General features: G+C 42.1%; 1 protein-coding gene across 3 annotated transcripts; it reads left to right on the top strand.

Annotated features, from left to right (window-relative positions):
• Positions 1 to 70,022: 70,022 nt before the first annotated feature.
• On the top strand, positions 70,023 to 109,733 carry BDNF (brain derived neurotrophic factor). Of its 3 annotated transcripts, none has more exons than XM_088843202.1 (2): positions 70,023 to 70,328; positions 106,078 to 109,733. In XM_088843202.1, the coding sequence occupies exon 2, from the start codon at positions 106,099 to 106,101 to the stop codon at positions 106,849 to 106,851; it is 753 nt and encodes a 250-aa protein (XP_088699328.1). In that variant the 5' UTR covers positions 70,023 to 70,328; positions 106,078 to 106,098; the 3' UTR covers positions 106,852 to 109,733. The 3 variants fall into 3 exon arrangements, with proteins under 3 accessions (XP_088699328.1, XP_088699326.1, XP_088699327.1); XM_088843200.1 differs by lacking the exon at positions 70,023 to 70,328 and adding an exon at positions 71,157 to 71,476; XM_088843201.1 differs by lacking the exon at positions 70,023 to 70,328 and adding an exon at positions 100,108 to 100,197.
• Positions 109,734 to 144,179: the final 34,446 nt, after the last annotated feature.

The raw sequence follows: 144,179 nt of genomic DNA, 5'->3' as shown, positions 1-144,179 counted from the left end.
CTGAATCTTCCAGAGTGAATCCAGGAATCTGCAAGGCCTTTTTTGTATTGTTTTCTCTTCCTTCCTTCCTCTTTTTTTTCTTTCCTTCCTTTCCTTCTTTCTTTTGGTTTTGCTTTAAGTGTACCAATTTATCCCAATAATAAGCTGGATTGGGGACCACAGAATGGAAAAATTTCTTATACCCTTTAGCTCTAAGCCATGATGAGGTAGAAACGCAGAAAGCCTCCATCTCTGGGGTCTGACTTTGGCTCTGAAACTTCCCAGCTCCAGAACTTGACCAAGTAACTCAACACCTTCAAGCATCAGTTTCCTCATTTCAGAAATGAGAATGATAAACATACCTACCCTATGAAATTTTTGCAAGGATTCAGTGAGATAAGACTCGCTGCTCTGAGCTGGTGCCTGGCCTGTGAACAGCACTCAGGAATGCTTGCTGGATTATTGTGATGATGAGGGGAGGAGAGCTAAGCCACCCGGCTGTGTTGGGGGAGGCTGGAAGAAAGCTGGTGGAAACATGACTTTCTTTTTTCTGTTTTTGTGCTTGATTTAACTGTGTAAAAATATAACTGATGAACTTAAAATGTTCAGGATGTTGGCGTTTTTCCCCTTTTTTCTGGCTGCAGCTTCTCAGAAGATGCGTTCCCAAAGAGGAACATCTCAGCCCCACCAACCAGTATGTGACTCGCTCCTGCGTCTTGGCTCAGGCCTGAATGTGGTCCATAGTAAGCGGCTTTGCCTTAGTGACTCAGCATAGTAGGCCCTTTTTCATTTCTCTCTCATTCCCCAGCCAAGAAACGCTTCCCACTTCTCTCTGCCGTCTGCTACTGAGATGGCATTCTGTATCATCTACTGGGAGATAACACAGTTAAATCGATGCTGGGAACCTTATAAGGCTATAAACACCGCTTTGCAGGGTGGACGTCATAATAGCAAATTGAGGGCGAGTGCCAATAATAGATTTCTTGGGTTTCTTTTTTGCTTTTGCACATTCTTCAGGGTTCTCCGAGGGGGGACTGAAATGATATGGCAACCCCAAAATAGTTCAGGGAATCAGACTGAAGAAGGAGTCTTGAGCAGGCAGGCAAACCAAATACAGCCCACACCTTCTCAGCCCCAAATCTGCCTCCCCTAAAAAAGTTAAGGGGCCTCTTTGGTGGCCCCGGATTAGAGCAGTGGGAAGATGGCTTTGGTATTGGACAACGTCCTACCAGGTACCTGACCCTGGGTCTACTTCCTAATTATCCTGTTCCTGGTCCTTGTAATGAACAAGTGTCTGCTGATAAAACGAGATGGCAAAGTAAACCTGCTTGCCACACGGTAGGGGTTCAGAATGCCTTTACTCAATTTGCATTCTTTCTTTCCAAAAATAGCCTCACATTGGCAGGATCAGTCCATTTTAAATGTGCAACTTCTACCACAGAGTGATTCTAGATTGTTCTAGCAGGAGAGAATTCACTTCCCCAAGAGATCCTTTGAACCTGCTATATGATGTAGTAAAAAAGACACTCAGTTCAAACACTAGTCCTATTTTTTAAATTTTTTTTTAATATTTATTCATTTGGCTGTGCCAGGTCTTAGTTGCGGCTTGTGGGATCTAACTCCCAGACCAGGGATGGAAACCGATCCCCCAGCATTGGAAGCACAGAGTCTTAGCCACTAGAACACCAGGGAAGTTCCCCACTAGTCCTGTTTTGTGACTTACCATCTTGTGTCCTTGCAAATGTTATTAAGAGTTTCTACATTTGCCAAGGGCTTCCTAGGTGCAAAGCACTATGTGTGCATGCTAAGTCGCTTCAGTCATGTCTGACTCTTTGAAACCCTATGGGCTGTAGCCCACCAGGCTCCTCTGTCCATGGGATTCTTCAGGTCAGAATACTGGAGTGGGTTGCCATTTTCTCCTCCAGGAGATCTTGCCAGGCACTTACTGAATGCTTAATATGCCTTATTTTACATCATCTCATAACAATCCCTACACAGTAGAAATTACTGTCCTCTCATTACAAAGGGCAGAGAAAATAACTTACCCAAGTTCACATCACTATAAAGGGTGAAACTTGAATTTAAACCCAATTTTGTCTGGCTCTAGAGTCCCTGTTTCTCATTACCATATACCTGGCTCCTGCTTTCTGTTCCTGACCTCACTTTCTCTATCTGTGAAAAGGGGGATAATAATCAAAGCCTACCCCCAGGGCTTTCTAGAGATGAACACAGAAAATCATGGACTGAGGGGGCTTTATGTACTGATAAGACAGTTTATTTAAAGAACCACAGTTATTATCACAAAGGGTGTAATCGTCTCTTTGGTCTTTAGAAAACAATCCCTGTCACCAAAGAAAATCAAAACTTTAAGGATAACGGCTCTTGCCCTGAGCTGAGGACAAGGTGGCTGTTGCAGCTACATGATCGTATATTGAGTAGGGTAGAGTACACACTAAATCTGTATTTATACTTGGGAAACCACGCTGTGCTTAAATTAGCACTTGAAGAATAGACACTTCTCTAAAGCTGCCCTTCTTAAGTAAAACAGACTCACATTTCTGTAACTACAGACAACAGTATTTTGAAAGCAATAGCAAGATGCCTTGAGTTCATCCTTAACCCTTACGCACCCGTCTCCAATCACACCTCCCAACTTTACCCGCCCCCTGCCCCCCAGCAACCAGCATCTATCTTAAACCGAAGCTCTTTTCCAACATTTGTGGTTCAAGCAAGGTCTGAATAATAAAGACTGCCATAGATTTCTCCAGGATCCTGGTTTACTCAATGGTATGTTACTCAGAAGTCACAATATCCATAATAAAGGGGCTCAGAAACACTTGATTGATCAGAGATGCCCCAGGCATCATCACAGTAAGAAAGCTATCAATTTTCCAAATTTATGAAAACCATAGAAATGGCATCCAAGCTTTGTCCTGAGATTTGCTCTAATTTACTAGGGTCACTGTACCTATTGCCTGCTGCTAAGTCACTTCAGTCATGTCCGGCTCCGTGTGACCCCATAGACGGAAGCCCACCAGGCTCCCCCGTCCCTGGGATTCTCCAGGCAAGAACACTGGAGTGGGTTGCCATTTCCCTCTCCAATGTGTGAAAGTGAAAAGTGAAAGTGAAGTCGCTCAGTCGTGTCCGACCCTTAGTGACCCCACGGACTGCAGCCTACCAGGCTCCTCCGTCCATGGGATTTTCCAGGCAAGAGTACTGGAGTGGCTTGCCATTGCCTTCTCCGTACCTATCGCCTGGTAACCCCCAAATTCCGCCTGGCTGCCTCCTTGGGTTTTGCTCTCAGGAGTCTATCCTTATTGAGGCCTTTTTGCCCAGACATAAGTTAGTTGCTCAGTCGTGTCCAACTCTCTGTGATCCCATGGACTGTAGCCCTCCAAGCTCCTCCTTCCATGGAATTTTCCAGGCAAGAATACCGGAGTGGGTTGCAATCTCCTTCTCCAGGGGATCTTCCTGACCCAGGGATTGAACCTATGCCTCCAACACTGCAGACAAACTCCATCTGAGCTACCAGGGAAGCCCAATATATACCTAGACTTATATTTGTGTATACCACATATACACAAATTAGGAAATAACCTGGTGGCTCAGACAGAAAAGCATCTGCCTGCAATGAGGGAGACCTGGGTTCAATCCCTAGCTTGGGAAGATCCCCTGGAGAAGGAAATGGCAACCCACTCCAGTACTTTTGCCTGGAAAATTCCATGGACAGAGAAGCCTTGTAGGCTACAGCCCATGGGGTCGCAAAGAGTTGGACACGACTGAGCGGCTTCACTTCATATACATGGTGTGTGCATGCACACACACACACACCGTGCACATCCCCAATTCCCAAGGAAACCAAATGAGGTGGAAAAATCTAAAAACAGAAGAAACTGCAAAAGAGCTCTCTGACCCTGTTGCCAGATTCTCCCTAGACCTATAGCTCTGAGACCCCTCTGAGATTTCTGTAGGGTTGTGAGCATTCCTTATCATTTAATTTAGAAATGAAGAGTGATGTCTTTAAGTTGAGAATAAATAACCACGTAATTGAGCTTCACAATGAATAACCAAGAGAGATGCTAATTTTAAAGCAATCACCCAGCCAGTAGAGCAGACAGAAGCCGACTGTTGATCTGAAAGTCACCTTTGCCCAATAAAATATTATAGGTGTGGGAAGCAAGAAGAGAGAGGAAAAATATGAATATTAAATATTTTCCTCATTCTCTGAATAGCTGTAAATAGGGGAGTGAATAAGTACATTAAAGTATAATACATCTGTACAATGGAAAATTGTACAGCCTATAAAGAATGAGAATTTCAAGTACTAACAGGGAAAGATGTCTAAGTTATATTGTTATGAAAAATAGAATTGCAGTGTTATTGTGTTAATCCATTTAGGCAAAAGCAATCATATAAAAAAAAATGAATGCCTTTACTTATATCTGTGGAGTAAGATTTTGGAGAATTATTATTTTCTAAGCCGTTCATTTCTATAAACTTTGTTTTCAAAGATTAAGAATCCACTATGCTGATAACCAGAAAAGGTGATGAGGCTGAGCTAAATTATCTTCTCTTCTCTATGGAGACCAATGACCTTGAGACCTTGAGATCTAGGGGGCCCTGCAATGATATCTGCAATAGCATGTCCTGGGCCCTTCCTTTCCCTGTATAAACAGATGTATTTGGAAACCCAGACACGCCTCATTCTAGCCAAATCTCTTCTCTTCTATTTTTGAAAAACTAGAAAAACCACAGTGACTTATGTTCATCATTTCTGGTCCAGCGGTGGCCAAGTGGGTGGGTGGCAGAGTTCCAGGTTCTGATGGATGACAAGACTTCAGTGGCCAAAATGTTAAAGACCTTTCCTTCTTCTTCTTCTTTTGTGGGTTGTGTTTTTTTTTTTTTTGTCTTCAGCACTGGCAAAACACATTTACAAAGTTGTTTTAATGACAGGTCATCAGTCATCAGTCTGTAACATTGCCAAGGGCCAGTCCTCCTGCTCAGCGTGAACTCTGATCACTTGTCAAAGGAGACTGGCATCTGGAAACTACGACATCTTTTCTTTCCCACTTTTTTTGGCTGCACAGTGTAGCATGTGGGATCTTAGTTCCCCAACCAGGGATTGAACTTGCGTGCCTTGTAGGGGAAGCATGGATACTTAACCACTAGACTGCCAGGACAGTCCCCATTTGAAATATTTTGACTGAGAAGAATCATGAGAGGGGACACTTGGTCTAAGGTTTCCTTTCATCCAATTTCTTGGCAGAACTTCTGATTAGAGAATTGGAGACCCCACCTTGGATAGCCAAGAAGAAATCATAGATTTAATATGTGACTACACGTCCATTTACGGAGGAATGAATAAAGAGAATGTGGTATATATATGCAATGGATTATTACTCAGCCATAAAAAAGAACAAAATAAAGCCTTTTGCAGCAACATGGATGAACTTAGATTATCATACTGAATGAAATAAATCAGAGAAAAACAAATGTCATATGATATTGTTTATATGTGAAATCTTTAAAAATGATAAAAATGAACTTATTTACAAAACAGAAATAGAGTCACAGAAAACTAACTTCTGGTTAAACTGGAGGAAAAAGTAGGGATGGGGATAAATCGGGAGATTGAGATTGACATGTACACACTACCATAAATTAAATGGATAACTAATGAGGCCCTACTGTATAACACAGGGAACTCTGCTCGGTACTCTGCGCCTTAGTTGCTCAGTCACGTCTGATTCATTATGACTCCACGGATTGTAGCCCACCAGGCTCCTCTTCCATGGACTCCCCACGTAAGCATACTGGAGTGGGTTGCCATTTCCTACTTCAGGGGATCATCCCAACCCAGGGATCGAACCCCTGGTCTCCTGGATTGCAGACAGAGTCTTTACTATTTGTAATGCCCTATATGGGAAAAGCAAAGAAGGCAATGGCAAGCCACTCCAGAGTACTTGCCTGGAAAATCCCATGGATGGGGGAGCCTGCTAGGCTGCAGTCCGTGGGGTCGCTAGGGGTCGGACACGACTGAGCGACTTCACTTTCACTTTTCACTTTCACACATTGGAGAAGGAAATGGCAACCCACTCCAGTGTTCTTGTCTAGAGAATCCCAGGGATGGGGGAGCCTGGTGGGCCTCCGTCTATGGGGTCGCACAGAGTTGGACCCGACTGAAGTGACTTAGCAGCAGCAGCAGCATATGGGAAAAGAATATAAAAAAGAGTGGATATATGTATATGTATAACTGATTCACTTTGCTGTACAGCAGAAACTAACACAACGCTGTAAACCAACTATACTCCAATAATAATTTTAAAAACTAAATAAATAATAAAATAAAATGTGACTACAAGTAGCCAAACTGAGTGTTAAACACTTGTGTTATAAACACTTGTTGGTGATCTTCAGAAACCACACGAACCCATTTTCTCCAAGGACCACAGTTATCTACTCTGGGCAGTCACGCTTTTTTACATAAGTTTCCCAGAGCCTCTCAATCCCAGCTTCATCCAGGATGAGCACCTGACCCACCAGGACCAATCACATTTTCCTGGCAATCTGTGATTACAAATCAGATTCATCCATTTCCTTTTTGAGACTAGAGATGATTATCCCCCCAAACCGGGAGCTGTGGCACCAGTAGAAGTCAAGAGAATGTGCAAGTGGTTTGACCATTGTTTAAAACAGTTTGGTTATTCAAAAAAATAAACATAGAATTATTATATGATCCAGAAATTCTCCTTCTGAGTATATACCCAAAAGAATTCAAAGCAGGGACTTGAGTAGATACTTATATACCAACATTCACAGCAGCATTATTCATAATAACCAAAAGGTGGAAGCAAACCAAATGTCCATCAACAGATGAATGGATAAACAAGATGTGTGTGTGTATACATATATATATTTAATATTAGTCTTAAAAAGGAGAGAAATTCTGACACATGCTACAACATGGGTGAACCTTGAAGCCGTTACTCGAAATAAATCAGACATAAAAAGATAAATATCATATGATTCCACATATATAAGGAATCTAGAATAAATCCATACAGACATGAAATGGAATAGTGACAGAAAATAGAAGGGGGTAGGGTGAAATGGGAAGTTGTGAAATGGGTTTCAGTTTGGGAAGATAAAGCACTTCTGGAAATGAATGTGACTGTATTTAGTACTACTAAATGGTGCACCTAAAACTAGTTGTGATCATTAATTTTATATGATATATGCTAAGCTGCTCCAGTCATGTCCAGCTCTGTGACCCCATGAACTATAGTCCGCCAGGCTCCTCTGTCCATAGGATTCTCTAGGCAAGAGTACTGGAGTGGGTTGCCGTGCCCTCCTCCAGGGGATCTTCGCGATGCAGGGATCAAACCCACATCTCTTTTGTCTCTTATGTTTCCTACATTGACAGGCAGGTCCTTTACCACTAGTGCCACAATTAAAAAAAAAAAAGCGCACCACAAACTCTGGGCAATATTGGAGTTAGAGTTCAAGAAATGTGAAGCCAGCACAGCAGCTTTGAACAAAATGCATTCAATTCAACTGCACAGATATTTCCTGAGTACCTATTATGTGGTGTGCCAACTGAGAGGTTATACAGAGGATTTAGAGATTAATGAGACCTTGTCTAAGCATCAGGGAGCTCACCTTCTAGGGGAGATTTCAGAAAGTACACAAATGCAAAGCAAAGGGTAACAAAACTGCAAAAAAAAAAAAAAAAAACAAATATAACTTGAAGGATTGAGAATTCAAGGACGACTTCACTGTAATCCGACATCTGAGATGTGCCATGATGTATTGGTAGCGCTATAGACTGAATGATTGTGTCACCCTCAAAATTCACATTGAAATCTAATCCAAAAAGTGATAGTACTTCTGGGTGAGGCCTTTGGGAGGTGATGAAGTCTTAAGGGTGGAGCCCTCAAGGATGGGATTAGTGCCTTTATAAAAGAGCCCCAGAGAGATTTCTTCATTATTTTATCAAGCAGAGACACAGCAAGAAGACAGTTGTCTGTGAACCAGGAAGCAGTCCCTCATCGGAAACCATATCTCCCGGCACCTCGATCTGAACTTCCCAGGCTGAAAAACTGAGGAATAAATTTCTTTTGTTATAAACCACCCAGCCTATGGTACTCTATTATAACAGCCAGAACAGAATAAGACAGTAGTTTTGCACCAGGAAGAGGATATTCTAAACACAGAGAATATGTATTAAAGCTGCGAGCCAACTTGGGGAATAGTAAGCAGAGGATGGGATAAAAATAAGAGCAGAGAAAGTAACAGTGAACTTATTCTCTTCCAGAAACCATGCACTGTGTTTTTCACATATCTCATTTAATCTGCACAGCAGTCTTGTACCCAAGTCTTGTAGAAGACCCTCCTGGTCACCTATCCAGCTGCATTTCTCCCTTCCCATTCCTTGTCTCCAAGTCTGATTTATTATCGCTGTTATTCAGTCACTAATTTGTGTCCAACTCTGCAATTTCATAGACTGCTGCATGCCAGACTTCCCTGTCCTTCACTATCTCCCATAGTTTGCTCAAACTTGTGTCCATTGATGATACCATCCAACTATCTCATCCTCTGTCATCCCCTTCTCCTCCTGCCTTCAATTTTTCCCAACATCACGGTCTTTTTCAATGAGTTGACACTTTGCATCAGATGGCCAAAGTATTGGAGCTTCAGCATCAGTCCTTCCAATGAATATTCAGGATTGATTTCCTTTAGGATTGACTGGTTTGATCTCCTTGCACTCCAAGGGACTCTCAAGAGTCTTCATTACCACAGTTCAAAAGCATCAATTCTTTGGTGCTCAGCCTTCTTTATGGTCCAACTCTCACATCTGCGCATGACTACTGGAAAAACCATGCAGGGAAAGAAAGAGTGAAGTCGCTCAGTCGTGTCCGACTCTTTGCGACCCCATGGACTGTAGCCTACCAGGCTCTTCCGTCCATGGGATTTTCCAGGCAAGAGTACTGGAGTGGGTTGCCATTTCCTTCTTCAGAGGATCTTCTCGACCCAGGGATCAAACCTGGGTCTCCCTCATTGTGGGTAGATGCTTTTACTGCCTGAGTCACCAGGGAAGTCGGAAAAACCATAGTCAAAACCAGCTTTGACTATATGGACCTTTGTCGGCCAAGTGATGTGTCTTTTTAATTTGCTATATAGATTTGTCATAATTTTGCTTCCAAGGAGCAAGGGTCTTTTAATTTCATGGCTGCAGTCACCATCTGCAGTGATTTTGGAGCCTAAGAAAATAAACTGCCACTGTTTCCAGTTTTCCCCATCTATATGCCATGATCTTAGTTTTTTTGAATGTTGAGTATCAAGCCGGCTCTCAAGAGACTCCTTAGTTCCTCTTCACTTTCTGCCATCTGCATATCTGGGGTTGTTGATATTTCTCCCAGCAATCTTTATTCCAGCTTGTGCTTCATCCAGTCTGGCATTTCACATGATGTACTCTGCATAGAAGTTAAATAAACAGGGTGACAATATACAACCTTGACGTATTCCTTTCCCAATTTTGAACCAGTCAGTTGTTCCATGTCTGGTTCTGTTGCTTCTTGTCCTGCATACAGCTTTCTCAGGAGACAGGTAAAATCATCTGGTATTCCCATCTCTTTCAGAATTTTCTATGATTTATCGTGATCCACACAGTGGAACGTTTTCATGTTGTCAATGAAGCAGAAGTAGATGTATTTCTGGAATCCCCTTGCTTTCCCTATGATCCAATGGATGTTGGCAATTTGATCTCTGGTTCCTCTGCCTTTTCTAAATCCAGCTTATACATGTGGATATTCTCTGTTCATGTATAGCTGAAGTCTAGATTGAAGGATTTTGAATATTATCTTGCTAGCATGTGAAATGAGTGCAAATGTGCAACAGTTTGAACATTCTTTGGCATTGTCTTTCTTTGGAATTGGAATGAAAACTGACCTTTTCCAATCTTATGGCCACTGCTGAATTTTCCAAATCTGCTACATATTGACGCATCACTTTAGCAGCAGCATCTTTCAGGATCTGAAATAGCTCAGTTGGAATTCCATCATCTCCACTAGCTTTGTTCATAGTAATGCTTTCTAAGGCCCATTTGACTTCACACTGCAGGATGTCTGGGTCTAGGTGAATGACCACACCATCATGGTTATCTGGTCATTAAGACCTTTTTTGTATAGCTCTATGTATTCTTGCCACGTCTTCTTAATCGCTTCTTCTTCTGTTAGGTCCATGCCATTTCTGTCCCTTATTGTGCCCATCCTTGCATGAAATGTTCCCTTGATATCTCCAATTTTCTTGAAGAGATATCTAGTCTTTCTCATTCTATTGTTTTCCTCTACTTCTTTACACTGTCCATTGAAGAAAGCCTTCTTATCTCTCCTTGCTCTTCTCTGGAACTCTGCATTCAGTTGGGTGTATCTTTCTCATTCTCCCTTGCTTTTTACTTCTCTTCTTTCTTCAACTATGTGCAAACCCTCTTCAGACAACCACTTTGCCTTCTTGCATTTCATTTTCTTAGGGATGGTTTTGGTCACCGCTCCTGTACAATATTATGACCCCTCCATCTATAGTTCTTCAGGCACTCTGTCTACCAGATCTAATCCCTTGAATCTATTCATCACTTCCACAGTATAATCATAAGGGGTTTGATTTAGGTCATACCTGAATGGCCTAGCAGTTTTCCCTACTCTCTTCAATTTACATCTGAATTTTGCAATGAGGTCTCATGATCTGAGCCACAGTCAGTTCCAGATCTTGTTTAAGCTAACTGTGTCAGTTCAGTTCAGTCACTCTGTCATGTCTGACTCTGTGACCCCATGGACTGCTGCATGCCTGGCTTCCCAGCCCATCACCAACTCCTGGAGCTTGCTCAAACTCACCATCTCTATCTTCAGCTTCAAAGAACACAATCAATCTGATTTCAGTATTGACCATCTGGAGATGTCCACGTATAGAGTCATCTCTTGTGTTGTTGGAGGAGGGTGTTTGCTATGACCTGTGTGTGTGTTCTCTTGGCAAAACTCTATTAACATTTGCCCTGCTTCATTTTATACTCCAAGGCCAAACTTGCCTGATTTAGTTTGGGGGTATTCCTCCTGGACAGAGTTGTCTTGCTGAGCTTCAGGGAATGAGTCTTTATTATTAACCTAACCTGGTGGTAGTAATCCTGTTACTGTTAGCTCCATTGACCAAAAGGCAAGATGCAATTTGACCAGAAAGAAAGGAGGCAGAAGTGTCTACCAGAGAACTTGTGAAAAGTCTTTTTTCTCTGATTTAAAAAAATGAAAGCAAAACCTTTCTGCTTTTGGGTGCATCTGTTCAAGAATGTACAGCTTGGAATTGGCTATACCCCAATACAAAATGTTTTTTCTGTTAAAAAATAAAAATAAAAATGAAGGTAAAGCCTGGGACTGTGGTACTCCTCTTGTGACCATCATCCTATGACTTTAAAGCTGAAACTAACCCTCTAAAAATGACAGATGAGAAAGACAGAGGGAAGCTACAGACTGTGAGCCCCTGAGTTAACCAACCCTGTGACCACATCCCTCCCTCTCTCTCTTTACTTAACACCTTTTTTTTTTTTTTTACATTTAAGCCACTTTAAGTTGGGTCGTCTATTAATTGCAGATGAAATGTTACGTAAGCCTGCAAAATAAAAATAGTTCCCTGTAAGTTAAAGATCAAGGTGTATGACTCCAGGTGGGATGAAATTAAAACAGTAGTCTGTGACCTCAAACATGTGGGTGGGCAAATCAGAGGGCAGGAGGGTTGACCCTCCTCTGAATGTGTGAGTAGCTCAGGAATGGGAAGCATTATTTTACAGTCCCACCTCCCTGCCTGTGACCTGGAGGAGGGATAAGGGGTGGTGTTTCCGTGGTGACTCAGCCCTTCCCCTTGAAAACTCAAGAGAACGTCAAGCGTGTCCTTGCAGGCAACGTTTCCTCTGTCAGGGCTGTGTTTATACAGGGAAGTGCCTAGAAACTCTCGCTCCTCCTTTACGCTTGACTTGTCCCATGTCTCCCACCTCCTCGACTCTCACAGGGTTGGGGGGCCCAGCAGCACTCCAACCCCCTCTCTCTGCCTCCTACACATTTCCAGACCTTCCTTGGAGGCAACTGCCAAGGGGTGGAATGACCTCCCCCACTAGTATTTTTACTGTTGGGATGGAGAAGATTGTTTTCTTTAGGTTATTATAAGATATTGAATATAATTCCCTGCGCTATATAGTAAATCCTTGTTGCATATCTGTTTTATGTGTTGTAGTTTGGATCTGTTAATCCCATTGTCGTTCGTTGTTCAGCCGCTAAATCATGTCTGACTCTTTGTGACCCCATGGAATGCAGCACACCAGGCTTCCCTGTCCTTCACCATCTTCCAGAGTTTGCTCAAACTCATGTCCATTGAGTAGGTGATGCCATCCAACCATCTCATCCTGTCTCCTAATTTATGCTTCCCCCTCCCCTTTTGATAATCTTAAATTTGTCTTACACTCACAGCCACCGTGCCAACTTCAGGATTGTACCTTGAGGTGCTGGGACTCCCACAGAGATTTACATTTCAGACATAGGAAAAAAGTTCAGAAACAAGAACTTAGTATACCCAAACTGTCTAGGCGAGTCCTTAAAGGAATCTGGGAAAAGAGAAGGGCATATATTCACTATGGCAGGAGAAGGAAGATCCAACTGGCTGAATCTCTTCCGTGAAGCCTGATTGCGGGTCTGGGGCTGTGCATACATTGTCTCGGTTACACTCCTGGCAGCCTCGTGAGATGGGCACCTTAATATTCATTCTATAAATAAGAAAAAGCCACACTAAGAAAGAAATCAAAGGTACCAGCTGAAGGTAGATTCTGGTCTTCTCATAACACAGGTTATGAGGGACTTTTTTATGAAAGGCTTTAAGGCTTTTTAGAGTCCTTTTTGCTCCTAAGGATGGATGAGAGGGAGCAAAACCATGGAAATGAATCCTGCAGCATTATGAGAATTCTCATGCCCATGGTTACAGTCCTCTCCTGGGCTGAGGGTCCTAGGGGGTCCAATAGAAATAGGTCTGAAAGTGACTGAAAGGTAGCAGTTGTTCCACAAATTGTGCTGAACAATGAATTAAAAGCCCCACATTTTAGTATAAACAACTTTCTAACTATATAGCCTTGAACAACCTATTGGATCAGGCTTCAGATTTTTTTTTAAAGATTTTCTTTGATGTGACCTGTTTTCCAAGTCTTTATTGAATTTCTTACAGTGTTATTTTTGTTTTATGTTTTGGTTTGTTGACCCCAAGGAATGTGGGATCTTAACTCCCTTATCAGGGATCAAACCCGTACCCCCTGCATTGGAAAGTGAAGTCGTAACCACTGGATCACCAGGGAAGTCCCCAATCAGGCTTAACCTATAACAGAAGAATGGGCTCATGCCTCTTTTTCTGTCTGTCCAACCAGGTTTGGGTGGATACCACAGGATAAGGACAGTCAAATTTGACAGGGGAGGGAAGGGGGCTGAGTTGGACAGCAGGGCAAACACTGGTGTCTGAGTTCTCCTTCTCATTTGTAAAATGGAAGATTATGCTAGATCCCTGGTTTTCAAGTTTCCAACCCTTTTTCTTTTTCCTTTTTAAGCAACAACTGAAAGGTTTTACTATCTGAAATCTGACAGGGAGCCCCAACTATTAGGTGAGTAAAAGTCCTGAATAGATGGAAACAGCACAGGAATGCAGAAACCATTCCCCACCCTGTCATCCCCACATTACTTTTTCTACCACCAAGGCCACTTTGCAAGATGGGGGGGCCCCCACAATCCCTGTGGGATTTCCCAAGCTTGACTTCTAATGAACTGTTTCAAATGCTTTCATTATTATGACTTTAGCCTCAAAAATCCTACAGTATAGGTATCAATAGTAACCCCTTTCACAGATGAAAAAATAAGCACAAAAAGCTTAATTAACATGGCCCAGGAATTAAGATTTAAGACACTTAAGAGAGAGTGCCTCCTTCAACAGTGGGAAGGGGTTTCAGATCCCCAGGGACATCTATACTTCTGACTCAAAGGCTATTGAAATCAAACTGAGATTACAATCTTGATGTGGCTGGAAACACCAGATGAAATTTTATTTTCCAGGAGAGTTTTTCCACAGTAGTTCTTTTTGAGAGCCCAGCAGAGTTGGTGACTTGGGCTTGGTATCTGAGCAGTGGAGGAAGATGTCCAGAAAAATTCCTGATGTCACAGGCTCCAAAAGTACCAGATGTGTCAGAACTCTGCCTCGTGAGCCGACCCAGTGGATCTATGTGTGTAAACAAAGCCACTCTTCAGACATCTGGGAGGAAATGACTTTTCTGATGGCTCTAATGAGTGTGGACATGTCAGAAGCCCGGACTGTACCCTCTCCTTAATGTGTGAGCTTGCGCAAATGAGTGTCTGTGTGCCTCCAAGAAGTGGTGAGAAAAGATACAAAACAGTTGTGACTCAAATGAACAGCCCAAGTTTCTGGTAACATGATGGAATACACAGACTTAAAAGAAAAAAGAACCATTCCGAGCATAAGCAGCCTGTTCTCAGGAAGAAGCCTGGTGTCTTTCTATTACACTCTGCAGATCTCATTTGTGTGGTAGGAAAGATGACTGCTTGCCTGATGTCACTCTTTGTCTGCCTACTATGGGCCAAGCATGTATTCAAATCTTCATTTGACATTCACTGAGGCTCTTAGTAATACTTTCCTAATCAGCATGACAGAGGAGAGTCCTTCCATTCTTCCTTGTTTTATCCAGCCAAAGAATCTTTGTTGAGTTCTTCTCGTGGATCCATTATCCAAATTCTCATCCCATACAGATTTATTAGTCATCTGTGCTGTGCTCACTCAGTTGTGTCTGACTTGTTGCGACCCAGTGAACTCTAGACCTCCAGGCACCTGTGTCCATGGGATTCTCCAAGCAAGAATACTGGAGTGGGCTGCCATTTCCTCCTCCAGGAGATCTTCCCAACCCAGAGATCAAACTCATGTTTCTTGCCTGGAGGATTTTCCAAGGATCCAAGACATTGCTATTTGACTTTTGCTTGTAGGCTGTTGCTATTGGCCCAGACTCTAAGGGCAAAATGGCATGTGACAAATGGACTTATAGAAAACAAAGCCACTGTGAAAGAAGATGTCAGAGAAAAGGGACACTGAATCACATGTATCCGTAGTGATTCAACATCTAGCACATAGTAGACAAAGAATCGGGCTTCCCAGGTGGCCCTAGTGGTAAAGAACACTCCTGCCAATGCAAAAGTCAAATAGCAATGTCTTGGATCCTTGGAAAATCCTCCAGGCATATGTAAATGCACATACATAAAGATACCAGCTTTAAATGGAACTTAGTACAGCACTGGTCTTACCTTCATTAGAGATTTAATATCCATCCCATAGACGCTTGCGTCCATATTAGGAAAAAACTGAAAATAAGGGAATGGATTGATGCTGATATTCAAACAGAGAAAAGAATAAGGAGGAAATGGAAAAGCCAGTAATCTCCCCATCGATATTCATGGTTAAATTGACCAGATTGCCATAGCACAATTTTAGGAGTTTGCTGTTTGGTGTTTTGTGTTCAGGGCTTGCAGTTCCAAGAACAGCTGTGGCTCGACTTCAGCAGCATATATATGTATATATTTCCATCTTCATCACCTCTGTCACCATCAAATGTCAGCTCTTTTCCATGAAAAGAGCCCACGTGATTTGCTGAGCCCACAATTATTCATGCTTCCTGGTGCCTAAGCCGGGCTTTTGCCAACCTATATCCAAAGTGCCCCAAGCCCCTGTTTCTGAGGTAGAAGATGGGGATCATTAAGATCAGGTAGGTCAGTATCTCTGAGTTGAAGCCGCCAGACCTGAAAGGACATCTACTTCGCTTTTGGATGGGTCCATGGATGTCAAGACCCACCATTCATCACTGCCAATTTTGGGAAATTGGCATTTATTTTAGAAAATGCCAAATGTGTTTTCCTTGCATATCTGTTATCACATTAGTGATCTGTCCTTAGATCTCTCTGAAAAAAAAAGCAAAAGCAAGCAAGCAGATCTTTCTGCCTCTTTCTTATTGGGTTATCTTTGGTAAATTACTTAACTGTCTGAGCTTTAATAAACTTAACAATGGAAGCATTAATACCCACTGAATAGAATAATTGTGAAGATTAAATATAGCACCTGCTACACAGTAGGTAACAATACTATTGTAAATACTATTATTAATACTATTTACTAAATGCTTACAATGTGACATTTGATAATGTTAATTCTTCCTTAAGTTATCTGAACTATGTTCAGTTCAGTTCAGTCGCTCAGTCGTGTCCAACTCTTTGCGACCCCATGAATCACAGCATGCCAGGCCTCCCTGTCCATCACCAACTCCTGGAGTTCACTCAAACTCATGTCCATCGAGTCGGTGATGCCATCCAGCCATCTCATTCTCTGTTGTCCCCTTCTCCTCCCGCCCCCAATACTTCCCAGCATCAGAGTCTTTTCCAGTGAGTCAACTCGTCGCATGAGGTGCCTCTCTAAAATTTACCTTTGAAAAATCTGTACAGCAGGCTTAATATTATTTTATGCTTTTGTTTAAAGGCAGTGGTTCTCAAACTTGAGTATGCTTAAGAGTTCTTACTGAGCTTCTTAAAACATTGCTAGCTGGGTCCAATGGCCAGTGTTTCTAATTTAGTAGGTCTGGGTTAGAAACTGAGAATTTGCAGTCCTAACAATTTCATAGTAAAGGTTGATGCTAATGGTCTGGGGCCACACTTTGGAAAACTGTGCTCTAAGGATTAAAGTCATTGAACATTTATTTAACATGCATTTATTGAGTTTCTGCTGTGTGCAGAGGGCTGTTTTAGGTGTAGAAGGAGAAGCTGTGAACAAGAAAAAGTCCCTGTCCACATGAAGATTACATTCTGGCAGGGGAGATAAACAATAAGTAGAGCTAAAGGGGAACACCAACATTCAGCCCTTTGAAGTAAAAAACAGAAGGTCAGGAGGGCAGTGAGTGATTGGGTTACACTGGAAAAGATATTTCAGGTACAGCAGTCAGGGAAGGCATCTCTGAAGATCTGGTTTAAAAAAAAAAAAGTGATAGAGAAAGGAAGAAAGCATCTGGGAGAAGAGCACTCCAGAAAAAGAGAACACAGCAAGTGCAAAGATCCCAAGGAGGCAAAAGATTTGAAGCCATCCAGGGACAGAATGGCCAGGGTGGCCCGAGCAGAGTGAGTGAGCTGAGAGAGTGAGGAGAGGCAGTCAGAGGAATAGGCAGGGAGGCCACGTCGTGCAGAACCTCGTAGGTCGTTGCAGGCAGGTTGCATCTTATTTGCAGTGTGATAGTGCGTGACATGAAGGGAAGCCCCTGAGTTCCAGAACAGTTTCAAAGAGCACACTGGCTGCTGGGTAGGATAGGAGAAAAGAGTTAGAGTACAGAGAGTAGAGTAGAGAGAAGAGTACAGAGTTAGAGGCCGTTGAGACCCTCTGGGATGAGGGGACGAGCAGGGTGTAGCCCCAGGCATAGGAATGGCTGAGCAGCGATCTGATGTACATTATACTTTGCATGTCAAGCTGAGGACCTGTTATGGAGGTGGGGGTAAGGAGAGGGAAAGGGCGCACTCGGGAATGACTCCTGAGATTTTTGACTGAATTGAATAAAATAAGATCACCTGTGAGAAAGTATCTGGCACATAAGAAGGGTTCACTACCCTATGTATTTTGGAATCAGGACACTTTCAGTTTGGAAATGCTAATGCTACCCAAACCGCCATGCAGCCCTGTGCACTGCACAACCTCTGTAGACTGGGCTATGAACAGAGCTGTGTAAGGTTGTTGCGCTGGGAAAGCTCTGACTTGCAGGACTCTGACTCTTTATCAATGCTTTTCCTTAGGTTTTTTGACCTTTCTGCAACCATATATAACTCCAGGACATTGAGAAGGGTGTCCAGTGTGAAGGCCACTGCGCCAGGGGCTGAGCCTGTGTCACTCGGGAATATTTTAGAACTCAGGGAGTTACCTCTGGAGTATGAGCTTGTAGCAGGGAAAAAGTTACATGTCATCGGTAATCAATATTGATGGGGAAGCCTTCTTTCTTGGAATTTCCCCCCAGATCTTGCTTAAGGACTATGGGCTCGTTGCCCTTCTTGATTATAAGGGTGGTTTAGAGTGCTTGTACCATGTGACTTACTCAAGGACAGCCACCCTGGAGGCCCACCTCCTCCCTGAGTGGGGCTGGCAAGCTTGCTGCTACACTAGCAGAGATGAAGCACATGCCTTCTGGGGGAGCCATCATGTTCAAACTCTGGATCTTTCCAAATATCTTCAGGAAAGAAATATGACTCATTGGAATTCAGTTGTATTTTTTTAAGACATGTATCCTTGTTGTTTATAACTTAAGAGATTCAGTTTGTGTTCATGCACCAAAACTGTGAAGAAGTCAGTTTGTCTCCTTGAACTTCTGAAGCATACCTTGCTTCCCGTGCCTGCTTTTAGCATCTATTTCCTGGATGCCAAGGTAGCCATGAACACATATGCAGTTCCCCATTCCCGTCCTCCCTGGTCTTACCCAGGTGCCTGTGCGCCATACCTGAATCCACCAATATCCATTAACACATATTCATTTAGAAAGTATTTCATAAATCCCACTACATATGTTTCACAAAGCACCCGTTCTGAGTACTGCTCTTGTTTATCCAGTATTTTTTGAGTGTCTGTCATTTGTCAGGCACTGAGTCAAGTGCTTTTAATAGATTATCACATTTAATCCTCACAGCAATCTTATGATTTTAGTACTACAATTTTATTAGCCCCCATACAAATAAGTATATATATACCTGTGAAAAAGTGAAATGATGCCCGGGATTAGTAAGCAAGCATATAGCAGGGCAAGATGCAAACCCAAATCATTCTGATTCACAGTCCATGCTCTTAACCACCGCCATCTTGCCCTTCAAGGCAGAAGAAAACTAGCATTTATGGAGCACCCATTGTGCAGCATGCCCTTTACAAATGCCATCTCATTTGATCCTCACAGCAACTCTTCAGCATAGATATTATTGTCACCTTAAAGGAAACAAGGGTCTTGGAAAGGTTAACAATCTTAATGCAAGGCCCGTGGTGATTGTAAAAGTGACTGAGCCAGAAAATTGGATTTCCTAATGCCCATGTTCATGCGCTTCCCATAGCACCACACAGCCCAACTTTGTAGCTTCATTGAAGAGCTGTGGTATCTGAGGGGCTCTTTGAAGGTTGCACAAAAGATGGAGGAATAGCCTCTGGATGTAAAGAACAGCTCAGTGTTCTCCAATTTTCCTGGGGTGGAAAGCCACAGAGAAAAACATATCCTCACTTTTTACATTTCTATATATTTTGTCTCCCCTTCTCCTTTGTTTGAAATCCTTCGATGAGGATGTTATGCAATGACTTGCATGATCTGGCCCCTGCCTGCTTCCTTTTCTTGTGGGGTTTACTTGCTCTGCTCCAGCCTCACTGGCCTCTCTTCTCATCATCAGATGTGAGGTGAATGTGATAACCACTGCATGATGTGAAAGCCTACAATCCTCCAATGGAGCCGTCATTGTGCACGTTAGAGATCCCTGTATTTACTCTGTGCCCTGCCAGTAACTTGTTTTTACCTCATCCTCCTACAGCAAAGATCAGTACACACGTCACCTCCTCAAAGGCCTTCCCTGTCCCCATAGTTACTGTCATTACGACATTCTGCTTAAGTGTTTCTGGAATAAATAAAGCTATGCATCCTTGCCATGCATCCTTGAATGTTCGCAATTCAAGAGTAAAAAAAAAACCAGTGTTTGTTATCAACCTTTTCCAAAATTGGTTTGTTTGCAGGTTGATCAGTCCTGCCCCAAATCAGCATTCAGCTGAATTTTCAGATACTTTCAAAGCAGCTTCCTGACATAAGAAGTTTTAAACTGACTGCAATGGTGATGAAAACCAAAAATCAAGTGACAAACCCCATTAGGAGGTGATTGTGAGAGTTCAGGCTTTAAAAACTTGTCTTGATGGATGAGAAAGACAAAAGAACTCTTTGCCCTTTAACCTAAAATTGATTTGTGCTGCTGCCCTGAAATCATAGCTGATAATCCCAATAGTCTGGAACAGCCCCCAGGGCTCCTATAAGAACAAATTTCACACATTTGTGTACTAGGAGACAGAAGGGCTTCTTTCCTGTATGTGGTTTACATTGCAACACAGGCTAACATTCCCTGGCTTCTTTCATTTATTCCAAGTCTTCTCCTCATTTTCGAATTACAATAGGAGAAAAAAGATTTTTTTTTCTGCCCATAAAATATAAATGTTACTATTGGCCAGTAGAGCATCCTCCAACTTCTCAAGGCAATATTATTTTCATATGAAATGAAACACAGTATCAGTCCTTCTAATTAATACTCAGGGTTGATTTCCTTTAGGATTGACTGGTATTATCTCCTTGCAGTCCAAGGGACTCTCAAGAGTCTTCTCCAACACCACAGTTCAAAAGCATCAATTCTTCAGTGTTCAGCCTTCTTTATGGTCCAACTCTCATATCCATACATGACTACTGGAAAAACCATAGCTTTGACTAGACGGACTTTTGTTAGCAAAACTTTTGTTAGCGAAACTTTTGTTAGCAAAGTAATATCTCTGCTTTTTAATACACTGTCTAGGTTGTCATAGCTTTTCTTCCAAGAAGCAACTGTTTTATAATTTCATGGCTGCAGTCACCATCTGCAGTGATTTTGGAGCCCAAGAAAATAAAGTTTGTCACTGTTTCCACTGTTTCCCCATCTACTAGCCTTGAAGTGATGGGACTGGATGCCATGATCTTAGCTTTTAGAAAGTTTGAATTTTAAGCCAACTTGTTCATTCTCCTCTTTCACTTTCATCAAGAGGCTCTTTAGTTCTTCTTTGCTTTCTGCCATAAGGGTGGTGTCATCTGCACATCTGAGGTTATTGATATTTGTCCCGGCAATCTGGATTCCAGCTTGTGAGTCATCCAGCTTGGCATTTCACGTGATGTACTCTGCACAGAAGTTAAATAAGCAGGTGACAATATATAGCCCTGATGTACTCTTTTCCCAATTTTGAACCAGTCCATTGTTCCATGCCTGGTTCTAACTGTTGCTTCTTGACCTGCAAACAGGTTTCTCAGGAGGCAGGTAAAGTGGTCTGGTATTCCCATCTCTTTAAGAATTTTCCACAGTTTGTTATGATCCACACAGTCAAAGGCTTTAGCATAGTCAATGAAGCAGGTGTTTTTCTGGAATTCTCGCTTTTTCTATGATCCGATGGATGTTGGCAATTTGATCTCTGGTTCCTCTGCCTTTTCTAAATCTGACTTTAGCATCTGTAAGTTCTCGGTTCATGTACTGTTGAAGCCTGGCTTGGAGAATTTTGAGCATTACTTTGTTAGCATGTGAAATTAGTGCAATTGTGTGGGAGTCTGAACATTCTTTGCATTGTCCTTCTTTGGGACTGGAATGAAAACTGATCTTTTCCACTCCTGTGGCCACTGCTGAGTTTTCCATATTTGCTGGCATATTGAGTACAGTACTTTAATAGTATCATCTTTTAGGATTTGAAATGGCTCAGTTGAAATTCTATCACCTCCACTAACTTTGTTCGTAGTGGTGCTTCCCAAGGCCCACTTGATTTTGCACTCCAAGGTGTTTGGCTCTAGGTGAGGTGAGTGATCACACCATGATGGTTATCTGGGTCATTAAGATCTTTTTTGTACAGTTCTTCTGTGTATTCTTGCCACCTCTTCCTAATATCTTCTGTTTCTGTTAGGTCCATACCATTTCCGTCCTTTATTGAGCCCATCTTTCCATGAAATGTTCCCTTGGTATCTCTAATTTTCTTGAAGAGATCTCTAGTCTTTCCCATTCTATTGTTTTCTTCTATTTCTTTTCTTTTTTAATTTTTATTTAATAAATGGTACGAAGCACAATGCCATAAACATTAACAGTTAAAATTTCATCAAATGAAAAAAATACTATAGAATACACAGTTGCAAAAAGCTACATTAAGTTATTTTACAACTGCCTCAAGCTGCAACAAGAAAAAAAACCCAATGCCATACCTAAGTTATCCCTCTCTCAAAATAATGCCATTTATATTATAAACCATGAGCTCCCCAATTGTTTTCCTCTATTTCTTTGCATTGTTCACTTAGGAAGGCTTTCTTCTCTCTGCCTGCTATTCTTTGGAATCCTTCATTCAGATGGGTATATCTTTTCTTTTCTTCTTTGCCTTTCACTTCTCTTCTTAGCTGTTTCAGACAGCCCTTTTGCCTTTTTGCATTTCTTGAAGATGGTTTTGATCACCGCCTCCTATACAATGCCATGAACCTCCGTCCACAGTTCTTCAGGCACTCTGTTTATCAGATCTAATCCCTCAAATCTATTTGTCACTTCCACTGTATAATTGTAAGGGATTTGATATAGGTCATACCTTAATGGTCTAGTAGTTTTCCCTACTTTGTTCAGTTTAAGTCTGAGTTGGCAATAAGGAGTTCATGATCTGAGCCACAGTCAGCCCCCAGTCTTGTTTTTGCTGACTGTTTAGAGCTTCTCCATCTTCGACTGCAAACACTATAATCAATCTGATTTCAGTATTCACAATCTGGTGATGTCCGTGTGTAGTCATCTTTATTTAAAATTATATATTAATATATTCATTTTAAGTGATAATTATAAACCCATTAATATTTACAAAATAGCATATTTTTATTGAAAAATATGAATATTGAAAAATAGCTATATTCCCTTCAAATAGATAAGTCATATCATTTCATGTTTTTATAAATCTCTGCAATGCCTCACTTAATGGAAGACAGCTGCATCCTCATATCTCTCTCTACACTCAATCCACTGCACTATCAAATGTAATTTAATCCCACTACACACTCTTAAGGGAATTAGAATGAAAAGGACAGATAGCATCTTATTTTTATGGAAATACTTTAAAATTTGCAGACACCTGACAGAGCCTTAGGGACCCTCAGCCTTGGGGACCCTGCCGCTCTCCCTCTGACCCTTTCACGCAGTGGATTGAGTCGCGGCTGAATTTCACGTGCTCCGGCTGAATTCATGAAAATCTGCCTCTGTGTTTTGGTTTACTTTGCCCTGTGTGGCGTTATTCTCAGGCAGATTTTCTCCCACTAGCAACAAAGATGATCACCAGCAGCTCCAGCCTTATGTCTGAGTAAAAAAATTAGCAACTCCAGGGCAAATTCCACTTCTTCCCCTGTAGAACGAATGAAAGTATTAGTTTTGACTCTCATTGGACCAATGTGGGTCATGTACCAATACACCAAGCACAATGTTTTAAAAATGAATTCCCATTTAAGAAAACATAACACAATGCTAATATTGGAAAATATTAAATAACTTGAAATCCTAACTGTCCTGGAAAATCTGGGCTATGTCTAAAGCATACACACTGGTATGCTAGCTTCCTCCCAATTAAGCCTGGGAAATGTGCTTGGCTGGGACTTCATGCTTACAGAAGAGTTCTCTCCCCCTTCTTTAACTCAGGAATGACACAGTCAGAGGTAGTTGCAATCTTTGATCAACAGGGAGAGAGGCTGTCTCTAGAAATTAAATTCAGAAAGAGTAACGAATGAAATGTCTTAAAATTTTTGAACTAAATCCATCTTGGAACTATCATACCTCTCTATTTTGTCTATGGTGACTTACAAAGAATATATATTTCAATCTCATCATAAAATGAATCCAATATTAAAGGCAAAGACATTTTATGGTAGATGGGCCTGAAGATGGAGGCAGTCATAAAAGGCTAAGAAGTAACTAAGAATGGATAAAATAAAAGATTTTTGAGGAATGGCAGGGCAGAAGATAGAGAAATAAGATCTCAAATGTAGGGCTGCTGCTGCTGCTGCTGCTGCTAAGTCACTTCAGTCGTGTCCGACTCTGTGTGACCCCACAGACGGAAGCCCACCAGGTTCCCCCGTCCCTGGGATTCTCCAGGCAAGAACACTGGAGTGGGTTGCCATTTCCTTCTCCAATGTGTGAAAGTGAAAAGTGAAAGTGAAATCGCTCAGTTGTGTCCGACCCTTAGCGACTCCACGGACTGCAGCCTACCAGGCATTTTCTAGGCAAGAGTACTGGAGTGGCTTGCCACTGCCTTCCCCCAGCAAATGTAGGGCTAGCTAGTTGATTAAGGATTAATCCAAATTTTCTCTTTATCTTAAAAGCAAAGGTGAATCACTGAGCTGTTTTTTAAAACATAATATGAATTACGAGGAGAAGGCAATGGCACCCCACTCCAGTACTCTTGCCTGGAAAATCCCATGGATGGAGGAGCCTGGTGGGCTGCAGTCCATGGGGTCGCTAAGAGTCGGACACAACTTCACTTTCACTTTTCACTTTCATGCGTTGGAGAAGGAAATGGCAACCCACTCCAGTGTTCTTGCCTGAAGAATCCCAGGGATGGGGGAGCCTGGTGGGCTGCTGTCTATGAGGTCACACAGAGTCGGACACGACTGAAGCAACTTAGCAGCAGCAGCAGCAGCATGAATTACGATCATGGAAATCCAGGGCACCCTGAGAGCTTATAGCTAACATGCCTACGCTGGATGGGGAAATAAGGGTAGGTCTTACAGAGGAAGTGACAGTGAAGTTAAGAATCAAAGGGGGAAAGCTAACAGGGAAAAAGAGGATGACGTGTGCTAGGCAGAGAGAATGTAAGAGATCCGCACATTCAAGGAAGCGAACAAAATCCAGAGGTGGCTGAAGCATGATTATGGAGGTGTGAAGAGTGAGGTGGCTAGAAGAACAAGCAGTGTGTAGACCATGGAAGGCTTTGCAAGATTTCAGAGCTTACATTTAAGCACAAGAGCTTTGGGCACTCATTGAAGGGGTTCACCATGATCAAATTCATGGTTAAGAAAGACCATTTCTTAGGTTCCAAAATCACTGCAGATGGTGACTGCAGCCATGAAATTAAAAAAACACTTGCTCCTTGGAAGAAAAGCTATGACAAACCTAGACAGTGTATTAAAAAGCAGAGACATTACTTTGCTAACAAAAGTCCGTCTAGTCAAAGCTATGGTTTTTCCAGTAGTCATGTATGGATGTGAGAGTTGAACGATAAAGAAGGCTGAGTGCCAAAGAATTGATGCTTTTAAACTGTGGTGTTGGAGAAAACTCTTGAGAGTCCCTTGGACTACAAGGCGACCAAGCCAGTCATTCCTAAAGAAAATCAACGCTGAATAGTCATTGGAAGGACTGATGCTGAAGGTGAAGCTCCACTACTTTCGACACCTGATGCAAAGAGCTGACACATTAGGAAAGACCCTGATGCTGGGAAAGATTGAAGCAGGAGGAGAAGGGGCCGTCAAAAGACGAGATGGTTGGATGGTATCACCATCTCAATGGAAATGAATCTGAGCAAGCTCTGGGAGATGCAGGACAGGGAAGCCTGACGTGCATAGTCCAGGGGGTCACAAAGAGTCAGACATGACTGAGTGAACAGCAGCAGCATTTCTGGCTGCAATCTGGGGAAAGAGATGACAGCCTCTGGTTGTGGTCCTTATGGCAGCAAATGCGTTATTTCTATGGGATATCTCATCTCTGCTTAAACTTACCTAACTGGGAAAATATCTTCCTTTCTCTGCTAATTTGTTTTTCTTGGTGGGATTAAAATAAAAGGGGTCCCTCAAAACTTCCAAAGAAGGAAACAGGATTGCGTGTGGACAGAAGATTTAATTGTATGATCAGGGCATGCTGAATCAGAGCAGAGATGGACAAAGCTACCTAAAAATGAAAGAACTCTGGTCAGAGCAAACATTTGACTAAATGCAAAATCGTATCTAAAATAAGAATTGGTCATCCTGGTAACCCCAGGCAAAGGGAAATAACAAGGCAAATCTTGGTGCTATGACTAACCACTAACCAGGAGAGAGTGAGTCTTCCCCCCGGGGACTTTGGATAATATGGCACCATGACCAAACCATGCTCTTGGGGAGACAATTGTGTATCAGACAGATGGTCTCAATCATGATTGACCAAGATAATCATATGCAGAGTTTTTAAGAAAAAATAAATAAAAATGCCTGACCCTCATTTTAGGTCTGAGGCAGACCCCAACCTCCTGCAAATTTTGTAAACTCCACTGGTTTTACAAAACAGACACAGCCAGTGTAACACCATTGTGTCAGGTAATCTTAGTTTGATGCTGGAGTCAATTTAATCTCCTTTATTCTGATTCTGTGTTTATCAAACAACCCTCTCATTATAATTTGGTGTCATAGATGGGTCTTTGTACAGAGAAAGAATATGCTAGTTCTTACCACACATGAATTCCAGTTCAAAGGGTTATTACATTTCTTCTCATGAATCGATTAACAAACAATGGCTATTTATACAGCAATCTTAATATACCTAATTAATATAAAACTGTCTTTGAGAGAATAATACTTCTCTTTGGGTGATAGTCTCAGGGACTGTAAGCCTTGAAGATGGTCTACCTTCACCAACATAATATCATCATTTGAGCCTTTGATCAGCTCAAAGATGCTACTGATTTTTCATTAACCTTAACACAAATGGTTTATCCCTCCACTCACCCTCCAGAAATTGTCAAATAGCAATATTTTAAACTCAAGCATATGTAGTGACAGTTTATAAGCAAAAATCCAGGTACTGGGACATTGAATACATTCCTTAATGAGTCCCCTGATTATACTTAAACTAAAAGCCCCACTTACCTTTAAAAATATTGTTTTCATCATCAAGGGAAAGTGTTCCCTGCAGTGTATTAAGCTGCTCGGGGGAGAGTGGGAAAATATTAAAACTTAAATGTGGAAATGAATATAAAAGACGCATCATAAACTTCACAGACCCAGCAGCAGGTACTAAAGGAAGGTTTTTATTTTATTAAAATATTAAACGACTGTTCAGCTGAGTAAGTGGTACTGAAGCTGAGCTTCAGGAGGTATTGTTCCAGCTTTACAACAGAGTCGCTACCCTTTTTCAAATGTAAATGGAGGGTATCTTTTGTCATCAACAAAAGTTGCAAGGAACAATGGAGAATGGAAGAAATGTCATAAAAGCAAATGTAAGAAAGCACAGAGGTAGATAATTCAGCAGCAACATCCTTGAAAACGTGCCCCAAATCCTTATCTACGGAGGGAGATTTGGTGGGGAATGAGAAATGGCATGGGGCCAAATAGCCATTCAAAGGAAAAAGACAATTGCTCACTGTTTTCTGTGGCCACCTAGGGAAGCACAGGCCTGGATGCAATCTGGGTGTCCCTGGATCCCTGTGGCTTCTGTAGGAGACACTCCTAGAAATAAAAGAAGAGCTAACACTTCTGCCCCGGCTAGATAACAATAGGAAATTGGGCCTCTTAACTACCTGTGCACTCTTAACCACACTGTCCAAGCCCAAGCCAAAAGGAAAATTTACCCAACAGCACCAATGTTCATGAGTGTATATCGAGGATTCCTTGGTGGCTTAGATGGTAAAAGAATAAAGAATCTACCTGCAGGGCAGGAGACTGCGGTTTGATCCTACCTGCTCCAGTATTCTTGCCTGGAGTATTCCACGGACAGAGAAACCTGGCAGGCTGTAGTCCATGAGTTGCAACGAGTCAGACACAATTGAGTGAATAAACACTCATGTTCACGCATCCTCAATTTACCAGGGTATTAGAAATAGAGAAATGAGATAAAAGAGAAAGTAGAGCATTGTATCAATGCAGGGACCAGGGTTCAATCCCTGGTCAGGGAATTAGATCCCATATGCCTCAACTAAGAGTTGGCATGCCATCACTAAAGATTGTACATGCCTCAACAAAGATAGAAGATCCCAAGTGCCACAACCAAGACCCAGCACAGTCAAATAAATAATTTTTTTTTTAAAAAAGAAATAAATTTGGGCCATTCTAGAGAAAATAAGAACACTGATAAGCAATATAGAGCATGTGTCATGAAGGCAGGAACCATATCTGTTTTGTGCACTACTAAACCCATAGTGCTGAGGTCGGTGTCTGGTTCATAGTACATGCCTCTTCATTCATTCCTTCAGTAAGTCAGTCATTCCACAAGTATTTGTTGAGCAACTACATGCAAGATACAGTTTCAAGAGCTTGAAATACAAGAGGGAATAAAATAGGTGAAGTCCCTGCCCTCACTGAGCTTACATTCTGTTGGAGCAATTGAAGCAGTAAATAAATAAAGACATCCTTCCCTGGTGGCTCAGAGGTTAAAGCGTCTGCCTCCAATGCGGGAGACCCGTGTTCGATCCCTGGGTCGGGAAGATCCCCTGGAGAAGGAAATAGTAACCCACTCCAGTATTCTTGCCTGGAGAATCCCATAGACGGAGAAGCCTGGTAGGCTACCATCCACGGGGTCGCAAAGAGTCGGACACGACTGAGCAACTTTACTTACTTAAATAAAGACATGAAGTGTCAATCATTGATAAATGCTTTAAAGGAAAATAAAGTAGAATCATGTCAGGGGAGTATAGGCAGTGGAGAGATGGTACATATTGTTTGAGATGGTTAAACACTTCTCTGACAAATGTTCGTTACTAAAGAACTGAAAGACTCAGGGAGTGAGTCATGTGGTTGTCTAAAACAAGAGCATCTAGGCAGAGGAACAGTAAGTCCAAAGGTATCAAAAAGGGACCATCTTTGCCATGTTTCAAGAACTGTCAGGAAACCAGTGTAGCTGGAACAAAATAAATGATGAGAGTGGACAGAGATACAGTCAGAGAAGCAGCTGGAACCTTCAGAGCCTTGCGGAGGAAGAAGAAAATGTAGAGCTTCAGAAGTCCTTTAAGGACAAAGAATAAGTCTGTAAGAATATCAGCTTTTGTGCCAAATGAGGCTGGAAGCCCTTAGAGAGTTTTGATCAGAGGGGCAACTTGACCTGACTCTGATTCTACCATGATCTCTCTGAGAGTTATGCTGAGAGAGACTAGAGATGCAACACAGAAATGGGCCAGGGTGGGGGTAGGTAGACCAATGAGGAGGTTGATGAAATAACCCAGGGAAGAGGTAATGATGGCATGAATCAAGGGAATATGGAAGAGTGGTAGGAAGTTGTAGGTTCTGGTTGTGTTTCAATGATAAACAGCTGAAAGGATTTGCTGATGGATTGAAAATGGGATGTAAAAGAAAGATAGGTGTTAGGGATTATACCAAGATTCTTACCCTAAGCAACTTGAAAAAGTTAAATTGCCATTGAGATATGGGAAGACCATGGGAGAAGCAGATTCTGGAGGTGGGGCAGGAGTCTGCAGTCCAGGCTGGGACATTTAAATTTGAGGTACTTACTGGATATTGAAGCATCTACCAAGTAGACAATAGGATATTATCAATCTAGCATTAAATGGAGTAGTCTGAGATGGAAGTCTAAATTTCAGAGTTGAGTTATTTAAAAGATATTTAAAGTTATTAGACTTAGTCAACTGAAAACATTATAAATACAGAAAATCACCAAAAGCTAAAACTAGAAACTGAATCCCATAATTTAGAAGTCTAGGTGCGAAGAAAAAAATCAGCAAACTGAGACTAAGGAGTAACCACTGAGAAGAAAACCACACAGGGAACTCCAAAAATTAATTTTTATTGAAAATGAATGAATGAATAGGATCATGGATTTGGAAGAAAATTCCAAGTCATAAGCATCCTTGCATTCCTAATTACATGTAGTTAAAAGCAATAGGCTTCCCTGGTGGCTCAGACAGTAAAGAGTCTGCCTGCAATGCAGGAGACCTGGTTTCGATCCCTGGGTAGGGAAGATCCCCTGGAGAAGGGAATGGCAACCCACTCTAGTATTCTTGCCTGGAGAATTCCCATGGACAGAGGAGCTTGGCAGGCTACAGCCCATGGGGTTACAATCGGACACAACTGAGTGACTCACATGCACACACAAAAGCAATACAATTGTGAAGTCAAATAGCCCTAATAGTAATGTTTCAAAGTAGAATTAGCTCATGAAACCCAGACTACCAGTTTGGGGCCTCACTTTCCCCTCTGAGGCTGTAAAGCATTCCAGTTAAGAATGTGGGCACAGGGACCAGGCTAGGAGGGTTCTCATTCCAGTTCTATTACTCACTAACTGCATGGTTTTGACCAAATTACTTAGCCTTTCTCTGCCTCAGTTTCACCATCTATAAAATGACAATAACAGTACCTATCTCACAGGTTTGTTAAAGATGAATTGTTAAGACATAAACTCTCTGAACCGTCAGGAAGAACTCGAGTAACTACAATCATGTGGCTCATGATAGGTGATCAGTGACTGATCGAATTTGTTTTAAGCCAAGAAATCCCTCAAAAGGAGAAAGAATGGGCTAGAAAATAAAGTTATTGTGGGACATTCTCACGGGGCCCCAGACTTTGTGCTGTACTCTTGCCTAGAAAATCCCATGGATGGAGGAGCCTGGTGGGCTGAAGTCCATGGGGTCGCTAAGGGTCGGATGCGACTGAGCGACTTCACTTTCACTTTTCACTTTCATACATTGGAGAAGGAAATGGCAACCCACTCCAGTGTTCTTGCCTGGAGAATCCCAGGGACGGGGGAGCCTGGTGGGCTTCCGTCTATGGGGTCACACAGAGTCGGACACGACTGAAGTGACGCAGCAGCAGCAGCATATGCACATCTATTTTACTTTTTAACACATTTTAAACATACCGAAAGTTCTTTTGCTAATGTAACATTTCTCTTTGTATTGTGTGCATGTGTGTATGTGCTCAGTCGTGTCTGACTCTTTGCAAGCCCAGGAACTGTAGTCCACCAGGCTCCTCTCTCCATGGGATTCTTAGGCAAGAATACTGGAGCCGGTAGCCATTTCCTTCTCCAGGGGATCTTCCTGACCTAGAGATAGAGCCCACATCTCCCACATCACTTGCATTAGCTGCTGCTGCTGCTAGGTCACGTCAGTCGTGTCCGCCTTTGTGCAGCCCAATAGATGGCAGCCTACCAGTCTCCCCTGTCCCTGGGATTCTCCAGGCGAGAACACTGGAGTGGGTTGCCATTTCCTTCTCCAATGCATGAAAGTGAAAGGTGAAAGCGAAGTCGCTCAGTCGTGTCTGACTCTTCGAGACCCCCTACCATGCTCCTCTGTCCATGGGATTTTCCAGGCAAGAGTACTGGAGTGGGTTGCCATTGCCTTCTCCGCCTGCATTAGCAGGAGCATTCTTTACCACTGTGTCACCGAGAAAGTGTTTATCATTTTTTAATTAATTTACTTTTAATTGAAGAATAATTGCTGTACAGTATTGTGTTGGTTTCTGACAAACATTAGCATGAATCAGCCATGGGTATACATGTGTCCCCTCTGTCTTGAACCTCCCTCCCCATCCCACCCCTCTACATTTCTACAGAGCTCCGTTTGAATTTTGCTGAGTCATACAGCAAATTCCCATTGGCTATCTATTTTACATATGGTAATGTATGCCTTTATCTTTTTAAAATCTCTTATGAGTTCCAAGGAATGTCCCCGTGTCTTAGTTCGTCCCAGCTGCTAGAACAACACAGCATAGATTGGGTGGCTTATAAACACAGAAATCTATTTTTCACAGTTCTGGAGGCTGGGAAGTCCAAAGTCAAGGCCTCAGTGTATTTGGTGGCTGGTGAGAACACACTTTCTAGGTCACAGAGAGCCATCAGTCATCTTCTTCCTGAATCCTCAGATGGAGGAAAGGGTTGAGGGAGCCCTTTGGGGGTCTCTGTTATAAGGGCATTCATCCCGTTCATGAGGACTCCACCTTCACGACTTAATCACCTCCCAAAGGTCTCACCTCCAAATATTATACTGTGAATTAGGTTTCAACATATGAATTTTGAGAAGACACAAGCATTCAGTCTACAGACCTTCCTAAATTGATGTCTTTAAAAAATACTCTGCTTTGTTAACATATTAAGGATTAGACTTTGCTATAAAAGCTAATCTAATAGGAATCAGAGGGTTTTTTTTCAATCAGGAAACAAAATAAAAATGAATATTTTTTTCCTGTGTCAAATGGAGGGTGGAAGAGATTCGTATAGTAATTTTAGGTTCCATATTCTTTCTCTTTACTCTCATTGAATGCTTTAATTTAATTTTCCTACTCTGAATTGTTTTTCCTTGAAAAACCACTCTTCCCTATTTGTTCTGCTTCATCTCATAGTCTGGTGAAGGAGTTTAATTGAACACTTCATACATGTGTGATGCATACACAAAATTCTATACACAGTTGATCTTGTCAAGCAGGTCAATCAGAGGATGATAACCTACTTTTGAAGTATATGTTTTTGTTTTTCAAAAGACAATCCCAATAAGATTTCCTTTAAGTCGTTTTCATCTTTGGGACATAACTACTAAATCTATTGTTGGGAATTTGATCCAGTATGTAGTACATACTTAAAGAATATCTATTTTTGTTAATGATATGTTCTACCTGATAACATAGGCATTTGTGTATATAGCTGTCCCTCCACTAGAGTCAGGATGGCAAATGGATTTTCTTTCTTGTTCCAACTTAGATGGAAAGAGCTGCCTAGAGCATCAGGTTTAAAAAGATTTTGAGACTGAATCCAGATTCAGACAGAAAGAGCACCATCATCGATTAGAAATGTCTGATATGGGAGCAAGAAAGGACAGTGGCTGTCCATGTGCTTCCCATCCTTCACTAGTAGTAAGTATCTTCAGAGAAATTATGCACTTTTTAAATTAATCAGAGACCATAGCACAATTTATGGCATGTGTAGACAGTTTATATTCATTAATTAAATTAAATGGAAGATTAGTGATTTTCAAGACTATTTGCAGTAAAGCAAGTTCCATCTTTATACCTGTCTGGTACTTTTGTTACTCAACCAGCCCATCTATTGAGCATTTACCAGCTGGAAGACGTACCTCTATAAATAGCCAAATTCCCTCTCTCCCTCCTTGAAGAGATCAAAGTATTCACACACAGAGAGAGACACACAGACACGCCTCAATCATAAACCCATGATAAGAGAAATTTTGATTCTGCCTGTAGAACCCAGGTACCCCCAGAATCCTTCTATAGTTACCAACCCTGAGTCCATGATCATCCATGAGCCTTTTTAGTCTGCTGCTTTTTGCTAAAATCATGACAGAAGGCAAGTAAAACATAGATAAATGGGTCTGGCCTACAAGTTGTATAAATATCATGTCATACTTCTGACTTCAGTTTCCTAAATTAAAGGGTAATATTGACACTCCTTTAAACCAGATCATAATCACTAACAAAGTATATAATCCAAAGATTTTCTAACCATCAGAAAAAGGGTCAGAAGATTAAGAGAATGTTAACTGATTGAAAATTAACTGATATAAAAATGATATAATATCATTATTATAACTGAGTATAATAATGATAATAAATTTAAGGTCATAAAGACAATCTGGCCTTTTAGTAGGAAACTTCCTGTCTTGAGTGACATGTTGAGCAATGCAATAAACTCCAAGGGGAGATCAGCAATCATGTGAGAAATCTTACAAGCAGTACATGACATGCTTTGGATAGCAATGTAAATGTTTACTCAATTTCACCCAAATATACTGTTATGGAGCTGGGTCACGTGGAAAAACTTCTGTGAGTCTGTAAATACCCCAAAATTCCAAGCCAAGCTTGGAAATGGGTCCTTTTTCTAAGAGATTCCAGAAAAAGTCCAAACAGAGTTAGAGAACCCCCTACAGAGACTTCATTTCGTAATTCATAATCAGCACCCCTTTCCGCTTCCACGCCTCATCTCATTCATCCTAACTTCAGATACATTTAGTGAAATTGTTAGTTTTTTCCAACATGTATACTATCCGTGTCAAGGAGGAAATGGGTAACAGGGTCATATCGGTACAGCAATCATTTTATCAGTCTCTTCATACTTAGCCAAAGGAAGTGCTCAGTAAACATTTGGTGATGAAAAGGATGAACCATCTATTTATAATAGCAGAGTCATTGAGCTGTTAAGATTATTACAGGCCTCAAGTTAGGGTTTGATTCGGTGTCATTGTGTTCACAACTTGACTCTTTTAAGAGCTACAGATGAAGGAAGAAACTCATTCTAATTCTGAATTTAAATATTACAATAGATAGCAATTAGCACAGACATCAAAGGAGTGGAGAAAATTTCATCATTAACAGGATAAGGATGTTATTATTATAACCAAAGAAAGATGATCAGATGGAACCTATTATAGCAGCTGCTAATAAAATAAAGCTTCACAAAATGGGTTAAATTACCTCCTTAATATTAAACAAATGATTTTACAGAGGTATTTTGCTGGAACTGAATATGAGGGCAAGTTACGGCACATTGCCTCCTCTGTTTCTGCATTCCATGACGAAGACAGAAAATAAACCAATAAATGTAATCATGGTTATAGCAATATTAATGGAGCCACCATAATTTCCGATACCTTTCACATGTTTTCATTCCTTTATTAGATTGGGAGGTATATCAGGTCAGGTTAAGGTTGTTTTAAGACACAACTATATGACACACTGGCATCTACAGTTATTAACGAGGTAACATATGTGGCCCCTGGCAATTTTTAGAGGCAATCCATGCCTCTGTCAGGAGAAAAGTTCGACTTCTCATGGTATTTTATTCTCCTCCCATAAATACATGGATCAATTACTGTGAAAGAATTTTCATATTGCAGGGTCACTCTTTAACACTGAAGAACAACTAATAAGGTTTTAAAATATCCCCAATATAGTATGTAGGCACAGCCTTTCATCCATGGTAATAACCTGAAGTCATACAATATTTTATGTGGTCAAAATTGTTATTAAACCTTAGCAAAAGTACATAGTCCTTCAAAAGAAAGAATAAAATGGCTTACAAATTATATGTTTAACAGCCAAGGACAGCAGTGCAAAATAATTTGAGAAGGGAAGCGAAGTCTACCTTAACCAATTGAAGAGTGCAGGGGAACTTGAAGTTGTCAGAATGCAATTATCCCTGTAGGAATTTGGGCAAGCCAGCATCTGACACTTGCAAGCAATGCCATAGGCCTTTTTAATGAATATGAGCCCTCTAGATTGGATTTCACCTCAATTCAAGGTATAAAGCCTGCACTCTGAGAATAAAGAGTGCAGAGATGTTAATTAGTTCACTGCTGTCAGGTTCAAAATTGCCTTCCTAGCGATCAATAGGTCTAAGTCCATAATTTCACAGAAGGAAACTGAGGCCAGGTGGATATCACACAAAAAAGAAATGTTAGTAACTTTGTGGGTTTTTTAAGCATTAAAAAAATATTATTTATCTGTCTGCACTGGGTCTTAGTTGCAGCACGTGGGATCTTTGATCTTCCTTGCAGCATGCAGGATCTTTAGTTGTGACAGGTGAACTCTTGGTTGTGGCATATGGGATCTAGTTCCCTGACCAGCGATTGAGCCTGGGTTCCCTGCACTGGGATTGCAGAGCCTTAGCCACTGGACCACCAGGAAAGTCCAATAACTACTTTTTTTGTGTTCTTTTTTGTTCTTCTGAGTCCAAAGCTTCCTCAATTCAGTTCAACAACTATTTATTAACTCCTCTTTGCCAGATCTCAGGCTGGGGTCCTAAGAATTTATAACAATAAAGGAAACCTGATTTCTGCTTTCTCAGGGCTGCTACTCTGGATGGAGGGACAGACATAGACGCAAGTAGTTCTATCAGAAGGCAGAGTGTGCTATGGACTAAAGGACAAATAAGGCCTTGGGAATACATCAGAGAGAGAGTTCCTTCCCTGGAGGAATCTAGGAAACTGCTGGGAAAAGCCTTCCTTTCTGTGCTTCCAAAACCCCACCTAACTTCCCAGTGGGTTTGCCCTCCTGATTAGTCTCTGCTCTGCCATTTCTCTGACCTGAGCTTTCATTCCAAACTTCTCTGGAGGACTTCCCTGGTGACAGTGGCTAGAAGTCTGCTTGCCAATGCAGGGGACACAGGTTCGATCCCTGGTCTGGGAAGATTCCACATGCCCTGGGGCAACTAAGCCCATGAGCCACAACTACTGAAGCTTGTGAGCCCTAGAGCCATGCTCTGCAATGAGAGAAACCACCGCAATGAGAAGCATGCACACCAAAACTTCAGAGCAACCCCTGCTCACCGCAACTAGAGAAAGCCCACGTGTAGCAACGAAGACCCAGCACAGTCATAAATAAGTGAAGTGTCGATGGTGGGATTTTGACTCTGGCAGACCAATGAACTTCCAATGCTCGTTTGGAAGATGCATTTCATCCAGCTCCACTGGCAGGTAAGTGCACCTGGTTTCATTATCATAACTGGAAGCAGTGGTAGCATTACTATAGAAGGAATAGTGGTTACCATCTACAGGAGGCTCACTATCTACCTAGCAATGTGATGTCTAACATGTTAAATTCTCACGAAGCCCCACACAGCAGGGGTGATTATCCCTATCTAACTGATGAGGAAACTGGGGATCAAAGATACCAAGTGACTTTGAAATAAGAGAATTGTCAAAGGCAGAACTTATCAAAATCCAAATCTTAGCCCCAAACCTTTTCCCTTAATAGTTGCACCTTACTTCTTCCCCCAAAGTGAGACCTTGTAAGAGAGGCTTATATAGAGTTGATAGAGCTGTAACATCCAGTAAATCAGTTCAAGAATGTTCATTATAGCAAACTAATAAGAACCTTAGTGGCTCACTTATATCTGCAACCTTGTTATAACTGATGGTTTTGTGAGATAGTAACTCAGACAGGATTCAGCCAGACAATTCTTCCGCTCTACCCGGCATCAACCAGGGTCACTTGAAAGGGTCACTTGAAAGCCTTCAGGGGTAGCTGATGTGGTCTGGAGGTTGCAGGACAGTTTCACTCATGTGTCAGCTTCTTGGCAGGACATACTAGAAGGCTAGGCACCACTGGGCCCATTCCTTCTCTATGTAATTTCATGGCTTTGCACATGGTCATTCTGACATGGCAGCCTAAGCCTCCACGAGCAAGCATTCCCAGAGACAGGAAGCTCAGAACAACTTAAGGCCTAGACTCAGAAACTGTCACGGTGTCTCTTTTGCTATATTCTGTTGGTCAGAGCAGTCACAGGGTCCACCCGGATTTGGGAAAGGAGGACATTGATCCCACTGATGGGAGAACTGGCAAAGCATTTGCCGTCCAGCTTCGATGGATCCCAATACTAAGTCTATTGAAGGAAATTTCACAGAAACAGGAAGGCAGAACAATTGGCAGTTTGAAATATGCATTCATTTTCTGGGCTGCCATTACAAAATAGCACAAACTGGGTGGCTTTAACAAGAGAAATTTATTTTTTCACATTTCTGGACACTGCCAAAGACAAGTTACCAATAGGGTTGGTTTACCTCTGAGACCTCTGTCCTTGGAGTGCACATGGCCACTGGCTTGCTGTGTCCTCTTGAGGTCTTTCCTCAGTAAAAACGCATCCCTGGTGTCTTTCTTCTTATAAGAACATCAGTCATATTGGATTAGAGCTCCGCTTCCCTGGTGGCTTAGATGGTAAAGAGTTTGCCCGCAATGTGAGACCCAGATTCCATCTCTGGATTGAGAAGATCCCTGGAGAAGGAAATGGCAACCCACTCCAGGATTTTTGCCTGGAAAATTCCATGGATGGAGGAGCCTGGAGGGTTACAGTCCATGAGGTCCCAAAGAGTCAGACACAACTGAGGAACTAACACGGACACCCTCATTTAATTTAATCACTTCTTTAATGACCCCGTCTCCAAATATGGTTACATCTGAGGTTCTAAGGATCAGGATTTCAAAAAATGAATTTTGGGGGGATGCAATTCAGCTCAAAAAAAACGTCAAATCGAATGCCATTATATGAGTAGAAAAACTGAGGCCCAGAGAGAGAAAATGATTTGCCAAGGTCAGAGAATACAGCTGGTAAGAGAGTCTGAATGAGAGTTCTTTCCAGTGCAGCCCTTTTCTAAGACTTGTGTTCTGCCTTACGGGACGCAGGAGACAGAGGCAGAAGAACCAAGAAAGGCCCAGTGTGGGGGCCAGAGATTGAAATTCCAGGCTTTTCACAATTATTTTATTCAGACCCAGATCTCTGTCCTGCTCATTCCTTTTCCTGTTTCTTGGCTGACATTTCTGGCGTTCAGGTCACTATTTAGATTCTGAATCACAGTAATATTGGAGAATATGATGTCCTTGTTTCTGCCTTAACATAGATCTGTCAAGACTATGGGAACATCTCCTCAGTGATTTGCAAACTCAGACCCATTCTGGGACTCTGAGTCATCGCATTAGTGCCCCCTAATTTGCAGTGTATACCCCATCTTTGATTTGTAGCTCTTGGGTTTCAAGAATAACCTGCATTGTAGAAAAGAGTTGGCCTACGTTTTGGTGAGGTTTCTTCTAGGATGCATCTGCTCCCTTCTAGGATGGAGATGGGGGAAGGGGTGACTCCAGATGTGGCTTAAGTCTTCCTGGAACGGAGGACCATTAGTATTCCATGCTCATCTTCTGGCCTCACCTTGCATTTCAATCTAGCCTTCTGTGTTATATGAGGTTAGAAAACTAGTCTTCCCAGAGATAAAAGGATCAGTTTAATTCTAACTCACATAACAAAATTATATTAAGCTTCAATTATATACCAGCCACTGTGTGTTGGGGGTGGGTGGGGGCAGTATAGTTAATTAAAACTGGCTTGTGGCAATATTCTAACACAAACTACAATAAAAACAAAAATGATTAAAGAGCATATGATATCACTTACATGTGAAATCTAAACAATGATACAAATAAACTTATTTACAAAACAGAAACAGACTCATAGACAAAGAAAACAAACATGCTTGCCAAAGGCGAAGGAGGGAAAGATAAATTCGGAGTTTGAGATTAATATGTACACAGTACTATATATAAAATAGATGATCAACAAGGACCTACTGTATAAGTCAGGGAACTATATTCAGTCTATTGTGATAACCTACAAGGGAAAAGAATCTGATAACTGAATTACTTTGCTGTACACCAGAAACTGTGGTGCTGGAGAAGACTCTTGAGAGTCCCATGGACTGCAAGGAGATCCAACCAGTCCATTCTAGAGGAGATCAATCCTGGGGGTTCGTTGGAAGGACTGATGCTAAAGCTGAAACTTCAGTACTTTGGCCACCTCATGCGACGAGTTGATTCACTGGAAAAGACTCTGATGCTGGGAAAGGTTGGGGGCGGGAGGAGAAGGGGACGACAGAGAATGAGATGGCTGGATAGCATCACCGACTCTGTGGACATGAGTTTGAGTGAACTCCGGGAGTTGGTGATGGACAGGGAGGCCTGGCGTGCTGTGATTCATGGGGTCGCAGAGAGTCGGACACGACTGAGCAACTGAACTGAACTGAACTGAACACCAGAAACTAACACAACATTGTAAACCACTTATGCTTCAATTAAAAAAATAAATAAAGACCCCAATAACGAATGTATTAAAAGAGGAGAAAGACAAGGAGAGACAAGTGTGGTCTAGGACTTAAAAGCACAAGCTCCAGAATCTGAAAATCCTGAGTTTTAATTTCTATTCTATCACTTACAAGCTGTTTGACTTTGGGAGAATTAGTTAACCTCTCTATGCCTTTACTTACAATAGTTAGTTTATTGAGAGGATAAAAAAGATTGTAGGTAATGTCCTGAGCACACTGCCTGGCACAGAGTTAGTGTCCAGTACATGGTGGCTATCATTTTAACTTGCCTCTCAGTTGGCTGTGAAAATTAAATGACCTAGACTCTTGGTCTCTCCTTCCCCTCACCTAAACTGCAAATCTGCTTTTTCTCCAGTCTTTTCCACTCAGTAAATAATTCCTACAAATGTGCCCATTGCTCATGCCAGAAGCTTCTCTCCTCCTCATTCCCCACAAACTAATCAATCATCAAGTCTTTTGATTCACCTCCAAAATATAGCTCATATCTACCCACATTTCTAAGTCTAAGCTACTATCATCTCTCACCTGATGCCTGTAATCAGCTCCAACCTGGACTCCAAACCTGTGTGTGTGTTAGTTGCTCAGTCATGTCCCACTGTTAGTGACCCATGACCCGTAGCCTGCCAGGTTCCTCTGTCCATGAGATTCTCCAGGCAGGAATACAGGAGTGGGTTGCCATTTCCTGCTCCAGAGAATGCAGTCTTCATAGGGCAACCAGAGTAATCATTTTAAAATGTGAAACCTGTCATGTAACTCTTTCCATTGAATGGTTTCCCAAAGCCCTGAGAATAAAAATCCAAAATATTCTCCAAGCCCTGCACGATCTAAGCCGCAGACTCACTTTTCCAGCCTCCTTTTGCACTCTTCCTGCCCTCTTTCACCATGTCCCAGTGGCATTGCCCTTTTTGGTGCCATATACAGTTAGAGTTTTTCCACCTGTGGTGGTTTTAAAAAGTTATAACATTCTTTGAGAACTTTCCATTTAATAGGTGAAGTCTAATTTTCTTCTCTTTGTGTCTTAGAACGAGACAGGGATTCACTTCTAACAGAGAAAGTGACAGAAGTGATGCTATGTGACTTCTGAAGCAAGGTTCTACAGACGATGGTGGCTACCTGGCTGTTTCTGGGATTGCTTGCTCTGTAGGAAGCCGACTGACATGTTGCAAGGACACTCAAGCAGCCTGTGGAGAGGTCCACATGGGGAGGAACTGAGGCTTCTTGCCAACCAGTAGCACCAATTTCCTATCCACATGAGTGGCTTAGAAAATTAATCTCTCGGTCTCCATCAGGTCTTCAGATAATTGCAGCCCTGGGCTGAAATCTTGACTTCAGTATCATAGAAGCCCTGCCCCAGGGTCTTCCCTGGTGGTCCAGGAGCTAAGACTCCATGCTCCCAGTGCAGGGGACCCAGGTTCTTTGGTCATGAACTAGATCCTGTATGCTGCAACTAAAGATCTTGTGTTCTGCAAGGAATATTGAAGATCCTGCAAGTTGCAACTAAGACCCAGTACAGCCAAATAAATAAATAATAAATAAATAAAGGGCCTGCCCCACACCACCTCCCCACCTACTTCCTTCCCTCAAGCCAGAACTACCTAGCTAAGCTCAATAAGAATTCCTGACTCACAGAAAGTGTGGGTATAATAAATGTTTATTTTAATTTTAAGCTACTAAGTTTTGGAGTGACTTGTTATGCAGCAGTAACTAACTAAAACACCACCTCAGGGGCTTCACAGAGGCTAGTTTCTCTTCTTGGAACACTCTGTCCCCATCTCTTCCTGAGGCTAATCCTTATTCAGGATACAGGGTAGTATAAAAGTGGGAATAGAGAATTCCATGTTGTCTTGGTGGAGGAAGAGGCAGGAAGAGATAATATCACCACACATTTCCAAGGAGAAGCTAGAGAGAACTGCTTCTTTCTCCCAGTGACTTCCTGAACTACCGACCATTCACTGCAGTTTAAAATCACTTAAAGCAGTGGAGTGTTTGAATGTTAGTCACTCACTTGTGTCCGACTCTTTATAACCCCATGGACTGTAGCCCGCCAGGCTCCTCTGTCCATGGGGGTTCTCCAGGCAAGAATACTGGAGTGGGTTGCCATTTCCTTCTCCAGGAGATCTTCCCAACCCAGGGATCGAATCCAGGTCCTCTGCATTGCCAGTGGGTTCTTTATCATCTGAGCTACCAGGGAAACCCCCAATATATTTGAAGTGTTTATTTAATGCTGGAAATTCACCCTAGGGGACAGAAGGATGTGAAAGGAAAAGACACTGTAATTAAGCCATTCTTGGAAATGATGAGGTGGTTTTTTTTTTGTTGTTGTTGTTTTTTATTTTTTTCCCAAATACCTTCACATTAATGTAACTTCAAGCCCAAACATTCTGGGAGGTAAACAGCCTGGTAGCTATGAGGGATGAGAGGCAGGATGCGCCCCAGGAGGAGGGGAGCACTGGTGTCTGGCCACTCCATTGACTCTACAGCAGGGCCTCAGACACGAAAGCCCTGAGCAGCTGGAAGACAAAGGACTCCTCCAGTTCCCACATGAAGACAATGTGCGACCTAGAGTAATTTCTCTTGCATGGGTTGACTTATTGAAAAGACAGGTCATGGTATGACTAATATTTTCTGGAGAGTTCACTGGGGAATTTTCAAAGTTTCTGGAAAGTGTATATGCTCCAATACCAAATAGACAAAATTGCATGGTTATCCACTCAGTGGGTTCTATATTCCCCTGCTATAAAATGATGGGGTTGACAAGAGTAGCTTGTAAGTCCTTCCATCTCTGAGTTTCAGGGATCAGATGAAAATGTTAGGATCTCATATGCATAATCATGGACAGTACTTTTCTATCAACTGAAAAAGAATGTTTTCCAGGATTGATAAAGAGGAAAAAGTAACTTAGAGGAAGAGCCTTGCAATTGTAATTGATTATTTACTTTTTGTGTGTGTGCTGAATTTATGGAACCACTTGAGGGTGAAGAGGACGTAGAAATGTTTTACAGAAGCAAAGTCCTTGAGCCTGAAGAGTGTCAGAAAAGTCCATCATGGGCTATGAGTGCAGTGCTTCTGTGGGATTAATAAATGCCCATTTGAAAATTTTCTCAATGAAAAAAAGAGATAAGATGCCTTGTTGTCTCTTTATTTTACATCTCTCACTTATTTCCTGATCTAAATTCAGTGTTTATCACTCCTTTTGTGACCAGTGGAATTTTGCCAATAGGAACACTGCTAGCTAAAGGCCTTTAGAAATGCTAGAGCCATTCTTCTGGCCTTCATTCCTTGCCAGAATCCTTCTACTCTTGTTTCCATAAGGCACTCTTGTCGCATCCTATTACTTCCACTACTTTCAGAATGATATCACCTCAGTGAGGTACCATCTTTTCTCTCCTTACAAAAGAAAACAGACCTAGTTTCTTTAACCTTTCAGCAGAAGCAAATTCCCCAAATCCCTCTGTCATTCTGGTTGCCTTCTGCTATGCCTTCTCTAGTTCCAAAATATCCTATTTATAGAAAGAAACCCAGAATGAGCTCAGGACTCAATATGACCTAACCAATCCTCTTTACATGACTAGAATAATTTTCTCTGACTCCTTTTCAGTTGTGCAATGTGCCCAATATATTCCAAACTGATTCTCTTTTCTTTTATTCCAATACATATGAAATGACAAACATTCAAACTATGGCAGTGTGACTGATTGACGTGAGAGGTTGATGCCCATTATATTCAGGAACTTTCTGGAATTAACAGATTGAAAAGTAAGCTAGAGTTTGTGATTTGTGTAACATTAGGGTTAAAGGAACAGGTCTCTTCCTTGAATTATTTCTTGTTATTTGGCATTCACTTCAGTTAATAAAGAGAATAGCTAGTTTTCAAGGAAGTCATAATGCAAACAATACCATAGGCTGAAGTAGCATTCACAAACAGTGGTCCACACTCATCACCAGGGGATTTGTTAAAAATGCCAAACCTTAGTCTTCAGGATCCACTTTTAACAAACTGCCCAGAACACTCATGTGCACACTAATTATGAGAAGCATGTTTCAGCACCTATGAACATTTCTTTCCAGATACTCTAGGCAAAGTTGATTTGAAACATATCTTGTTAGGCCCGATCACAGTATGGACCCTTTTACTAGTTTTTACTTGCCTTTCCATGGTCCTAAGTTATATGAGGGCTTCCCTGGTGGCTCAGTGGTAAAGAATCCACCTGCCAATGCAGGAGATATAGGTTTCATCCCTGGGTGGGGAAGGTCCTCCGGAGAAGGAAATAGCAACCCACTCCAGTATTCTTGCTGGGAAATCGCAAAAGAGTCAGACATGACTTAGCAACTAAACAATGACCACAAAGTTATATGACTCCTTCGGGATTTGCTTTCTCTTTTTATTCAATTTCTAATATGCTCTTACATTTAGCTCAATGTATTTTCTCAATACATTTTCTCAATGTATTCACCTGACCTGACATGCTCTTGACCTGTCTTAATCTCCTATCAACTTTTTTTATTAACAACATCACTTCTCCTCTACTTGCCACCCAGACTTCCTCTTATTCATCTCTTGTCTGTAGGATGGTTTAGACAGCGTCATTCAGTTCTTCCTCAATATTCCATGCGGTCTTGCTTCAGCCTCATTATGGGGTTGTCTGGTTTTCCTGAAATTGAGTTAAGTCATATCCAGATCTTCTGTCTCATGCTTACTTGTCAGGCTCAGGAATGTACAGAGGTTATTGCAACTACATCATAACTTTTCTAAGGTTTTCTCTTGCTTGCTTCTTTTTGATGCTCGGATTGTTTCCTTTCTAACTAAACTAGGTTTGTAGATGGAAGATTCCTTGAGTTCTTTTTAAATATGAGCTCAACACCAGGTTCTTGGCAATCGCTGCCTATTCTTGTTTTCAGAAAGCCTTCCAAATTGTGCATCGTGATTCTTTGCTTCTCCTTCTACTCCCTGTGGAGAACCACTGGAGATCAGGAAGTGACTAAGGGAGCCCATCTTTCTTCCTACCTGGTCAAATCACTTCTTATATCATGAGCAGAACTCTTTTGCTACCTGTTTTTCTTTTTTTTTCCTGAGCCTCCCGGACAGTAGCTATGTCACTATCTGAGCCCTTTCTGTGAATACTTTTCTTTATTGATTACCACTGATCATTAGGTAATGGCTGGGAGAAGGCAACTGTTGACATCTTGGCAATAATTAACCATGTGCGATTCAGCTGTATCATCTTCCCCTGACTCATTGACTCTCTATAGATTAGATCTTGGGTCTATTAGACTCTGAGATTCTTTAGGGTAGAGAATTATTAATACATGGATCATCAGCTTCTATCAAAGTACCTGGCATAGAACAAGTACTGAAGGGGAAGGAGAGGAAATATAAGTAAGGGGGAGGAAAGGAAATAATCTATCCAACACAAGGTGAGATGGAAAGCTCAGTAATTAACTACTAACAGATTTAGGAGGGAAAGCTGGGAGTAAAGAATAAAGTACTCTCATCAATTCCGCCTTGACACAGGGGAGGGAGTACCCAAAATATTCTTTTTAATGTGGCTTGCTGAATTTCCTTTTAGAAATTGAGATAGAGGGGACTTAGTCTCAAGAGATATTCCAAGCATCTGCTAATTGCCTAAACAAAAGAAATCCTTTTTCATTTCTGATTTTGTAGACTCCAGTTTTGTTACCTCTCTCCCATTAATTCCGAGACTCCTGAGACATCGACTTAATGATATTGTTGTGCCTTCTAGTCTTGATAAGCCCCTTCTTATTAATTTTTGTACCATTCTTCATACAGGTACAGGAAAAGGATAAACTTTATGGCTTTGGTAGAAAACTGCATGTGAACATCAAACCAGGCACTGATAAAGAACACAGTACTCCTGGTTTGAAAACAAAAATCCTTCCTTCTAGGTTGTATTAATACACTTGCCTTTAAATTTGGCTACACAGTTGCATTAGTAATCTTTAAGAAAGCTAGCTTTGTTTACTGTTCAGTTTGAAATGTTCTTACCAGTACTAAAAATGAATGGGGTCAGATGAACCTGGAGAGGTGTGATATTCATATCATAGTTGACCAGGGCTTTGTGGAGAAAATGAGATGATCTCAGGAATAAATGTTCCTGAGATGAAAACTGTGGAAGGTCCAGTGCTTGGCATCTGTCTTAACAAATTAAATGAATGCAACTTTTGCTTATATTAGAAACTGGATTTTTTTTGCAGATGTAAAAAAAGAAAATATGTAAGTGAGTGGATGGAGAATAAAAGGTGGAAAGCTGATAATATACCAAGAGAAGAGAATTCTTCTTCAGATCACTGAGAAGTCAAGAGAGGAAAATATATGTATGTCAAGCACCATCTCTTAACTCCTTTCCCCAACTCTCTATAGCAACTCTCTTTATATAACAACTCCTGTCTCTCACCAAGGGGCTTCCCTGGTGGCTCAGACAGTAAAGAATCTGCCTGCGATGCAGGAGACACAGGTTCCATCCCTGGGTTGGGGAGATCCCTGGAAAAGGGAATGGCTACCCACTCCAATATTCTTGCCTGGAGAATTCAATGGACAAAGAGGTGGTCACTAACAGTTGGACATGACTGAGTGGCTTTCACTACTTTTTCGTCCCTCGTCTTGGTCTATTAGTTATATGTTTTAGTAATGATTCCAAGAAAGAACAACAATAGTCAAAAATATTCCTTGGGAAATATTTTCAGCACAATCATGTGTTGTCTAAATCATTTCAAACTAATCAGTCATTTGTGCGTTGAATCCCCAGGAACCCAAGCTCACAATTCAAGGTATCCCACTTAGTATCATACAAAATATGACACTAATTTTCAGAATAAGGATCCATCAGAGAAGTAACTTAATAGTTTCTACACAGACCACAAACTGTTGAGGAAAAAGTCATATAAATATATCATAGATGATGGGGAATAATCATGTTCATATAGTAATCATCGCCTTGGGTTATTTCAAGATTTCAGATCTGTACATGAGACACTGAATACTTAATTACAGTATTATGAATTGCATTCTCAGGAAACTGGTTTTGTCCACAAAACCTGTACCCCAAGACCTCTGAGGATGGCGTGTGCCAGCTGTGCTAGTCTTAGGGCAGCATCTGCTGGCTAATTCATGGATCGACAAAAAGTGGCAATTCGTGGACAATCTGAACAGTCCTTTTAGATGGAGGGAACTGTTACACTGGCGATTGTGAAGGTGTGTGACATCCTTTTATGATGACCTATCTCAGGTCTCCAGGAGCCTGGCAAGTCTAGAACTATCCCTAATGAGGTCCGACAAGCATTTGTAGAATATGTACTTTGGCTGGATCCAAGTATAAGCTAGGTTGGCTCTGGAAACATCTCTTGAGCCATCATCAACTCAACACTGGACTTACTAGTAGTAATAACAACCCAGTACCAATGGAGATTCCAACTAACAGAAGTCCGTAAACAGAATTCGGAAGTAAAGCCCGTTTTCCTTAAGGAAGGCATTTCTGGGATGGGAGGGGGGAGGGGAGAGGACCTCGAAGCAGCCACTGAATGCTAATCTTCTCTTGCTTCTAATCATCCCATCGTGTCACTGAGGTTTATTCACCTAAGGAAGCACGAATGTCATTCAGATACAGCACTTCTGATCGGCATAAAGACACTGGAAATTGGAAAAGGTTGGATGGTCTGAAACTTAAGAGCTATCCACCATCTTCTGCAGCCTCTCTCTGCCTCATCCCTGCAGCCGATGGCGCCGCGGTCAGGGCCTGTGACGCCGCTGGTGGGCTTCCCCTTCGTGGGAACTCTGGGTGGAGAGTAACGTCTTGGTGCCGGTGCCAAAACGACGAAACCTGAAATGCGTCTGGGGACTTTCCAGGGCACTTGCGCTCCTCAGAGCGACCGGCATCTCCATAACAACTGGTTTACAGTCGTCTTCCGTTCCTCTGCTCGGCTGTGGAGGCGCCGACTGGGGGTAGGCAAAGGGCAGCTTCAGTGGAAAGCTACCTTGGGTTAGCGCCTCCCTAGGCCGGGGGGACGCTGCGGATGACCGGGTTGTACAGTTCGTTGCCTGAGATTTCGCCAGCTCTCCGCAGGTCTCCAGCAGAGAGCCGCGCCCCCTCCCACCTCTTCCTCCTTTACCTTTATTTTACACCAGGGGTCGGGGGGGGCGAGGGAGGTGCGGGTGAGGGGGTGGGGAGGTGGTTTGTTTTCTTTTGCTTTTTTCTCTTCTCCTTGAAGTTCATTCTATCCCTTCTAAGTTACTTTCCGCCAACACGTGACCTCTCCAGCGGGAAGCGCGGGTGCTAACCGCGGGGCTTCCTGGGAGAGCCCCCTCCCGCGGAGCTCAGTCCCATCTCCGGCTTCTCAAGCGCCGCTCCGCTTCCCCGTCGCGCTCACCCGGGCACCCTGGTGGCCCTGGAGCCCCCGGATGATGCGGAAGCGACTCCGGGGAAGAAGCACCGGGCGGACGCGGAGCGCGAAGCCGCTGCGGAGGCACCCCTCCCTGCCTTTGCCCGCGGCTCTACACTTCGCGGTGCGCCATGCCGACCTAGCTGCGCACCCGCGCTATTAACTCACATTGGAGAAGCCATAACCATTAGAGCAAACGCAGTCAGAACTTCATTCAACTCGGCCGCTCGAGAGCTCGATTTACACAGGTTCCTGTGGGCAACTAGTGGCTCGCTCGGGTGCCTCTCGCCTAGTCATCCGTCCCTAAGAGGGAAAGGGAAAGTTGCCGGGCTCATGCGCGCTTCCACGCATGTGGTTGTTCCCAAGGACAAGTCACTCACCCACACCCCCTCCCCGCCTAGCCCCCTATTCCCCCGCCCCTCCGACTTGATCATCACTCACGACCTCATCAGCTGGAGACCCTTAGTCATTGGGGGAAGGGGGAGGGGTACGAACTTTTCTAAGAAGTTTCCTTTTTACCAAAGGAGTCACAGTAAGTTGGTCACGTAAACAGCACGGATAGTCGTCGTCGTTGCCGCCTCCCGCTTTTCCCCCCCTCCCCCTGCGTTTTTCTGCTATTATTATTAAAGCGGTAGCCTTCTGCCGCTGATAAGCAACAAGTTCCCCAGCGGTCTTCCCGCCCTAGCCTGTCTAGGCGAAGGTTTTCTTACCTGGCGACAGGAAAATCTCCCGAGTCGAGCTCAGCTTTGCCAGAACCCCAGGTGTGACCTGAGCTGTGGGCAAGGGAGCGGTGGGCAGGCTGGGTTATTTACATGAGGCTACCCTGAAACTCCCCACTTTCCCGGGGAACTTTCTGTGCCAGGACCTAGTGACCGGCGGTTGGAAGGCAGCCCTAGGAACCAACGCTATATAGCAGGGCACTTGGGCAGTCATTGGTAACCTCGCTCATTCATTAGAATCACGTAAGAACTCAAAAGGAAACGTGTCTCTCGGAGTGAGGGCGTTTGCGTAAATCTATAGGTTTTTCAACATCGATGCGAGTTGCTTTGTCTTCTGTAGTCGCCAAGGTGGTTGAGAGTTTAAGCTTGCGGATATTGCAAAGGGTTATTAGATTCATAAGTCACACCAAGTGGTGGGCGATCCACTGAGCAAAGCCGAACTTCTCACATGATGACTTCAAACAAGACACATTACCTTCCAGCATCTGTTGGGGAGACGGGATTTTAAGACACTTGAGTCTCCAGGACAGCAAAGGCACAATGGTGAGTAGCAATAAACCCTGCATTATAATTGAAAAATCTTGACATGTTGCTTAACAACGGGCATATCACAGCTCTTCCTAGCACTTCACACGCCAAAGAACAGCAGCTACTCAGGCCAGGAGAATCGGGTTTTTACATAGTGCAACTTTAATTGGAATCATTTGAGATTTAACACCGCAATGTGGAACTGCGTGGAACAAACTTGGAGTTGGAGGGAGGGTGTGTGTGTTATATTGGCTGTTCAAGGCTGATGCTTCTCTCCCAGCCTTCTTGCATTCCATTCTTTGCTTCTGTGTGTGTGATATATGAGCATATTCTATGATTTATATGTAGGCATGTAATTGACATTCGCAAGAAGATTAATTTCCATCTTAAAACAATAATGCTATTAGAGATTGGGGTCAGGGGGTGGAGTGGGGGGTAAGGATAGGATAGAGACTGGGAGTTTGGGTGCAGATGGGGGTGGGGTTGGTGGGAGAGAAACAAGTCAGAAGGGCATATTGACGGTAATGAAATGGGTAAGCCTCTCATAGGAGAAAAGGGTCTCATCAACATGTGATCAACTATTAACAGGATGGCTTTGGCAAAGCCATCCGCACGTGACAAAACGTAAGGAAGTGGAAGAAACCGTCTAGAGCAATATCAAATATCACTTAATTACAGATTTTTTTAGTCTTTTCCTCCCGCCGCGCCGGGTGTGTAATCCTGGAGATACGAGCCCATTCAGCACCTTGGACAGAGCCGACGGATTTGTCTTAGGTGGTGGTACCCCAGGTAGCTGTCTCGGCCCCGCAGTAAGCCAGCCCTGTGTCGCCCTTAAGAAGCGCCTTTTCGGAGGTTCGGCTCACACTGAGATCGGGGCTGGAGAGAGAGTCAGATTTTGGAGCGGAGCGTTTGGAAAGCGAGCCCCAGTTTGGTCCCCTCATTGAGCTCGCTGAAGTTGGCTTCCTAGCGGTGTAGGCTGGAATAGACTCTTGGCAAGCTCCGGGTTGGTATACTGGGTTAACTTTGGGAAATGCAAGTGTTTATCTCCAGGATCTAGCCACCGGGGTGGTGTAAGCCGCAAAGAAGGTAAGCACCGGGGCGGGGACCCCCTGCAACCCCAATTTTTGAGCTATTTTGATACTCGATCTTCCCGAGAGGACGCGCGGTGGAGGGGAGGAAGTAGGAGGAGAGTGTGAGAGGGGGGTTGTTTCTTGGTATTTGCCCAGTTTGCATTGCCCTAGGTGAGAGCCTTGGGGTAAAGCGAGAAGGGGGGTGGGGAAGCTCAGTTTTCCTGCGGATATAATGAGTTTAGTTAACTTGGACCTGCAAATGTCTGATTCAAATGTAAGATTTCTCTTTTTCTCCCCTTCATCTCCTCTTTTCCGTTCTCTGCCGGTGTGTGTGTGTGTATGTGTGTGAGTGTGTGTGTGTGTGTACAGTAGGTTCATTACTAATTATGAAGCTTTTACCCAACATTCGATTTCCTAAATTTTGACTTTGTACCATTTAGAATTAGGCTGTGGAGGTGGTGTGCGGTGAGGAAAGGGGCGGTGGAGGTTGGGAGAGGGTAAGAGGTAACGCTAAATCTCCAACACAAAATGCATCAAGGTAATTTCAGCTCTTCTAGGCAGAAGGATTCATTCTCTCTGTATCCCTCCCTCCCTCTTTCTCCCCCTCCCTCCTTCCCGCCCCCCCACTCCTTCCACCCCGCCCCCTCCTCCTGCCTCCGTCCCTTCCTTTTTCTCTCTTTCCCTCCGTCGCCCTCGCGCCTGGCTGGATGTTTCTGTGTTTGTTTTTTTTCCCCCTCTTGCCTTCTTTCCTCCCTCCCGACGAGTTTCGGGTGCTGGCTTAGAGGGCTCCCGCTTTCTCAAGGGAAGGGGAGCCTCCGAGACCGCGCTCCGCTCCCCCGCCGGACTGGATGCCTCTCTGAGCCCAGGTCCGAGTCAGTCGGGGTAACTAAGGAAAAGGGGGCCTCTACTTGGGAGGAGAGGTCCTTTACGGGCCGAAGAGCCAGGGAGCGGGCCGGGGAATGGGGTCTGGGCGGCTGGAGGAGGTGGAGGAGAACACGAGTAGCTCCGCGCGGCCGCTGGACCCAGCCACCAATCAGCTGGGTGCACAGACCGCCCAGCCACCGCGAGGTTGCACCCGGAGGCGCGTGTGGAGGGCGGCCCGCTCGCCGCCGCCCGGGTGGGCCAGGGGGCGGGGGTGATCAAAGCTGCTCAGAGCCTCCCAGTCTTCCGTTCCACTTCCCCTCCTCGGTCCCAGGGGGACCGAGAGCGGCCGGAGCGCGCGACAGCGTTGTCTTGTCTCCCTTCTGGGAGTCCAGGGACTTGCGCGCCCCTGCGCAGGGGCCACCATCCTCTCCACACTCCTACAACCCTCAACCTACCCGCTTCCCGGCCCCTTTGTTCCGGCCTCCCGGCCAAGCCGGGTGGTAATTTTCACTCCAGGGCTTGTGCGTTCTGGACTCCTCCTTCCTGGATCAGCCCTCTTTAATTAAGAGACAAGGCTTGAGGTGGGGGTGGGGGAGCGTAGGGGAAAACCTTAATCCTAAACTCACTGGACTGTTTTAGCGAACGAAAAAGAAAGAATTCCAACTCTGCTCAGGTGAAAAGAATGGATTCATAGGCAACGCGAGGATATTGTGGCGATTTAGAAGGAAAAAAAAATAAAAACCAGGCACTAGGATCAGATGACGGTGATAGGCTGCTACGCACACAAAGGGAGCGTTGGGCAGGGTTTACGGAGCAAGCCTGCAGCGAATGGGGCACAGATTGTTCCGAGATCCAGTCATTTTCTCAGTCAGATCTACGCGCAGGGAGGGGAGGGGAGGGGCTGGGAGGGGAACGATGCGGGAGGGGCTGGGCTTGGGGGCGGGGGGATTTCTGATCAGTCTGATGCAATTCCAAGCGTGCTGCAAAGGAACTCCAAGGAGTCCGCATCACCGTCGCCGCCCACCCTTCCCAGATGGTGCTGTTTTAAATACGGATCTGCAGGGCTGAACGCAGAACTGGGAGATTTATTGCAAAATCCCGAGAAGGGGGGGAAACGGGGAATGGAGGGGCAGAATTTAAAGGTGCAACACTTGCTTTCCCCCAAATCAAGCGGCAACCGGTCGGCATTTTTTTTTTCCCTCGTCTGCCTGTCTCTGGATTCTAATTCACCAAGGAAGAGGTGTAAATATTGTGACATTTTGAGGCGGTTTGATGGATGAGAAAAAAATCATCTGTCACTCTAAATTGCAGAGTTCCCTGTCTCCTCGAAATGCCTTGCTAGCGAATACTCGCTGCTGCCTAATACAGTTGCTAGGGCTTCAAATGAATGCACTGTTAAGGGAATATTATCCTTTTAGTCGACCTGCCAATTTATCTGACAGTCAAATGGAGAAAATTGTAGATTTCGAGTCTTTGGGAGACAAGGAGGGAAAATGCTTACCTAACTCTTGTAACCTCGAGATCTTTAATAACTTAAACCTCAAAAGTGTCACGTCATCCTCTCTCACACGCTCTCACATACATATCCTTGACTTGTAGGTGAAATGGTTTCGCCTGGTGTTGTGAAAATGAGTATCACTTTAAGAATAGTGCACCTGATCGTCACTGTTTATGTGTATTTACATAGAGCTCTTCAGTAGGAACACAAGAAATTTCAACTGTCCTGTGTGAAACTAGAGAGAATATTAGAAGGTGTTAGAGAGGAGAGGGGAAGAAAGAGGAAGGGGGTATTTTTGACCTTAAAAAAAATGAACAGTAAACTAGCCTACTTTTGTGCCCCCTGGTCTTGCATGTTAATATTTCTGTGTGTGAGACTTTAGCTTGGTCTAGCTCCCCCAATGGAATATATCAGTATTGATTCAGATGAAAATATATTCATTTTGCCTGTAGCTTTTTCAGTGTCATTGATAGTAAGACCTACAACACAGCAATTTTTGGAGGATAGAAGAGAATGTCTGAAAGAGCTTTGCAAACTGGGAAGAAGACACTCCATAAGAGGGAGGTATCACTATGTCATTCTCTGCCTACAGCATTTTCATTTCAACCAGAGTGCTAGTTATTTTTAAATATCATCTAATGTATATGGTAAGGCAGTAAGTGGGATTTTAAAAGCAAGCTCTTGTTGGCTTACAAAATATCATTTGTAAAATTGCCTATCTGTAAATTGGAAAGAATACCTTTAAAAGATCTAAAATCAAAATTCATATGCTTCTTCATTCATTTGCCAGACTCTTTCCCTATCGAATCTGTAATCTATATTCTTAATAAGAGAGGCTAGTGAATTTAGTTTTTTTCCTTTTCCTGGCCTGTCCTCTAGGGGAAGCTTAGTAAGAAACAACATTCCAGTATCAGGCAATGTGAGAGGCAAAGGCCTGGATGACCACAAAATAGATAATAAGCCACAAAAACCAACAAATAGAAATGAGGAAAAAATCATCACTGTGGCATGACTTACAAAGGATTTTTATTTCTAATTCTGTGATTTAGGGACGAGGATCCAGCTTGCTCAAATAACATTCATTTAATCAAACTGCTTACAATATGTCAGTGAAAATGTCTAACTGAACATAGTTTTTATTAAATATACTTGTATCAAAAGCCAGGAAAGCTAATCCTTTTCTTTAATTAGGAAAAGCTAATCTAACCATTTAACTGATTCTAGTGAATATGAACTGATATAATCTGATTTTAAGATTCTGCTTAAAACTAAATTTGTTCTAAAAAGCACTGACTTGCCAGAAAAATATCTATTTTTGTAGCTTTCTTTTCACTCTATGGATAATTTAATGAGTTGCCTATTTTAATTTTACAACTGCTACCTCAGAAGTATCTCAAATTATCTTTCTTTGGCTGGTGTCTTTCTCTGCTGATCTGCTACTGCTGTGTGTGTGTGTGTGTGTGTGTGTGTGCACTTGTGTGTATGGGTGTGTTTGTGTGTTTCTAGAGAATTTAACAAGCAGTGAGTCTCTTAAATTTACATGCCACGAAGTAAAGGATACTTCGTGGCATTTAATAAATAACAATAAACATTAACATTTAGTGAGAGCTTACTGATATTGAATCCTGTGGAAATGGGGAGAGGGCCTGTTACTTTTAAGGGGAGAAAGATTAAATTCCTAAACAATAAAAAGAAATGTTCTCTCCTTTTTGGCCTAAGAGTGGCCATAATTTCAAAAATATTAAATCTTCTTTTACTTTGGATGTTAAAGCTACTGCTTAAACAAGTGTGTCTTGAGAAAAATACATAGTCCCTAAAGACTAATACCCCAAAACACCAGGGTGCAAAAATCAAAATGTCAACTCTTTATCCCTGCCTCCACTGTCATTTGGCAATTTTTGGAGTGTTCATTCTGAGTTTTCTAAAGTTCAGATGGACCATTCCCCTTTTTTCTAACATTCTAAAGGAGTCCTATAAAGATTTCTATATAATGCAGATTTTATTTGTATTTGCTAATAATAATACTTTATACGCACATAGCGGTTTGCAAGTTCTTCGTACATTTTCTAATCTGATCTCAGCCAGGAGGGAAGGGTAGGAATTATCAATCACCTTTCACAAATGAGGAACCTCAGGTTCAGGGTTTCCCAAGAGCACATTGCCAGTAAGAGGGGAAGACTGACTCAGAATCTTTCTTCAGATTTCAAGGACCACACTTTCAGCTCTCCAGCCCATGCTGCCTCAAACCGCACTCTGGCATCTGAGGGGCTTGTAGGCATTATTTGCTCCTGTTTTGATTTCTTTGATTTAAAAAGGGGAAAAAGTTTTCTACAAATCATTCCCACAATTCTGTAGGCATAATGAAAAGTTTTTGCCAGTCTATGACCTTTTCTTCCTAAGCCATTCTTTAACTCTCCCAGAATTGGAGGCTCAAAGAAGGCAGGGATATTTCTAGGGTTGACACACTGTCTAAGGAACAGTCACTAATTCCCCCCGAAACAACGCAGAGAATAAGAAGAGCTGAAGACAAAAAAGGACTCTTGTGAGTTGTAGAATCGGGCCTGGGAAGGCTCTTCGGGGTCATTTCTGATGCATGAATTCATGCTGGCTTATTTTCTTCTGGTTGTTTAGTTGTCCAGTTGTGTCCAATTCTTTTGCAACCCCATGAACTGCAGCTGGTCAGGCTTCTCTGTCCATGGGATTTCCCAGGCAAGAATGCTGGAGTGGGTTGCCATTCCCTTCTCCAGGGGGTCTTCCTGAGCCAGGGATCATACCCATTGGCAAGCAGGTTCTTTACCACTGAACCTCCTGGGAAGCTCTGTTTTCTTTTAACCCTCTGGAATTTCATCCTAGTGTTGAATGCCTGGGATCTTGCTTCTCTTGGTAGATACTCTGATATTTATGGGGATCATGAGCTTAACAGGCCATTTTCCATTTGCCCAAGAGGAATGCTTTCTATAGAGACTCTAATGTTCATAATTTTATTCTGTAAGCATTAACTGACAATCTACTATGTGCCAGGAACTATGCTAAAGTCTGGAAATTCAGCAGTGTGTAAGACTAAAGGGTACTTAGCTTGGTGGACTTACAGCTTAAAGACCTGATTTGTCCTTTAATTTCCCTAGAAGAAGAGAGACTTCTGGATTCTTATCTTTTCTAAGAGAACACAGTGAAGTAGATTAAAAGCCTGAGTTCAAGCTCTGCTCCCAACTAATTGCCAGTAGCTAGAAAAATCAATTAGTCTCCCTTGATCCATATTTCCTCACACAGAAAACAAGGAGGATGTTCTTTGGATAAACTCTAAGTTACCCTAATCTTTGATGATATATAATTTTGGGTGTCACCAATTTTTAACTTGTTTATTAGGAAGTACATTATGAAAATTCAAAGCAACTTATTTGAATCTAGCATAGAAAGAATCTGGATATTGAACCAATCATTTTTTGAGAAACAAACTTGGAAAGTTTTCATCTAAACGATGATCTCAACTTCTGCAGGTTATTTTTTAAAGGGATGGGCTGATGAGAGACTCACTAACAAATTAAATGCTTATTTTCTTTGTGCCAGCAGAAGTTCTCATTTTTCAGGTCATTTCCTTTTAAAATCAAAGATATTACACCCTGAAATTGTCTGGGCCTCATGAATAATGCAATATATACACATGATAATAGGTAATTAGATGGACCAACCAGGAGAAACATGAAAGGGAGCTGTTAGCCCAAGGATTGCAGAAGGTGTGTGGGCATTTTGACATCCAGGAAATGCTATAGGTCTGTCCTTAGCTAACTCAGCCTGGTGGAGATAATTAAGAAAAATGTGGGTGTAGAAAGGCTGCAAGCCATTCCTTGGGATTGGCTAGATCGCTGCAGTAGTTCAAAAACAATTGGCACAGCCACCCACACTGGACATGATTGCCCTTTGATGAGGCAGCTATTGACTTTTATAAAGATGCCATATTTAAAATAACTTCTGATGCACTCAGGATGACATGCATCATTCTCAAATTCTATTTTAGACAAATGGGAAAATATATTCCAAAGTATTAATTTAAAAATAAAAAACTTAAAAGTCGAGTTGCTAAAAATCAGCAGTTTAGCAGTATGTGACCTCCAAATTTAACTTCAGCCTGCAGCTAGGAGAAACCTGTGGCCTGTGTGAGGCATTTTTGACCATTTATGAACATTTTCTGGATCACCCCAGAAGGTAGAAAGTACTTTTCCACTGTTTTTAACCTCTGAGTGGATGTTAAATGCACTTAAAAACCTTCTCACACTGGAAAAGGGAGACCCAATCAATTGCCTGTAACAGCAGAAGAAGATGATTTGAGGTCTTTGTGCCCAGAGTGCATACTATGATGTTATGGAATTCAGGATTTCTTCAGAGTATGCTAAGACCCATACCCATCAACACCAGCAAGAGTTGGAACTGATTTGTCTTATCTCCCTCTTCAAGGACAATAGTAACTACTACTATCCCTAGGTAATAATGTGACTGTGGAAAAAAATACCTGAACAGGGGGATTGCAGAAAAGCTCCATAAACATTTAAAGCTTGTGGGATAGGAGATTACAGGGCAAGTGAATGGGAAAAAAGAGAGGGAACATGGGAAAATTTGAGCAGAGAAATAGAAAACCAAAACAGGGTTAGTATTAGAATGCGGGACGTGTTCTTAAATAGACGTGTCCCCTCTGAGGGTAATCTTCACATCCGTCTGTCCACTGAGCTAGATCTCTGCCTTCCTTACTCATTACTGTTCTGGCTATGCTGGTAGGAAACAATGATTTCTTCTACTCTTACCTTCCTCCTCCAGTGAGGGCTTTTTTCTCCCCCAACAACTTCCATAGCCAGTGTTTGAGAATGGCCTTGCTATTGCTTCTCCTTGGGGTGTGTTGGATTAACATGGGCTTGGTAACCACTTCTGTGCGGTGGACTCCACTCTTTTGGCAGTCTGGTCAAGCCTAGAAACCCTTCTCAGAATGTTTCTAAATGAATAAAGCTTAAAAGTATATGATTTCAAAGGAAGTCAATTACATTGAAATATAGTCGTAAAAATATTTAAAAAGTCGATCTGTATGATATAGTAATAGATATGCTGTGCTGTGCTTAGTCGTGTCTGACTCTTGCGACCCCATAGACTGTAGCCTGCCAGTGTCTGTCCATGGGAGTCTCCAGGTAAGAATATTGGAGTGAGTTGCCATTTCCTTTTCCAGGGTATCTTCCCAACCCAAGAATTGAACCTGGGTCTCCTGCACTGCAGGCAGATTCTTTACCAACGGAGCTATGAGTGAGATGCCCAATATGTGTGCTTTCTTAAAGACTAAATAAGATCAAGCAGCAAGGTGAATACTGTAGTTTTCCAGGAGTGATAAGCGTCTGTGTATTTTGGGATATCTGTAACAACTGACATATGATGTAAAGGTGAATGATTTCTATTGGTGGCAAAGTCTGGCAAATACTACTGAGTAGCATTTCCCAAACATATTTGACAATAGAACTCTTGGGGAAGGGGGTACTTATTAACATGGCATAGATTCAGAAATGTTACTTTAGTCTCTCCCTGCCTTTCAGTTTGAGCCATTGAATGTTCCATCCTGGCAAAAGGAAACTGGCATTTGGAGAAAACTTTTAAAGTTCACTTCTGCCATTTGATAAGTTGCCAAGTGGATAAAGAACCAGCTGATGAGATGGCTAAGGTGTAGTAGACATGTTTCTATTAGCTGAGCTTGCTATTGTTGTTGTTTGGTATGTCCGACTCTTTTGTGACCCCATGGACTGTAGCCTGCCAGGCCCCCTCGTCCATGGGATTTCCCAGGCAAGAATAATGGAGTGGGTTGCCATTTCCTCCTCCAGGGGATCTTCCCAACCCAGGGATCTAACTCGCGTCTCCTTCATTGCGGGTGGATTCTTTGCCTCTGAGCCACCAGGGATGCCCCTATTACTCTGAGGTTTATCCTTAGTATCACTAGCACTTACCCTCGCTGCTCTAGAAATCCATCATTCTACTGATAAAGAGAAAAAGTTCAGACTCTGGTCATTAACTTAGGGAGCATTGCCTCAGATTCCTGGTGTGGCTTCACTAATCTCAAGAGGTTATAAAGACTTCATTTCTTTCACTACTATACTATGAGAAAGTACATGCAAATTATGATGGGATGGGATAGCATTCATTTTGCATTTATCCAGTGCTAAGTTGTTTCCTTTGCATTTGACATTTATTATTTAACCCTCAAAGCAGTTCTCTGAGAGAGATTATATTATTGCATAAAGAAGGAAACTGGAGCTCAGAGAGTTTATTTACCCCAAATTATACAGCAAATCTTAAATGGAAAAGCTAAAATTCAAACCTAATGTTCTCTAGTTCCAAAGTCCATTATAATATTACACTTCCCTATGGAATAGCTACCACACAGATTAGACTTGGATTCCACATTGTCAGGTTGACACACACGTTTTTGTCAAGGGATCTTTAACACAACCCTTTGGTACGGCTGAGAATCTCAACATCAGTGGCCACAGATGCTGCTTTAGAATTATATTGAATCTCTGCTAACTAATGAAAGATTTTCAAACCACTGATTGTCCCCTATCCATTTGAAGCCCCATTTTCACAATCATAATATGGAGAAAGTGATACCGCTTAAAGTGGGGGAGGATCAAATAAATTAATCATTTAATCTAACTTTGTTGAGTTCACCATGATGAGTGTTCTACATTCCCATAGCTGAGTTCTTGCAACGATCTTTCTAGGCAGAGATTATTAGTATTCCTATTTTAAAGATAAGGAAACTGAGGCAGCCGTTAATTCCTTAGCTATCCTAATTAGCAGAGTCAAAAAGTGGTTAAGCTTGACTAAACCCAGGTCTGTCTAATTCCAAACCCTTTCCTTTACTCAGTAAACTAATCTGTAAGTCCCTACACAATCTTAACTGTTATTATTATAATTGTTGTCATGTTTAAAACACAAGAGAGAAATAAGTATATATTGTCCAGAATAAGTATATAGTCATTGAAGAGAAAGACTACTCCATGGAATACTTCACCTGCACATCCTTCCTTCCACTTACTTTAGTTTATGAACGCCATGGATGATGTCTGACGCTTTTCTTAACTTGTTTAGGGCAGTTCCAAGTTAGTTGACTTCTGAGAGTTATTGAGTAAGAAACGTTATAAATTGTTTAGATTAGGATTTAGTATGTTTAGAAGCCTTTTCATAAATTTGCCTTTTCAAACTGTTACTGGCTATAGCACTGCAGATGCTGTGATGAGGAATGCCTTCTCCAAAAACCCAGTAGATGACGAACTTCCAAAGCTAACATGTTGTTTACAGAGATGGAGAAGAAGGGGATTGACAAGCACAATCCTAAACGTAATTACAAGGCTTATAGTCCCTGCTGGGGACTAAAATGTTTATTGGCTTTTCTTGTGCAACTTAACGTTCTTCCTCCCAAAGCCCTACTCCAAACTTGGAACTTCTCTGGAATTAGCATCTCGTTTGGGAGAATGCCAAGTATTGGTGTCTGGGACCTTTGCATCTTTGCACTAACTCAGAACTCAGGATAGCAGCTCTAGAAACTAAGCTGGGGGGTAGTCTGGGTAAAGGAGTTAAACACCCACTTGGGCATCTTCCTAATAAATTTCATCCATCTTCCTCCTGGAAAACAACTCTTAGAAAGATGTGGTCTTTAATGAGGGAATGGATGCAAACTGGTAAGTCAAAGATAGTACAGGTCAGTGGTCTTTGCAGAGTTGCCAAAGTCATATACAGAATCAAGGATCTGGAGGCTATGGAAAAACCTCATCCCACTGCCATTGTGATCTATGTAAGGAAGGATGGCCTGAACTCACAATGTATTTGATATGTCCCAGAGCTAAGAAACCAGCCCAGGGGGAAAGGATGATGTTAAAGGACATTTTGGTGTATGAAAAAGTCTACCTAAAACCTCACCAGAGATAACTATGTAGTATAAAATATAGAAGAGTATGACTCCTTACCTTGGCTCAAGGCTCTAAATTTAGGGGAAATAATTACATGAGTTCCAAGTTTAGTTTACCAAAGATATACAGTTCCTGCAAGCAGTTCAAATTTATATGGAAAAAAAGTACCTTAAAGATGATCTAGTTCACAAATTTCCTTCAGTTCAGTTCAGTTCAGTCGCTCAATCGTGTCCGACACTTTGCGACCCCATGAATCACAGCACGACAGGCCTCCCTGTCCATCACCAACTCCTGGAGTTCACTCAGACTCACCTCCATTGAGTCGGTAATGCCATCCAGCCATCTCATTCTCTGTCGTCCCCTTCTCCTCCCGCCCCCAATCCCTCCCAGCATCAGAGTCTTTTCCAGTGAGTCAACTCTTCGCATGAGGTGGCCGAAGTATTGGAGTTTCAGCTTTAGCATCAGTCCTTCCAGTGAACTCCCAGGATTGATCTCCTTTAGAATGGACTGATTGGATCTCCTTGCAGTCTAAGGGACTCTCGAGAGTCTTCTCCAACACCACAGTTCAAAAGCATCAATTCTTTGGCGCTCAGCTTTCTTCACAGTCCAACTCTCATATACATACATGACCACTGGAAAAACTGTACAAATTTCCTTAGTACACTAAAATCACCTGAATTATGTATTCCTTTGAACTAAAGTCTGAATGTGCCGCTAGAGTTGGCAACCACGGCTTATAGCCCACTGCCCTGGCCTCACTGATCAGGTGACTGAGATGCACAGTTAAAACTGTTCCACGTATTCAATAAACATTTCCATGAAACTGATAGTATTGATGTGAACAAGCTTGGGCTGGTGAAGTGACTTTCCAGGTAACATGACCAGAGAGTGATAGAGTTTAAACAAAAACCCAGATTCTCTTGACTACTGAAGGACTTACAATCTGTATCATATGATAATGATACTTCTTCTCTTTTCTAATAATCAAAACATAAGAAAACAATAAATAGCCTGAGCAAGGTTTTAATTATTTTGATCTTTCAAAATACCTTGATTTTTGTGTATATACCTTAATTTCTTAAGTATAAACATAATTAACAAAATGTTAATAACATTCCAATAAGACATTGCTAATTTCAGATTGTTGGGACCAAACTAATTATAATATTTTAAGTTTTTTCAATACTCCATTGATCCTACTGGTGGCTCAGATGGTAAAAAATCAGTCTGCAATGCAAGATACGCATGTTCAATCTCCGGGTCAGGAAGATCCCCTAGAGAAGGGAATGGCAACCCACTTCAGTGTTCTTGCATGGAGAATTCCATGGACAAAGGAGCCTGGCAGGCTTCAATCCATGGTTTGCAAAAAGTCGGACATGACTGAGTGAGTAACACTTTCACTTTTAGGACAAAACCAATTATAGTATTTTAAATTTCTTCAATACTCCATAGTTACTTTATGATTATTGAGACACTAAGACAAGATGAATTGAAACCTCAAGTTTTCATTGATTCTTATATTATTCCCAGTGTTTTCAGTTGGTTCTAGGTTTTTATCTGAGGTTTGGCAATAGCTTTATTTATTTATTCTTGTAGCATACTCCCCTCTTACCCTAGGAAAACAAAGCAAAACAAAAATTGATTTATTTTTCTTAAAACAACAAAAAATTAAAACAAGGAAAAAATTCTAAAATTCCTTAAAATCCTTACGCTAGGAAATGTTTACTAATTTAAACTTTATATTTTTTAACTCATATCATTTTCCAAAGAAATATTCTTTGAGACTGTTTCTTTGTACTTCATATGACATTTATGCATGTAATTCTGTTTTCAAGATTAATTTTATTATTAAATACTGTCCTGAAGTTGTGTGCTCTTATCAATTCATTGAAGGGTAAATTAGACATTTTGTAAATTTTTCCTAGGAATGGAGGGCAAAATCGTATCAATAAATAACAATTTGACTTATCAAAAACACAGTAACAAAAAGTAAAAATAAAAAAATGTTAATTAGTCAAGCAAATAGTCAAAAATATGTCAAACTTTGACATATTTTCTGAAATAAATTGGCATCATGTATGTTAGCATGATTCTTTTTTATGGAATTCAACTTATTTTTACTCACTTTAATTAGTTTTTGTGTGCAGATAAAATGAAAGGCAATGGAAATTTGGCTTGCAAAGTAGTTCTAAGATGATCTACATCCACAATCTGGTTGTAATACCATAAAAATATGTTTATTATGTGAGAATGGTAATTCAAGTTAGCATTCATCATAGACATAAAGCAATGAGCAATGCAAGTTAACTTCAGTTATTTATCCTGGGAACTTTTTTTTTTTTGCTAAAAAGGCCAGAATGCATGATAGCATTGGCTCATTCTTCCCAAAGCCTCCTGGAAAACATGTCTCTGAAATAAAAGCTTCTCAATGTTAAAATTTTTACTGCATTTGGGAGAAGCATAAAATTTGATAATAAAGAGTTGGGTCTTCATTATTCTAATTCAGTATGGAGTCTGCTTTGAGGAAAACTGACTGTGGGCTGAATTTGCATCCTAGAAATATATTTAATTTGTATCATAGACTCAAAATCTGACATCCAAAATTGGGCATCTATTTTCCTCTACCTCTTATATATCACCTCCTCTCCCAGGTCATGACTTCAGTCCAAGCAGAGAAAAATAAATTTTCCTGAGGATATGTGTAACCATAACTAAAATGACAATAATAATGATAAGGAAGAGATCTTGGAATTTAAATGTGTGGCTCTGCTTTTCCCCATTCATTTCCCACTCTACCCCATCTCTTTGTCCTCATGTTTTATGAGCTATTACATTTGTCTTATCCATCTGTGTCAGCATCACTCTTTCTTAGGTTCAGTTAGACTTTGCACTTCTTGGTACCCTTCTTGGTACACTAGTTTTAGAAGCAAATGCTCTTAATAATCTTTTGGTCACAGAGTGCCTTGACAGTTTCTCCAAATGATGTTAGGAAGGGGAAGTAAATGTTCCCCATCTCTACTCAGTTTCTTTTTAGAGTATTGATTTCATTCCATGTCTGACTTAATTTCTTTTGGGGATTGCTGGATTGATTCTGAAGTTACCATTGAATTCCTTCAACATGGCCTAAACAGACAACCGGGAGTAGTGGAGATGATATTTATGCTAATCTCATGCTCTTCAACTGGGCTATCAAGAATTAGAAGTCTCAAAATAGTTGGTCACATTGGATTGTGAGATCATAACAGAAGTATTATTGACAAGTGAAATCATCAGTTAAACTTGATTCTAGGAATCATGTAGGTTAGCTTGATTCTCTTTTATGGACTTCAACTTAGTTTTACTGTATTCTAATTAGGTTTGGAATGCAGATGAAATGAAAAGACATGGTTCAATTTAGGAGAAAGTTCAAAGTTCAAAAGTCATATAGTGTTTTGTAGACCTTACGTTCTGAGAGAAATTACTTGAGACTATGAAAGTACTATCCTAATTCATCAGATAAAGGTCTACAACTTAGGACATTAAGTGGAGAACAGAAAAATTACTTGTTCTTAAACAGTTTTGCTGGGAGTAAATAAAAACAAAATGTCCTATTAAAGATCTGTTTCTTTTGAAAAATGTTTCATCTGAAAACTAAGGATAGACTATATAGCTTTGACATAAAGGCTCATCTTTTTATGAAACAACCGCTTCTATCTCCAAGTTGCAAGAGAAGGATTCATCAATCTGATTGAATCTTCCCTTTAGATTTTCCCCAACAGCTGTGTTCAGATAATTCATGACTCCCATGTTTCCTGAGCCCTGGATAATTTCACAGACATGTCTAATACAGGCCTCTACATTTTCAGAAGAGTATGGAGATCTTGGAGGAGGTCCAGGGTAGACCAAGGAACATGATTAATGGATTGGAAGTTGGAGTTTATGAAGAAAGGTTGTGAGATCTGATTTCTCTCTATGAGAAAAGCTGAGGGGTGACTTAATAACACAAGATGGTTAGGAAGCAGCTGGTCTCTATCTTCGCTAAGGTTGGATGAAATGAAATAAAATATAAATTGCAACAAGAACAAAAATATGTTACAAGTGGAAACTTCCAAGCACTATGATGACTGGATTCTTAGAAAGGTTGTCAGAAGAAGTATGTGTAGTCTATTTTCCTGGTCTGTTGTGATAGGCCTATGAGTAGTGAGGAAGAGGAGATAATCTTGAAAGATCCCTTCTGGATCTGTTTATAAGTCTGCATGTATACATGCTAAATTGTTTCAGTGGTGTCTGATTTTGTGTGACTCTATGGACTGTAGCCTGCCGGCCTCCTCTGTCCATGGGATTCTCCAGGAAAGAATACTGGAGCCAGTCACCATGTCCTCCTCCAGGGGATTTTTCCAACCTAGGGTTCGAACCCTTGTGTCTCCTGTGTTGGCAGGTGGGTTCTTTACCATTAGTGCCACCTGGGGAGCCCATTTTATAAGTCTATCTAATCATATTTAGAAAAATTATTTTCCTGAGGTATGTCTCATTTTCTCCCTATCACTAACTGTACCCTAATTTCTTATCCTTTGTCTGCCTTCTGTAAAACACTGCTAACCAAAGATGGCTAGGGCACTGATCAACCATGAGGGGCCCTCCCCAGCTGTTAGCTGCCCTTTCGGCTTTGGGAGCAGGTTTCTTGTCCATCACTGCTACCCCTTGACCACTAGGGTCATGCTGATGGTCCTCTTTCCACACATTAAACCCGTGGCAAGGAAAAACAAAACTAAACAAAGCATAATTTCCTACTTTTAACTAACTCATATGTGGCCCAATGGATTAAAACACAAACCTTAGGTGTAGAATTTGAGCAGCTGAAGGGCTGAGATATGCTTTACTCATTTGCATGGATGCTAATCCAAAGAGCATTGTCTGGCAGGAGGTGCTCAGCAAGTTTTCATCAACTGAATGAATGGAATTATGAAGCAAAGGTAGTAAACTGAAGTTAAGGAGGTCAAGAGTATCAGAGGTTTCTAAATGATTCTGTATGTGGCAAAATCCAAAATCTAATCCTTGCGTGGATACCACTGGGGACTTTATTCCTACCAGATCTGGGTTACCCAGAGGATTTTGACAAGACTGCTTGAGTCCTTCTCCCAAAAAATATTCACCATAGACACCGTGTAGATTCAGAATCATGGAAAAATAGGCCAAATTTTTGGTGTGATTTTTAAAATAGGACTTTAGGAAGTTTAGCAACCCACTCCAGTACTCTTGCCTGGAAAATCCCATGGACGGAGGAGCCTGGTAGGCTGCAGTCCATGGGGTCGCGAAGAGTCGGACACGACTGAGCGCCTTCACTTTCACTTAGGAAGTTCAGTAATTTTTTTTTTTCTAAATTATCTTTTTGCATATGTTGCTAACTTTCTCCATGAAGAATATAAAATTTAGCAGTAGGAAATCTCTCACCGCCATCATCACACAACCTAAGTAGTTGGGTTTCAAAAATAAGGTAACCTGCTCCTTACAACCTGATTCAATGTCCTAAAACGCTTCAGTTTAAACTCACTAACTTTCTTCCTGGTTCTTCTCCCTGCAAAACCAGCAATCAGCTACCATTGTCAGTTCTAACTTTTGTCCTAAAGCCCACAGTCAGGTCCCTTCTGACTATCCTTGTAGAAACATTGTAACAAGTAAACCAATTTATTGCTCACTATTGGTTTTTTAACGTTCTCATGGAAAATCTGGTAACTTGGAGGGCTACAAGTTGATGACTCTCATATGTTTGGGAGTTAGTTGTTTCACAATGGTTTTTATGCTTTTTTTTTTTTTGATCCAGCTAAATATTATTCCCAGATGGGTCAGTTTTTGACCTCCTTGCGCTACTCTCCTAATCTTGGACCTTCTAACATTTTCATACTGTGCTTTTCTTTTGTTCTCCACTAATGGCCGTGCCTGGTTACATAATTTCTGTAACAGGTGTTGACCCATTTGGATGTATTTCAGTATGGCACACAGTTATGGTTCATGAAAAGCTTACCGGTAAGAAGTACACCTCATATTAAGGTACCATCTAGTGAATAGGGATATTATTTCTCCCGTAAGATTTTTCTCAGGACGGGCCTTGCTCAATAACTTGGGGGATTATGAGTGACAGTTTCACACTGGATTGCCCCTTTCAAACCATACATCATGAATTTGAAAACATCTTTGCCACTCTGCTCAGCAGGAGAGTTTTCTGTTTACTTATTATTTCCATTATGCCAATTTTCAGCAGTTTTTGAGGTCAGTTGATTTGATCCTAGACAGTTTTTTTTTTGCAAGGAAGATTGAATACAGGAGTAACTAAGAAACTTAAGTAAACAGAATTAAACATAAAATGCTTATAGTGATAGTAGAATTGACCTCAACCAATTAAAATTATTAATAGAAAAAATATGTCAATGTCACATCTGAGCTTACTGCCTCTGCTCCCACTTGGGTAATGAGGATTAGTTCATATTTCCTGACAAGAATAGATGGGAATTTCTCCCTGATCTTTGTCCTTCTAGAATATTGTGTTAGAAGGATTGATTAGACCCTAACCAAAAATAGAGATTTTGATTAATACAAAATTAATTTTGTAGGTCCCACAAAAGTAGAATCGAGAGCATTTTCTTTTCAAGCAGTGAAATTTTTCCCCCTTTTGGTGACTGAGAAAATATTCAGATTACAAACTTGGAATCTTTGCTTCCACAGCGATCATGTCAGAGACCAATCTTTAAAAAGAATCAGAAATACATGCTCTATATTTTCAGCATCACCGTTGATCACAATAGGAAAATAATTTTTGTAAAGCATTTGATCTAAGGCCTCTAACACTATCTCTGTATGCCACCTGAATTAACCAAATTAAAAAATTATTCAGAATTCCAATCAAGACACTGGTACAACTTTATCTTGGGGTCACTGCTTTTAATGTAAGATGCATTTTTAAGGCAAATAGGCAAGCATTTAAGTCTGGGTTTTTAATTGCTTTGGTAACACCATTATCACAAATCAGAAAGTTGGGAAATGCTCAGATGTGTCCGGAGGTCTGATTCATCAGAAGGTTTATCTGAATTGGCATTTGATCTTCTTTTATTTCTAAATATTCTTGCCATTTCTGGCTTGTCTGTCTTTTCCTCAGTAAAACTGCACCACACACTGGAAAGTAAGGATATATCCATCTGTTTAACATCGAGGGAGAGTAGGAATAAGAAGACTGGCTATACATATAACCAGAGTCTCAGAAAGGACACTCCTTCCTTCAGCAGAATGCTGACGTGGCAATGTGAATTTAGCAGGTAGATTTGCCATAGCTTCTCATTTAGCAGCATTGAGAATGCTCAGATTCTTGATATTCACTGGTTAGGTATTTCCCCAGAAGGATCGCAATTACAAATGAGCTTAAAAACCTGGGGAAATAACTCATTTTCAAGCAAATTTAAAGTTAGAAAGCAAGCACTAGTTTGACGTTATCATAAAGTCATAAATATATATATATAGACAGAGAGCATAGGGTAGGGCTTCTCCAGTAATTTATAAAGCAGTACAGTTTTTTTTTTTAAATTTATAAACTAGCCTCTCAAATTGTTTTGCCATATTAAAAGAAATTGTGTCTGCACTCAGCCTGCACCCCTAAGAATCAATATGTTGTTTATTCACTAAGTTGTGCCTCACTCTTTTGTGATCCCATGGAGCCTGCCAGGCTCCTCTGTCCATGGGATTTCCCGGGCAAGAATACTGAAGTGGGTTGTCATTTCCTTCTCCAGGGGATCTTCCCAACCCAGGGATCGAACCCAAGTCTCCTGCATTGCTGGCAGATTCATTACCACTGAGCCATGTCAGACATCCTAGGGAATCATACAGAGGTTTTTTGAGGTAGCCAAGCTGGGCTTCTTGACCTCTGTTCTTCATTGCTTCCAACTAGCTTGTATATTTCACATACATTAAATATTCCACAATATACTTCACCATCTGTGCTGTAGGGTAGTTTGTGCTGGTCATGTATACTGTCAAGTTGATAGAGGTGCAAAGCTAAATGTGTGACACTCTAAGAATATGCATATATTTGAATAATTTGACTATTCAGTCCAACAATTTGCAAAGAGGCGCTGAAAGATCGCACATCCTGATAACACTTCCAAGAAACATAGCTTCCCTTATTGGGGGTGGGGAGAGGCAGGGATATTTCTAGCTGGAGTTCCTGATTTATTAAAGTCTCGTCTCTGGCATTTTAGCTGTGTGAACTCGGGCAAATGATTTCGTGGCACTGAGCCTCCAGTTTTTATTTATAAAATAAGAATAGTAACTTCTGTGACTGGTCTTTAGAAGCTCTAAAACAGCTAATATAAGTGCACTCATTTTTTAAAAATTGTAAACCCTTAGGTAAACTGAACGAAGTATATAATGATATTACATATTCAGTTCAACAGCACATTCTTGATAACCACAGAAGGGTTCAGGGGAGGAAACTGTTTATAATTTTTCCCTTTCCCCAAATTAATGTTGGAGCATTTAGAGAAATTCTTAAAGCAATGAGTCTTAGCAATGATTAGGTCAAACTCTTTTGAGATTACAGAAGAAATGCACATACTCATAAAACTACCAAATTTGGGGGAAATGAGAGATTCCTATGACACCCAAACATGCATTGTTTAAGAAAGAGTGCTTCTCAAAGCTGACCCCAGATTTTCTGCTTCCCAATCGCTAGAGGTGATTGTTAAAATGCTAATTTCTGGACGCTGCCCCGCCCCTACTAAATCACAATTTCAGGAGGATAAATCTACATTTTAATAGGCAACCCAGGAGGTTTTTTAGGCTTCCCTGGTGGCTCAGATGGTAGAGTCTGCTTTCAATGCAGGAGACCTGGGTTCGATCCCTGGGTCGGGAAGATACCCTGGAGAAGGAAATGGCAACCCATTCCAGTATTCTTGCCTGGAGAATTCCATGGACAGAGGAGCTTGGCATGCATGCTACCGCCCATGGGGTCTCAAAGAGTTGAACACGACTGAGCGACTAAAACACAGGTGGTTTCTATGCTTGGAAAAGGTCCCAGGATTACAAGTTAAATGCCAGGGTTTTTTTTTTCCGTTCCTTATTCTAAAATTTCAGGTCTGTACTGTAGCGCAGGGGCTGGTCGAACTAATGGGAAGAAAATTTCGCCTTCAAGCAGGAACCTAGATAGACGGTTGAAAGTGTTTGTCCGATAGCATATTGAAAGTGAATATGAAGTTCTCTGCAAGGGTCTTGGCTACCTGCAACTAAGAATCTGAAAGACTGCTGCGGGGGAAGAGGGTCAAGGTGAGGATTAATTGAGCCAACTGCCACCCTGAGACACACACACATTAAAACAGAAGGTTTTTTATTTATCTTTGCTACCCAGGTTCGTTATTAAAAGGGTTGGTTTATGTGTGTAAATTTGCTAGGGAGAGAAGTGAAAACATCTGCAGAACCATGAAATGCCCTGGAACGGAACTCTTCTAATAAAAGATGTATCATTTTAAATGCGCTGAATTTTGATTCTGGTAATTCGTGCACTAGAGTGTCTATTTCGAGGCAGCGGAGGTATCATATGACAGCGCACGTCAAGGCACCGTGGAGCCCTCTCGTGGACTCCCACCCACTTTCCCATTCACCCGGAGAAGGCTGTTCGCGCAGCCGCTCCCCCCCACAAGCTAGCATGAAATCTCCCAGCCTCTGCCGAGATCAAATGGAGCTCTTCGCTCAGGGGGTGCGAGTATTACCTCCGCCATGCAATTTCCACTATCAATAATTTAACTTCTTTGCTGCAGACCAGAAGGAGTACATACCGGGCACCAAAGACTCCCCTCAACCCCACCCCTTCTTTTTAACCAAAGGGAACGTGAAAAAAGAATAGAGTCTGGGAGTTTCGGGGCCGAAGTCTTCCCCAGAGCAGCTGCCTTGATGTTTACTTTGACAAGTAGTGACTGAAAAGGTGGGTTTCTTTTCTTTCTCTCTCCGTTTTTTCCTCTTGTTTGGTCGACTAGAAAGCGTGTGGCTTGAGTGAGGTCTGTCATTGCCTCGGCTTCCCGACTGGAGCAAGTAACTTGGTGTAATGTTATCTGGGGGTGTTCATGAATAAAATATGCCGTTATTATCTTGATTGGATTCCTATTAGGCAAACTCCGGAGAGGTCAGTGCACGAACTCTGTTTAAGCCGCGGCGTGTTTAAGGCAGAGGAGTAAACCAATAGCCCCCCTGCTCTGTGCGATTTCATTGTGTGCTCGCGTTGGCAAGCTCCGTCGTGCGGGAAGGTGCGGGAAGGTGTGTCCGTGGCCCGGGAAACGCACGCCCTCTCCCACAAAACTTAGGTGCCGGGATGAAGCCGGGGGGAGTTGCCACAGAGGGGAGCGAGAGCCCGGGGGCGCCCGATGCGCGCCCGCTCCCTTCAGTCCCGGCGCGGACCGCCCGGGTTTCCGCGGAGGGCCCGGGACGCGGGGATCCCCCGGGCCGGGGCTAGGTCACCCATCGGAGGCGCGGGCGTGGCGCGCGCGTCCCGTTGAGGCGCCCCAGGGACGGGCGCGGGGCTTACGGGGCCACATCGCGGGGCCTGGGGGACTGGCCGAACGGGGCCGCGAGGGTCCGGGGCGCCCGGGCAGCCCGGGGACTCCCCGGGGCCGAGCAGGGGGCGAGGAAAAGGCGCGGCGTTCCCTTTAAGCGGCCGCCCCGCACGGGTCTCGGTGGCGCGGGCGAGCTGGGGGCGGGGGGGCGGGGGGCGGCGCCGTTTGACCAATCGAAGCTCAAGCGAAGGGCTAAATAATGTCTGACCCGCGCTCCGGGCGCAGGCTGCCGCTCCGGGTCCGCGTTGCCGCCGCCGCGCCCGGGCGCACCCGCCCGCTCGCTGTCCCGCGCACCCCGTCGCGCCGCGGGCTTCCGGGCGCGGCTGAGGACCCGGCCCGGCGCGCCCCCCGCCTCCTCCTGGGGAAGCGTTGATGAGACGCTGGAGCTGCAGCTGCCACCGCTGCTGTGGGGCCGGCGGCGAGCGGCTCCGCGACGGGGACCTGGGCTGGGCGCAGGGGCCAGGAGCGGGACGACGATGTGACTCCGCCGCCGTGGACCCGTGAGCTTTGTGTGGACCCCGAGGTAGGCGAGCATCGGACGTGGGGCTTGGCTCGGGAGCCGCCGGTCCGCCGGGGAAAGTTGGCTGGGGCCGGGGAGGGGGGAGGCGAAGTTATGGGGAAAGGCCAGAACTCCTTTCTTCCTCTCCGCGAGAAGGGGGCATTTTGAGTTGTTCCTGCCGAGCTTTCTTCGCCCAGTGCACGATCCAGAGGGGTAGCCAGGACGCCCGAGAGAGCGGGGACCCCGGGAAGCCCAGAAGTGGCGGAGAGAAAGCCAAGGGGAGACGCAGAGCTGCGCGATGGGAGAAGACGGCGCCCCGGGGACACCCAGCAGAGGAGGGGTCGTGAGAGCGATTTAGGGCGCCAGCTGTGGGGGGCCCCGATGGAGGTGACGGGGTTGGGGCTGAGATATGAATCTTTCCCAAGGGCCGGGCGGCCCCTGCGCAGGTTTTGGGGGGCCGCTTGCTCCTTCAGCCCGCATACCGCGTCCCCGGGGCTTCAGCAGGGCTGCACATCATCACCTGCTCCCTAGGAGTTGAGTTAAAAGCGGGCCCAGTACGAGTTTATCTTGGGAAACTTGACGCACTCCTGCAGCTCGGACCTGAAAGGGGCTGCGGGACTCCGGGGCTAGTTGTGCTCACACCTCTCCCCACCCCGGGCCCCTGCCTTGAGGCACCTTGCAGAAAAGTGAAAAGTTTTGGCTTTCAGGGGCTGGGAGGGATGTGTGTATGTGTCTGTGTTTGGCGGAGGGTGATGTTCTGACTCGTGTAGGTCCCCGGGGATGCATTGCAGACCCGGGAAGAGGAAATGGGTAAATGAGCCGTGCCTGGAAAGAAACAGCTGAGGGTTGGAGGCTCTTTGCTCGACGGGCAGAGAAGGGGCCTTCCAGACTGGTGGCACCCCCTAGGGAAGAAAAGCCTTGGGACTGCTGGAGTGAACTAGAGTCGCCGTCGAAGGATGCTGTTTGTGTGTTGGGGGTGGAGCGGGGTGGAGGGACGCTGTTGGAGGGGCCGCGGGGAGGAGGGGTGGGGAGAGCCGCGCTAGGGAAGGTAGCGGGTGCCCTCTGCCGGCCAAGCTGCCCAGAACGGCTGCAGGGGCGGGAGGCTGGGGGGCAGGGAAGTGGTAAGAGATGGCTTTGCGGGATCTCTTCGGTAGCTGGTAGGAGGGACTTGTTGAATGACGCTTCTGACTCCCGACTCGCATGAATTTCGACTAGTCGCGCCTCCCCGGCTCCTGTGCAAGTTTTCTTGAGCTGGGGGAGCTTTGACAGGCTATGGTTGGTGGTGTGTTAGGGATTCCTGGATCTCATTTTAGGGTCCTTCAGGAATCTTATACTTACTCCTCAATGTCAGCAGTAAACAGCGAATATTTTCTGACAAGAGTGCAGGAATGTTCTTGGCCAGAAGCAAAGAAAAGCATACTTCTGATTGTTTATTAATTCTCCTAGTACAGTTCTTTTTCAAGCAGTCATGTGTAATTGGGAACGTTGGTTTCTTTTTACTGTATATAAAACTGCATATTAATTTGAAATAGGATGTAATGTTATTAAATGAGACCTTCAAATTGGTTTGACTTCTGGGAAAATACCCCCTTACCTTTAATTTTATCCAAAAAAAGTATTTTTATGTGAGTCTGTTATAAAGTCAGAGGCCATTTTGGCCTTAAAATTATACTTGTATATACTTATATTTTTTTGCATTTTAATTTATTGAGGTATAATTACTGATTTAATTCAGCTACACGTGTTTGTTTACCTCATGCAACATTATGATTTTTAGGTTGAAAATTTATGAGATTATGGCATGTAGTACTCCAAATTATTATAAGCAATAGATCATAAAGTTTTGACCTGAGGGACCACACCCCTTTAAAACCGTCATTAATCCTGTTCCTCAATTTTGCAAATACCTTGCTTAAGGTCATTAACTCCTGTTCTTTGATTTTGCAAATACCTTGCTTAAGATTCTTCTTTTGCAAGTTTACTGCTGGAGGTGAGGGAAAGGAAAGAGACACTTGTTGAAATGTAACCATAACTTTTACCGGAATTTAAAACACGTTGGTCACCATTACTGGAATTCCCGGGCCATAAAGTCGTTGTCTTTTTTTTTTCTTCCACTTTATTTTGCAAAATGTGAGAAATGTTGGTAAATATAGACCTGTACTAAGTATTATGACAGGAGAAGCATTATGTATGTAGAGCTATTTTAAGTCATTACAAAACGTTTTCTATTTATAAATGATATAAGCAGAAAGAAATGATTTCCAGATAAACAAGACTTACGTACATGTTTTGAAGCATTAGAACATTGCAGACACACTTAGACATCACATTTTTTTAAAAAAGGAAAATAACAGAGTAATTTTTCACATACCTTTGGAGCCTTTCATTGCCTATTCAGAGCTGAATTAGTAACTGGAAATCTCATTTATTTTAAGATGATGTTTAAGATTATTTAAGACTTATAGCAGGTCAACATTTGAACGTCCAGAAAATAAAGCATTTAGGAACTCTGTTTTAGGATGTCTTTTCAATAAGTGTAACTTGCAAACAGAAGGAACCAAGAAAGTGATCATTTTCCAGAAATACAATGACCTCACCTCAAATGATTCATTTATACTATGTGAGTTAATTGCCTAAATCTCAAAATGGCCAAAGAGGGGTGGGGAGATGCTGGAATGTTGCTGGTTCATTTGATTCACCTGGAGAGAGGGAAGTCCTATAAATAATGCAAATTTCTAAAATCCTGGCTCAAAATCCTTGAATTTTCTGTTTAATAGGGGTACTGTTAGAATGTAAGTTATTCTCTTCTTCCTGGAATCTTTCAAGAGTTCCAGCTTTTCAATAGTCAAAAAGCAGATGATTGATAATCTCATTTCTTTTAAATATAAATAGCTCTGGTTTGCTGCTTATCACACAGCAAGTTGAGCATACCCACCTCATAGTACAGCAAAGAACTTGTTGATTTTTTTGGTACTTTTGTCTTTAGAACCTACTGTTAAGTATCTGGGGCTTCCCACCCTGGTCATACACACACATCCACAGCCCTATATGCAGGTGTCAGTTTGTGGAATGTAAGACCCAGCAGCTTTGGGTCTCAACCATAGACTTAATCTTCTACTAAGCTTTAGAATATCGAAGATGTACACAATGGAAAGGTAATCTACAAGTACTTCATTAACATTTTAGTTTTAGGAGGTTAGTCCCACAGCAGACAGAACGATTTTAGGCTGCTTGAATGAAAACAGAATGGAAAAGTATATGAGAGCTCAACTCTGAGTATCTTTTAAAATGAAAACCATTGCCGTTTCTGATGTCCATAAAACTGAATTTATTTTAATGGCTGAAACATTTTTAACTTGCATCTCCCTGTCTAGAAGATTTCAGCTTGTGTGAGGAGGCTCGCCTAGCCTGGCTCTGCCCAAAGCATGTGAATGTATCCCTCTAATAGGGTAATTGCTAACTTGTCTCAACTTGTTGTCAAATGATTGTTATGGTGCACTCAGTTTCCACTAATTGCAAAATTGCTGCTTAATTGAAGGACTCTCAGCCATCTAGTGCAGTCATTCAGCCACCGGCAGACTCTGTAATCTCAAGCTGTGAATTGCATTTTAAAGGAGGAATGGAGGACAAAATTCCGGGGAATTCTAGGTTTCAAACGGCTAGCTGTTGCTTCATGGAGGAAGAAATCATTTGAATGTTTAACTGCATTGTGATAAATTTTCTTTATTAGGATGAATGATATGCCCAGATGGGCTTCAAAAGTGAGTGAGTGAACTTCTTGGTTACACTCTGCATTCATTTACTCTGTTTAGGATGGAGTCACGTTAAACAGTAAATGATGCTGGCAAATGAAATCCGTATGTCATTTGTCCATGGGGTTTAACCCTAGGAAACAGGAAGGCTTTGGTATTTTTAAGCTTAGACATGTGTGTCCTCAAAGTCTCCTTAAACTTCCTCTTAAGTCATAAAATTATTTGCTGCTGCTGCTTAGTCACTTCAGTTTTGTCTGACTCTGTGTGACCCTATGGACTGTAGCCCACCAGGCTCCTCTGTCCATGGAATTCTCCAGGCAAGAGTGCTGGAGTTGGATCTTCCCAACCCAGGAATCGAACTCTGGTCTCCTGCATTGCAGGCAGATTCTTTACCACTGAGCCACCAGGGAACTCCTAGAATTGCTTAATCCTAGAGAATTGTATATTTTGATGCATCTCTGGCTTTCCAAAATACACCAAAGGCTTAGAAAAGTCATGGACCTAGTTATTAAATATATAGAATCATTAAATATATGGAATCATCATCATATGATGATAGATATGGAACAGTGGAGCTCACTAATATATAGACTTTGGAAAACTTATGCGGGTGACGGAGTGGTAAATGGGCATGTTTTCTAAGTGGACTGGAAGGTATTCTTGTTTCTGTAAGAAAAACATGAGTATCTTGTCAAAGAAGAAGTGTGGGAGCTTTCTTTAAATGAAATATTCAAGTACAAACTCTGCGACACTTACGCTTTTGGTTAAACAAATCTGACCTGATAACACTGGATGCTAAGAAGTGGCTAATGGCACTGATGTCTCAACTATACATTGTCTAAAGTTTAAGCATGGGTTTCATTAGATGAATTTTAGGGGGTGGGTGTAGGACAGCAGAGTGACTGGGGGTGGGGAGGCAAAATCATTTCACAAGGTTCCATGACAGCCATCATAAAATAAAAGTTTATTTCCAAAGAGCCCAGAGAATAACGTGTGTTATGCAGTTTTCCCCAAGGTTCACTTGAAAGAACTTTTCATTGGTTGTCATGGTAGTAATGTCCTGATTTTGAGAGCTCGCAGAACCTAGTAGCTCTTAAATGTGCTTTCATCTTGGTTCCTTTGGTCTGGCTGAAGCTTTATGATGCCCCTCTGTGTTTCTGACATGCGTCTGCATTTTAAAGGGAGGAGGTCAGGCAAAGGAAAATTCCTTAACTCTAAGACAACATAACTAGGAAATGTGTACCATCAAGTGGTGAAAAAGTCCCTTTACTTCAAAATAGCTTATTAAAATCAAACCGGAAGGCAATCTGTCATTTAATTACAACTAGTACATATAAAATTAAGATTTATATGATGGAAATAGAAAATAAACGGACAGTTGCAAGGAATTGAATCAACTCATCAAAAGTGGAATAGCGCCACCTAGAGAACAAAATCACCAGCTTTACCAGCCAAACGGATTCTGTGCCCTATGAGCCTCTTTTCCAAGGCTACAGTTACTAGGACTGCCTTGCCACCCTATTCAGATTTGGTGAGTGTATGTGTTGGTAGGAATGTGGTGTTTGTGTGTGGGTCGTTTAGGATGCACTTGGGATTGTAGATGAGATTTTAAAACAGGCAGATACATACCTCAACATCTACACCAAGTCCTTTAGTGTTTTAATAGTAGCCAAATGTAGAATAACCCGCCAGGAAGAAGAGCTGGCCTCCTTTTAACAATTTTTTATTTTCAACGATATATGCTGAAGCACTGAGTACAAAGGTTCTGATTTTATTTACTTGCTACAGAGAGTTCATTGCCCTTTCTGAGATATAATAACACCAAATAAATTGAATGGAACGACCTTAAGAATGTCTTTGATCTATGATCTAATTTTAACTTTAATGATTTGAGAATTTAAAAAAGGGTCATATATGTAGCAAGACTTTAAACACTAAAAATGTAAGGGGTAGGGGGAAGGCAAGGAGAAGACATTGTAAGAGCTACCTCAACCTTAGATAAACCTATGTGTCTGAGCCAACACCAAAAATTTATGGAACCAGGAACCAATCATTACAAATTAGCTTAAAATTATTTGATGCCAAAATCTGCATTTCCTTCATTTTTGCATGCTTCCACAATAGTATCCAAAATGGTTCTGGTCATAGAAGAAACACTTCAACAAATATTGTTGAATGAACAAATAGATTGATTAATAGCTGCCTCAGATTCTGACTAACAGTGTGGACAATGAAGAAACTTTGTAATTACAGAAAAAAGTATTTTTTTTGCTGGCAGAGAGGCAGAAATTGGAGGAAATAAGTGTAATATTTTTGTTTTCGTGGTAGGTATTATAAATGTCCTTCAGTTGGGTGAATTTTAAAGTTGCTTGTGCACAATTTGGTTCACTCATAAAGTTGTCATGTTTGGAACATATGAAATGTTAAAGCCGATTTAGATAGTAGCAACTATAAACCAGTTGGTGAATTTTCACTTAATGTTTTCAGTTTGAGGTACTGGTGGCGATGCTGATCATTGTGCTTCAGGGAACAGAAAACAGTGTATGTTAAGTGAGTGTCAGTTTCTGGTAAGCAGATAACCAAAGGAAGTTATTATGTTGTCTGTGCATTGTGTCATGCATAGGAGCAATCAGGTGCAGAAAACTTAACTTTTCAGGAGAAAAATCTATATATCTCACACAGAGAGATGGGGGGTGGGGTGCGAGAGGGAGAGAGAAAAAGAAGAAAACTCATAGAGTAAAATTTTGCCACATGGGATTTAGTCTAATCACTCTTGGTTTGGAGCTGTTACCATCAGCATTTGCTGCCTGTTCTGATACTTGCTTTCTGCTTTTGAAAACTGAACCTATGCCCAAACTGAAACAAGTTTCCCTGTCTTTTCACATGTTCATTTATTTCTTGAATTATGGGGAGTGTTTTTAAACACAGATAAATTTCTTTTACATCACACAGAATCTGAAGGTCGAGAAATTTGCTTCACGCTGCTGGCAGAGATGCTTGGCGGAGTCCCAGGCCACATTCCTAGACCAAACTGTTGAAGGTGTTCTCTCTTATGCAACATGGGGAAGGCACATTCAGCCTTCTCACGCCGGCTGATAATGTATCTGAAGGCACAGACGATGTGCTTATCATTTTGAAACATAAAGCCAGCAGGGATGATAGAATCTGGATCAGTTAAATGTAAAATACTATGATTAGTTGTTAAAAGTCAACTGTATAAATAGAATATGGAGTTGGGACCAGATTTGGTTGGCTGACTTAGACTGCACAAAGGAAACTCAGGTTTTAAACAGCTGCAGTCTATGAGTGTGAGACAGTGGTGTGTCTATCTGAGGTGGGGGTGGCAGGACTTGGGTATAACTACTGCAGTTTAGGGCCTTCCAGGCAGCTCAGTGGTAAAGAACCAGCCTGTCAATGCAGCAGGAGACACAGGTTCAATCCCTGGGTCGGGAAGATCCCCTGGAGGAGGAAATGGCAACCCACTCCAGTATTCTTGCTGGAAAATTTCGTGTACAGATGAGGCTGGTGGGCTACAGTCCATGGGGGTCGCAAAGAGTCAGATACGACTGAGCACACACACACATACACAGTTTTGGTCTGTAGTTTTAGTTTGGGGAAACTAATAATTTCCTCCCATTTCTCAAGGAGACTGTACATAGAATAGCACAGGGAAGTCTGCTCAATGTTAAGCGGCAGCCTGGACAGGAGGGAAGTTTGGAAGACAATGGATACATATATAAGCTTTGCTGTCCACTTGAAACTGTCACTACATTAATTGGCTCTGCTCCAATAAAAAAGAACAAGTTTTTTAGAAAAAGTATTATGTTCAAGAAATGAAATTGGTTGCTTTCGGTACAGCACTGACAAATGGGTATATATTGATATCAATGTGACCAGGATGCATAGGAAGTTGGAAACCACTGCAAGTAAGCAATGACTGAGGAAACTTGAAATGGGTAGCTTGGGGACAGGAAGACTTAGGCTGGAATGGTGAATGTATTTTTGTCTCCTTTAGTCTAAATTCACATGATAGTAGCTCCCAGAAGTCTGGGTTAAGAAGAATTCTGAACCCAACCCAGCTTAATAAGAAAGAATATCCTGTCACTGCCCACCATGTCTGGGGAACTAGGGTCAGCATGTCTGACTTGTTCTTGATGTCCAGTCTAGAGGACCGTCTTCACAATTGTGAAGAACTGGCATATGGAGGAAAGAGAGAGTTTACTTTATGTTGCCCCAGAGAGCAGATCTTAAGCACTGTACATAGTATCTAGAAGAATTTTCAGTTTGATTTAATTAAGCAAATATCACAGGCTCACCACATACAAGGCATTGAATTGAGTGAATTTATGATTTAACAAAGAAAGAATATGGAATATGATCAGTTTCATTATAAGCACAGCAGACTGAAACCCTTTTAGAAAGGATAGATATTATCATGGAAGCTTGGAGTTAGGTATATTTTGAAGTACCTTTGTACTCCTGTTTTTTCAAATATATTGGTCATATCATCAGTATGCTTCTTGTTTTGGTTCAAATACAATCCTGATGACAGTCATGTATTTCTTTGGGTCTTCTGCCTGAGATAGGTGCAGCATCAGAAATCCTTCCCATTTCTTTGAAAAGTGCTGGATTTTTACTGTTTTCATGCTTTCATGTGGGTTCTCAAAAGTAGTTATTAAAAAAGAGTCCTGATCAGGTTCAGACACCCAAATTGCTTAAAGAATTAGCTTTTGACATTAGATTTTTTTAGAGTTCAATAAATGAACTAAAAAAAGCCCACAGCACTCACCTTCCCCTTCTCAAAGTACTGCATGCTCAGCTATTAAGTTTTCCAAAGAGTTTCCTTTTCTAAATGTAAACTGTCAAAGAATTGGCCCCTCCCTCAACCTGTTCATGTTTCAACATGAATAGATTAACTTTCTTTTTTTTTTAATAACTTATTTTGCTGTTCTGTAGATTAAACCACATTCCCACTCCTAGGAGTCATGATCATTTTATTCTGTGTGGTCTCTCATACTGCTATCAAATATTCATATTTTCAGTCAGCAAAGCAAGCAGTTTACTGTTTACAAACTCTTTAGAGCTTCACATATTTTATAGTTCATGTTGCTGCATATATGGTTTCTCCTGTTTCAAAGCTTTTCTTTAAAGAAACTAAAGGTGTTATACATGGGGAGTGATTCTTTTATTTATTAATTCATCTAGCATTAATTTAGTGCCCAGTAGGTGCCAGGCACTGGGCTAGATGGATCCATCCATCATCAGGTGCTCCCTGGTAAGGAACTCCATTGATTCTCCCAGGTAAGGCTTCCATTACCTCCTTATATACTCACTTCAAAAGAGTATTTTAAAAAGCTGTTGAACAAATTCTCTGGGTCATTTCAGAACTTCCTGCCTATCCTGTATTTTCAGTTATGGATTGTAATATTTTGGAAAACTTATGTCACTCTTAAGAGAATAATCTCTTTTTTATATATAACAATTGAGTATCATTTCATATTCAAATTAAGGCAATGAAAATGCTTCCACATTGCCTTAAACATTTCACTATTATTTGAGGCTATTTCTGGAGGAACTCATGTTAAATGATGCTGGTAGAAGCCACAGTAGAAGAATTTCTGGACTAAAAATGCCATTCATTTCCACTGGTGTTATGATGGAGTTTTTTCCTTACTTACAAGGACATGTTTGGGCCTCTTAGTATCCAGGAATGTGTCTTTTATTTGACAGTGTTTATAAATCCCATGTGTTTCCCCGCTAAAGGAGCTAAAATGTGAGAATGCTTCCATTTACTAGAATCTGGTTTCATGATTATGCTGAGTAAGAAAAAGAAGGAAAGATCAGTGTTGTGAATATTATCTTTAAACGTTAGTCAATAATATGTTTAAATTTAGTAATGGTATTTTTTTAAGAGTTTACTGAAAACCACTTTTCAATCCATTGGGTGGTCTCCTTTCACCATGAAGTCAGGAGGTGTTTTTACTCAAATATATGGAATAAATAAGAATCCGTATGTGGTATTTATGGATCGTGTAAATATGTCAATGGAACTAAAGCACAGTTTGGCACCATCAACACACAAATATTTAACCTCTTGATATGCAACAAGGAAGCAAACTCTCACGTAGTTCTCTTGTGAATCTCAAAAAAACAAAAACAAAAAACACCACCCAACCCAAAATTAAAAACAAAAAACCCACAGGATTAGGAAGTGGTAAGAAATCCCATTTTCCTGCTAATACCAAACCTATAGCCATGTTTCTAACCTTCTCTTTCACTCCTGAGCAGGGCAATCAGATTAAACTGTAAATCCATAAATACAAAAGAATAAGCTGTAAATAAATAGTGACAGAGACCTTTGCTTCTTTGAACAAAACCAGAGGAGTAGACACAGATCGTCTAACCTCCAGATTAGTAGTATAGATGTAAATAAGTAAATTGTAGGACTGGATTTTTCTCCCTCTGACAAAATCTCCAGTAGAACCCCAATGTATAAAACAAAATAAACAGTGCTGGGCTAGTTGAACTATATGTGGGAACATCAGAGTCCTGCCTCCTTGACCTTGATTTTGCCCCTTGCAAGAAGCCTCTTGATACTCTTCTCTGCAAAACCCAGCTGGAAAACTGTTGTTCTTGAGAAAAGTCAATAAGTAGAAATCCCCAAGTCCGAAATCTTTCTTCCGTCCTCATGGAAATGACTGCCCTCCTGCCTATTCTTGCCGCCATTCTCTCAAATTCAGGATTGCGTTCATCCACTTGTTTAAATTATTCACAGATGGTAACTCAGTAATGTAGATATGGATATGTGAAATTTTCCCTACTGGATAATCTTTGGAAATAATCGTAGACATGTAATGGCTGAGAAGCAATGCAGGATGACCTTATCTTAAAGATTTGAATAATCATTTAAGTTTATCATCATTAATAAAATTTATCAGGAATTTCCTGGAGGGCCAGTGGTTAGGACTCTAGGCTTTCACTGCTGGGGCCAACTTCAGTCCCTGGTCTGAGAACTAAGATCCCTAAAGCTACGTGACATGGCCAAAAAAATAAATAGAATTTGTTTTAAAATGTTCTTCCTAAAAATACAAGTATATTTTTCTGGTTTTCACATCCCTGGCAATGATTTTCTTAAAACTTGAAAGTGTCTGTTATTCCAGAGTATTTGATTGTTCTTCAGAACTAATCTCACGTTGAAATTCAGGGGAACCCTCGCCATCACTGCTTCAAGCAGCATCAGAGGTTTCATAGCTTGTCCTAGTGCAGTGCCCCAGTAGACATTGGTACTGCGACCAAAATTTAGTTGACTTGTCATCATTAACATTCCTACATGAATTTATTGTCATGTGTAGGTAAGATTGTATGTACATGCTAAGTTGCTTCAGTTGTGTCTGACTCTGTGACCCCATAGAAGGTAGCCTGCCAGGCTCGTCTGTCCATGGGATTCTCTAGGCGAGAATACTGGAGTGGGTTGCCATGTCCTACTCCAGGGGATCTTCCAGACGCAGGGATCATAACCCACACATCTCCTGCATTGGCAGGTGGGTTCTTTACCACTAGAACCAAGGTTGTATATTTCAGTAAAAATCTTGTCCAAAGGTATAGTGTTCCATACATTAAGGAAATACATCCACATGTTCCACTTGATCCTATAAATAACCCTTTGAAAAAACTGGGCACACCTTATTCCCATATAACAGTTGAGGAAACTGAAGCTTGGAGTAAATAACTTGATCTAAGTGGCACAACGATAGAAACCGAGCAAGGATTACAGCTCTGTGATCCTAATCCAGCCCTCTTACCATCACACAGGCTATCTAAACCATGACCTGCAGAATTCCTGTGCTCTCCAACCAGAGAAGCCACTATAAGGAGATGCCCTTGCGTCAGAACAAAGAGTAGCCCCTGCTTGCAGCAATGAAGACCGAGCACAGCCCAAACTAACTAAATGAATTTTTTTTTTTTTTAAAGGTGATGATCATCAGAATTACCTTTGAAACTTAAAAAAGAAAATTCACAGATACTTCTCTGGTGGTCCAGTGGTTGACTCCGTGCTTGCAATGTAGGGGGTGTGAGTTCAGTTTCTGGTTGGGGAACTAAGATCCTACATGCCACCCAGTGTGGCCAAAAAATAAGCATTAAAAAAACAAACAGATATCAGGTCCTAGTCCCTGAGATTTGGAGGTTTGGGCTGAATCTTCGGCATGTGTTTTGTTTAGAAACTTCCACAGGTGGTTCAGACTTGCAGGAAGGTTGAAGAATTGCTGAGCTTGAACCCAAATACATTTAAAAAGACTCATCATTTACTTTGTCATCCAAATGCTTGGATTTGACATGGTTAGAAGGGATTTGCATTGGAGAAGAAAATGGCAACCCACTCCAGTGTTCTTGCCTGGAGAATCCCAGGGACGGAGGAGCCTGGTGGGCTGCTGTCTATGGGGTCTCCCTGAGTTGGACACGACTGACGTGACTTAGCAGCAGCAGCAGAAGGGATTTGCAGCCTTGTAAATGGTCAGAAACTCCAAAGCTTTGAGGTGGGCGGCCTGTTGAAGATAATCTCCTAACTTGAAAGATGTTTCCTAATCACAGACTTCCACGTGGCAGCAGAAGGCCTGGCCCACGGATGGAGAAGGATTCCATGGCCACCACTTCCTTATAAGGTCTGGGACCTTGTACAGACTACGTCTAATCTCTGTGCCTCAACTTCCTAACAGGGTTGCTGTAGGGATTGTTGTTGTTTAGTCACTAAGTCGTTGACTCTGTGCGACCCCATGGGAAGCATGCCAGGCTTCCCAGTCCTTCACCATCTCCCAGAGTTTGCTCAAAATCATGTCCATTGAGTCCATGATGCCATCTCGTCCTCTGTTGCCCCCTTCTCCTCCTGCCCTTAATCCTTCCCAGCATCAGGGGCTTTTCTGGTGAGTCAGTTCTTCACGTCAGGTGGCCAAAACATTGCAGTTTCAGCTTCAGCATCAGTCCTTCCAATGAGTATTCAGGGACATTTGACCCATGTCCTATAGGATTGACTGATTTGATCTTTCTATCCAAGGGACTCTCAAGAGTCTTCTCCAGCACCACAGTTTGAAAGCATCAATTCTTCAGCGCTCAGCCTTCTTTATGGTCCAACTCTTACATCCATACATGACTACTGGAAAAACCATAGCTCTGACTATATGGACCTTTGTTGGCAAAGTGATGTCTCTGCTTTTTAATAATCTGTTTATGTTTGTCATAACTTTTCTTTTAAGGAGCAAGTGTCTTTCAGTTTCATGGCTGCAGTCACCATCCACAGTGATTTTGGAGCCAGAGACTTATTATTGAGACTATTAAAAAGTTTATCAGTGGGCTTTCCTAGTGGTCCAGTAGTAAGAATCCACCTTGCAATGCAGGGGTACATGGGCTTAATCCCTAGTCCAGGAAGATCCCATGTACTATGAACAACAAATCCCATGTGCCACAACTACTGAAGCCCAAGGGCCTAGACCCTGTGCTCTGCAATAAGAGAAGCCACTGCAATGAGAAGCCTTCATAGCACAACAAGCAGTAGCTCCCGCTCTCTGCAAGTAGAGAAAGCCTATACAAAGCAACGAAGACCAATAAAATTAAAAGAAAACTTTATTAGCATGCTCCCTGTCTAAATTGCTTCACTTTGTTCCAGCGTAACAAGACCAGAACCCTTTTGTTGTCATCTTTGGAGGCTAATTTGTTTACTCATTGACTTTCTCTTCCTTTCATCCATCTAAATCCGACTCATTGTTTAAGACTCAGCTGGAATTCGACTTCCTCTGGAAAGACTTCTGCCCGAGGGAAACCTACCCTATTTGGATTCCTGAATCATTCACAGTCTATCTTACAATAGTTAATTATATAAGCGATAATTGTACAAATATTAAACATTGGGTACCTTCTCTGTTCTCTAGCAGGTTCTCTGCTAGGAGCTGTGGGTGTGAAGTTTAGTCTAGAAAACCATTCTAGAATATCCTGCTTAGGATAGTCTGTGACTTTAAAGAAGCATTTCTTTCTCTCTCTCTCTCTTTTTTTTTTTGGTATACCTTAAAGGTACATTGTGTTTTTATTTTTAATTTTTTTGGTATATATTTATTTATGGATTTTTGACTGCGTAGAGTCTTAGTTGTGGCATGCTGGGTCTTCCTGAGCATGAGGGATCTTCCATTGTGGCACACAGTCTTGGTTGCTTCATGGCTTGTGGGATCTTAGTTCCCCACCAGGATTGAACCCCTGTCCCCTGCTTTTGGAAGGTGCTTTCTCAAACCAGACCACTCAGGAAGTTCCTAAAGAAACATTTCTTAAATAGAAAGTTCATGAAACAGTCTCAGCCTGGGACCCTCTATCTCTGGAGCTGATGATCAAGTTTCATTCCATTGCTCAATAGATCTGTGATCTTGGGCAAGTTACTTAAATTCCTTGTGTCTAAAATAATGAGGGAAATCCTCTTCCCCTTCCTGTGTTTCCACGAGGGGACTTGATCTGAGGTAGTAGGAAATAGGCCCCACTGCATTTTCTAACACAGCTTTCCTAACATGACTCTGACCCTGTATTATTCCCATTTGACATCTTATTTCTCAGCAGAAAATCCCGGGGGAGGGGGTGTGGTTAACCCAAACATGTACTAGTGGGAAGTTAAGAAGTGGTAATTTTTTCAAAGTTGAATGAGCTATATGTTCCAAGGAAGTTGTCTTTTAAGTTAGGTTTTTTCTTTTGTGTATTTTAGTCAAAAACTTTGAAGTAAAACTTTATCTCCTAAAGACAATAGTCTTTAGTCTCCATAGCGCATAGCTGACTGATGTGCACATACAAAGTAGCGGGTCCCACAGCTATTTGCTAAGTAATGTAGCATGTCTTTTCCCCGGAAAAGATAAAGATTCCAGCATTGTGATATTCAGCTAAAAAAGCACTCTAAATGGGAAATTGGTTCTATGTAAATATTCACGAATGAGCCTTTTGGTTTCCAGTTTATAAAGCTCATCAACTCTGGACTTTTCGTGGGTACTTCATGGGTGGTAGATGCCAAGCAGGTAATACAATCTTTTAGTCTCTAAAACATGATCTGTTTTAAACAAAAACTTGTACCGACAGTGTCCTCTCCTCTCTCACCTTCCCTTCCTTTACATTTTCTCTTTTGGGAATCCCCATGTGCATATGTCAATTACAGCGTGTTCTACATTGAACCATAATTGTCTGTAATGTGTCTAACCTGTTCTCCACCCCTCAACCTCCCGCCCTACCCTTTAATAGTGAAGTCCCCAAAGGCAAGGATTCTGTCTCATTCTTATAGGTGTTCCCAGTATCTGTGCTCAGAGAATGTCTATTAAATGAACAAAAGTTAAAATGTCATTTTAGGGGAATGCTAAGTCATAGTCATCCCTAGTTATAGTCACCCTAAGCTATAAATTTGACAAGTTGACATCCAAATTGAAGATAACCCAGCCATAGAAAGATGATGACATTTGTAGCTGTGAAGGTGGTGGTTGATCGCTCAGTCATATCCGACTCTTTGCGATCCCATGGACTGTAGTCTACCAGACTTCTCTGTCCATGGGATTTTCCAGGCAAGAGTACTGGAGTGGGTTGCCATTGCCTTCTCCAGGGGATCTTCCTGACCCAGGGATCGAACCCAGGTCTCCTGCAGAGGCCAAAATGTAGCTTTAAAAATATTTGTAGGTATTTTTCCTCATGGAATAAACTTAGTTTCCTTCTCATAAGGAAATGACAGAAACATAGCCTGTTATGACCTTCAATCAAATGACCAGAGCTCCGCTGATGAAATATGAGCTTGTATCCTTGATCCTGACATATACCTTGGAGGTGTTAATGCATTGTCCCTGTGTTTCTGTGAATATTTTTTTAAAAGAATTGTTTTTGATCTCGTGAATCTCCAACTCAGTGTTTAACCATGTAATAGTGACCATTTGGGGGTAACATTGAAACACCTCCCTTGAAAGCTGTTGAGTTAGCTGGGAGTGCACCCACCTCCACAACTGTTTTTTGTTGTTGTTGTTATATTTGAAAATCAGTGAGAATTTAAACTCAGGATTCAGTCACTTGTAGAATCTATTAAGAGTTACCAAGTTAATTATTCCTGCTTTACAAGAAACTTACTTGAAAATGATTTTCCTAAAGCAAAGTACATCTAAACTTTATAAGTTCTTAATAACCTGTGCTGAATGAATAAATGAATCCTGAACTAAAACAGAACACATTCTGATTCTTAATCAGAGGTAGTTTAAGCCTTTTGTGCAAGAGGGGACTCTGACTTGAAATAATACAGGATAGTAAGCCTCCTAGAGAAATTTCAGTAAGGAAGCATGGTTGATTGTGAAACATGAAGCTGAAAGTAAGAAGACATGGCATTTGACCCCAAGTAGCCTGAGAACGTCTCAGCAGGGTACATCAAAGTCACTAAGTGGTGGTCTCAGAATGCATGGTAGTGTTCGACCACCTCAACCCAACTGGAATCAGGAACCTTGCACAAAGACCTTCCTTAATCAAAGCAGGAGTTCTTCACTTTCTTCTGAGTTCCAAAGAGGCTTCTGGTTTCCAGGCATCTAAATAGCAGTACCAAGTTAGGGCACCACCAGTGAACTTCCTCCTGTGGTTATTTCCTACTTCTTGGAATGTTTCACTTCAGGAAGGTGAGGAAAGCAAGCTTGGGGTTTTCGTGATGAGTTTAACATTGTGATGCAGCTTTGGCCATCCATTTCCTAGGAGATCTGCTTTCCAGATGATGTACAGATGGAGATGTACCTTATTCTTTCTCATAATTTTTGATGTACAGATGAACATGTGGAGATGAGGGTTTTTTTTCTTTCTTGCCTTTTTAAAGAGTTGGTGGTTTTTTTTATTCTGTTTCTAAATTTGGGGTGTAAGGTCCCCCAGGGAGCATTTTTAAAAGTATCTGAAGTTTGCATCTGATTTTGGAAGAAAGTTGGAGGCCTACCTGCATGTGACAGGCACACGGCTCCAACAGCTACACTGATTGCAAAGATAAGGGCCGTTCTTTTGGATCATTTGTTTGACAATGATCATGCATCTGTATTCAGGTCTGAAAGTTCGCCCCATATATGTTTCCCTAATTTCCCTGTTAAGCCTTCTGGATTTTGCAGTATATTCCATTGCAGATGACCACATATGGAGTCATTTAACCACATGTTTTCCTCTTCAAAGTCTTTCTTTGGCATTCTACTCTTATGTTCTGTTTAATTTAAGTTCCATCTTTCAGAAGTTTTCTTTCTTTGCCACCATCTGAGTGTCTCAGAGACTTTGGGGAATGGGTCTCGTTCTCCTCCTATGTTTGGCCTTGGTCATCATTCAGCTTGGTGTTATGCTTTACTTACAAAGGTTTTTTATAGGATTGCCCTTTGTTGGTGACCCTTGGCATGATGCTGTGGCAGGTGGGATGAGAACTCTAACCCTCTGCCTGTCACAAAGCTGAGGCAGCAGAATCCTTGAATGGGCTCACTCAGGAAGGTTCACCCACACATTTGCCCAATTTGTTGGTTAAAAAAAAATGACCAGTTATCAGCCATTTCATAGGGTCAACTTAATAGTAAGTGGGAAAAGTAAGACCAGAACCCAGATCTTCAACCCCTAGCCCCAGAAACTGTTCTCTACATCCAACCATCCTAATTTAGACTGGTTTCTTCCAGGGAAATGTCCCCAAAATTGAGACGGGGACATTAAATATAAAAATATTTATATATTTATATTTCTTTAAATATATAAATATTATATATATATAATATGGCCTGTTTTTAAGATCTTTCTTGAATTTGTTACAATATTGCTTATATTTTTATGTTTTGGTTTTTGACCACGAAGCACATGGGATCTTAGCTCCCCAACCAGATGTTGAACCCCCTGCACTGGAAGGTGAAGTCTGAGCCACTGGACCATCAGGGAAGCCCCCGACTTTTTATTTTAGTTACCACCAGGTGCCAGAACTGCTCTGAATTTCTGGAGTGTCTGTTGCATCAGAGCAGTGTGAAGATTCTTTGGTGCCAAAAGTGAAGCCTCTAGGTTAAACATCTTTTTAATTTGTTATTTTTTAAAGTTTGTGATAATTTATTGACATGATTCAAAAATCAAAATAGTATTAAAATGTCTGCATTGAGAAGTCTTGTCCCATCTGTGCTATGCTCGCTGTAACCCTACCTGGCACATGCTTCCTGTGGGGTGGTTATTTGTTTCCATCTCATGTGAATCCTTTACGGTATGTTTATATGGAAATACAGGTAAATATGGATATTATTTATATTATCCCATTTTAAAGCGAAAGATAGTATGTATATGTATACATGTGCTGATCTGTATCTTGCTTTTATCACTTACCAATGTATTTCAGAGAGCTTTCCATTTCAGTATATGGAAGCTAACTTTTTCTTTTCAATTACGTGAATTTATTATGAATATGTACTATAGTTTATGTTTTCCTTTAGCTAGAAATGGGGCTTCTTTTAGTTGCTATTCTGTGCTTTATTGCCATTAATAACCTTGTGTATTCGTCATTTTGTACATATGTACCTACCTGTTACTGTACATTTATTCTCAGTAGACTTGCTGGATCCGTAGGGAAATTCATTTAAAATTTTGATATATGTTGCCTTATAGTACTGCAGGAAGGTCTTGAACTGTTTGTATAGCCACCATCAGTAAATGAGAATGCCTGTTTCAGTACCAACCTTACCAACAGAGTGCATATTAGTCTGAAAGATGAGAAACAGGAGGTGACCTTGTAAGTGAGGTCTCAGTCTCTTCCCTGGCCCCTGATTTGCAGTGGGAATGCTGCCCAGTTCCAGGAACTGGTGCCGGCATCAGTTCCAATGGAAATAATGCCTCACCGTGGCCGTGGGTTTGTGCCAGCTCTAGTGACACACATGGAATGGACCCACGTTGCCACTTGCAGAATTTCCTGCAGTGGAAAGTTACACCTGCATTCATTATTCACCCAATAGCAATACTGGTTCGAAAGAGCCCAACAGTGTTTACCAGGGCAGAAAAGGCAATTGTCCCACTGCAGCACACGTGTACCAGGCTTTCAACACTTGTTTCCCAGCTGCTAACCTTATTCCTAGGGACTGAATTCAAGAGAGAGATTCCAAATCACAGTGGAAGTCTCCCTAAGCTTGAAACTTTCATTCCCACGGGGACGTTCTTTTGAAAAATAATTTTGCACTTCCCCCAAGAATGGCAATCCACTCTAGTATCAATGCCTGAAGAATCCCATGGACAGAGGAGCCTTGGGCTACAGTTCATGCAGTTGCAAAGAGTCAGATACAACTGAGCAACTAACACTGCTGTACTAAGTCCTTTACAAGATAAATTAAAACTATAGGGTACAATGTTACAGCATTGCTAGACTTCTCCGGTTGTGGGGAATTTCCTGCATGATGCAAATAGGCCATCCTGTAAATGCAGATTTATACCCTACATAACATCTCCAACTGTTGAAGAGCATACATATATTCCATGTTATCTTCGCAGGACTCTGCCATTTTCACTGGTAAGATTGATTCTCTGTTACTTTTCTCTGTGAGTTCCTGAGTTTAGGGAAAAAAACTCACTTTCATTCCACTGCATAGAAAAGTGTGCCAAATGAGACTGGCAGAATGGTTATTCAGTCCAAATGAGCCTTCTTCTTTCTCATAATTTTTGATGGGGCCACTTTAAAGCGGAAAGCCACTCCTCTTCCCCTGTGAGGGCCAGTTGCACTTGGGGAGTTGATTGATGACTGTATCTGGCCTACACAAGAAACACAAAGTGATTCCTGGGCATAAGGGTGAACTGCCAGAAGCTAGTTGACACACCACTGACAAATGTGGATACACATTTTCTTTTGTTATTACCTGTCAAGGCTTCACAACAGGCATTTCCAGTTTTGTTCTCAGGCTCCTTACAGCTGCTTCTCTAGAAGCTTGCTCTCTTCTGAGGGCTGACTATTGCCAGAAGCAAGGTGTCGTTTGATGCCATCATCATCTGACCCACCACACAAATTCAGGACATCATCCCAGGTATATGTTGTGTATCAACTCTGTGGAGCCATGGCGTCCAGTTTGCTTAGTCACTCACATGGAGGGCCTCAGGGTACCAGTTAGGTGGCAGGGAAGATGCGTGAGACCTGCATTCCATTACCCTGTTCCTTTGGCTTTTTGACACGACGGTTCCTATTAGCACAGTCTGAGAATCTGCTGTTCTGTCTATACTGGACCATCTGGTCTCCTGTCTTTGGGGCCCTACCTTGTCTGAACTGCTCCCTGAGAATAAATTTGACACTCTCTAGCCTTACCTTTTTGGAGAAGGCAATGGCAAGCCACTCTAGTTCTGTTGCCTAGAAAATCCCATGGACAGAGGAGCCTGGTTGGGCTACAGTCCATGAGGTCGCTACTAGTCGGACAAGACTGAGCGACTTCACTTTCACTTTTTACTTTCACACATTGGAGAAGGAAATGGCAACCCACTCCAGTGTTCTTGCCTGGAGAATCCCAGGGATGGCAGAACCTGGTGGGCTGCCGTCTATGGGGTCGCACAGAGTCGGACACGACTGTAACGACTTAGCAGCAGCAGCAGCCTTACTTTCACTCCCATCTCAGACCCTCAGCTCTACTCTTTTCTTTTATAATTTTTGACTTCACTGGATCTTTGCTGTGGTGCTCAGGCTCTCTAGTTGTGGAGCATGGGCTTGGTTCCCCGCGGCATATGGCATCTTAGTTCCCGGACCAAGGATCAAACCCGTGTCCCCTGCATTGAAAGACAGATTCTCAACCACTGGACCACCAGGGAAGTCTGCCCACAGCCCTGTTCTTGAGTAACAGGAAAAACTGCATGGATCAGAAGCTGGGTAGCCTAGTTTGCCAGGTGTCCACACTTGGAAGGGATCAGGTTGAGATACCAAAAAGAAAGATTTTTATGTCACAAGTATTTTTTAAAGGCACTCGGGTGCTTCTTGATTGAAGTCATTCTTACTCATGTGGAGTTGACAGGCGTGTACTTGGTAGTTGCGGCTCCTAGTCTGAAAAGCATGTGGTTCTTTTCCAGTGCCCGAAGAGATCTCAGGGGAAAATGTCCGGCCATGTCCACCAAATTCCTGCAGAGTTGTGACACTCTGCTCTGTTAAGTATGCATGTATGGTTGGTACCTTGTGGGATAATTCAATATTGGGAAGAAGGTAGTGAAGAGGAAACCTTGGGATTATATTCAGCCTCTGTGGAATTAGCATGTAAACAAACTACTTATCAGGAATGATCACATGGGGCTTTGCTTAAATAAATAAGAAACTGGTACAATGGACCTCCCTCAAAATATAAGACACCACATCCACATTTGACCCCGTATGGATAAAAGCATGTGAGCCAGCTGGGTTCACATTCCATTTCCACCACATGCCAGGCATATGGTGTTAGGCAATATGATTTATAAATCTCTCTGAGTCTTAGTGTTCTCAGCTGTAAACTTACTATTCATAATTAGATTATTTACCTCCAGAACCAATAAATGTTAGCTATTATTTTAAATCACTTTCTAATTCGAAGAGAAGTCTGACATTACTTATTTAATGTAATGTCCCAGAGCATCTTTCCCAAATCTCCACTATATACACCACTTCCAATACTGTATGTCTTTATGGTACTGTGTGGAAACACAGCCTTCCTTCCCTTGCTTAGATTAAATATATTAGTGTTACAATTTGCATGTCTTATGTAGGAGTCAATGTTGAGTGAAAAGGGTTGGAGGCAAGCAGATGTTCGCACAATCCTCATACTCATGAAACCACAGAATTGAATGTTTCCTATAGGTACAGTCTATGATGTGGCTATTTCCTGACCAGCCATATGGATCTTCTGTCATCTGAGATGTTAGTATTTTCCTTGTATCTTATTGTAGCTCTGGAGCACAGCCAGTTTCTAGAATAGGGTCCACTGGTTGATTATGTTTAGGGCCCAGCTTCCTTGTGCTCTTCAAATGAACAGTGACACACAGAGTTAAGGGCTGGGGTGAGGGCAGTGGGCGGGGGAAGCAATTATTCTTGCTCCTGCATTAAGCTACAAATAATGAGCACTTTCCTGTGCTTTACAGTAAGCAATTAAAAGAAATTATAGAGTTGGATGCAAAAATAACCCGAAGGACAACTCGATGTGTGGAGCCACCAGTTTTCGCCATGTGTAGAAAAGGTTAATCCTCATGAATGCGCAGAACACCGTGTTGCTACAGAAAGGGTGGCGTGTCCACACACGCTTTGGCCTCTGCCCACACGCGTCTGTATGGTATGACTGTGCATCCCAGAAGAAGGGCTGTGGTGTGTGTGTTGGTGCTGCAGTGGAATTTAACAAACTGAGTCCTGAAAATGGTCTCATAAAGGTGAGCTTTTCTTCTCTTGCTCACTTTATCTTTCCCCTAGGATTTCTTGGTAGTGGCTTCTAAAGGAATGTTATTCTTCTGATTCTAGAGGCAACTTATCCGTCAACGTTCTTCCCCTACCTGTTTTCACCTCTCTTGCTTTGTTAAAAATTAAATTTCTGTGTGTTTCCGAGAATGGGGTCTAATCTAGAGAGAGGTCTCTTCATCCATCCCATTCTCTTTCCACCCCTTCTGACTTAATGACATTGAAGCCTTTCAGTTTGGACCTAAGATGGGTCTAATTATGTGCAGATATTCTTTCTATATGGAAATTGCTCATATAACTAATTAACCACAGGCATACATTGGCTATGGAAATTTTCAGGAGCACCATCTGTGGAAATACTGAGAAGGGCATGCCTTTACCGCAGCTCTGGGGTCCATTAAGAGCATGTTTGTGTGGCGACGGTGTCAAGTGGGTGTTGGCTCACAGCTGTCAAAGTCCCCACAGCATCTTCTGGCAGGAACTCCAGAGTGTCAGTCCAACAACACCCTGAGAGCAGCCTGTCGATGTGACATTGCCACTTCTGAAGAAAGAGACTGAAATAGGACAGACGGGTCTTAACTTTCTTCTCTGCTTTTTTTTTTTCCAATTGTAATTGTTCCGGCATGTTCCCAGTCTCCACATTGTGGCAAACTTCTTAAAGGGGGATTTTCTTTATCCTCTGGTTTGAGTTACTGCATGTTCTTCCCTTAGGGACAGAGAATGTAGTTGTGTTACCCCTGAATTTTTTTTTAGCTAGAGCATGCTCCTTCCTGGATCCGGAAACCTGGAAGAAGATCCGAGTTCTGCTGTGCTTTCACAACAGCCCCTGTCAGTAGGTGCGCCTAGTTTGGGAAGGCAGTCCTTTAACAGTGTTGACATCTGTGTCGACTCTGTGGGGCTTAAGGTGGATCTGCCTGGGAAAATAGGGTTCTGTGGCATCTCAGCCCCGCCCATTTGCCAGTGATTTAACAGCCACGACATCAGGGTTTTCCGTGTAAATCATTCGCATTTGTGCCAGTGAACTTGGTGACTTCTTGGGCTTTGGAAATTAGCCATCTTTTCAGTCCTTTGTTAAAAAAAAAAAAAAAGCCTGAACAATGGACCAGTCTGCAATTCTGTTTATGAAACTACACCATCAACTTCTTGATAATGTCATTCAACTCAAATTTTTTACTTTTCTTTGGAAATCTTTTTTTTTTTTTAAATCATTTTTGGTGCTTCCATCTTGAAACAAATGATCCTAGATGTTGGAACTCAATTGAGAAATTGGGTTGCTGCCAGGTACCTTATTGAAATAAAGACTGACTTGAGTTGTGGAGGGGATTTTGATGCTTTATACTTTCAAGTTTGACTATTTGCTGCTGCTGCTGGTGTTGTTTTTGTTTGTTTGTTTTGGCCTCACCATTTGGCTTGCAGGATCTTAAGTTCCTCGACCAGGGATTGAACCCTGAGGTTGAGCCTCAGCAGTAAAAGTGAGGAATCCTAACCACTGGATTGCCAGGGAATTCCATGTTGTAGTTTTCTTTTGTGAGTTTTTGTTTTAATTTCATAGTACTTGGTAGGAGAGAGCTGGATCTGTTTGTTTTAGAACAAGCCTAGAAATCTCCACTGAGTGGGTGAGTCTGTTCTTTCTGCCTCTGTTCCATTATTTCAAGACAGAAAGAACTCAGAAGGATCAGAGACATCTGGCTGAAAGTATGTGCCTGGAAATCTACTAGCTGCTGTAACTAGTCATATCATTTCCAGTGTCATTCTACTTGAGTCAGTGGTGTTAAGGTTGCAATGATTAGGGAAGCCAATTAGGCTTGCCCTTGCCTTGTTGCATTGAGATAAAAATTAGTGACTGAGTGGAAGTCCAGATTTAGGTCAGTAGTACTCTATAAATTTTCATTCAGCCTGTCACATTTATAGGTATCCTGCACTTTATGGTATAAACACAATAGTGGAAAAGCCAGTTGACATGAAGGGAACCCAGATTTTACTTAATATTACTAAAGCAAAACTACTTTCCCACCTAATAAATGTCCAAATAAAACAAGTTGAACCAAGGAAGATACTTAAATTGATGTTAACCCTATCATTTCTGTGTCTTATCTCTTAGTCCAGTGCTTCTCGAATTTTAATAAGTATATGAATCACCTTGAAGTTTATGAGCCTTGTTGAAATGCAGATTCTGATTGAGTGGATGTGTGGATGGGATGGAGGAGGGGAAGCCGAGAGTCTGCTTTTCTTATTAGCTTCCAGGTTTTGCTAATGCTATAGGCCCGTGGATTCCACTTTGGGAAGCAAGACTTCATTTAATTTCAGTCCGTGGAAACTGATCCCATACCTATATTTCCTAAAACTTATTTCAGGCTCCACAGGTTTTTCCTTCTGTTGTAACAGATTGGAATTGCATTAATACACTTAGCTTATAAATGTAGCACTAAAAAAATTATCTGAAGTTTGAGACTTTAGGTTGCATGAAATAAACTTTCTAATTAAATTTTTTCTGTAAATTCAAAGCCTGTGTGATTAAATATAACTTAGATGCCTATGTTATAATGAGGTTTGTATCTCCTTATTTACTATTTCCACAGTCATTTCCCTTTGTAGGATAATTTTCTCTATGATTTCACAGGATTTGTAGAGATCAACACTTGATAATTTTTTCAGGCCCTTCCTTACACAGTGGATCACTAAAACTTCACAGCACCAAGTAGACAGTATCTTCATAATTAATATTACTGTCTACCCTGTGTGGAAATTTGATAAATAATTCCTTGCTTTTGGCCATTTAATAGTCAGAACATTATTAAATATGAACTTTATTTTAGTTCATTATGACAAATTCCACCAGAAATTCTAAGGAAAACAAAATCCTATAATAATTAAAGGTTAGTTTTTTAATTGAATGTTAATTGCCATTATGACCAACCTTGATAGTATATTAAAAAGCAGAGACATTACTTTGCCGACCAAGGTCCGTCTAGTCAAGGCAATGGTTTTTCCCGTGGTCATGTATGGATGTGAGAGTTGGACTGTGAAGAAAGCTGATCGCCGAAGAATCGATGCTTTTGAACTGTGGTGTTGGAGAAGACTCTTGAGAGTCCCTTATACTGCAAGGAGATCCAACCAGTCCATTCTAAAGGAGATCAATCCTGGATGTTCATTGGAGGGACTGATGCTAAAGCTGAAACTCCAATACTTTGGCCACCTCATGAGACGAGTTGACTCACTGGAAAAGACTCTGATGCTGGGAAAGGTTGGGGGCGGGAGGAGAAGGGGACGACGGAGAATGAGATGGCTGGATGGCATCACCGACTCTGTGGACATGAGTTTGAGTGTACTCCGGGAGTTGGTGATGGACAGGGAGGCCTGGCGTGCTGTGATTCATGGGGTCGCGGAGAGTCGGACACGACTGAGCGACTGAACTGAACTGAACTGAATTGCCATTTAGTTCTTATAATCTAACAATTGGTAGTTTTTTAAAAAGCATTTGTTAAACTGTCTACTTACTTGATATGCATGTGACTTGCATATGCTTGAGACTTCTTTATTAGAGGCTAGAGATGTGCCCTGTTGGAGCAGTATTAGGGTGCAGAGGATGGGTAAGACTGCCAGCTCCGGGCGGCTCTGGCTTTCAGGGATGCTTCCTCGGTTCTAGTAGAACAGCAGGTTTCCCAGGGTAGTAATGATGGAAGCACTTGGAGACCTTCACATGGTGACAGCTGTGCCCGGGGATAGACTGCCAGGTGGGATGTTCTCCGCCCAGACTTGGTTCATCTGCCAGGCATTTTCTGTCTCTTATTCCAAAATTCATTCCATCGTTGTCACTCACTTTAAGCCTTACTGCTCTTACTTTATTTGTGCTCAGTCGCTTCAGTCCTGTCCAGCTCTTTGCGACCCTATGGACTGCAGCCCACCAGGCTCCTCTGTTCATGGGATTTTCCAGGCAAGAATACTGGAGTGGGTTGCCATGCCCTCCTCCAGGGTATCTTCCTGGTCCAGGGATAGACTCTAAGTCTCCTCCAACTTACTGCATTGCAGGCGGATTCTTTACCTGCTGAGCCACCAGGGACGCCCCTTATTTTAACTGCACCCCCCTACTTTAATTGTGCCTCCCTAAAAACCACGCAAATATTGCCAGCACAAAGGGAATGGAGTCATTTAGCACGTGTGAGGACGTAGTTTGTGCAAGGTACTGTACAAATTGCGTTAATTCAGAAAATGCCTAATCCTTAGCCTGATGGAGGATATGATCTAGTTTGACTCCTGGATAAGGTAGGTCTCCAACCAGTAGGAAAAAATCATTTTTTGGAAATAGGGTGGGGAATAGAAAGAGTGATTAGAGGACCAGAGTTATACGGCTTTCTATCAAAGGAGTATGTACATCTATGTATTAACTTTATGCTTCAGGGAAATACACTTTCTTTCCATGGTACTCACATATATGTGTCACTCTGGGTTTGAACTAAGAACCAGCAGTTTCTCTGACACTCCTGGTGAGGCTAAGTCATGTCTCCAGGTGTCACTCATCACCATAGGCATCCTCGGGGATCAGAGAGCAGTGTGAAGGACTGTGTTTTATAGGAAGGATAATCAGGTGCTCTTGGACATAAACTACGTTTTGGTTAAAAAAAACATTTTTAAGGAACTTTCTTCATAGCTTTGGAACATATACATTATCAGATATCATTTACTGAAATATTTATTAGTTTCAATTGATTCGTCATTCAAGTAAGTAGGTGAACATCTGAGCTTTTCCCTCTCCATTTTATTTGTGGATTCCAATGACCCATTATTTTAGTTAAGGAATGTGTAAGATATTTTTGTTTTTAAGTCTTCTTAGCCAAGCAACATGTACCTAATGGGCAAATGATACAAAAATAATGCAGAGGGATGGAAGAATCTAGTCCCTGTAGGTGAAAGCCTGGTTTTCCTTTGGAATCTGATATTCTGACCTTGTTCTATCAGGGGACCCACAGCGAGTGGATGAGTTGATTAAAAACTCTGGCTGTCTTTCCTCTTGGATGAAATGGGGATAATTATAGTTACCTGCACCTCTAGGGTCCTATGAGTCTTAATTACTTAATATTTGCAAAGCGTTTAGAGATCTTTGAATTAAAAGTGTTGAGCAGTAGAACCCAAGTTCAGTGTAATCGTAATTGGAATGAGAGTTTATATTCTCGCCTCCCCTCCATCTCCCTCTGTTCTGTTCTTTTGGCCAAGACAGACATGGCTGTGGCCACCACCTATCTCTGTGTACTTCTCTCTAACCCCTTTGCTTTTGGCAACTTAAGCCTAAAAATACATACACAGAATAAGTTAAAAGATATGTCCAGGCTCTTAACCCCTACTCTGCACGTACTCCTTAATATTTATTTTCAAAGTTCAACAGCCACTAAGAATAAAATCAATTAGTTAGCTTGTCTCTTCCAGTGTATCATTTCTTTCAGGGTCTCCTACACATGGTGATAAACTGAACTTCTCAAAGCACTCCTCCCACTCAGAAACTCTGGTGGATTCTTCCATGCTTGTTTGGCAGGTTCCAAACTCTAGCATCACCCTGAAAGATTCTTTCAAAACCTGTCCGTCATTCACTCTTGTTCCTCACTATTCTAGAACTCTTCTCCCCAGAAATGTTGTTGTTCAGTTGCTAAGTCATGTCCAACTCTTTGTAGCCCCATGAACTGCAGCACACCAGGCTTCCCTGTCCTTCACTCTTTCCCTGAGTTTGTTCAGACTCATATCCATTGAGTCAGTGATGCCAACCAACCATCTCATCCTCTGTTGCTCCCTTCTTCTTTGGCCCTCAATCTTTCCCAGCATCAGGGTCTTTTCAAGTGAGGCGGCACTTCACATCAGGTGGCCAAGGTATTGGAGCTTCAGCTTCAGCACCAGTCCTTCCAATGAATATTCAGGGTTAATTTCCTTTAGGATGGACTGTTTTGATCTTCTTGCAGTCAAAGTTACTCACAAGGGTTTTCTCCAGCACCACAGTTTGAAAGTGTTAATTCTTTGGCACACGGACTTCTTTATGGTCCAGTTCTCACATGACTACTGGAAAAACCATAGCTTTGACCATACAGACCTTTGTCGGCAAAGTAATGTCTCTGCTTTTTAATACATTGTCTAGGTTTGTCACAGCTTTTCTTCCAAGGAGCAAGAATCTTGTAATTTTGTGGCTGCAGTCACCACCTGCAGCAATTTTGGAGCCCAAGAAAACTGTTTCCACTGTGTTCCCATCTTTGTGCCATGAAGTGATGGAACCAGATGCCATGATCTAGTTTTCTGAATGCTGAATTTTAAGCCAGTTTTTTCACTCCTCTTGCACCTTGATCAGTAAGCTCTTTCATTCCTCTTCACTATCTGCCATAAGGGTGGTATCATCTGCACATCTGAGGTTGTTGATACTTCTCCCTGCAATCTTGATTCCAGCTTGTGAGTCATCCAGCCCAGCATTTTGTATGATGTAATCTGCATATAAGTTAAATAAGCAGGGTGACAATATACAGCCTTGATGTATTCCTTTCCCGATTTTGAACCAGACTGTTGTTCCATGTCCAGTTCTAACTGTTGCTTCCTGACCTGCATACAGGTTTCTCAGGAGGCAGGTAAGAAATGTACTCCATGCCTCTAACCCAGCTGCTGTCCATCCAGTGGGGTCTTTTCTGGATACATTTAAATCTTTTCTATCCTTTGATATCTTGTTCACAAAGTATTCTTCATTCTCTAGCTAGAAGTAACCTCTTTCTTCTTATAGAACTGTACCTGTAATTTCCTGGGTCGTTTCTACCTTTATATCTTAATTACTTTACATATATGTCCTACTTCCCTCCTAGACTATAAAGCTTGAAAACAGATCTATGTCTGATGAATGAACAACAATAAGCCTAATCTATGCATGGAATGAAACTGGATACAAATTAAAGATTATTGATATTGAAAGATTTTGTTAAGGTGACTCTTAATTGATTTGCATCATGTATGTTAGAAATTAAATATTAATTGATAATTTTGCCAACATTACCATTATTCTTGTTGCTTATAGAACTAACATGAGCAAGTATATCTTTAAACTGTGTTTTCTTTGACTACATGCTCATAGACAGAACTCAAAGGGATTGGGGAACAAACAAACTTTGTAGTTTTCTCCCTGTATGCCCGAATTATCCATATCATTGTTTGGTTCCCATTCTTAGCTCTGGCATGAAAACTTGGCTCCAGCATCCATAAATTTTTCCAAAGCTTTCTTTTAGAGAAGGACTGAATTGTCTGAAATTCCATCCGCTGAACTAATCAAGCCTTAAAATTGAAGGGTCTTGAAGGTCAAAATATCATCTTAATGGTGCTGCCTTTAGAAAGTTGGACTCTAAGATATATACAACCAGAGAAAACTGTGTCCACACTTTATAAACTGCTTCTTTGACCACTTTTCATAGCACTGCCTCTCCTCCCTGCAGTTAAATATTTTAAACTAAAAAAATATTTAGAACATATATCCTGATGTAAAAATGTAGACAGTGAAATGTGTAACCTCTTATTAATAGCTTTATGATGTCTGATAGGTTACTTAACCTCTCTGAACAGTAATTGTCTCATCTGTATAAGGTGGATAATAATACCTGTTCTATCTCCTTGTGACAGTCAAATGCTGATTGTGAGTGTTCTGTAGTATTTTAGACAAATGTAAGTTATTACTACAGCATGCTGCCATGGATATTCATCTGGTTGAATGTTTAAAACTTGTGACTAAGACTTAAAAGCAAACCTCATTTCTACTTCGTTAATTTTCTTTTTAGCCCTGTGCACTATGTTTAATTTTTCAAGAATGGGGCTAAAAACAATTTGTCTAGCATTTTATAGATTTGGTTGAGTTGATTGTTGTAAGGCTTGGAACAGAATTAGCAGCAGTGAATTTTGTTGTGTATAAATAGATATATAGACTAACAATCTACTTAGTAATTTTGCATAGTCTCTTTTATCTCTTGCATAATAAAGGCTCATCTGAAGAAATTGTCAGAGAAGAAAATTGTCATGGAAGCACTTACTTAATATGATTTCCTAATACTGGTATATAGAATTACTCATTAAAGAGGTAAATAGAAGAAAGGACATTAAAAGACTGAAAGTTCTAATTTTTGCTATAATTATTATTACTGCCCCCTTTTCAAGTCTTCTCTTTGAAACAGCTACACTGGAAGTAGTGGAGGCAGTTACTGTGTTGTAGTGTTATTTGTTTTTAAAAATTATTACTCAAGTAAAATTTTATCCTATTAGAGAAACTCCATGGCTGATAATTACCATCTATCAAATACTTTAGAGCTTATAATTTGGGATTAGCACAGCCTGTACTTGACCTAATAATTTCAGTGAGTTCACTGGTACATGCCATGTGGAAAGACTTCCTATGAAAATGATGCCAGAACTATGTTTTCTCATGATTTAATAAAACCGTCAGTAAGTTTTGACTGAGTACTACTATATTATTCAGTGTCAAGCATTATGGGGGAATCACCTATGATTCAGCAAGCTTATCATCCAACTGAAGACTGACCATAATTAACAAACACTGTTAACATGAAGTACTAAATGAGATGTCATGTGGAATTTTAGAGGCAAAGAATGTCAGTGTGTGCTGAAGCAATTAGAGAAGGTGGCACGTGTGATTTGATGCTTGAAGTGGGTCGTGAAGAATAAGCAAGATTTAGTCAGAGAAAAAAAGAATTTGCCAGAAGAAAGGAACAAGTCACTTCCAGGTATTGAAGTATATGGGACTCCCAAGGACACTGGCTTGATCAGAGCAGAGGTGATGGAGCACTGAGTAACATAAGAACGTCAGCTAAGTAGGATGACGCCAGGTTTTGGAAGGTGTTGAATACCAAGTAAAAAAAGGTTGGATTTGATCTGGTGGAATAAATAGTCATTGCAAGTCTTCATATAAGAGCCTAAGATGAGAGGTTAGTCAGACAGTGGTCATCAGAGTTAAGTGGAGCAGAAAGGATGTCCTGTACATTGAAGAGGATGAGAGGATTATAGTCAAAATAAGATGGTGAGAGCTGTGCCGAGATAGTGGCAGTGGGATGGAGAAAATAGGATGGACAGGAGACATATTTTAGAAAAATGAGCAGGATTTCTTCATTGACTGGATTTAAAGGCTCTGAAAGAAATACATTATCAGAATTGATTCCAAGATCTTTAACGTGCAGGCTGGGTGGTCCAAAGTATCAAGAAACCATTGTCAGAAACAGAAGAGTTAGAAAGGAACATTGTGCCGACAGGAAGTATTGACCTTATAAGCCAGCAGGCAGTTAGCATTGTAGAAATGTTGGGTGGGGGGGCGGGTGGCAAGGGACTGACTGTGGGGGTTGGGCTTTATCACCAGGTAAGTTAATTACTGAATGTCTGCAGATGTTCTGCTCTAAGGAAGGCCCATGTTTGGGCTCAGGGTGAAAGCCAAATTATATTTACTCAGATGCCATTTGTTCCTCTGAAGTACTTGCTTGTGGAACTAATGAGAAAGTGATACATGCATGAAGTGCTAACTACTTTTATAAGCAAAAAGTTTTAAATAAAAATACAAATGAGACAAGTGAAAAGCAGTAACTTTACAGTGTCAGCTTCTTTAAGCTAAGTATAGAAAAAAGGATCATTTCAAGACTCAGTATGATATTGATAATAAAATAATTTTCCAACTGTATAGTTTAAGGTATCTCAATACCTTGGGCCATTTTAAGCAGCGAGTGAGGGCACTTAGTAAACACTTACTAAACTTACCCATTTTGTTAATTCTAAGATGTACATTTTCTTATTCATTTTTTCAAACATCCCTGAATTGGGTCCTGTCTTACAGTTAATCTCATTTTATTGTCATGGGCTGTGCAGCAGTTGCAACATAGTTGTCATTGCCTTAACCAAGTTATTTTGCTTAATTTTCTTTTTTACATATGCACAAAAGTTATCTATGATAAAATATGTCCAAATGAGTCTAAAAGAGCTCTTTTCTGTTCTAAGTGGTAATGAAAGCAATAGTTTATTTGGCTGCATTTTTTTTGTATCCTAATGGTACCTAAAGTGATGTGTTTTATAAGGATGGTATCTTAGATTTCATGAAATATGGTATTAAAAGATAGCTCAGGGACTTTTCTGGTGGTCCAGTGGTTAAGACTCTACACTCCCATTTCAGGTGACCCAGGTTCAATCCCTGGCCAGAGAACTAGATCCCATAAGCTGCAGCTAGGACCTGGCACAGCCAAAAAAAAAAAAAGGGTAGCTCATCACAGCAAACCTCAGCCAGTATGATATAGAGGGCAGGAGTAAAATATTCTAAATTTGTCTTTTTTCAGTGACCTGCATTTGAGGTGCCCCTTGGGTTGCTTTAATTTGGACAGGGAATGCTAGGAGAAAGGGTTTTTCATTCAGTGTGTAAATACCACCTGCCAGGAATAGAAATTTCCTTGGAGTTCTTTGATGGTGTAGAATCCAGAACCTTTCCAGAAGTTCAGGTATTAGCAGAATGGATATCTGTGTTTATTTCAAACCACTGTGTCTGTGCTAATCTGAGACTGTGTACTCCAAGTAGCTTCAAGTATGCTTGCTATTTGCACAAAGCAAGAGTGAATCTGCAAGGAAATTGGTTGGTGTCTGGGGACAATAATTAAGTCTCATAGTAGTAGAAACTGTGATTTCAATAAAAGTGGAGGACAGACACCTTGGTTCCTTATGCCCAGAGTTTCAGCTCTTTCTGCAGTATGACCTACTGACTGGAGGTAGGTTACCTTCCCTGGCAAGTGACACTTCATGGGCAGACAGGCAGTCCCCTTTCCTACTGATTGACACAGTATATAACAGCTATGGCACATGAGTGTCTTTTTGTAAGTCCTTGCTCCAGGACTGAGGAGTAGGAGTAAGTTAGAGTGTCCGGGTGGGGGTGGAGGGGAGGATGCTTCTCCTTACTACTCAGGGACACGATGCCTCAGGTAAGTGACTCTGGCGTCCTCCACCATCCGACGGTAACCTTGTGTCTGTAGGTATGTTCTCACTTCACTTGTTCACTCAATCTAATTGGCTTCCCAGGGCATGCTTGTAGAGAGAGTCAAATTTAGAGTATAGCTACCCTCTGGCAAACAGGAAAAGATTAATTTTGTGGTGTGCTCTTAAGGGACTTCCCAGAAAACTTCAAAAGCCCAGAAAGAATCATCAGCTGCCTGTACCAAAATATATACAATGCCACTTGGCCTTTTAAAGGTACGATCAGCTCAGGGCTTGCATGCATCCACACGTGCACAACAGGCCACATTCCAACAAAAAGAGAGGCTACGCTCTCTTCGATGGGTCTGCATAGGAGCCAGAAAAGCAGAGGGGCAAGGGGCCAGGGGAGTTAGTAGAGATACACATGGGTGCACATATGGCAGGCACTGGAAATTGCCTTCCAAGCTTTTCTGTGCCTCCTTCTTCAGCTCTCTCTTAAGCAGACACGTTGCTTTCATGATATCAGCCCCAGGCATAGACACGTCATTAAAATCAACATGTAGAAAATGATTTCTGTTTGGGAATAAGCAAAACTTATATTCATTACGGCCACCCAAAGTGTAGTAAGGAAAATAAGTAGAAAGACACTGGAGCTTGACTTGGGAGCCCTGAGTTCTAACAAACTTTCTTCATGATGGGAGGCAAGTCCTTCGTGGCCTTTGGTTTTTTATCAGTAAAACTGGATAGCTTGATGAAATGATCTCTCTCTGTTTTTTGGGGTTTTTTTTTTTTTTTGGCCATGCCACACAGCTTTGGGGATCTCTGTTTCCTGACCAGGGACTAAACCCAGGCCACAGCAGTGAAAGTGCCAAATCCTAACTGCTGGACCACCAAGGAAGTCCCTCCTTTCTTGTAATGTATTATCTCCATGGGAGGAAAGAGAGTCAATGGGAAGACTCCTTGTAGCTCCCTGACTCGTTTTCTCATTCATGCCTGGATGGTCCATAGCTAGAAAGGCCCACTCAGACCCCACAGGCCACTATTGGTCCCATCACACATTCCTGCCTTAGAGCCATGTTGCCGAGTTGAGGGGAAAAAAATTACTATTACCCCTGCAGTTGTTGCTTGGTAACATTTTTGATGTGTTTCTTGTGACAGCCTGAGCAGAGATCATTAAAAATTAAACTTACAAAGCTGCTCAAGTGGGAGGAAGGAAGCACACTCAAAGCCATAGGTTTTTTGTTTTTGTTTTTTTTTTTTTTCACTTACTCAGGAGCCATCCAATCGAGGGTTTACATGCTCAACCTTGGGGCCAGGGCTGCACAGCTCTGGTTTATATTAAAGCCTACTGCGTACACTACTGACATTAACCCGTGCCTGGTGCAGCTGCAAGTTTATCACCAATACGGCAGAAACCTTGACCTTGCAGAATGGCCTGAAATGACAATCAGATGGCTGCCTTGCATCCCAGCAAAAGAAAACCCTAAACTGTCTTGTGTCCTGTTTCTGCTCTCCCCCTACAGCTCCACCAGGTGAGAAGAGTGATGACCATCCTTTTCCTTGCTATGGTTATTTCATACTTCGGTTGCATGAAGGCTGCCCCCATGAAAGAAGCCAACCTCCGAGCACAAGGCAGCTTGGCCTACCCAGGTGTGCGGACCCATGGGACTCTGGAGAGCATGAATGGGCCCAAGGTGGGTTCAAGAGGCCTGACGTCCTCGTCGTCGTTGGCTGACACTTTTGAACACGTGATCGAAGAGCTGTTGGACGAGGACCAGAAAGTTCGGCCCAGCGAGGAAAACAATAAAGACGCGGACATGTACACGTCGCGGGTGATGCTCAGCAGTCAAGTGCCTTTGGAGCCGCCTCTCCTCTTCCTGCTCGAGGAATACAAAAATTACCTGGATGCCGCCAACATGTCCATGAGGGTCCGGCGCCACTCGGACCCCGCCCGCCGCGGGGAGCTGAGCGTGTGTGACAGCATCAGCGAGTGGGTGACTGCCGCGGATAAAAAGACTGCAGTGGACATGTCGGGCGGGACCGTCACGGTCCTTGAAAAAGTCCCCGTCTCGAAAGGCCAGCTGAAGCAGTACTTCTACGAGACCAAGTGCAATCCCATGGGTTACACGAAGGAGGGCTGCAGGGGCATAGACAAGAGGCATTGGAACTCCCAGTGCCGAACTACCCAGTCGTACGTGCGGGCCCTCACCATGGATAGCAAAAAGCGTATTGGCTGGCGGTTCATACGGATAGACACTTCTTGTGTATGTACACTGACCATTAAGAGGGGAAGATAGTGGCTTTATGTTGTATAGATTATATTGACACAAAAATGATCTATTTGTATATATACATAACAGGGTAAATTATTCAGTTAAGAAAAAAAAAATAATTTTATGAACTGCATGTATAAATGAAGTTTATACAGTACAGTGGTTCTACAATCTATTTATTGGACATTTCCATGACCAGAAGGGAAACAGTCATTTTTTGCGCACAACTTTAAAAAGTCTGCTTTACATTCCTCAATGTTGTGGTTTGTTGCCGTTGCCAAGAATTGAAAAACGTTAAAAAAAAAAGTTTAAAAAATACTACTAATAAATTGCATGCTGCTTTAATTGTGAATTGATAACAAACTGTCCTCTTTCAGAAAACAGACAAAAAAAAAAAAAGAAAAAAAAAGTCTAACAAAAATTTGAACCAAAACATTCCGTTTACATTTTAGACAGTAAGTATCTTCGTTCTTGTTAGCACTCTGTCTGTTTCACTGCTTTTAACTTCTGATAGCGTTGGAATTAAAACAATGTCAAGGTGCTGTTGTCATCGCTTTACTGGCTTAGGGGATCGGGGATGGGAGGGGTATATTTTTGTTTGTTTTGTGTTTTTTTTTTTTGTTTGTTTGTTTTGTTTTTTAGTTCCCACAGGGTGTAGGGATGGGGAAAGAATTCCTTCCATCTATATTCTGGTTGATAAACGATTCATTTGTCTGTTGCAGAGATGTTGGCAGTATCAATCAGATGACTGGAAAGTGAATAAAATTATGACAAATAAATGAAGTGCTCACTCCACTTCCCATGGCGCACCACTTAGGCGCCCACTCACCCTCTGGGCCTTGGTCGGTGGGTGGGTGCGGGGGGAATCTTCTTGGGTCAGAAAGATCTTCATTTACTCTGAGCACATTCTTTCCCCCCCACCCCCTCTGGTCCCCTCCTTGTTTTGTTTTCTCTTAAGGGAGAAAAACCAATTGCACACTCTGAAGTAGTTTACCACTGCTACAAATGAGTAGACACGTTTTGTCACACCGTGGCACTCATAAGCCTAGAGAATAGTGATTTCTTTCTTTTCTTCTTCTTTTTTTTTTTTTTAGAGGAGAGGAAAACAACAAAAAATAACTCGAAAATGAAGATTCTTTTAGATGAGGGGTAAACATTTGGGTCAATCATTATAAGGATTATAAAAAATCATGGTAAAGTTTAAAACTGTCTTGGAAGCAAAAGTAGAGTTCTATACAGACCCAGAAACCCCTAGATAGAGCAGGAGTCCACACTGCCAGTGAAATGAGACTAAACAGCCATCTGGAGGCTGTGTGGAGCTGATGTATCCTTTCCAGGTGGTGCAGGAAAAATTTCTGAGTGGTCATGCTGAGGTCTAGATGGGGGTGGGGAAGGGTACTTGAGACATTCCAGAAGGGAGAACTCTAAAAGGACTCATCAGGGGTGGCTCTGGCATGACACGTGTCAAGTTGCTTGGACCTCGAGCTTTAAGTGCCTACATTATCTAACAGTGCTAAGAGGTTCTCGCTGGAGGACCCCACTCAAGCTGATTATACCCTCCGCCCCTGAATAATTTTGCATAAAGCTTGATTAGGCCGGAGCATTTTTGGAACTACATGGGTGGTGTTGTGATCATGAAATGGATTCAATGAGATGGGAGATGTTTGCTTTGAAAACATTGATTGCTTTGAAATTAGACATGAGGAAACCAGGGTTTTGTCTTTTGAGAACTTCGGTAAAGGGGAAGGAAAAACAGGAAAAGGTCCCCCTAAAACTCAGGTTGGATGACCGCAGTTACCAGTAGAAAATCTTGTCCAGGGACAAGACTTTGGAACAGTGTCTGCCCATCCAAGATACCAAAGGCTTAAAGGCACCTTGCTCGTTGGGAGAGACCAGGACAAGCTGACAAAATGTTGCTTCCTGGTGAAATGATGCTCCCCACCTCCTGACCATCCTGTCTATCCATGGAGAGGGTCCCTACCTTCCCTCTGCCATCTTGGGTTAGGAGGAATCGAGTTGGGAGCTGGAATAGTGGTCCTGGGCAAAAGGGATCCCAGTGAAAATTAGTGCTAAGGCCCATTTAGCCCATCATGTAAACTTGAAAATCTCCTGGGCCAGTTCTGGAGTATCAGAAAGCCTCAAGAAATTTGCTGCATCTTATGGTAAGGGATAAACAAAAGAGGCTGTCTACCACGACCCAGGGGATGAAGATACCATCAGCAAATAATGTGTAACTTGTTCAGTCTTTCGTTTAGAACAAGCCTATCTTTTATCGTACCATCCGAATACCTGTCTTTAAAAGAAGGGATAACTTTATGTAGTATAGGTATGTTTTGTGCTGTTTGAAATTATTATCTTTGTAATTATCTTTAACATGTAATGAATTCTTGGAATATCTGCTGTCAGTTTTTCCCAGCCTCCTTTCAAGGGACAAAATTTTAAAACCAGAAAGAAGTCCCCATCACAGTTTCAAAGTGTATTGCAAAGGCCGAATCTGTGGCCGAGTAGGAGACATTTCTGCAGCCATGCGGTCAGTGGCAGTCTCTCACTCAACAACCTACATCACAGTCACATGCTTGGTGGTTTACATTGACCTAAGGTTGATTTTGTTCAAATCTTTCTCTGTTGCTGTTCATTTGTGTTCGTTTTGTTTGGTTTTGTTTTTTTTTTAAAGTCTTGCTGTGGTCTCTTTGTGGCAGAAGTGTTTCATGCATGGCAGCAGGCCTGTTGCTTTTTTTATGGTGATTCCCATTGACAATGTAAGTAAATGTCTGTGGCCTTGTTCTCTCTATGGTAAAGATATTATTCACCATGTAAAACAAACCAACAAAAAAATATTTATTGTATTTTAGTATATTTATATAATTATGTTCTTGAAAAAAAATTGGCATTAAAACTTAATCGCATCAGAAGCCTATTGTAAATACAAGTTCTATTTAAGTGTACTAATTAACATATAATATATGTTTTAAATATAGAATTTTTAATGTTTTTAAATATATTTTCAAAGTACATAAAATCTGGGGGTTCTGGGTTTTTTTCTTTTCACTGTAAAACAACAAACATGAAAACGTGTTTTGTTAAATACGTGTGTTCCTTGCTTTAAGATCAACCTGACTAGTTTCAGCAATTGCACAGCCCTCCAGAAAGGTTGCTTATTTCAAAGCATGGGAGGCCAATCCTGCAGTCTGCAAGCTTTCAAGAAGCTCTAGGATTGGGCCTGTGTTCCACAGTGGAAGACGGGGGAGTGTCATTTTCTAGGACACTTGAAAGTTTTCCCCTTTGAAGTGATATACTTTCATCAAATACCAAGCCATGTATCCTAGCAACACCAGGATCCATGAATCAGGGCTGGCTGGCTCTATTTGATTATAAAATAACTGTTTAAAAAAAATCAAAGTAGGTTTACTTAGGGATAATGAGGATAAATTGGCCCAAATTTAGAAAGTCAATGACTGAAAAAAAACATAGAAATTCAATATTTAGAGGCAGGTCATGTACCCTTGGTTTAGAAATGGTGCCATTTGCATTATGTGCTCACATCCATTGCACTGATTTAATTTTTCTACGTGGAACACGCAGATTTTATATCACAGTACCCATAGTCTAACAGATTGCTAGGATTTCTAAAAAGATTTTGCCTCATTCATGGCTGCCAAGCCACTGGGTAATTTAGTTAAAGTGTTTAAAGTTATCACTAAATCTTAGGGAAATAAATGGAAGGATTTTACATGAGAGAAAGGGCCATTAAGGGAAAAAAGCATCTGTTCCTACTCTTTAGACTCCCCGTTTGAACACTGACAACCCACCCCAGAACGTGGTGAACTATATCTGTGCAATGTATCATTTCTATTTCAAACATATACACACATGGTTTCCTCTTGTATTGTCTTATAAATAAGGATCAAGGAAGTCATAACAAATAGACCTGTGGATTTGGAAGAGCAGATCCAAAGACAGAATTCCTCAATCCTAAACGGTCCAGTGAGTTTGCAAAATACTCTTAAATTCTAGAAGTCCCAACAGCCAATCAAGCCAGGAGCCCAGCCATGGAATTAGAACTTTGGGAAACTTTGAATCTTGAGTAAAAAGAAGTGAGAATTTAATGTGACATTCAAACCCTTTAAAGTTAAAGGAGTTTAGTAAACATGATGGGAAGTTTTCATCAGAAGAAGAGGTCCAAGGAACAAGCAAACAACAAACGATGGAGACATCAAAATTATCCAACTTGAACGTAACAGGAGTAGTCAATAGATACTCAAGTCACTGGGTAAGAAGGTAAACCTCTTTCATCACAAAGATGCCTGGAAATAACCCAGACCATTGCTATTGTTTATCACGCCTCTCTGGTCCTAAGCAGTGTCCATGAAGTCTTTTTTATTAGCTATACTAATTCTGAATACTGAATTCTGTCACAGTTCTGAGTGAGAATCTGAATTCTTAGAATGGATCAGTGTTAAGTTTTCCCTGATTCAGTGGTTATTAGACTCTGGATAAAAGGTCAACACCTTATGAACTGTAACAGAAGCCTTCACGCCTACCCCAGCAGCATTAGGGCTTAGGCTTAATTAAAACATACATGTCTTCTCCATGTTCATCAAGCCTGTCCTGTAAGTCAGCTAAAGTGGAAGTGGCTGCATGTTTTGGTAAGCCATGGTTGAATAACGGACATTGATAACTCGGATAAGAAGCAACTTACGTACATAATGGAGGTAGATAAATTATTCAGCTTGGAAACAATGATCCACAGATTTGCTCTAACCTTAAAATGTTGAACAGCAAAATTAGTGGTGGAATCTGGGCCTTTTCTTTTTTAAGCTGTGGGTTGTTTTAACTTGTTTTAAAGATTAGGTGGTTGGTTTAGGGGAGAAAAAATTGGGAAACTGACTGCTGTTGGTTACAATAAGCTAACTCATGGTTGGGGCTATGAACTCCCCACCTAAGAACCAAACTGGCTGGAGTAGATGCAGCCATTCCAAACCAGCCAGCCTTTATGTACATTTCAGCTAATAAATACCTGACCCACATCTCTAGCTCTTATTCCTTCAGTTCTTGCCACTATTTAATTTGCCCAGGGCGGGTCAGGGGGGAGGAAGGAGGCAACCTCCTTGCTTTTTGATTTGTGAGTAGAGGCAGTAAATTGCCTGAAGAATATGTTTAAATATTACAAAAATATGTGGCCTTACCCATGACGTTCCTCATTAAGGAAAAAAGCCATTTATGTGGCTCTATAGGATTTCCATAGGCCTTTACCTCAATCCCTCAAATTATTTGCTAGGCACAAAATCCTAGATCAGGAGCTGTGCAACCTGACATGTTCTTTTCTGACAAACAATCCTGTGTGCTTAGTAATGTCAGTATCATAGACTTGTAAAAGCTGGTCTTCAGTTCATTAAGTCTTATCCCACCCATCACACACATGCAAAATAAACAAATAGGACCTTTGCATTCATTGTATATTTAACTGTGAGCTGCTAATTTTTGTATCTGGCAAAACAAAAATACTTTTCCTTTGCAAAAATAAGCCCTTCTGTCCTAAAACACAGCAAACAGAACACTGTAGTTAATTACAGGGTATTAATAATCATAAGCCTGTAAGTGACAAGAAAAAAATGTTGGTTGAAAGACTAAGCTTGGGGTACATGATCTGCATTTTGAAATCATCACAAGGATGCTTCTGCAACATTGCATTGTGGTGCTGTATGCTGTTCAGATGGTTCCTTAGGAACCAGGAGCTGGTCTGCATAGAATGGCTGAACTCAGGGGAAATATTTTTGTCTAGCTTAAGTGCTCACATTTTGGAAAAATCCATATCAAGTACTGAGGTACACAGTCAAATTAATTTAGTCTACAGTCTCCATTGAGCCTTAACATTAAAAAATAATCACAGTAGTTTCTAAACTCTAATTTGGTGCTTAGCGACAGGCGAAAAGCAAAAGACACAAAATAAAAACCCTCAGACAGTAAAGAGTCTGCCTGCAATGCGGGAGACCCGAATTTGATCCCTGGGTTGGGGAGATCCCCTGGAGAAGGGCATGGCAACACATTCCAGTGTTCTTGCTTGGAGAGTCCCATGGACAGAGAAGTCTGGCAGGCTCCTCTGTCCCAGATTCGGACACTACTGAGCGACAGACATCAGAGACCTTCTTCAAAAAGCACCAAGCTGTGTTTACTTGGAGATTGTTCTACCTGTTGTAAAGTCACTCGGTCGTGTCCCACTCTTTGCGATCCTGCCTGTATGTGCGTCTCATTCAACTAAGCAATGGTTCTCAAGGTGCGCTCTCCAATCAGCAGCAGCAGCATCCCCAGAGACTTGTTTGAAATGCACTTCTCAGGCCCTACCCTAGGCTTACTGAATCAGATGCTCTGGGGGCAGGGCCAGAAGACAGAGTTTTTAACAAGCTTTCCAGGCAATGCTCATGAAACCCTGGCCTGAGGGGAGTAAACACCCTGCTACCTATGCTAGACAATAGGAAGACTCCACAGCCCAAGAAGCTGGAACTGTATCAATCCCATCCATGCCTCGACCTCTTTCCAGGGCCCTGAAGACATCATTCAAACCATCTAGATTGTCGTTTCCTAAGGAAACGGTAACCCACTCCAGTATTCTTGCCTGGAGAATCCCATGGACGGAGAAGCCTGGTAGGCTACAGTCCACGGGGTCGCATAGAGTCGGACATGACTGAGCGACTGAACGGAATGGAACGGAAAAAGCACCAGAGCAATGGCTGCTCCCAGGTGGAGCAGAGTTCAGTGGTGGGAGATGGCAATGTTGATTTAAAAATCGAGCGTGAAAATAAGTGCTGGGAAAGCTCACTGCAGTTGACAGTCAATATTTTTTTTTTCCTTTTTTCCCAAAGCTATAGCAATAGTGGATTCAGGACCCAGAGCATGTAGTCGTTTGTAACACATTTGGAGTGACTGTGAGAAATGAGAAGCAACATACAGCAAATTAATAAGAAAAAGATTATTCCATCTGGGGAGCTGGTCTCTGCATCTGCCAGCACAGCCCTCTCTTTGCAAAACAGAGCTATATTGGTCACAAATTAAATAAGCTTTCTGAATTAATCAGCTATTAACGTCCAGCTGAAGTCCTAGGTTCACCCCCTCCAGAATGACCAGATTGCAAATGCAAAGGGCTTCTTCAGTCTCTGTGGCAAACCTTTTCCTAATTGTAGGAACTATTTCTGGAAAGGAGGACAGGAGAATAATGTATTCTCACCCTCACCCCATCTGTGTGCGTGTGTCTGTGTGTGCATATTCCTGCACATTTAAGACACTGCAAACTGCATTTGAAGAGTCTCCGTTTATGGGCTGGGGTGGAGGGTGTCCACATATGTTATCTATTTATTAAACAACATGGAAACCTGAGCGCTGACAAGCCTACCTTAGGAGTCAGGAATCCTGGTAGTCCAGTCTTTAACTAGAATGGCCAAAGCCATTTCTGATCTCTGAACCCTCAAGCCCTCATCTGTTGCAGGAAGAGACTGAACTGGATGGTCTTAGAGGTAAATTCCACCCTGAGTCTATCATTCTGACCTGGGTTCTATCCCTGGGTCAGAAAGATCCCTTGGGGAAGGAAATGGCAACCCACTCCAGTATTCTTGCCTGGAGAATCCCATGGACAGAGGAGCCTGGCAGGCTACAGTCTATGGGGTTGCAAGAGCCGGACACAACTGAGTGACTAAGCTACACAGCACAGCATTTATCATGAGATTGAAATCAGGAGGCCCTGTCAAAATGAGAGTTGAGGAAGTAGGGGAGATGCCCCAGGAAGTTTCCCTTCACACATAACTATGAAACTGTTACCAACTCTTTGACAATTGGGCAGGGAATTTCTTGGCAAAGGTACCCATATATTCTTCAAGGTGCAAATATTTTCTGCCTGGCCCTAAACTTGCTTTCAAAGCCAGACAATGATATGTGCCTATGTTGTATGTCACTCCGTGACAGAAATGGTTCCTGGGAAAGAGAGATCTGGTGTGTTTTGCTGAGTTATGGTCAGGAAACCCCGGATCAAACTGCAGGATTTGCATCCTGTGAAGTCAGGATGCAAGAACCTCCAAAACAGAAGAGACTTGCCTTTTGATTCCTTTGGGTTTATACCTTCACCAAGGTCATGCAGCTCTCAACCTGCTTCTCCCCCCAGCACTCTAAGTATAGCCTCTTCCTGGAGACAGTGGCATTGATAATAAGGGTGTCACATGATAAATCATGGCAACGCCGCACCCAGTAGACTTGTTCACAGCAAAATTTTAGGGAACGTCCGTCTGAGAAGAACTTTGGCCCACTTAGGAGATAAACCTCTCTCGGCAGGCAGAGTCTGGAATTCCTCCCAAAGTCTAGTCTCCCAACTTTGGCTTATTCCTGGCCCAGAACCCTTTGGGCCTGAATCTCCGAAAACCTAAATTCTCTTTCTAGTTCCATGTATGTCTGCTCCCAATTCATGCTGATTTTCCCTTCTTGGTGACCTCAGGACACTATTTATTCTGGGTTCCAACTTATCACCCCATCAGAGCACAGGACCATAGATTTTGAAACCTGAGGATAGGGTTCTGAATTTCAGCTCTGATACTAGAGCTGTGTGTCTGTGGGCAAGTTACTTAACTTCTCTGTGTCCCAATTTCTTCGCTTGGAAAGGACAGGTAAAAAATACCGTCACTTACCTCATAGTATTTTGTGAAAATCAAATAGGTCAATACACATGAAACCCTTAAGAAAAATGATGGACACATGGAAAAGTCTCAAACTCTATTGACTGCGGATAAGCTGGGCTCATCTAGAGCAGATATTAGAGACTGTTCTCTAATATTCTCTGACCCCTAGAGGGTATCCTATTTCATCTGTGTTTCATTAGCATCTAAGACCACTTTGTCTTTTCTGGAAGACTCAGAAAGGCAACTCTAGTGTAGCCCCTTGCAATATTCCTTGACAGTTAAACTGTGGCCAATACTCACACTTAAGCAAATGGAGACGGAGATGTACTACAGTCAAAGATATCTTTCTAGATTGTACGTTAGAAATTATCCTTTAAGTGTCCATCCCAACTGAATGGAAAAAATGGAAACCAGGGTAAAGTGGATGAACTCACAGTCATCCTTGGAAAGAGATACAAGGCGCCAGAGCCACACATAAAAATAGCCACGTCCCATCAGGAAGATCCCACCTCATCGCTGAGCTGCAGGTCATCCAGCCTTTCACACAGTAAGAATGATTCGTGCTGACTGTGAACAGGCAACATTCAAGGCATCTTGTGCAGACGTGCTCACTTAATCCTCCTAAGAGTCCATAGACTAGATGGTTGGATTCAGTTCAGTTCAGTCGCTCAGTCGTGTCCGACTCTCCGCGACCCCATGAATCACAGCACGCCAGGCCTCCCTGTCCATCACCAACTCCCGGAGTTCAGTCAAACTCGTGTCCATCGAGTCGGTGATGCCATCCAGCCATCTCATTCTCTGTCGTCCCCTTCTCCTCCTGCCCCCAACCTTTCCTAGCATCAAAGTCTTTTCCAGTGAGTCAACTCATCGCATGAGCTGGCCAAAGTATTGCAGTTTCAGCTTTAGCATCAGTCCTTCCAATGAACAACCAGGATTGATCTTTAGAATGGACTGGTTGGATCTCTTTGCAGTCCAAGGGACTCTCAAGAGTCTTTTCCAACACCATAGTTCAAAAGCATCAATTCTTCAGTGATCAGCTTTCTTCACAGTCCAACTCTCACATCGATACATGACCACGGGAAAAACCATAGCCTTGACTAGATGGACCTTTGTTGGCAAAGTAATGTCTCTGCTTTTTAATATACTATCAAGGTTGGTCATAACTTTCCTTCCAAGGAGTAAGCGTCTTTTAATTTCATGGCTGCAATCAGCATCTACAGTGATTTTGGAGCCCAAAAAAATAAAGTCTTAGGTCTCCCATTTTAGAGATGAAGACACAGTGTAGAGAGTTCAGTGAAGTTGCCAAAGGTCACTAGTGAGTAGCCGAGCAGGGTCTGGGATCCAGACAGTCTTGGTCTGGAGCCAGTCTGGTAACCCCTGCAGAATTGAATAGAAGCCATGTAAGGGCAAATATGGACACAAGAGAAATGGAAGTAGCTACGTATCTCAGAAGAGTTGAACTTCCATCAGAAAGATGGAGCACTAGCGGTGCTTACAGTTTTTAGCTTTTGAAAGAACACTGGCTTGCTCTTTTAAGGGTTAACATGCCAAGAGGCTCATTTTGGCTGGTGTCCCTTCCAGAAGTGGACACACTCTAGTCTGTGCTGAACAACATGAAGGCCTGGTTTCTAGAACTCTGTGCCAGCTGTTTCCAACACCCGAAAATGAGACAGCTGTCACCCCTTCCATCTCAAAGCAGCTCAGAAGGGCTTCCTGTGAGTGGCCAGGGCTGAGTAGACAGGCAGAGTGTTCTAGAGCCACTTATTAAACTTAGGAATGCCCAATCCTTCTAGGTCAAAACTCTATAAAGTTGTTTTGTGTTTGGGTGTGATGGAGAAGAGAAAAGGTGTTGACCAGGCCCTGCTGGGTTGGTATCAGGAGAGGGCCTATGTCCCTACTCATCCATATAGTCCTAGCAGAATTTAGGTGTTATGCTCTGTGACCTTAAATGGAACAGAACTGACGCAGGAGATGGACTCAGTTTGCTGTTCAGATTTCCTCAGTTTCTCAAGAACAGATCCAATAGGTGATGGGATCCATCAGGCAGCAAAATCAACATGCCGAGAATTGGATGTGCCCATCAGGTTGAAGCAGAATTGGGGTGTGAAAGGACAAAGCGTGTTCTACAGATGTGTTCACAGAGAGTGTTCCATGGGCTTCAGACAGGTAATCTATATGGGAGAAGCCCAGAAAGAAGCGATGACTCTAGGACTTGACTGAAGACGGGAAAGAGTTTGACATTCACAATAATTTACATGGCTATTTTGTACCAGGTGCCAGGCTAGGTCCTTTGCATGCTATCTAAAATACTTGTCAACTGTGTGATACATATAATTTTAGAGACAAGGAAACTGACAATAGATAGCCTACATAACTTTCCCCAAGGTCACACAGTTAGTAAATGATAAAGTCAAATTTGAAGCCTCATCTATAAAATCTCAAGGTCCCATTTTTTTCAAATCAGCATTGTTTCCTTTCGTTGTTCATATGCTGCCTACAAGTTGCTGCTGCCTCTGTGTTAATAATCTCTTGGCATTCTCATTATGACCCTGGCATTTTTCTCCCCACCTAGCTTTATTAAGGTATAACTGACATGCAACATCATAAGGAACGCTGGGCTGGAAGAAGCAAAAGCTGGAATCAAGATTGCCGGGAGAAATATCAATAACCTCAGATATGCAGATGACACCACCCTTATGGCAGAAAGTGAAGAGGAACTCAAAAGCCTCTTGATGAAAGTGAAAGAGGAGAGTGAAAAGGTTGGCTTGAAGCTCAACATTCAGAAAACAAAGATCATGGCATCTGGTCCCATCACTTCATGGGAAATAGATGGGGAAACAGTGGAAACAGTGTCAGACTTTATTTTTCTGGGCTCCAAAATCACTGCAGATGGTGATTGCAGCCATGAAATTAAAAGACGCTTACTCCTTGGAAGGAAAATTATGACCAACCTAGATACCATATTAAAAAGCAGAGACATTACTTTGCCAACAAAGGTCCGTCTAGTCAAGGCTATGGTTTTTCCCGTGGTCATGTATGGATGTGAGAGTTGGACTGTGAAGAAAGCTGATCGCCAAAGAATTGATGCTTTTGAACTGTGGTGCTGGAGAAGACTCTTGAGAGTCCCTTGTACCACAAGGAGATCCAACCAGTCCATCCTAAAGGAGATCAGTCCTGGGTGTTCATTGGAAGGACTGATGCTAAAGCTGAAACTGCAGTACTTTGGCCACCTCATGCGACGAGTTGACTCACTGGAAAAGACTCTGATGCTGGGAAAGGCTGGGGGCGGGAGAAGGGGACGACCGAGAATGAGATGGCTGGATGGCATCACCGACTCTGTGGACATGAGTTTGAGTGAACTCCGGGAGTTGGTGATGGACAGGGAGGCCTGGCGTGCTGTGATTCATGGGGTCGCAAAGAGTCGGACACGACTGACTGAACTGAACTGAACTGACATGTAACATTGTGTAAATTAAGTACAATGTGTTCCTTTGATACACTTACATATTGGAAAATGATAACCACCATAATGTTAGCTAACACCTGCATCACATCACATAATTACTGTTCTTTTTTGTGGTAAAACTATTAAAGATCTATTCTCTTAGCAACTTTCAAGTGTACAAATAAAGTATTGTTAACTGTAATCACCATGCTATACATTAGAGTCCCCAAAACATATTCCTTCTAATAGTTGAAGGTTGTATCTTTTGCCTTGACCTCCAACCCCTGGTAGCCATCATCTAGTCTTTATCTCTGTGAGTTCAGTTTTTTATTTTTGTTTGTTGTATAATTGATTTACAATGTTGTGTTAATTTCTGTTATAGGGCAAAGTGATTCAGTTATCTATATTCTTTTATAAAAGAATATAAAATACACATATATACATTCTTTTTATATTATTTTCTATTATGGTTTATCATAGAATATTGAAAATAGTTCCATGTGCTATAAGCTTGTTGTTTATCCATTCTATATGTAAAAGCTTACATCTGCAAACCCCAACCTCCCATTCCATCCCTTCCCCAACTCCCTCCTCCTTGGCAACCACAAGTCTGCCCTCTATGTCTGTGAGTCTCTTTCTGTTTCATAGATAGTTCATTCATGTCATGTTTGAAACTCCACATATAATTGCTATGATATGGTATTTGTCTTTCTCTTTCGGATTTACTTCACTTTGTATGATGATCTCTAGTTGCATCCATGTTGCTGCAAATGGCATGACTTCATTCTTTTTATGGCTGAGTAGTATTCCATTGTATATATGCCCCCCATCTGCTTTATTCATGCATCTGTTGGTGGACATTTAGGTTGTTTCTATGCCTTGACTTTGTAAATATCATTGCAATGAACACTGGGGTGCATGTGTCTTTTTGAATTAGCGTTTTTTCTGGACATAGGTCCAGAAGTGGGATTGTTGGATCATGTGGAAATTCTATTTTTAGTTTTTCGAGAACCTCCATACTATTTTCCCTAGTGGCTGTACCAACTTACATTCCCACCATAGTGTAGAAAAGTCAAAGGGAAAGTCACTCAGTAATGTCTGACTCTTGTGGCGCCATGGACTGTAGCCCACCAGGCTCCTCTGTCTATGGAATTTTCCAGGCAACAGTACTGGAGTGGGTTGCCATTTCCTACTCCAAAGAGTGTAGAAAGTTTTCCTTTTTTCTATACCCTCTCCCATCTGTTATTTGTTGACTTTTTAATGATGACCATTCTGACTGCTGTGAGGTGGTACCTCATTGTAGTTTTGATTTGCATTTCTCTAATAATTAACAGTGCTGAGCATCTTTTCCTGTGCTTATTGACCATCTGTATTTCTTCTTTGGGAAAATGTCTATTTAGGACTTCTGCCCATTTTTGATTGGATTATTTGATTTTGTTGTTGTTGTTGAGTTGTACATGCTGCTTGTGTGCATGCATGCTAAGTTGCCTCATTGTGTTCGACTCTTTGTGACACTATGGGCCACTCCTCTGTCCATGGGATTCTCCATCTAAGACTGCTGGAGTGGGTTGCCATGCCCTCCTCCAGGGGATCTTCCTGATCAATCGTGTATCTCTTAAGTCTCCTGCATTGGCAAGAATGTTCTTTACCACTAACACCACATAGGAAACCCAGTGGCTTATGTAGTTTGGAAATTAAGCCCTGGTTGATTGCTTTGTTTGCAATATTTTCTCCCATTCTGTAAGTTGTCTTTCTGTTTTATTTATGGTTTATTTTGCTGTGCAAAAGATTGTAAGTTTAATTAGATCAAATTTTTTTATTTTTGTTTTTATTTCTATTGCCTTGAGACTGACCTAGGAAAACACTGGTCTGATTTAAGGTTCAGTTTTTTTAGACTCCACATATAAATGAGATCATACAGCATTTGTCTTTCTCTGTCTGACTTATTTCACTTAGCATAATGCCCTTATGGTCTATTCCTATTGTTGCAAATGCCAAGGGCCCCAATCTTAATCACCAGATCAGTGGTTCTTGATCAGGATCTATACACTTGAATCATTAGGGAACATTTAAAAATTATTCATGCCCAGGCTCCACCCCAGATGAGTTAAATCATAATCTCTGGAGAGGGGTACAGGCATCTATTAAAGTTTCCCCATGGTTCTCTTGACCAGCTACGGCAGAACCACTGCACCAAACTCCACTTCCTCCAGGTAAGCATGACTAGGAAACATCAGAGAATTCTAGTCCTAACCTGGTGCCTAGGACTTGGACATGGAAGTTTAAGGCCTTTATATGAACCAGTCCATTCTAAAGGAGATCAATCCTGGATGTTCATTGGAGGGACTGATGCTAAAGCTGAAACTCCAATACTTTGGCCACCTCATGCGACGAGTTGACTCACTGGAAAAGACTCTGATGCTGGGAAAGGTTGGGGGCGGGAGGAGAAGGGGACGACAGAGAATGAGATGGCTGGATGGCATCATTGACTCTGTGGACATGAGTTTGAGTGTACTCCGGGAGTTGGTGATGGACAGGGAGGCCTGGCGTGCTGTGATTCATGGGGTCGCGGAGAGTCGGACACGACTGAGCGACTGAACTGAACTGAACTGATGAACCAGCTAGGACCCTAGGCCCAGAGGAAATCAAATAAAGTAGAAGCCTTACCATAGAAACAAGAAAAACAATTCTAGATACAAAAATCAGCATTCAGAGTCAGGATGGGATGACCAGAAAGCTCAAACACTGAATCCCAAATGAGGGTCCTCAAATTTCTTCAAATTCACTGTGATCAGCAACAGGAGACACAAACTCTGAGGGCTGAGCCTGCAGATGAAGGTCCAGTGGCAGCAGTGCAGAGAACAAAGCTCCACCGGCCAGAGGGCAGACAGGTCATCACCTGTCCCACCTCCGAGCAGCCCACTCTGAGCTTGAAGAACTCGCATACGTCGTTTCACTAAAGCTTGGATTGTTCTGCAGGACTCCTAAGGCCTTTGTAAAGCTCAAGCAATACTAAGATTCAATTGTTTGAAATGTCTTCTCTGCTTTCAGATTGACCATTAGGTTTACACTTGGGTTTGTCTTCTGCCCCTTCTAATTTTTCTGTCTCCCTCCCACCTCTACCTCAAATTGCCAAGCAATCAGTCTGATTGACTCCTAGTAGGAAAAACATCTCTGCATATCTCACCCCTTCCAGGAGGGCTTCTTTGAGCAGCAATGTGGGACATGGCCAGCTTTGCTAGGCCACAGGGCTCATCAGAATTGGCACATGCTCTGTGTCAGCAGGCAGCAGGGTCAGCTGGTGAGAGCGTGAGTAGGCAAGTGCCTGGCTTCTTCCCCGAGTTTTTCAGAACAGGAATCTGAGTCCCAGGAATCACCCGCCTGTGGGACCAGAGGCTATTTTGGGCCTTCCCTCATCCAATGGAAAGTCAGGGGTGGTGTCATCTGAAACTGCCCAGGAATATCCGATTTCACCGTTATCCAGGACATGTCCCTAGAGGAAATGGAAGCAATGTCAAAGGGACCAATTACTGGGGTCAGAACTTTGCTTTGTTTTTATCTCAGGGTCATTTCTCCTCATCCATTTCTTCCATTTTCAGCTCACCCTTTCCACTACTCTGCTTCAGGTCTTCACTACCTCTAGTCTGGACTCAGAATAGTCTTCTGGTGCGTTCTCTACCTCCAATCTGTTACCCCCATCCCAATCTATTCCCTCATGATAGCAGAAGGATCTCCCTGAAGATTCAGTGGAAATCACGATCCACTGAGAAAACAGTCTGTAGCACATCTGAAGGAATAGCAACACCTGCATACTGACTTGGCGGGAGAGAGGGACTGTCCTTACACACTGGTAAGGGATAAAGTCCAGTGCTTTTGCAAAATGTTGAAACTGACAGACTGGAATATTTTAGGGTAATAAGGGTAACAGTTGGTACACACAGTATTGGAGCTTTCGGGGAAGGCCTCAAGAAGTCATTCAAGATGACCTTGTTTGCTCAGCACTTGTGTGATAGCATGATAATCCTGATGAAAAGTATAGGATGGAGACCTAATTATGCCCATTTCTCAAGAAAGAGAGGCTGAGGGAAGCTGGATGATTTGCCAAACATCGCTCAGTGAGCACACAGCAGAATGAGAATATAAATTCAGAGGAGGTGTGCTTCCCCATATGCCATATTCACACAGATACATGGATGCAATGATGGATGGATGGAGCAATGGATGGATGGGCCATGTGATTTCCCTTCCTTTGACATATTGAAGGGATTTCCATTGCTGACAGAGCATGCATCAGTCAGATTGGCATTCAGAGCCTTATAGATATGTTTACAGGTTATTTTCCTACTGTATTGCCCAGACAACTCCCAGCCTACCCTTCCCTATCCCCCAATACACTTTGCATTCTCCCTTCTCCATGCCTTTGTTCACTTCCTGACTCCCTGATTGTGAAAGCCCCATCAAGCATAAACCACTGCCAGATAAAATACAGGATTCCCAGTTAAATTTGAATTTCAAATAAATATTGAATAATATTTAATATAAGTATGTCCAAGTACTACATGGGACATACTTAAAATATTATTTGTATTTATTTAAATTCAAACTAAACTTGATGGGGTTGGAACTTTTATTGCTAAATCCAGCAGCCCTGCCCTTGAGATGTTGTCTCATATGGATCCTCCGATTTTACTCAGCCCATCTCAAAATGGGACTCAGCATCCTCTTTGTGTTTTCCACTCATAATTCACTCTTACCAAATCATTGGTGAACAGTGTGGATTTTATTGAAGGTTTCTTCAGTTCAGTTCAGTCGCTCAGTCGTGTCCGACTCTTTGCGACCCCACGAATCACAGCACGCCAGGCCTCCCTGTCCATCACCAACTCCCGGAGTTCACTCAAACTCATGTCCATCAAGTCGGTGATGCCATCCAGCCATCTCATTACATGAAAGGTAGCATTCCCATTCCATAATACCTAAACTTTCATCTCAAAAGTCTTGTTTAAAATGGACTCCTGAGCCACATTTTTAAAAAATTGTTTTTGTTTTTACATTTTTAAAAACTTTTAATTTTGTACTGGATCTTCCAAGAGGATCCTTCCAAGAGGATCTTGGATGTGAGAGTTGGACTGTGAAGAAAGGTGATTGTCAAAGAATTGATGCTTTTGAACTGTGGTGCTGGAGAAGACTCTTGAGAGTCCCTTGGACTGCAAGGAGATCCAACCAGTCCATTCTAAAGGAGATCAATCCTGGGTGTTCATTGGAAGGACTGATGCTAAAGCTGAAACTGCAATACTTTGGCCACCTCATGCGACGAGTTGACTCACTGGAAAAGAGTCTGATGCTAGGAGGGATTGGGGGCAGGAGGAGATGGGGACGACAGAGAATGAGATGGCTGGATGGCATCACCGACTCTGTGGACATGAGTTTGAGTGAACTCCGGGAGTTGGTGATGGACAGGGAGGCCTGGCGTGCTGTGATTCATGGGGTCGCAAAGAGTCAGACACGATTGAGGAACTGAACTGAACTGAACTGAACTGATAGCCAGTTGACAATGTTGTGTTAGTTTCAGGTGCTACAGCAGAGAGACTCATTCACACATATACAAGTATGCATTCTCCCCCAAATTCCCCTCCAGGCTGCCACATAACATTGAGTAGAGTTCCACATGCTATACAGCAGTACCTTCTTGGTTTTCCATTTAAAATATAGCAGTGTGCACACGTCCATCCCAAACTTCCTAACTATCCATTCCCCTCCCCTTCCCACTCCCCCACGCCTCCAGGCAACCATAAATTCACAAGTCTGTGAGTCTGTTTCTGTTTTGTCAGTTCAATTGTATCATTTCTTTTTAGAATCCCCATATAAGGGATGTCCTACGATATTTCTCCTTCTCCAACTTCCTTCACTCAGTATGACAGTTTCTAGATCCATTCATGTTGCTGCAAGTGCTGAGCCCTAGTTCTTGGTGAAAAAGTCACCAGGTGTTCTTTTGAGCTCGTCTCAATGGGGCATTCAGCCCTAATTTCCAGCTCCCACTCTCTGTTATGCAGGGACACTTCCATCTTGCAAATCCAGACACTGGCCCAAGGCGCTTTTGAACACGATGGACTTATCGAAGCACCCTTCCCATTAAGCAGGCCTCTCCTCCCTATAAGTGAATCATCTACTAAGAAGATAAAATTGTTCCCACATGTTATAGAATCTTCAAGGTTCAATTTTACAAGGCCTTTAGGATTTTCCCAGGAAAGAGTAATTGCTACCTTCCCAGGCTGTATTTATTAATGTCTAGGAGATTGAGGCCCTTGTTTTACCCTGTGTGCTTCTAGGACCACGGGTGTTTTCATTCATCTGTTCACCCCCTGCAGTCCATCTAACCGTCGAGCACTCAACAAGTATCTATGAAATTGAATGATGCAGTGTAACACCACATTTTAAGGGCATTTAACCCTAAGTGAATACAAAAAACTTAGCAGCAGCAAAAGGAATGGGTCCCAGCAGTCAGGGAAAGATACTGGATCATCCAATTGAGTGGTTTTCCATCCTAGTTGCATGTTAGACATCTGGGGAGTTTTGTAAAAAATCTTGAGGTCTAGATGCCATCCCAGATCAAGTGAACCAAAATCTCTAAGGGTGGAGCTCAGGCATCGCTATTGTTTTCAAAGCTCCCAAGTGATTTTACTGGTCAGACAAGGTTGAAAATGATGACTGGTTGGTAGAGATCAGGACCAATATTCTTCTTTGGGTCTAATTTATTTAAAGAAGTTAGAATGGAGTATGAGTGAGAGATATGGATTTCTTTTCATTTTTTCCCATATATTATGTTTACTAGTTCACACAGTGATTTCACACACGCATGGACACATATGCACATGACACACCCACAACCCAATCTAGCCATTGAGACTTTACCATGTATTCCCTTTGTGAGTGTGAGAATCAGGTGGATGCAGACATGCTGTGTAAATATGAAGTTTTAGCTCTGACTGGGTTGGGTCCAGTTCAAAGTTCCCGATCTCACTTTCACTGGCTTGGGCTCCGGTTTCAGAAAGATGTCAATAACTGGGATACATTTCTGGGAGGAAAGGATGAAGGACTTGCCAGAGCAGAATTGGCCAGCTCCCCACACCTCCACCCCACCACACACCAACCTGAACTGACCATCTCAGGGAAACCAAGGACACAGCTTCATCCTGGTATGGATACATTCCACCTGAAGCTCCTCCAGGCTTCGTGCAGCAGAACTGCTTTCCGTGTATGTGACTGTAAAGAGACAGGTTCTTGGAGTGGAGACTCTGAGGAATGAGGATGAGCATGTTCAGAGAGAAACCACGGGCCTGAGAGTCAGTGGGCTGGAACCCCTGGCCTGACTCTGCCCCTCTCCAGCTGTGAGACCTGGGCGAGACCCTCTTCACTTCTGTCTTGGTCATCTCCTGTGCAACAGGAGGACAGTGGATCTGATGATCTTAGAGTTCCCCCCAGCTCTAAATACCCCATGGATTCTATCCTGAAACAGCACGTGAGAAGTCTGTTGGCACTCTGCGAACCAACCGCTCCTAAGAAACTAAATTCTCCCCCAAGCCCTGCTTACACATGTGCTCAGATGATGTCCTCAAATGAGCCCTGGGTGGGGAACAGAGGATAAGGTCAGGGTCCAGCTCTGCCTTGCTGTTGTTCAGTCACTCAGTCGTGTCTGACTCTACGCAATCCCATGGACTGCAGCATACCAGGCTTCCCTGTCCTTCACTACCTCCCGGAGCTTGCTCAAACTTGAACTGATGTCATGTTCTTGAGAAAGACATGCTCCTTCTCTGCACCTTAGTCTTCTCAGCTGTAATCTGAGGTTACATCCTCTCTTGATGGTACCTTTCAGCCTGGTCATGCCAGGGATCTTGAGTATGCTGGTGGCTGAGAATTCACATCGCAGCGAATGTGAAATTTATTTATTAAAAAAAAAATTTTCATTGGGGTATAGTTGCTTTACAATGTTGTGTTAATTTCTGCTGTACAGCAAAGTAAGTCAGCTGTAAGTATACATATACCCCCTCTTTTTTGGATTTCCTTCCCATTTAGGTCACCACAGAGCACTGAGTAGGGTTCCCTAACAAATACTACAGGTTTTCATTACTTATCTGTTTCATACATAGTAGTGGAGAAGGAAATGGCAACCCACTCCAGTGTTCTTGCCTGGAGAATCCCAGGGGCGGGGGAGCCTGGTGGGCTGCCGTCTATGGGGTGGCACAGAGTCGGACACGACTGAAGCGACTTAGCAGCAGCAGCAGCAGCAGTGTATACATGTCAATCCCAGTCTCCCAGTTCATCCCATCCCCTTTCCCCCCTTGATATCCAAACATTTTTTCTCTATGTATGTGTCTCTATTCCTGTTTTGCAAATAAGTTCATCTATACCATTTTCTAGATTCCACGTGTAAGTGATATTATACGATATTTGTTTTTCTCTTTCTGTCTTCATTCTGTATGACAGTCTCTAGGTTCATCCACATCTCTACAAACGATCCAATTTCATTCCTTTTTATGTCTGAGTAATATTCCATTGTATATATGTTCCACATGTTCTTTATCCATCCCGCTGTTAATGGACATTTAGGTTGCTTCCATGTCTTAGCATGAAATTTAAACATAATACAACTTTCAAAATGTGAAGGAGAGAGCAGAATTAAAGTTGGAGAAGATACCAGTTGTCCAGGACAAAGGGGTAAGCCAAGTCCAAATGCAAGCAAAGGAAGGGATGGACAGAAGGAGGATAGCAGGAAGGCAAGGAACTCACAAATAAAGTGTGAGTTCTAGGTATATTTTATCCAGCCTAGGAAAAATACCCACAATAGTATTTTCATTTAAATAATGGAAATTATATCACATTTCAGAAAGAAAGCTCCTCAAATGAACAAATATTTGTTTGCAAAATCATTTCTCTTTGTGGTTAAAAAAAGCTTTTTTTCTCTGTAAACTGATGTGACTTTTTCAGAAGAGAGCTGACTAGATCCATAAGCTCATATTTTGCCAATGCTCACTGATAAATGATAACCGTGTCTCAGACTCTTGGGTCTTAATTTTTTGTTTTCCTTTCATCTCTTTAAGGGCCATTTTAGGAAACTTCAATTTGAGATGCACACTTTTTAGCTTTGCACTTGAGGCCCATGGTGATCTGGCATCACTTAGGGTTTCAGAGCCCTTGCCTCCACACTCCCCTGCACAGCCCTCAGATTCCAGTTTTCCTGAAATACCCACTGCCTGCTTGCCATCAGCACCTTGCCCTTCTCACCCCCGGCCCTTTGCTTGTCCTTGCTTACTCCTGTCCCTGGATAACTAAGTCCTTCAAGACTCAACTCCAGTGCCACATCCTGCTTGACGCTGCTCCTCATTTTCCGAGCTAGAAACCATCTTCTTCAGGCCCTGTCCTAAAGCCTCCACCCCACATTAGCTCTTGGTCTCACTGGACCCTGAGCATTTTCAATCCTGCTATAACACATCGAGAACACAGTTTTCTTTTTTAAAATTTATTTCATTGAAGTAGAGCTGATTTACAATGTCATGTTAGTTTCTACTGTGCAGCAAAATGACTCAGTCATACATATATATACATTCTTTTTCATGTTCTTTCCATTATGGTTTATCATAGGATGCTGAATAGAATTTCCTGTGCTATACAGTAGGACCTTGTTTATCCATTCCAAGTGTAATTGCTTGCATCTGCTAATCCCAAACTCCCAATCCATCCCTCCCCTAACACCCTCCCCCTTGTCAACCACAAGTCTAATCTCTGTGTCTGTGAGTCTGTTTCTGTTTTGTAGATAAGTTCATTTGTGTCATATTTTAGATTTCACATATATATGATATCATATATCTTTCTCTTTCTGACTTGCTTCACTTAATAAGATAATCTCTAGTTGCATCCATGTTGCTGCAAGTGGCATTATTTTATTCTTTTTTATGGCTGAGTAGTATTCCATTGTATACAATGAACACATCTTCTTTATCCATTCATCTGTTGGTGGTAATTTAGGTTGTTTCCATGCCTTGGCTACTGTAAATTGTGCTGCACTGGGGTGCATGTATCTTTTTGAATTATTTTTGGATACATGCTCAGGATTGGGATTACTGGACCATGTGGCAAGTTTATTTTTAGTTTTTTTGAGGAATTTCCTTACTGTTCTCCATAGTGGCTGTACCAATTCACATTCTCACCAACAGTGTAGGAGGGTTCCCTTTTATCCACACCCTCTTCAGCATTTGTTATTTGTAGACTTTTTAATGATGGCATTTTGACTGCTATGAGCTGCTACCTCATTATACTTTAATCTGCACTTCTCTAGTAATTAGTAGTGTTAGCATCTTTTCATGTGTTTGTTGGCCATCTGTGTATCTTCTTTGGGAAAGTGTCTATTTAGGATCTCTGTCCATTTTTCAATTGGGTTGTTTGTTTTGTTGTTGTTGTTGTAAAGATGTATGAACTGAACACAGCTTTCTTGGCAGCAAATTTGCTTCTCAGGACAGTTCACAGTATCGTGGGGATGAGAACAGGCCTGGCTATCGGACAGACCTGGGTTTGAACTCTGGTTCTGCCATGGTTTCTGGGTGTCCTTCGAGAGGTTACTGGAACTCTCAGTGCTTCAGTTTACTCCCCTGCAAAAGGTGGAGGGTACCTACTTCCTAGAGTTTCCAGGAGACTTAATGAGACAGTGTATGTGACACAACAATACAGCTCCTAATGTATATCAAGCACTGTGAGCACCTGCTATGTATTAAAATCAAATAAGCCCAAATAATATCTTGCTTTTGGCAATTTAGTAGTCAGACATTGTTAAATATGAACTTTGCCAAAAGAATATTTAAACCACTGCTACTCCATCAGATCTGCTAGGTGAAGCCCATCTTGACACAGGAAAAAGCAAAAGGAAATGGTATTTATCAGTTTCTATTCCATGTGGGGGCTTTCCTGGTGACTCAGTGGTAAAGAATTCATCTGCCAATGCAGGAGACACAGGTTCAATCCCTGGTTGGGAAGATACTCTGGAGAAGGAAATGGCAACCCACTACAGTATTCTTGCCTAGAAAATCCCATGGACAGAGGAGTCTAGCAGGCTACAGTCCATGGAGCTGCCAGAGAGTCAGACATGACTTAATGACTAAACAACAAAGACTCAATATTTAATTTGAAGAAAGTCACTTGATTAGATGCCTGTTGGCTGGAACGCAATTGGCTACTTGAATGGTCTATTTGTGGTGAACTGAGAAATAAGTGGTAAGCTCTCAGGCTTTTCTGGGTTCTGTCTACTGCCTTATTTCTACCATCTCCACTGGTGAATCTAAGGTACATAGCATTGCCCTTGAAAGAAAGGATTTCACTTTAAAAATTATTTTCTTTCCAAGGACATGTCAATATACCAAAGACATCAAATGTTCCCAAGGACGAATAATGACATACAAAGGTTACATTTCACTGTGTGAACTTAGGCAAGTCGTTTCATGTCTCTCAGACATAGCCTTCTCATCCATAAAGTGACAGGGCTGAACATAATGATCTTTAAGCTCTGAAATTTCATGATTCTGAGTTGTTATACCTTTCTCTCTTCTTTTGATGGCTCAATATGTGCCTTAAGGCACAAAGGATACAGAAATGTAGAAATCTGACCTGTATAGGATGTTTTTGCCAAAAGCAAAGAACAAAACAGAAATAAAAGCAATTTTGCTTATAGAGTTGTGATTTCCATTGCTTCTCATACATTCATATGGTATTAGTAATAATAGCACCTCCTGAAAATTTAATAATACCTTTGCATTTGAACAGGGCTTTTTGAGATTTTTCAAAGACTTTTATGCTCATTGTTAAGAGGTCACCAAACTATTGAAAAACACTGCAACAATAACATGAAAGACCGATGCAGAGAAAGCCTGAATTCTATCTGTATATCTAGCATTTATTAGGCATCCCTCATTTATAAGTTCTGTAAAGAAACTTTAAAGACACACCCTAGGCTCAAGACTCGTGCCATCTAAGAGTTAAGATGTGCAAATACATCCAGCTACAAATTAAGAGTATGAAAGTACTGGGCAAACAATGCCTGCCTAAAACATCCCGGCAACCAGGCAACAGGCCAAGAGTTCATTCTAGGATTTTTCTGCCTTAATAATAATCTCTTCAAAGTGTGCAATGCCTTAGAGGTTCCAGAAGATTTCCCATGCCTTTCTTAATTTAATCCTTAGAACAGACACACACATATACCATCACTGCCACCACTTCCATGTCTTCACAGTATTCTAGTCTTATTTTACAGATGGGAAAACCATGATTCAGCATTGTCAAAAAACCTGCCTTGAGGTCAAGAAATTAGTTGAATGCTGACACTAGATTCAAATCTATATCTTCTGACTCCTAATACTGCTTTCTTATCACTTTTTTCTAACCTGAGAATTCATAGAGAATGAGGGGGTGGTTAGAAAATTCTGGAGGTTTTGGTTACTGTCAGGTTGAATGAGAGAACAGGTGTGCCTGGATGAGGCAGGGAAGCCCAGATACATGGAGGAAGAGAATGATAGTCTTTAGTTGCTTAAACCTTTTAAATTGGAAAGGTATTTTTGTGTCCATTTACGGGTCAGGAAACTAGACTCAGATTAGTCCAATATCACATATCTACTGGCAACCTCAAGATTTGAACCTCGATGTGCCAGACTTTAAATAAAAGAACTAGAAGCATAAGTTTTGGCTTGAGCCCTGCTCTCTACAGAGATCTTGGTCCAGCCAGCTTCCTAAGCCTCGTGTCTTCATTCTGAAATGAGGCTAATAGTAACCACTGATACGATCTTGTTTTACGTATTAGGTGAGATAATTCCTGTGATGCACTCAGTATGGTATCTGGTGTATAGGAAGCGTTCGGTAACTACTAGATACCAAGATTATTCGCTAGATCTCACTACTTCTCTTAAGTACCATCCCTCCCCTCCTCAGTGCCATTCCAGGAAGATTCAAGTGAATATAAGAGATATGATCAGATAGAATGATGGATGTGTATTACTGCACTGAGACTGTCTGCCTAATCCCGTCTTCCCTTGGAATGAGTGTTTGTGTGTGTGTGTGTGTGTGTGCAAGTCCTTACTATTGTCTTGCCCATTAGGCACGCCTGGATGTCAGTGCTGAATGTGGCTCAGAGTTCCGTTGGAACGCCTGAAATCCCCTGAACCCCCTCTCTGTGGACTGCCTTTGATCCATTGACACAAGCCTGTGGGTTGGATAGAGCTGGGTAGATCAGAGGTGAGCATGTATCTAAGTAGAAACAGCCAGGTTCTACTGTCTGGACGTTTGAAAGTGGCATTGGGAAAGGCGTGACAAGTTTGCTTCTTTCTGGAAATGTCACATGTAAACCTGAGCTCTCTGGGATGGCCATACCCCTTCCTGTCAGCTGAGGATGACTGTCTACAGAGAGAGAGGGCGAAACCAGCCTGCAGAGGAAGGCAGTGGTGTGAGGGTTTCCTGCCTCTGCCTCCTCCTAAGGCCCGGCTCTAACCTGTCTTTGCCTTCCATGTCTTGTCCTCCGTGTCACCTCAGGAGTCCCACCTATTACAGCAGCAACTGGGGCCCTGGAGCCCTGTTACTCAGCCCACACAGTGCAGGAATCTAAACCCCAAATCTCCTTTGAGTCATGAGGCTTTCTTCGTTAGGAAACAGGACACTGAAAGTCCTTATCCAAGCACCCAGAGGAGCGCTTAAGCCAACCTGTGTCTGGACTGAAGCTGTAAGATAAGCCTATTTCAGATGATTTGGGCTTTAAGGCCACGAGATTATATAAAATACTGCCACCTAAGATTTCAGGGGTTCCAACTGAACTCTGAACCACATTCATCACTACCATCCAGACATGCCTAGAATGGGTAAAATAATAGTAAGAGTTTGCACAAAAACTTCAGTCTAAGGGAAGACAGCATTAGGTGGACTGTCTTGGTGCAGTAATATAGCCTTAGTCGTTGAAGGAGAAGGGCCGACTCCAGCTCAGTATTGTGCCTCCCAGCCCAGTTCCCCTGGGCATCACCTCTGGATTCTATAGAGCAATGGGAGGGTATATCTGGAGGCAGAAGAGTGCTGTGATAAAAACCATCAAGCTTAGAACTTCCCTGGTGGTCCAGTGGTGCCTTGCCATTCAGAGGATATGGGTTTGATCCCTGGTCAGGGAACTAAGATCCCACATGCAGCGAAGCAACTAAGCCTGCACACAATTAGAGAGTTCCTGCACTGCAATGAACTATCCTGCATGATGCAAGATCCCTGGGACCCACTGAGACTCAGCTCAGCCAAATAAATAAACATTAAAAAAACAAAACAGGCTTCCCTGGTACCTCAGTAAAGAATCCGGCTGTAATGCAGGATACCCAGGTTCCTTCCTGGAGAAGGAAATGGCAACCCACTCCACTATTCTAGTCTGGGAAATCCTGTGGACAGAGGGGCCTGGGGGGATGGGTTGCAAAGAGTCGGACATGACTGAGTGATTAAACCACCACCGAAAAATAAAAAAAAGAAAGAAAATTTGAGGTCAGACTCTCTAAGAACTGAGGCTACTGGCAGTTTGGTAGCCACGCTAAAACACCACAAATGAGAAGAGGCATTGGTTCCACCACTACTGCACAGAACCCATATGACCTTGACCCCCTTGGCCAGGGTGTCAGGTGAGAAAGACTGTGGTGTTTGGCAAAAGCAGCTCCCCGGGAAGTTGGATAGAATGAAGCAGGTGTCCCATAGAAACCCAAAGGATAAAAGTCTCATACACACACAGTAGCCTCTATTGGGCTCTTGGAAATAATTAAGGGAGGGAAGACTTTAAAAAATAATACCAGAAGTACTTCAAGGGCAATTAAGGCTAGTGGGGAGGTGGAAGCAGTAAAGCACAGGTTGAAAAATGACAGTCTTTCCTAGGACATGAATGTGAACTCAGGCAACACTAAAGATTGGGACTGAAGGACGTTAAAGAATGTAATGAAGCTGAAAATTCAGGCCAGTGATGTCAAGTGCAGATGGCTGCTGGGCTGTGGGACTGAGAGCCATCCAACTTCTTAACCTGAACCTCTTCACCTTAATGCAAATGGTAACCTGGCTGACTTAGACAGAACCTCTCCTCTTTGAATATCACTACACACATCCTCATTAGAAATTCAAAGAGGAGAGAAGATGCTAGCCAGGGCAAAACTCTACTTGGATTTTCCTGGTATCGAGGATGGTGTTTGGCATAATATTAACTCTGAAGGGGCTGACAGGTGCCCTAGGGATTCAGGAATGAGTGGGTATCCTATTCATAAGGAGGAAGAAGATCCCCAGTGAGGTCATTGTGGCGGAAAGGCAGAGTGGGATTCTGTGGTTGCACACCTCAAATAACAGTTATACCACTTAGCAACCACATAACATTAAGCATGCTAATTAATTTCTCCCATCTCCAGTTTCTCTTTCTGCAAGACTCGATAACAAATATGAAGGCAATACTTAAAAAGTGCCTTTTATTTTTCATGTTATAAGCTATGACTCTCTTGTAATCCCATTGCTACTTTCCTTTGTTCTTTGCCCAGGGGACCAGGCAAATAACCAGGCAAATAACTTCAGAGCGTGTGGGGCCATGAGGACCGAACCAAGGCATGCGAGGGAGTGCCTGTCCCATCTGAAGAGGCTCCCTTAGATCCAGCCTACTCTCGCTGTGGAAATGCCAGCCCGGGATCATCAGATGTGATTTTTCAAGAGATGCCAGAAATGTGGAGTTTCATATGCAGTCTTTCATTTTAAATGTCGCAACTAATTCCTTTTTTTTTTTTTAACAAACACATTATGAGGCAAATCCACAACAAGCTGCACTCAGTCCATGGCTGCTGGCTTGTCTTGAGAGAAGAGGGAACCTGAGATCCAGCCTTAATCTTTCCTAAGAAACCAGTTCAAAGCCCTGAAACATCACTGCTGCTGCTGCTGCTGCTAAGTCACTTCAGTTGTGTCTGACTCTGTGTGACCCCATAGACAGAAGCCCACCAGGCTCCCCCGTCCCTGGTTTCCTCCAAACCTAAGGCCAAAAGCTGAGGGAGGAAGGAAGACTAGATGCAGGGATTGTTCCTGGAATTCCTGGAGGGTCTCTTGGTGACCCATGTAGGACCAAGGAAGGGCTTCTGGGTCCCACCTGCAGTTTTCAGACGTCCCAGGGGATGGATGACATCACTTCAGTTCCTATCTTCCTGCTCTGGGACTCAAAAGGTGTGAAACTCAAGTTCCCCAATGCGTGACATTCCATGCTCTAGGAAATGTTCCGACCTCTCTTCTGGGAGCCCTCACCACTCTCGCAAGAATTGGGTGGTCGAGATGATCCTCTATGCAAACCCAAGGGATGTACAAAGTTTGTGGAGGGATTGATGGATTTTGACATTATCTCTCAGGTTGCTCAAACTCAAATGATAAACAAATCATGCTGGGAATCAGGTAGAAGAGGAAATGCCACTGAGAGAGTCAGCCACAAACAAATGCAGATGGAGGTCTCCTAGAGGAATTGCCAGCAGAGAAATTCAGCACATTACAATAAGGTCATATGATTTCTATAGATTAAGATGCTATCAAATTCACAAGGAATATGGCAGTCTTTAAACAAACCCTAGATCAGCAGAGGTGGAACACTCTTCCAAAGATTTTATCTTTAATAATCAAATGATTTTAAAATCGTCTATGGCTAGTATTGCAGGCAGAATGAAAGCTGATGTGTGTTAAACCATGCATGATGATTATATATGTTCTCTAGCTATGGGAGATGACACAAGTTACTTCACCAGACTGAGACTCAATTTGCATCTGTAAAACAAGAATGATAGTATATCTATCTAGTAGGATTATGCTAGGAAATAAGGCAAAGTGTATGAAAACCCCTGGTACTGGGTTTGGTACATACTAAGAATTCAAGAAGTCATCACTATCATTATCTTATTACTTTAGTGATTCCTCACAACAGCTGAGGAATATTATTTGCATTTCAAGATAAAAATTTAAGTGCACAGAGATCACGTCTCTGAATTGCTTGCCCAAATTCTTTGAGTTAATACATTAAGGAGCCAGGATGGAAATTTGAGTTTGCGTTCTTTAAATTGAAGCAGAAGATATTAAGAAGAGGTGGCAAGAATACACAGAATAACTGTACAAAAAAGATCTTCATGACCCAGATAATCATGATGGTGTGATCACTCACCTAGAGCCAGACATCCTGGAGTGTAAAGTCAAGTGCGCCTTAGGAAGCATCACTATGAACGAAGCTAGTGGAGGTGATGGAATTCCAGTTGAGCTACTTCAAATCCTGAAAGACAATGCTGTGAAAGTTCTGCACTCAATGTGGCAGCAAATTTGGAAAACTCAGCAGTGGCCACAGGACTGAAAATGGTCAGTTTTCATTCTAATCCCAAAGAAAGGCAATGCCAAAGAGTGCTCAAACTACCACACAATTGCACTCATCTCACATGCTAGTAAAGTCATGCTTAAAATTCTCCAAGCCAGGCTTCAGCAATATGTGTATCATGAACTTCCAGATGTTCAAGCTGGTTTTAGAAAAGGCAGAGGAACCAGAGATCAAATTGCCAACATCCACTGGATCATGGAAAAAGCAAGGGAGTTCCAGAAAAACTGCTTTATTAACTATGCCAAAGCCTTTGACTGTGTGGATCACAATTAACTGTGGAAAATTCTGAAAGAGATGCGCATACCAGCCCACCTGACCTGCCTCTTGAGAAACCTATATGCAGGTCAGGAAACAACAGTGAGAACTGGTCATGAAACAACAGACTGGTTCCAAATAGGAAAAGGAATACATCAAGGCTATATATTGTCACCATGCTTATTTAACTTATATGCAGAGTACATCATGAGAAACACTGGGCTGGAGGAAGCACAAGCTGGAATCAAGATTGCCGGGAGAAATATCAATGACCTCAGATATGCAGATGACACCACTCTTATGGCAGAAAGTGAAGAAGAACTAAAGAGCCTCTTGATGAAAGTGAAAGAGGAGAGTGAGAAAGTTGGCTTAAAGCTCAACATTCAGAAAACTAAGATCATGATGTCATCCGGTCCCATCACTTCATGGCAAATAGATGGGGAAACAGTGGAAACAGTGGCTGACTTTATTTTTCTGGGCTCTAAAATCATTGCAGATTGGAACTGCAGCCATGAAATTAAAAGACGCTTACTCCTTGGAATGAAAGTTATGACCAACCTAGACAACATATTAAAAAGCAGAAACATTACTTTGCCTACAAATGTCTGTCTAGTCAAGGCTATGGTTTTTCCAGTGGTCATGTATGGATGTGAGAGTTGGACTGTGAAGAAAGTTGAGCGCCAGAGTTGATGCTTTTGAACTGTGGTGTTGGAGAAGACTCTTGAGAGTCCCTTGGACTGCAAGGAGATCCAACCAGTCCATCCTAAAGGAGATCGGTCCTGGGTGTTCATTGGAAGGACTAATGTTGAAGCTGAAACTCCAATACTTAGGCCACCTGATTCAAAGAGCTGACTCATTTGAAAAGACCCTGATGCTGGGAAAGATTGAGGTCAGGAGGATAAGGGGACGACAGAGGATGAGATGGTTGGATTGCATCATCAACTCGATGGACATGGGTTTGGATGGACTCCGGGAGTTGGTGACGGACAGGGAGGCCTGGCGTGCTGCGGTTCATGGGGTCGCAAAGAGTCAGACACAACTGAGCAACTGAACTGAACTGATAGTTAATTTACAATGTTCCAGGTATACAGCAAAGTGATTTAGTTACACACACACACACACACACACATATATATATATAAGTGATTCAGTTATATATATATGTATCTTCTTTTTCAGATTCCTTTCCATTATAGTATGATATATTGAATCTAGTTCCCTGTGTTATACAGTAGGTCCTTGTTTATCTATGTTATATACATAGTGTGTATCTGTTAATCCCAAATTTCTAATTTATCTCTCACCTCACTCAGGTTTGCTTCTGTTTTTTTTCCTACAAAATTCCTTTTCTGATTTGATGTTAGAAGCCAATTTGCTAAATTTTTCTTGTCAGAGTTATTTTCCTCTTCAACCAAAATGGATTGAGGCAACATTTAGCACCTGACTAAACCTCCCTATGGCCCTTGGTTCATCATTGATGCCTTCCCCTCCCCCACCCCACCCCCTTGAGGCCCAGGGCTGGGCCCTCTACTGTCAGTGCCCCTTGGCCATGAATCTTGGTTCTGGGGTCCATCCCAGGCCAAGTTCCTCTCATACCATGCAGCTGTTTTCTCACACAGGAGGACTTCCTGGATGAATCTGGAGGACTTCCTGGATGAATCTGGAGGACTTCCTGGATGAATCTGGAGGACTTCCTGGACGGGTCAGCCCCTCAATGCGGTGTTCACACTCTCATTTCTTGTGACTTTCCCTCCATTCCTGAGCTTTGTTTCCTGTCCATCACAGTGTTCCTTGCTCCTTCGTCCTGACATCTGATCTGGCTTCTTTATCTTGACCCTCAGACCCCTGGTTGGCATGGCTCCAACAAGCCTTGTTCCACTCTTAGAACTCACCACCCCCCACCTCCCACAATCTGCCATGCTCATACTTCACTAAGGTGAGGCTGAAACTCAGTGAGCTCAGCAGATCAACTCCTAAAACAAACATTGTCAATTTTAATGGGAGAGCCCACCATTTATTTAATAACAGCTGATTTTCTGAAAGCAAGGCAGATGGGGTGACAGAACATTTCAGTGTTAAGACTAACTCAATCTGATTTCAGAAACATTAAAAAATGTTTGCTGGTCTCTCCTCTGTGTGTATGTGTATATATGTGTTTTCTCGGGGGCACTGATGGGAGTATGTATGTTAGGATAAAAGAAGCATATTACTACACTTGAGTGAAATTTTTATTTTACCCAGAGTGATTCTTAAAGCATTTATCTGTAAATGAGTAAAATCAGAGTCTCTGTTTATTACCTCTGTTGGGCTTCCCAGGCAGCACTAGTGGTAAAGAACTCAGCTGCCAACGCAGGAGATAAGAGATGTAGGTTCAATCCCTGGGTTGGGAAGATCCCCCGGAGAATAGAGTGGCAACCCAATACCAGTATTCTCACCTGGAGAATCCCATGGACAGAAAAGCCTGCTGGGCTGTACAGTCCATCGGGTCTCAAAGAGTTGGACACCACTGAGCGACTTTCACTTTCACAGAAAGGCAGGCTAAGCCCTGCACTCAAGACAAGGGATGCAGGCCTGAGGAAGAACTCTCTGTCAGTAGGAAAAGACAGACTCTTGTATGGAAAACACCAGCATGATGTGTTAAGAAAGGGCCTGAGCCCTTAACCCAGTTAGGGGTCTCAGGGCTAATTTTTCACTGAACTTTTGAAGGGTAATAAAAATTGTAACTGACACATATTAGAGAAGTATCATGTAGTAATTGGCACTTGTTTAAGTGTTTCCCATCGATTACCATTTAATCCTAAAAACTGTTTCATGAGATCAGGATTATCACTCTGCCTAAAACACAAAAGAGGAAACTGAAGCACAGAGAGATTAAGTAACCTGCTCAAAGTCACACAGCTAGTGAGGCGCAGAGGCAGGATGCAAACCTGGGATGTCCCAGATAAAGAACGGAGAAAGGGCAACATGAGCAAAGGTAAAGAAGAGTTATGTAGCAGACTCTGGTCGTGGCCTGCCCATATCCCAGGGCTGTACTCCAGAGAACTCTTCCTGCTCTCTTTTTTAAAAAATTATTTTATTTATTTGACTGCATCAGGTCTTAGTTGCAGCAGGCAGTATCTTTCTTCGTTGCAGCATGTGGGATATTTAGTGGTGGTAATGTGAATGCTTAGATGCAGCATATGGGATCTAGTTCCCTGACCAGGGATCAAACCCAGGTCTCTTGTACTGGGAGCATTGAGTCTTAGCCACTGGACCACCAGGGAAGTCCCTCTTGTACTCTTGATTGATATCCTCTCACCAGGGGAGGCAGCGATGCTGTGCATGGTAGGCTAAAAGTGCTGCTAATTAGCACACTGTAGTATGCTGGTGAGAGGTGGTATAGAAGCACCCCAGCTTCCTTGCCCTTCAGGCAAGATAACTCTACAGCAGATGTTTTATCCCTTTTCCCAGGAGTGCCTTTGGGAATAAACTCCAGACATCCACAGTGACAGCTGTCTGCATCCACCCTATATTGGCCACTTTCCTTCATGCATACTTTCCCTACCCCTTTAGAAGTATTTCCTGAACTTCCCAAATATCAACTCCTTGAACTTGAATTCTGGTCCCAAGGTTTACTTCTAGGGAAACATAAGCTAATACAAATATGGTATTGCTAAAATATAGTGTAAGAGGCTGAAGAGGTATGCATGTGTGCATGCTAGGTCGCTTCAGTCGTGTCTGACTCTTTGCGACCCTATGGATTATAGCCCACCAGGCTCCTCTCTCCATGGGATTCTCCAAGCAAGAACACTGGAGTTTGTAGCCATTCCTTTCTCCAGGGGATCTTCCCAACCCAGGGATCTAACCCACGTCTCTTATGTCTCCTGCATTGGCATGTGGGTTCTTCATGACTTAAGTGCCTCCTAGGAAGCCCCTGAAGAGGCATAGTAGGATCCAGAGCAGCCCAAGGTCAGCCGTATATGCACAGATGGATGGTGGTTACCGCCCTAGGACAGTGGATGTTTATGGACTCAGCATAGGATATGTATGATATAACTGCAGGAAGTCCCTGGGAGATCATCTGTGTGTCTCATCCCCACTTTACCAACAACATACCTAAGACCTAGAATGGGAAGTGGCTTGCCTGTGTCATGTAGCAAATCTGTGGTGAAGTCCAGGTTCTTGTTGCCTAAACACAAATGGTGAGATCCTACTCCAAGAGGCAAACGAGGGAGCTGTTTGGAATAAATTTTGGACCAACTGCACCTCCTTTATCAAACTTACAAGAATTAGGAACTTGAGAAATTCATTTTAGGGGCTCTGTCTTTCTCTAAAACGCCAAACCATCACCAGAACAGGCCAGAGTCCATGGTACAGGATGCAGAGAACTCAGCTGCAGTTTGCAAATAAATCTGAGTACTTAAGCTAGGTTAACCACTTGGTCAAGCCAGTCAGTTCACTCCTAGGAAGCAATGGCAGGAAAATGAACAAAACAAAGACATGCATATATGTACATAACACAGCAAGTTTTGTAAGAACAAAATCGTAGAAGCAACTTGAATATCGATCAATGGAGCAATACCCAGTCTCATCAAATATAATAATAATAATCTAGGGAAATGCTTACTAAGTGATAAAAGGAAGTTGTGACTGCATATGATTTTTTAAAAATACCTTTTTGTTTTTTAAAAAATAGCTTATGTGTAGATAGATATTTTGCTTTGTAAGCACAAGAAAATTCTGGAAGGATACTCACCAAACTTTCAACAGTGTGTGGTGATTTAGTTTTGGGAATATTAATTCGTGTTTGTCCCACCCTGTGTTTTTCCTTTCCTGCACTGTAAGCAGATGGTCAGGCCTTTCTGTGGCCTCTTGCCATCAGGGAGATTTTTGTCACAGAGCCAGAGGCCAAAGTTGTCTGCAAGACATTTCTGATCTTGATCTGGAATTTTATGAAACCTAAACCCATTGAGGAGATTACCTTTGGCATTCTGGAAGGAGCAGAAGAAAGATGAGAAGAACTTTGAAATGGAAATGGAATGGAAATCTGTGCATCCTGGAATACTCCCTGGAGGAGGAAGATCTCAGATGGACAGGCCTAGGGAGCTGGGAATGCTAAAGCCTCAACAAAGATTTTCCTGGCTTTAAAAGAGGCAGCATGGACTTCCCTGGTGGTCCAGTGGTTGAGATTCCGTGCTCCCAGTGCAGGCATTCCATGCCTGGTCAGGGAACTAGATCCTACCTGCAGCAACTAGGAGTTTGTATGCTGTAACTGAAAAATAAAAAAAAAAGATCCTGCATACTGCAAGCAAGATCGAAGATCACACATGCCACAACCAAGACTAACACACCAAGTAAATAAACAAAAGAGGCAGCAGAGGAGCCAGTACTAGAAGAGGTCATGTGGTCTGAGATTGTGGATGCCTCAGCTGTAAACATCACAGATGAAATTCAATGGCTAAAGAGACCTCCCGAGAACCTGCGTAAAACCCTGGCACCCTTGTCCACCCCATGAGGATGACAGTAATGGCTGATATCGAATTCCTAATGAGCTGATAGGATGAGGAGAGTGACTGTAGGCTCTTTCATGTGCACGTGTGCGTGCTAAGTCACTTCAGTCGTGTCTGACTCTTGGTGATCCCATGGACGGTAGCCCACCAGGCTCCTCTGTCCATAGGATTCTCCAGCCAACAATACTGAAGTGGGTTGTTATCCCCTCCCCCAGGGGATCTTCCCAACCCAGGATCCAACCTGCATCTCTTAGGTTTCCTGCATTGGCAGGCAGGTTCTTTACCACTCGCACCACCTGGGAACCCCAACTGTAGTCTCCTAATTATATTTAGCTTACATAAAAGGAATAAAATGCTATTCCTTGCACATCTGAGTTTGTAACATAAGATTCATACCGCATAAGAAACAGGCTGGAGATTCAGAAGGGAGAACTTTACTTCTCACCTCATATCATTTTCAAGTAATAGGATTGTGGATAGTTTTGATCTCCCCCCACTGCAATGCCAAGTCCCCAGTATTTTTCTAATAAACTCATTGTTAGTGTTCATTAAGGCATCTCACCCTCTCAGGCTGGTGACAACCTCTCCAGAGGGTCAGAGTCGATTGCATAAACATCATTTCTGACCTTGAGACACGAGTTCTGTTTATTCGTTTAAACGTCACTTGAAAGATATCCTCTTGCTCAAACAGTCTGTGACACTGGCAGCAATAAGAAGGCTTGCTCTCCTGGTTCTTGAATTTCTGGTTCTCCAGAATGCAATTTCTCTGCTCTCTCAGAAAGGATCCGTTGTATCTCTTCATCCGACTCCTGACACAAGCATTCCGCTCAATATTCATCAAGTTGTGAATTTACCTTCATACTCTTTCTCTTGGATTTCCTCAATGAGATTCTTTTACAGTTTCTCTAGAAGGCTTTCCAATTAGGAAGAGAAAATGCCTCTGTGGTGGGTAGGAAGAAGAGAGGGTGTGCTGATGGCTGGAGACAGCTGCAGGCAGTCTGACATGGATGCTGCTGTTGGTGTGCTACAAAAATAACCACTCTGTTTTGAAAACTGCGGTGATTCCATCTAAGCCCCTGCATGGAAGAAAAGGAAGAGGCAGTCTTTCACACGTCAGCCCTTGGGCCACCCACCCATCTGGTCTTAGTACCCACTGCTCTCCCACTGCACAACCTCTCAACTATCAGGCTGAGTCTCTCCATTAATCCTCTCAAGGGCACAGGACCAGGGTCTAGGTCTTGCACAAGCTGTTCCCCTTCTTCTTTTTTTTTAGATTTTATTGGAATGTAGTTAATTTACAATGTTGTGCTAGTTTCAGATGTACAGTGAAGTAATTCAATTATACGTATACATTTTTTATATTCTTTTCTCATACAGGTTATCACCAAATTTTGAGTAGAGTTCTCTGTGCTCTACAGTAGATCCTGTTGGTTATGTCTCTGATACATAGTAGTGATGTTCATCCCAAGCTTCTGATTTGTCCTCCCCCCACCCATCTTTCCCCTTTGGTAACCATAAGTTTGATTTCTGTATCTGTAAGTCTGTTTCTTTTTTATGAATAAGTCCATTTGTATCCTTTCTTTAAACTAGATTCTGCATATAAGTGATATCATATGATATTTGTCTTTCTCTGTCTGACCTACCCCACCCAGCACAATAATCTCCAGGTCCATCCACGATGCCAAAAACGACATCACCACTGGTTCCCCTTCCTGATGCACCACTTCCATCACAGTTCTAAACTAGTTATTTCTCAGTGAAGATTTTTCTATCCCTTCCTGGCCATAGTCAACTTCTCTGAACACAGATGTTACCTATACACACCTGTATTAGTCAGCATTCTCCAGAGAGACAGAACCAATAGGAGGCAATTTTATGTGTGTATACAACTGACCTTTGGACAACTCAAATTTGAACTATGGTTTTCAGTAGTAAATATTTATAGTACTACATGGTCTATGGTCTATATATGTATGTGCTTATGTGCTTAGTCACTTAATTGTGTCCAACTCTTTGCAACCCCATGAACTGCAGCCCGTAAGCCTCCTCTGTTCATGGAATTCTCCAGGCAAAAATACTGAAATGGGTTGCTATTC

This window comes from Moschus berezovskii, chromosome 14 (assembly GCF_049115385.1).
Source record: "Moschus berezovskii isolate FMDL1 chromosome 14, NW_MosBer_1.0, whole genome shotgun sequence".
Classification (NCBI taxonomy): Eukaryota; Metazoa; Chordata; class Mammalia; order Artiodactyla; family Moschidae; genus Moschus; species Moschus berezovskii.
This window is presented reverse-complemented; position numbering and strand designations above follow the sequence as displayed.

Excerpts from the sequence above, each read along its gene's own strand:
- BDNF (XM_088843202.1), top strand. The coding sequence starts at position 106,099 with ATGACCATCCTTTTCCTTGCTATGGTTATTTCATACTTCGGTTGCATG.